A 144,179-nucleotide genomic window follows, 5' to 3' on the forward strand; every position below is an offset into this window, starting at 1 on the left:
GGCAACGGCAACGGCAACGGCCACGCCGGCGAATTCATGACCGCTCAAAAGCAGCTTTAGTTTTTATTACCATTAAAAGTGGGCGGTGCCTCTACTTGCCGCTGCTGCCACCAAAAAACAGAATGTCGCTCATAACTCAAAGGCATAAACTCACAGGAACTGCACATGTGGGGGTGTGGGTGCACTCGGAAAAACTTAGGCTTCAGAATCTCACAACAAACTTAATATTTTATATTGCAATGAAATTCTCGAACTGGAAGCTAGTGCCAAACCCTTTGAGTTTCAGTGCCAGCCTCTTGTACAGGTTTAGCGTTATTTATACGAATGTATACCAACTATTTTCCCAGTGCAGCTTTGCGCCCCCCACTGGCTCTTTCGGGGCATCATGTATTTAACAATTTTGGCAATGCTCTTTGCTGGCATCACCTGAAATCCAGCCCTCGGCCCGGTGTCCTCAAGCCCCACACTCGTGCATCCGTGACCCTATTGTCCACTCGCCGGTTCAACGGCGGCTTTGAAAGCCAAAACTGAAATCAACTAACAACATTAACATGGCAAAGCAATTTCCACGCATCCAGCGAGGAGGCAAAGTGCAAGGAGGAGGACCTGCCCCTGGACCCGAGCCGGGACCTGGACCTGGACCTGGTCCTGGTCCTGGTTTTTGGGCCGCACACAAAAGCAGACAATAAGCGAGCTCTCTGCCATTTGTGATGACTGCAACGCTGGATGGGCCCGCGGTGGTGCTGGTGGTTATTGCATATGCACACACCGTGCACCGCGCACCACTCCATCGCCGCTCGCAGGGCGACATGGGTTAAATAGGCGAGGGCCCTGCCTGCGGAGAGTGTGCCAAAAAAGATGGGCATAGTTGCCGCGGGCATCCTGGAGTTGGAGCTGCATTTAGGTACTCAAGCGCCGTTGTCATAGTCATTTGCCATGCGAACGGGTCTGGGTTGGTAGCGATGGTTTTAGGTGTGTTAGCCCGGCTACGGATCGGCCCTTTGGCTTTCTATCCAACAGCGTCACATATGCTCCTAACGATAATAGTTTTCTGCGTAATTTGTTCGCAATTTTAGAGGAAGCTCCGTCGGATATCGCGCTAAAAACTTAGGCCACGCATCGGATCCGAGCCAGGCTTTTTGGGTAGACAGTGGAGCTGGAGTGGGAGTGTTCCGACGTTGCGTATAATTTAGTAGCGCAGCGGAGTACCCACTGGGTGGGGTATTGCGTAGATAAATAGAAGGTGCACTGAGAGAGCTAACTGCAAGGGAAAAGTGTATATTTAGGATAAATATAATGCGAACTTTAAGACGCCGTGAGTCTTTTGTTTGCAGAGCTAAATCACACTAAATGCAATCAACTCATAGAAAACATAAGCTTCCTTAAAGTATTTATCCAATCCCCAGGTGTCGTTTAAAACCGGCTCTCGTTAAAATTCATTTCAATTTGGCCCTGCTCCACAGCGCCTTCGGTCCGCGGCCACCAATGGGTTAAGATAGTGGAGGAATGGTAGGACTTTGTCCCTATCTCCGCACGTGTCACCGATGCCGCCGCCGTGGCCGCATCCTGCGTAGCTTTATAAACAATTTTGAATTTTGCGGTTGTGCGAAAATTAATGGATGCCTCGCTCTTGTGCGGTTTTTGGCTGCGCTTCCAGACACGCCCCCTTGGCGCTCCTCCGCCCCCTGGCAAATTTTAGCATTTTGTCATTAGCGTTTGCTTTCCGAAAACGAGATTGTTGTTTGTCGTTGCGGTGGTGGTGCAACGTTGGTGGTGCGATTTTGCAGCTTAATGGCGGGTGAACTTTACACTGGAAAAACTGTTGTCTCTGATACAGATCAAACTCAAAGTATATTTAATAAAAATTGGTGCAATTACCTGCATTTGCAATCTAATGAACTTGATATATTCCGATATAAGGAGGTAGTGCAATCAATTAATGCAGCAGCCAACGCCGAGGATGGCTTACACACATAAAAATGTTTCCTCGCAGTTTTGATGGTGGTGGTGCAGCACAAGTGCAGCTCCACATGTGACTATATGTGTGTGTGTGTGTATGTGTGTGCTATGAATAAGACAGGACGAAAACTTGGGCTTTTGACTTTGGCAGCGCCATGGAGCCGAGTCAGGCAGCCAGGCACGGTTAATAAAACAGACAAACACTCAAACTTTTGCTATAAAAATATCCAGCTAGTGTGTGTGAGCGAGTTTTTTAAGTTGCCAGCGTTGTTTGCTTGCTAAACAAGTGCTATTAAAAGAGCATAAAAAGGTGGAAGGTGAATTGCGATTGGGGAGTGGGGAATGGGGATGTGGGATGGGGCCAAAGACAAAAGGAAGCCCAGCCAGCATTCAGACATCGTTAAGGTCCTGGTTGTTCTGGTAGCAGGATGCGCCACTCCCTATGCCGTAATAAGCCCCGGCAAATCTTCATGCAAACTCAGAGTTTTTATATTTGGCAGCTTAGGTGCACTTTTGCAGTTGTCCTTTTGGCGTTCTTAATGCACTGCACGGTGAAAAAAAATATGTATAAGAATGAGAAACAAAAGCCGGAGCGGACCCAGTACATGATGCAGTAAAATTTTATGCGCTTAGTTTTTATTGCGGAATATTTTGCATGGCAGGGCAGTATAAAGAATTATCCACTAAAACTGTTGTAAAGCGAGTCAAGTGTTTGTTAAGAAGCACAGCTTACAGCTTCTCCCAACTGGAGAGCCAAACGAAACTTTGGCCCCGACCCTTTTATGGTGCACCCAATTTCGAGCTCGATGCGTTTGCGTTTGTGCGGCCAACGGGGCGTATGAGTAACATGTGCACTTTATGGAGGAAAGGGGCCTATTTGTTTTATTTATATTTCGCCGCGCTGTGCCATTTTGAGCGCGCATATTAAACAGGACATGGCTGTTTGTGTGGCCGTGGCATCGGGACTGGCAGGCCAGCGGGCAGGATAACACGGAGGCCCAGAGACACGGCCAAAGTGCAAAATGCAGTAAAATATTGAAATTGTACAGTTCCCGTTGTGCAATGAGCCGCAATGCCAGCGACGTTTCAGTGTTCTCTCTGCACTATTTTTGTATTTTTTTTCCTTTTTTTGCTGCACTCACATGTGGGGAAGAATTTTGATTTTACGTGACTGGCATGCGACGATTGCAGTGTGGGTGGTGGCACTTCCATACTGAAAAATAAAATAGTTCGAAGCGAAACATTCGGTGCTCGATTGTGGGTGGGTGACTTTGGAGCAGATTTTCTCTTATTTCCAATTAGCATTGCAAATTCATTTGCAGTTTATCGGGCTGAAATAATTCCACAGAACTCTGGCTGGAATCGCCAATAATTTGAAGTTCTGCAAATGCATCCATTCAGGCATTGATGTGTGATTCCTGGCAATGAATGTGTTCTTCCATAAGCCATTACCCTTTGTTCAGGTTTCGAGATGTCTCGAAATTATTCTTGGTCTCATTTATTTGGGGGTGTAATTTATAAGCCATTAGTCATAGAAATGTTAATAATCGAAATGTATATAAATTTGAAGTATTCTCACTAAATAAGGCATCAATTCTGGTAAATCGACTGCAAATCCCTTCCGGTTTCCCAAGAAAATAAGAAGACGACAAGGCATTTGTTTTTAATTTTGTTTTTCTGTTTTTTGATTAACATTTTTCCATTTTATTTGATTATTTCTCTCTTGCTCGGCTGCAATCGCTGGCAGCGCCTTTTTCTATGCATATATTAACGTGTTTGCAGCCACACACTCAAGTGTGCGTAAGTGTGGGTGTGTGTGTGTGTGATTGCGTGGGTGTTGGTGTGGGCATTTACGTGTATTTGTGAGTTTGTTCCGGGGCCTCGTTCGGTTTTGATTGAATTGGATAGGCTTTTGATAGGCGCTTAACATAATTATGGCATTTTGCTTGCACACTTTTCATAATTCTCTTTTTCATACTGTTTGTTTGTTTGTTTATTTTCCATTCTCCGATTTTCCTGCTGCTGTCACAAATGCAATTATATAGGCGAGTTGCTGGGTTGGTTGTTTGGATCTGATGGGCGCTATTTAATGATCTATCATATGTCTGCGCTGGGCCTTTGCAAAAACAGATGCTCTCCTGCAGCTTTGTTTGCACTCGGCTTTGTGTTTTTTTTGGTTTTTTTTTTTTTGTTTTTACATGTATATGCAAATATTAATACAATTTCCTTTTAGTTAGTTTGCCTTTGTTATGCGCACATATATCTTGCTTTTAATTATATGTTTTTTAGATATACCTTTTTCATATTTTTATATGTACATACACAACATTGAATCATTTATTTATATTTCTTTCGCTTACACCATAACTATGTTTATATAATTAAATATAATTATGCTATTATGTATATGTCGTAGAGTATTTCTGATTTTTTCTTCCGTTTCATTAAATTTACTTCGTAATTTTACCATAATTTTCCAACATTTCCAACATACGTTCAGCTACAATTTTTATTTAATTTTCATTGATTTTCCATATATTTTCATTATTTATATATTTATATTTACGCATAGCTTGCTCTGACACACAGTTTTCTTGTCTGCTCAAATAACATTTAGTATATATATATATATATATACATATATGTATGTATATATTGGTGTATATATATAGATTTGTATATATGTAAAGTGATGCATCCGTCGATGCACAGTTTGTCGTTGGCTTTCAAAAACATGTTATGCCAAGTTGAAAAAATAAATCAGTTTCCTTTGTCCGTAACATCGATTTGCTCTCATCACAACTTATAGAAATTAGACACGCTTCTTTTGGCTCCACTCCGATTATCCAATTGAAAGATTTCTAATTTTGATTTCTCCGTTTTTGCATTATGAATTACTTTTTCTCAATTTTCGTTTTCTTTGGTATGTAAAAAATAGTTTACAATTTGTATTCGCATTCGTTTCCGTTTCCTAGCCATTTTTCCTTTGTAAATACCATAAATAATTGTGTTTAGGTTTACATTTTAGTGTATAGTGTTACAGTTACTCTTACGATTCTTAGCTACACATTGACTACAATTTGTATTTTGCTTTTGCTACACGTTTTTCTTTCATATCCTTTTCTAAATATTTCGCTATTTCCTTAGTTTCTTATAGGTTACCTTAATACATTTACACGTTACACAAACACAGATACATGAATAAGGATCCTTACGTGTGAGTGTGTGCGTGCCTGCGTATGCGTTTGCTTGTGTGTGTATGTGTAGTAGCCTCTTCTATGGGTATCGTTTAGGATATATAGTTTGATCTAGTCATGGGTCCATCTACATGTATATATTCTCTGGCTCAATCGATCCGTTCTGTTTTCAGTGCAACTATCTACGCGATTTCTGGTGTGTTCTTCAATTTCGGGTTCGGTTTAGTTGTCGGTGCTTAACTCAGTTAGTACATTTACTTTGATATTTTTCTAGATAATGCTGGATAACACTCATAGTTGTGACTCAACTGATCAATGCTAATGCTAGACCATTTGGCTGGCCCTTGACTACTTGCTAATTCTTAGACCTATGCACATCGATATATCGGTGAAATGATCATCGGAATGGAATCTACTGGAAAATCATAGGTTCAATGAATTTAATCGAAGATGGGGTCAATTTTCCAAAATAGTTCTCAGTCAACGAAACATATTTGCCTTAACCTTTTGTTTGTTTGCTTACTCTACGCTTAAGTATTACTTTCGGTCTGTTATGCATTCTTTTGCTATCTGAAACGTAAGCCCTGGTAAATCATAACCACTTTCTTAGTAGCACCCACTCTATTCTTACTCTGGTATATACATACCTACATACTCGTCTATACGTTTATACCTACTAAAATACATTTAGAGCTTCTCGTGTTTTCTTTATTAATATATTTTCCTTTTCGACTGAGGCGACTTCCTCGAACCGCAGGAAAGTCCCTCAAAAATAGACACAAATAACACACATTTAAACTTTGGTTTTCGGGTTAACCGTTTTGGTTTTCGATTGATTAGATCAACTTTGGGTTTCGACTATTGCACTTTCTGGCCTGTGTGGTTGCTGCTGTCGCCATGGCGTATACTTAATCTAGGGTAAGATTTCGTTCACGTGTAATGCTGCACCTTCCTACACCTCGGACATGCCATAAACCTGAGCCACTGGTGGTTGTTGCTGCTCGTTGTTTGCGACCTGCTGCTGCTGCTGTTGCTGTTGCTGCTGCTGCTGCTGTTGCTGCTGCTGCTGCACCCAGTGCGATGGATAGTACAGTTGGTGGATATAGTGTTGCTGCTGCTGCTGTTGCTGCTGATGCTGGTTGTGTGTGTGCTGCTGCTGCAGTTGGTGGTGCTGCAGCTGCTGCGTTTGGTAGGGCGACTCTTTCACATATTCCCCGGACGTCTGCTGCTCATGTTGCTGCTGCAGCATCTGCTGTTGCTGCTGCTGCTGCTGTTGCTGCTGCTGTTGCTGCTGCTGTTGCTGCTGCTGGTGCTGCTGTGTGGGATACATGGCCATCCCTCATGGCAGCTACACGAGCAGACTGGGCGCCAGCCACTCGTCCTCCGCCAGCTAAACGATGTACAATCGTTAGGCACCGCCACATCATCGAAATCCTCGAGCACTCACCTGTGGACTGACCTGGAACTGCTGCATCGGATAGGCGACCACTCCGGCCGCCTGCGGCAATGCACTGCCCACGCTCTGTGTGATCTGCGGCGCAGTGGCTGCCGCTGCACTGGCCAGCTGGGGCTGGGGCGGCACACTCTGCCAGGTGCCAGGCAGCTGGACGCCCATTCTGAAGTAGCAAAAATAATATGCAGGGCATAAATAAGGGGCATAACTAAGGGGTATATCTTTGCTACAGTATCAAGACTACTTTTCTGCCCCAAGCTAGATGTCGAACTCACCCCATGTATCCAGCCTGCTGGTAGCCGGCGAATTGACCGTAGGTGAATCCTTGCATGCCCTGCAGGAACTGTCCTGGCTGGAGGGCGCTGGCGGGAGCTGCCGCCGGATATGTGGGTGCCGGCGGGTACCAGTATCCGGCCACCTGCTGTCCGTAGGCAGCCGCTGCGGCCGCCGCAGCCGCCGAGCCGAAGGGGAATCCCTGGGCCAAGGCCCCACCGGCAATGGCCGACATGTGGTTGGGGTCACCACTCTCCTTGCCCCACGCACATTTCACCGGCTGCTGGTTGATCTCCGTGTTGTTAACGGCCACGATGGCGTGGGTGGCCGCCTCCTTGGTGGAGAAGCTAAGAGGGAAGAGCGCAAATTGGTTTTTCTTATTTCTCTAAATATGTCTCGTTTGAAATCATTTATTTAATAAATATCTTAAGAACGTGATTGGGTTGGTAGGGAAAAAATTAAAAAATTATTTTAATTCGGTAGCAGTCATAAAAAATATTTAATTTATAATTAGCTAGCAGATATATCTTTAGTACTCTCATTTTTGGATTTTTGTTTTTGGGAAGCAGGCAGCAGATTGGCCTGGTTTAATTTCCGCTTAACCCGCTGCGGCAACAAAGCGCAAAAGTGGTACAAGCGTCTATGGAATAATTCCGCTGTTGCTGGATTGGTTATAATGATGCAGCAACTCTGCCACAGCTGCTGCTGCACTTGTAGTCCCCGAGCTCATTATGTTACAAAATGCCAAACAATGCCTCCGCTCCGCTCCGCCTCCTGCCCCTGCCCCTGCCTCCTCCCTTTCACTCACTTTCTCCTCGACTTTCTTTTCCCCTTCGCCGCTTTTTTTGCATCACGTTTGCAACACACAAATGAGTTTTGGAGCAGTGCACAAAAGGCGCCCATGGACATGGCCAGTAACTGCAATGCGTTTGTTGCCCACCCCTCTCGCGTTCATCACACTTCACACGTGCACTGCACAAAAAGGGCTACTAGTACTGCACAAAAATAAAGAGTTTTTAGAGTGGAGATATTTAATTTCACCCGTCCTAACTTTTTTGAATAAGAAAATAACTTTATCTTAAACATGATAATCTATGATAATATCTGCCTGCCTTATAATTTAAAAGCAGATATTTCTTTCAGTGAGTGAATCCTATCCGTATCTGCCCTTTTGGTTGCGGTGGGGTGAACTCAGTCCGTCGTGGGCCAACGGCTGCCATTAAAACCCTATCAGCATTCGTGACGGCAGCTGCGATCTCCACCGCCGACACCACCAGCACCACCGGCACCCAACCACCTCTGCACCTCTGCACCACCGACTCCTTAGCTGGGGGTTTATCCCCCACGTTTTCTTTTTTTTTTGGTTTTTACTCTTTGCCGTGCCATCGTTGTCGTCGCTGTTATTGCGGTTCATTGTTCTGTTTGTAACTTCAAATTTGCCTCTCGATGTTGCTGTTGCTGCATTCCCTGTTATTGTTGTCGAGTGTAAAAGTGTTGTTGATTTATTAACGGCAAGCGGTTTGGATGGGGCCACGCACACATTTATATGGCGTGGTGTGTGTGCATCGGCGACGATGACAATGGGAATACACCGATGACACCGCAGACCGCAGCACACGCACACCCATGCAGGCGGCAAATCAAAATGGCGGCCCACAATGGGTTAATGTAGCACACTTATTGGGGCACACAAAATGGGGAAGATTGCTCCATTATTTGATCGATTGCCTGATCGTTCACTGTATGGTGGGGTACTTAAGTAATATGGGAGTACAAAAAATATAAACTTATAATGATAATAAAAAATCATGTGCATAAGCTTTTGAATAATATATTTAATGTTTCGACTTAAAAACATATTTTAAAATAAGGCATTTTATGGATTTTTTGATTAAAGATTTTCCTGTCCACTTACCGCACGAATGCATATCCTTTGTCCTTGAAGACCCGTATCTCCTGTATTGTGCCGTACGGCGAGAAGGTCTTCTGCAGGATCTCCTCGTTGAGGAAGCCGGAGAGGGCTCCGTTGATGCCGCCACAGTAGACAGTGCAATTGGTGGGGCTGCTCTGGTTGTAGACCTCGTCAAAGGTCAGCGGCTTGGCGTTCACTGAGGAAGAGCGAGATGTGACAGTGAGATGCGGGATGGCTGGGTGGTTTGGATTGGATGGTGCTTGGTGGTTCAGTTGGATGCGATACTCACTGTCTGCCTTGGTTGCCGGCGGCTTTCGTGTGGCCCAATTTGTGCGTATCGAGCGCGAGCCCAGCCATTGGCCATTCATTGCAGTGATGGCGGTTTCCGCCTCCTGCAACGAGCCAAATTAAATGGAGAGCGCAATTAGCTAAGAGCCCATTCCATTTACGCGGGCTTGTCTAGCCGCTTAAGCCGCTTACGGCGGCTGCTAAGTCGCCTCGAAAGACTGCACTTGGTTTTTAAGTAGAGATCCCAGCCCAAAAATTTATAAACAAACAGCTCAGAAAGTGTTAAGGCAGAAGCAACCAAAGTAGCACTTGGAGAAATATAATTATTCATTAACTACTCGCAATCCTGCCGAAGTGAGCGGAAAAAGTTTACATTTCTAACAATTTAATGTGAAATAATTGCTGATTAAATTGTTTTTTTTTTATATTTAAGTAATGCAAATGTAAGTCTAGTAATAATTTTTTCGAGTGCCTAAGTAGCGACGAAAAAATAAAAAGAACGTGGAAAAACAATCGCGTTGGAAAGTTGCTCCTTGTGGTTAGCAGGCGACATTGTAGCTGCTGCTCTTTGATTTTCCTTGGCTGCGTTTGTGTAAAGTACAGTAAAAGCGGGGGGAAGTGGGCGGCGGTGGAGGGAAGGGCGGGCTATATACGTAGCATTTACAAGGCCGTGCACAAATTATAATTTCAATTTCGCATAAAAGGTAATTCGTGCGTATCAAACGTGATTCATGCCGAAATGATTGCAACTGCCAGGAGGTCTTGCATGCAGTCTGCTTTCCCTGTGTGCGTGTGTGTGTGCGCTTGAGAGTATTTCCGTGTATGTGTGGTGGGCGTTTCATAGCAATTTACTTGCGGCACACCAAAAGACCGAAGACCGAAGACCGAAACCGAGCGGAGCCGGCTAAAGCAATGCAATGCAATAATGGCATTTGCGGCGCTGCAGACGCTGCAGCTGCTCATTGCACGTCCTTTAAATGGCGGCAAAGTCGAATCCGCATCCGGATACGACTGCGGCTGGCAGCAACTGTAACTAGGCACCTACAACAGCCCGCCCACCTTCCATCCTTCTTCCCTTCTTTTTTTCCATTAATTTTCCTACTCTTTGTGGCGGCTACGTGCAGCGCTCGAAATCAGCGTTGACGTGCACCGGCTGAAAAACGACGTTTTCCAACCGAAAGCAGACTCGAACTTTAGAGGGGAAAACTTTCGAGGGTTTTCAAGAGCAGATCTCACTCGAGGGGTCTGTAATTGCTAAGCGTTTATAGACCTTCCTCAATCCTTAAATATATTTGATTCTCATCCAGAACCAGGGTCTGGAAATAGTACAAACATTTAAGCTCAAATCCATTAATTTTCCCAGAAGCTCTCGGTAAAATATATACAAATTACGCATTAAAGTCGTTTGTTAAATAGCTCTTACATGGTACTTAAAATCGCTCTGCGTAAATTGCTGTGTATTGGTTTTCTTGGCCCTGTAATTTAACCACTTGAGTAAGAGTCAACAATTGAGTGCTTGCCCCGTCAGCGATAAACCACGCAACTGTCGCCCAACTTTGTCCGTAATTTAATGTCTGCATGTGTGAGTGCCAGGATGTGTATGTGTGTGGACTCCTATGTTTGCCTGTGTGCGTTTGTTCCCGGGCAACGTCGCTCAGCTTGCGTGCGTGCGCATTTTTATGCATTGCCAGTTGCATTTTTCATATTTGCATAAACTATAAATTTTACATTTTTTAAGCGATACGCATCGTTGATTACATATACACTCACGTTCCCTCGCTGCAGCAACAGCAACAACAGCAACAACAATAACGACAGCAATGGCAACCACAACAAGAACAAGTCCTGCAAACAATACCACAATACCCATCCCCCCTCCTGCGATTTTCTGCCGGGCATGAAATGTTATTTAAATATTTCACCAATGACTTTACGGCAGCTTAAAGCCTAGCCCTTTTCGCCTGATTGTTCGTCCTCTCGCACCGGGAAACATCCTTCAGGATTTATCAAAGGACAGACACTTCAAGTGCAGTTACAAGTGCAGCTGTGCCGCTTTCTTCTTTGCCAATTCCAATTGCAATCGCATGTGTCAATGAAAATTGTCTTGCCATGATTGTGTGTGGATTAGAGGAATGAGACGGAGAGTTTGTTAGAACAACTTTGGCCCTGGCTAATGCAATGGCCCGGACCAGACACACGCACACACACGCAAAAACTTGTCCTAACTGCAACGGACATTTTCGGTCGAGTCCTCCAGTTTTTCCAGTTCTCCCAGTTTTCCCAGCTTTGACAAGTCTTTGAAGACAGGAAACTTTATCAATCATTTTGGTGGCAAATTGCTTAGAAAACAGGAAGTGGATGCTAGTGAAAAGAGAAAGCAAGTTAACAGAATAATTTTTATAAAAATAAATACAAAATGAATACTTGCTTCGATTTAATCCACCTTGACTCGGAAATCTTCAAGCACCCTGAATGAGTTGATTATAGCACAATTTCGGGCCTCAAGAGCCCCTCAAGTAATTTACCAATTCATCTTGCTCAAATTGGGAGCCCGATGACCGCAATATGGCACCCACTACGACTTGTCGAACTATTTATGAAAGTCCGGCCCAAAAACCGAATCGAAACCAAAACTGTTGTTGGCAAGAATGCCTAGGCTAATTGCAAAACTACGGCATTGGCTCAAGATCAGGAGACAGACGACAATGGAAACTGGTCTGGGTTTTGGCCCATTTCGCATCATTGGCAGTTGGAGCGACACATTTTCTTTGTGTGCGGTTTTGGCTGTTGTTTGTTGACTGGGCGAATTTAATTAATGGTGAATGGCAAATTTGCAGCTAATAGGAGGAAAACTTGAATCGTTTTCTGGTCTGTCGCTGTGACAACTAACTTGTCGTGCACTGAACAAAAACGAGCTTCACTGGGGTGATAAAGTCCTAAATATTTCCTTCAACACTTTGATGCAGATGGAATAGATACATGCATATGTCACATATATTTCTGCAATCGTGAACGATTCGAGCTTAAACTCGCCTTTGATTAAAACTTCGGGCCTGCTTCGAAGTTTTTCCTTGTCGCTGGAAAATTTCCTAAATGACAACTTCCGCCTTCGAGATAAGTTAATTAATTTTCATGGACATGGCTGGCTGAAAACTTTTCCCCTTCCGCGACACTCAAATTTAAGAACATTTTTCGCTGCGTACAGATTGAATTTTCAGCGAAACTTGTGTAAAGTCAACTGGGACCTAGAGTGAGACCCGGGTCTTTTGTAAATATTGATTACTTGATAAGGCGCAGAATCCTTTAATGCTGCGTACCGTGGACCATGGCCAACAGCGGAAACGAGTTGGGATGGACCAAAGTTTCCACGGGGTGGTGGGGTGTTGGAAACCAGACCAAAAAGGCGAAATACCTTCATTAAGCGAATGAAGAAAAGCAAAAGTAAGTTGAAGAATTTTTAAGTGGTTTAAAAGGGTTTTGTCATACTTTTCATGTGGATCTCGACGGGATCAGGAACCCTTTATCTTACGCCACAAAATGGGGGATGCCGCTGGTTGCGGCTGACGTTTCGTGTGTATACAAAACACCGTAAGCCGAAAGCAAGACATTTTAAATGTTTATTAAAACAATAAGGAAATGGTTTGTGCCAAAAACGGAAAAGGCCAGGCGGAAAAGGAAAAACTGTAGCGAAAGAAGGTGAAAAAAGGCCAGCTCGACACACAAAAAGGGGATAATCCCCGCCCGCACATAGACGACACCCTTGGCACATGGACACATTCAGGGAAAATAAGAAGGTTCTGGCTCTTCATGCGGCGACCGTTTTGTCTTAAAAAGGTAGCAGACGCCCAGTATTTAGTGTTGGCCAAGTCCCCTTCTTTCTTATTTTTTCATCGGCTAAAAGGTTTTCCTGCCTTCCCAGCTCCTAAGCTGGTTTAGCTTTGTTCTTCGGTCAGATTCATTAACGTGGCTATTTAGATAAGCGTGAATGTAACCAGCCAACCAATCCCAATCCTAGTCCCAATCCCAAGTTGAATATTAAAGCTGTCCAGATAAAAAAAAGAAAGAAACCAGCATCTCAGCTCACAACTCGCAGTTCCGATGATGATTTTTTGATATTTATAAAATAACTCAAGTGGCAAATCGTTTGCTCAGTGAAAACGCTCTTCCATTTGCGGACTTCTCGAACGATAATGATGGTCGGCATCCAGCATTATGATGTTCTGGCCATCGAAGGGCGCAGATAAGGCCCAGTCATCTTTGAATCTGTCTGGGCCAGTCAACGGTAAAAACTGTTTTCATTCCGCTTAGGCCCAAAACGCTTTTCGATTTTTGACCACACACACATCCAAGTTTTTGGGGGCTTGGGACTGGGTTGTGGGAGTTGTTGACCAAAAAATCAGTATTTCACGCTAGAACGCATTTTTGTCAAGGCATAATTCCATGGGATTTATTTATGTATGTCAGCTCTGGCCGTTGTTTCCCACTCTACTCTAACATTTTTTATAGTTACTGCCTCCGAGGCTTGAGCTTATGCGTGTGTAGGCAGTTTGTAAGCCGTGGTGTCCCTACATCGCCCTCAAATCACTAGTTCCTGAATTATTATGGAAAGCATAAAATGAATGTCCAGGCCATTTATATTTATAACCGAGTTTTGTACGCTTCAGCAAATTTATTGCCTGGCTTGAAATTAAATAAATTGAAAAGCACTGGGGCGGGGGAAAACTTTAAAGGCGGCCAGAAATATCGGAAATGTTTTGGGGTATTGGCAAGAAATCTGTTTGACAAATTAGCTGTGATTTCTGCATATGTCCTGCAATAGAGCAGTGTCCTTTGAAACCAAATTGATTTACGCTTGCTTGGAGATTGGTTTACATTTTTGCTGATATGCGTATATACTTCAATTATGTGTAGATGAAGCACTTTTTATTCAACGAACACATAAATAGGTGCCCAAAAAAGTAGTTAGCATCGAAGGGGCAATCAATCTCATGGCGGTTGCTGATGTTTCTCATAATTTTGGCTATGGCAAGACGGCACGTAGCGCAAATTAAGGCCAATGTATGCGGAATGCTTTTTAATTTAAGTGCACATGCACATGACAAGCAGGCAGCAGGAGCAACACGCAACGGAATCATAAAGGAAACATCACCACTGCCATTGGAGTGGGTGGCTGGGCGGTTGGGCGGTTGGGTGGTGCGAGGTTAACCACAGGCATTCTGTGCGCCGCGACAACGGCAGCAGCGACAACAATAAGAACAAATGATAATAATGCAACAATGAACTGCACAAGAAGATGATGAAAAGAATGGGGGGCGTGGCCGGGAAGTCGACATTATATCTTGTTCGCTGCACACATTGTCAATTCGCTTGCCTCCTCCTCATGCATTTCTTTTATTTGTATTCGTTATTTTTTGTATTTTTTTTTGGCCCTGCTGCCATCTTCTGTTGTGGCAACTTTTAAATAAATTTAAGTGCATTATACAACGAAAAATCTGTCGTGGCAAGCAAAACGAGGCAAGGCGGTGGGCGTAATGCGATTAAATGCATCTCGGGCCCTGAGCCTGCCTTTGTCTCCATAACGTTGGCAAATAAGTTTTGTGTCAAAAAGAAAAGCCACTCAAGATGCAGCAGGCGGTGATTTCCTCTTCCTGAATGTGCTGATCGCCCTTTATTTTTGCCATGTGAGTATGCAATAATATGTTAATATCCTCGCCTGTGTGACAATAACAGAAGCCGTCGGCAATGGCGAAAGGCATTAGCATTTCCGGTGGAGCAGATAGTACTGCACGGGAAAAAATACTTGCCTCCAATCATACTTAATTTTTTATTATAAACATAATATGGAAATCAATTGAGAGGTGTCAATGGAAAGATATCTTCTTCCTTACAAGAAAAATACAATATTAACATTAGTAAGTGCCTGTATCAAGTGCACCTGATTGATTGCTGGTTTCTCCGAGTGTATTCCTACCCTGGCATCGACATGTTTATTGCGTTTAATGCTAGCGTAAATTTTTTCGCACTCGCTGGCGTTGTTGTTGTGATTTATGATGCTAATGACACGCAGACAGGCATCGTCTTCCCAAGAAGAGCTACCCATGCAAATGCTCAGCTTGCCTTGATGGTTATTAAATTATGGCAATTTGTATGCGTCGCGCAGGAGGTGGAAAGGCAAAGGAGCTGGCTTGAGGGGGGAGGTAATGCTCTGGTGTTTATTTAAAACATGTTGCCAAACAATTTACGTTAAATATTTCTCGAGATGCTTGAGCAGATCTGGCATTTTGGCATTGGGTTTATGCAAAGCCATGGCGATTGGCAGAATTTCATGCGCCGGCAAACGGAAGTGCTGAATGAAAGAAAACTGTTTCTTCCTTTTCCGCTTGCAGTTGCCATTGCAATGCGCTCACATGCGAGTGTATGCGTGTGTGTGCGAGTGTGTGTGTGTGTGTGCAGTAAGCCATTCGAAAAATAACTTTTCAATTTCCGCAAAACCACAGAAAATATCAACTTTGCACAAAAATTTAATAAAACTTTTCGCATAAATAAAATTTGCATTAAATCAGCTGCAAGCGACGCCGGGTCTCAGGGACAAGGGGGCGTGGCGGCTTAGGGCGTTCCGACTGTGTACAAAACGCATGTCGAGAAACTTAATTTGAAATATTTGAGTTTGCTATTTGGTCTGTGAGTGTGTGTGTGTTTGCACTTCTTCCTCTTTTCGTTTGCATCGAAACTAATCGAGAAAGTTCGAAAATTGGCATCCCATTCCCCACTTGCAGCAGCACAAAAAGTTAACTAGTTAGCTGGGGAAAAGCATTAAGTATACGCCGCATTGGCCATAATTCCAACTAAAACAAGTCAGTTGCCAAAAGGCTGCGAACGGAAAGTTCGCTTTTGGCTTAAATATATCTATACATACATATGTATATCGCCGAATGACAGCTGGGCGGGCGATCCAGTGGGCGTGGCAGCAGCCAAGTGTCAGAGATTATGTTGTATTTGCACACGACACATTCCAACGCAAATCCGCGCTCATCGCTTCGATGTCAAACAAATCATTGGCTTGCCTGCCAAATCATTGGGCCATGTCGGCTGCACACTTCATGGCATTAGCATTAAAATTTAATTAATAATTTGGAGCATTTTGCCGCCTAATTGACTAGCGGCACCTTTGGCTTTTACGCCTTCTCCGGGCACTGATTTGGCTTTTCGCAAAGTACATGCGAGCATAAATCTCCGTTTGTGGTTGGTTGGCTTCGGGTTCTAAGCCTTAAGCTTGCGAATTTTTTCTACTCCACTGGCTGACACGCAATTCACTTGGCTTTAGTCAGCCGCCTTTGATGATTTAAACCATGTTTATGCCACGAGTTCTATAAATTTTCGTAATTTCCACGCCAAGATTATGCATCACAGAGGTAATGGTTGTAAAAAACTAAGAACGCCATAGATCTTAATATTTTTCATAAAACTCTATGACCAGTTTACATCAATTTATTTTCACGTAAAGATTGGTACCGAAGAAGTTTTTAAATCGTCTTGAATTTCAGAAGCTGAACAAGTTTCTTGACATGATTTAACCCCAAGGACCTTCCATAAACTGGGTAAAATCCACCCACTGCCGATTTCTCTGCCTCTTTGTCGAATTTTCTACCTATTAGGCACATGAAATTCAATCACAACACACACACAGGGATATGGAGTCCTGCCAGCAGTTACTTGGACCCTTATCAGCTGCGGTTTAAACATATTGAATATGATGTGTAAATGTTTACAGTGCCCCAAGGGTGGTTTCTTTTTGGGTTATTCTTTCTAGCCTCGGGAGCCCGTGAGATTCGCTGCATCTGTGGCCATAAAAAAACATTACAGATTCGTGAGCCGAACGCTTTTGATATACGAGTGTGTCCATGAGGAAGAGAATAAAATCAAATACTCGCCCCTTGGCAGTTAACCGAGAAAAGGAAAAGCAGAATGCATTAAATCTTAAAAATGTGTGCGCTTCGTTTGGCTTTTCTTTGGCTTATGTATATCTTGAGCAAAAGTGGGGAAAGTGTGGGTGTGGGAAAGGTAGGCGAAGCCACAGGTGTCTTTTGATATGTTAAGTTGCTGGAACGTCAAATGGGATTCCAGCTCCAGCTAAAGTTTCCACTTGTTTTAATTAAGATTTCATTTGCCAAATTCCCCCTTTGTGCGCTTTTGTGTGTGTGCTTACTTAGAGAATTAAACTTGTGTAGCGACTAATGCGAGTTTGATTGAAACATTTCTAATTGCCAGCGAACGAAGCCTTTGATGTTGCAAGTCTGCTGGGATAGCTTACCGATTTCTTGACAAAGCTGACAAAGCCATAGCCCTTTGATTTCAATGTCTGTGGATCACGCACAACTCTGCAGTCTCTGCAAAAAGACGGAGAAAATAAAAAACGTTTAATCTCAAGTAAAACTTTTCCAAGCCAGAGTGGGAAACAATTAAAAGATAGCTTTACATAATTTATTTGGGTAATTTAGAGTTATCTGCCTAATGTTTATACACTTCACATCCAGCACAAAGGTCCTGTTCAGATGGCAGGACCCCTTGAGCAAATTAAAAGGCAAACGTTTGGCCAAGTTGAAGTCGGAAGTAAAAGTCGATGTCGACATGGCGAATCCAATGGAATTACGTGTGAGGAAATATGAAGCGTGGGGCGGAGAAGAGGGATTTCGTAATGGAAGTGCAGAGATATGGAGTGCAGGCCACCGCCTTCGAGGTTGTATCAGTGGGCGTGGCCAAGGGGATTTGCCACCGCCTCCATTCGCTCCATTCGCTCCATCCCCATTTCCCATCCCCATTCTCAATCTCAATACCAATCCCATTCCGAAAACCCGTAGCCCCGCCAAACCACCAAACCACGTGTCGTGCCAAGTCGTGGACGCTGCTGGAGAATCGGGCGTCAGCATTCGGCTTAAATATGTTGGCCCGTCCAACCTAAGCCACGAAGAAATATTTAGCCCCCTTTTCGCTTCGACACCCATGTGTGTGTGCGAGTGTGTGGGCCAACCGCAGCAGCAACAACAAGCTGGCGGAGCTACTAGGCAACCAGTTTAGGCCACTTTGGAAAAGTGTGGGTTCTCTGAAAATTCTGAAAAGAAGTGAGGGCCATTTTAAATACATTTCTTAAAGAAATGTTTATAAAGGCGATTATGTAAATGAAATGCCTCCAATTTCAATTAAGAAAGATTATTAATAAGAATCTTTTTATAATAATTACACATTAATTATCAGAATCTTTTTCATTTGCAGCACTAGTTGTATTGCTTCTCAAGCAATCTATATAGCATCTTTTTTTTGAAAGTGTACGGGAGGCCAGCAAGGCAAACCCGCATGTCGACCACGGCATTTAAAAAAGGCCAACTTGATTGTAAATCACGATAAAAGTCAATTTTTAATATGAGTTTTAGTTTAGTCCGTGTTACCCCCAGTTTTCCCACCCCCCACGTTAAGTGGCTGGCGAAAAAAAGAAGCAAACGTATTTTAATGGCCTTTGGCGCTTTGGCTTTGGTGGGCCGCTTCAAGGCTGTAAATTTATGGGTGGGCTGGCCAGAAGCGAAATTGCAATGCGATTGCCGGCGCGATTCAGTCGATGCACACATAAATATCGAACAAAAAACATATTTAATTAAAGTTTAATATTTATTAGCTACCAGAGGAATTCGGCTGCAATTGCTCGGGGCCGAGGTTTGTCTGGTTTGGTCAGGCGAAAGGTTTTCTGACCGGCGCAAGCAAACACACAAACACGGCATTCTGGCCAACACCAATGCAAACAGGAGGGCAAACACTCTCAGCGAACGTGTATAAATACACTTGAACAAAGTCCTGAACTTGTAAGCAATTTCCTGAGGAACTAAATTGAACTTAAAGAATATTGTTTCGTTCTTAAATATAATACTGACAAGTAAGTACATGGCCTTAATGCCAGCAGATTTCTAGCTTACACTCGTACAGACTTAATTTTGAAGTCTAGCAGTGTTTTTCTCAGTGCGAGGAGCACACACATCCTGGCTGCCTGTCAGCGGGGCTGACTGCCATTGGGAAGGATTGTGCCAACAAATTAAAGGCCAGGACAGTATGTGCACTCCCTTGGAGACCACCCACCCACTCCATCGCCATCTCCCCGGAGTATATCATATTTCACAATCGATAAACATCACAGTTCATATTTTCATAACGTTTTTGTTTGAATATTTTAGCATGCAGACACAACATCAGTGGAGTGGGGAGGTGTACAATTTCCTGCTTGCATGTAAATACAAGTTCGAAAATGTCTGCAAGTGCTCTTCGCTCCACACACACACATGTGAATTGTATATATATAGGAGACTCCATCTGAGGGCTGCAATAATATATTTGAACATTTAACAGAAAACAAACACAACCTTTGTGCCCCGGGCCAAGAGATTTTCGTGGAGGAGCATCGATGGCCCTCGAACTGCGTTTGCCACACAGTTTGTTATCATGCACGAAATGCTTGGGAAATTCGCCGGCAACGGCTGCAGCCAATGGGGGCGGTACATCGGCTGTTGGGGGCGTGGCACCAGCTGTGCCCCATGTTTGTCCAAAGAATTGAGCGACGAAGTCGTTGGGGAGATGCAAAAGACAACCACGAAAGTAGGTTTTCAAAGTGATTGCAATATACCCTTTTCATCTGCCTTAAATGGCAATTATACATTTATCTATTTAAATGAAAGTGATACTAGCTAAAATACATGCAAGTATTTTATTTTCAAGGGACGTATAAAGAGAAATATTTATTTATTGCGGTGGAGTGTCATGGAACACAATTCATGGATTTAAAACCAGTGCCAGGAACTCAGCAAGCTAATGATTCTCGAGTTGTATCACTCAACAATGAAGAACAATTTTAATTCGAAAGCCAAAGGGTAAAAGTTCAAGAACACTTGGGAAAGGGGATAAATGCATGTGCATAAGTAAGATCTGTATGCACATGTACATCCATAAGCCTTTCCGTCTTCCTGTGGCCCCCACTTACTCACGACTCTGGCCAATCAATATATTTTTTACAAATATTGGCAAAAGTTTTGCTCATGGCTTAAGCCCTGTGCCTGATACTCGAAAATAAATTTAACCAGAGGAGAAGGAAAATATTTTGCTATCTTAAGTGCATAAAACTATAATCGTTAAACAAAATATTTCGCATACACGCACGCACTCATACAAATGCGGTTATTTATACTGCATATATATTTTTTTGGCTTTATTCCCAAAGCCTTTGGCCCAGGACTCGAGTAGCTTTTGGCCCGATCTATTTTTGGGGGATTTGTGGGCCGAAAGGACGAAGGAATGTTTGCGGTGTGCGCTGAGCGCATTAGTTGTGGAGTCCTCGCTATTTTGGCCTTTGCAATTGGTTTATGCCAGCAATGCAGCTACCATTCCGGCCCCTTTGCCATGTGTTGGAAATTCTTTTGTATTTGAATTAAAATTGCATAGATGATTTATAGACGCTTCGAAGTTGGCCGGGCGAAATAAACTTATGCATGGGATTTTTGCGCACCACGTTGGTGAAATGGGTGAAATGGGCGAAATGGGAAGTGTAAGCCCATTGATAACTGCATGAGATATAGCTCTTGAGTTTGAGTGGGCTTTTCCCGGTGGCAAACACAAACACAAAATATGAGTGTGATATCGAAAGAGCAACCTTTCCAGCAAGCCAACAAATAAGCACGGAAGCAGTTGAATGTTGGCGTCCATAATTCTTCTGCTCGTAGCCATTGGCCTTTCCTTATCAGCCATTCAAATATAGACATAAGGAAGGCCACAATGGCCAAGACATCGACTAGTAACACATTTATTAGGGCGTAACTCGCCTACGCAACTTAACCAGCAATTTGCAATTTCCTGGCCACTTTAAGAACATTATCTGCACCCCATCGGCACACTTGGCAGACATATAATTTACAAATCGGGCGATCGGAATGGAAGGGGTATAGGAATCGGGTTGGCAGGACATGCTGAACACATCAACAGCGATGGCAAACACAAATTACTCAGCAGTGCAAACAAATGAAAAGCGATAATATCGCGCACAGCACAAGGGAGAATGTACGAGTAGACTGGAGAATGTATATATGTATCTACAGGATTAGCTGAAGCCAAATCAAAATCCTTGGCACTAAATCAATGAATGGCGGTTGTCCTTCAATTTCCTTTTTGGCCACGCTGGTGCAACGAGAAAGGGGAGCTCATCGCATCGCATCTCATCTAGCAGCCAACATCCAACATCCAACATTGACATCATCATCGACATTGAGTTGCGTGTTTGAAATATTGAAATATTTTTGTTGGCCATGTTTACACATCGGGCTATTGACTGCGCACAGTTATTCCGCATTTCGTGTTTTTTTTTTTTTTTGTCGTTTTTCGCCTCCCGGTTTTGAATTTCCATAGCGAATTTTTCACCAAGCATTTTTATTCGATTTGTGTTTGTCTCGTGCTTGCATTTTATTGGCTTCCTCTGCGCCGATAACCCTGATGGCTGATGATGATGATTTCCATTTCCTTGTTCGATTGCAGATCGGGGCGGCATGGAATGGGGGCGTGGCAGAGTTACTTCAGCGCCCGTTCAAATACCGAATACAGTTGTAAATTCAAATGAAATGCAAGCGAGCGCATTGTTTGAGCTCCGAAATGGGTACAAATCGGGTGCGGGGGGTGCAGCTTCAATCCTGGCTTTTTGGTTAGCCAAATATTTAAAGTGGATTTCTTGGAGCATTTCATGAGCTTTCCATTGCGGCTGCCTTCTTTTATTTGATTTGATTTTCCGGCCAGTGGCATCTGCCTTTCCCAGAGAATTAAGTAATAAATTTGGGTTCGAGGCACCCGGCTGCCGAAACCAAATGGCGACCGTGCTGAATTGCGGTGAATTACAAATCCGTAAACGTCGCATCTTTGATGCGGCATGCACTCTGCGAAATGGCCAAAAGTGGCAGAGCCAAACCGAAGGAAAAATAAAACAAGCACAATCGGGGGGAAAAAAAAGCGGAGAAAAGGCGAGCTCATCACGTCCTTGTCCTTGTTCCCTTGGCCAGGACATCCTTACATTTATTTACACCAGCATGCAAAACTCGCATTGAGACAATTTCATGCTCATCTGCATAAAATCAATTCCATTTTGGAGACAATTTGAAGATTGGAATACAAATTTCGAATTATCAACATGGGACCCGACGTCGGGGAGTCGTGGCCAAAATGGCCAAACCGGCAGCGATCGCAATCAGCATTGAGACCTGACCCCCAACTTCATCCATTCTCCATTTCTTTTCAATCCAGCACTGAAAAAAAAAGCTAAGCTAAAAACTCTTCACTTTACGAAGAGACCGCTGAATCGTAAGTTCTAGTTCGGAATAACAAAGCTGAAGTGCCTTTGAAAAGCCTATCTATTTACTGCGCCCTATTCGCCTTCAGTCATTTATTTTCCCAGTGTACAGAAGGCCATCTATCGCTTGACTGGTGCGGATGCGACTGCTTGACTTGTGTTGCTAGTTTTCCTCTTATTTTCGGGAGGAGCAGAGCCTGCCGCTCCTGTCCAGGCATTTACGCCATTCACGATGCGACGCGGCTGCTTTGGTGGCCTCCTCGTCCTTTTCGTCCTGCCAACGTCATGCATACGTAATGCGCCTGGGGATCCTGGCAGCAGCGACTGTCTCACTAATTCCAGGCCAGCCATTACGCGCGTGTGTGCGTGTGAGTGAGTGTGTCTCCAGTGCAGCGGGAAAATTATGTGGTGTGTGATTTGCCATGGACACTGAACGTTTCCCGTTTGCCCCGTCATCCCCCCCCCCCCCCCCCTGCAATCGCTTTTCCCGAGGTTTTCCCCGCTTTGCTATTGAAATTTCCCTTTGAGAGAGACAGAGTGAGCAAGAGGCGGAGCTGATATTTCAGAGCACAAAACGAGAAACAAAAAGGAGAAATTTGCATGCAACTCGTTACGCTTGGCACTTGTGTGTTAAGCCCGCTCGCCCCTTAACCCCTGGCACCCCAACCCTTTTCCCGAGCACGTACCGAAAAGTGTCGGCGGAGAGGGGGTGCGGGGGCAAAAAGCCATATCGATTTTGCAGTAAATAAAACATTCAAAGATTGAAGTTGCCGCTTTTGAGCTTAGCCGAATGGTGTGTGGCCTCCTTTTTTATGGAGTGCGCTTCCTTTTATGGCTTCCGTTTCTATAGCAGCTGCCGCTGCATGGTTATGGTGGCTCCACTGTGGTGGCGGTGGTGGTGTTGGTGGGGGTTCCACTGTGGCGCGCTGAAGGGACACTGCCGCTGCCAAATTGTAAATATTTTTGTCGGCCACGTAGCGGCGCAGGAGAAAATATTGCATTTCTCGCTTGGCATAATAAACGATGTGCCGGCAAAAAACGAAAAGCATGAAAACACAGAAACCGAAAGAGTACCGCCAAAAACCACGCAGAAATACCAACAGCTGCACCGCACAAAGAGCACCACATGTACACACCGGACAATGCCAGGATCTTTGTAAAGGACGAAGGGTAAACAATATGCTACGACGGTCAGCCGAAAAAACAAGAGGAGAAACTGCTTTATGACAGCGGTAAAATCTATTTTTCTGAGAAATATATGGAAATGAAGCGGAATGTAATTGCTTAAACCTGCTATCATTGTAATAAGTCCGATGTCAATTTGATGTAAAGAAATCGGTGATATATTTGATTAGTATGTATTTAAAGCCTTATGACATTGTATCATACTTAAACTTATTACCCGCAAAATTGGAAATTGATTTCCCATTTGCCAAATTTCCGTTGCCTACATTTGGGCGCCAGCTCCTTTTGCCTGACATGCGGCCATTCTTTTTATTCAATTTGCGTCCGCTTAGTTGAATTCTCATCAGCTAAAATCCTTAAATGGTCAGTCCTGTCACATATGGCCAAAACGACGCCAGCGGCAGACAAAACGGGCTGAGCAGGAAAAAAAAAATGCTGGTAAAATCAAATTAAAATGGCGCCGCTGTCCCACAGACACACGCAAATCCAGCAACTTTCCTTCCGCGTATGTGTGTTCAATAAATTATATAAGCTATAGCTTTGCCGCGCTCATCCTTACGGCATTGATTTGACATGAATTATTGCGGGGCCTTCGTCCTTCGGGACAAGAGTGCCAGTGCCAGTACCAGTAGCAGTTCCTAAAAATCTTGCTCGTAAACTTTAAGGCTTCCGTGAGAATGGCTAAATTCCATTAACCGATGCCAGCCGCAGGCTAAGCGCTGAAGTGCATTTACCCACCGACCAACCGACCGACTGAATGAATAGGGCGTTATTTATAACGCAATAGCGCACCCCTGGCGCCCCTTTATGTATCTCCTTGAATCCATGGATCCACGGATCCATGGATGCATGGATCCAGCCCCCCTTGTGGCCACGCCCGGACACACGTCAATAAAACTGCTTCAAACTGTCCACATTGAAGTTGTTGGCCGCTGCAACTGAAGCTGATGCCGTGGCGATAAGGCTACTTTAACGCTGTCCCCGATTTCTGCATGATGCCACACACGGTCGGCCCCTTTCGTGTTTGCCCCCAATAGTGGTTGATGGCCAGTGGATGGGGGCGGCTGGGTGGTGCGCTGGTCTCTGGATGGTGCAATGGTGCAATGGTGGCCGGGTGGTGCGATGGTGCGATGGTGAATGGAATGGCGGTTTCAAACATGCAAATTGCTTGCGGTTCGCTTCGGTTTTCCCCGCCATCGCTTTTCCTCCGCTCACACTCGCTCACCCCTCGGCATTTTTCGCTTTCATTGAGTGCTCCGCTTACTGTTAACTCGACTTTATCCCGTGTGTGTGTGTGTGTTTGTTTTATATGCACGAGTGCAAAATGCAACAACAAAAATCCATTTAGATTAATTAGTTTTCAAGCGAACCAAGGCGACTCTGAGTTCCTGCGGCAAAGCTTAAATTTGCCAGGAAAGTGGTAACGATGCCCTTTGATTACCCAAAGCATGTGTCTACAATTCAATGCAAAGTAATCAATAAATAATTAGTGCACTTTTAAGACTTCTATCCGTAAGTAGCATAATCCTGTTTCTGTTACATTTAAGGCGGCATAATTTACATAAAATTATAATGCCAACAAACTAAAATTCAAGCTTTTACTGCAGAAATACTTGATTTAAAAAGTGTGAGTTCCTCGGTGAGCTCTTTTATTATGCGTTCTACAGAAAGGACGTCTGGAAGTCATAAAAGCTGAAATATTCGCCTTTGTATCTGTGCGGTCCCCACCGAGCAAGTTGAGACTCACTTTCTGCCCGACTGCACTTGGCTAAAAGCACCTGCAGCCCCCAACTGCCAACTGGCCAACTGGCCAACTGGCGTCCGCAAAACGGCGCTTAATGATGCCAAAGATGAGCGACCCCGGCGTGTCAATGGACTGGATGCGACCAGAGAACGGTGACCAGGACCAGCGACCCCCGGACATCGGCTGCATCATCTACATCATCTACATGGCTAACTAAGCGTGGCCTGTTCGGCTGCTGTTCCCTTGGTGTTAAACTTGTCGTACATGCAGCACTCAGCATCCCAGCCGAGTGGATGCACAAAAAAAAAGTAGGATGCGAAAGTAGTGAACTAAAGTTTGCTCAAAAGTTTGTTTATTACACCGACAACGGGCAGCAGCGGCACACAAAAAACTGGAGTGGCTTTCACTGCGGCCAACTTTATGGAGTCGTTTGTAAATTCATCATCTTTTCAGCAGTTTATGCGCCAGTTTGCTGCCTACTTTCGGAGTTAGGATGTCTGGAATGCAGCTCCTTTGTTTCGCTCTATTAAAAACTTGTAGCAACTTGGCTCGTTATCCATTTCATTCTTTTTTTTTTGGTAAGCATAATTTCATCCGGCATTCGTTTGAATGTCACATTGCCGGCCATAGTTTCATTGATAGCCGAGCACTGGCGGCAATTAAGTGCCAGTTCGAAGAAGCCAAGACAAATGCCCCAGACAGTTACTTGAGCTGCGAAACTTTGATTGCTTCGGGCCTGAAAAGGCTAAAAAGCGGATAGCGGGGGTCCAAGAAAGTTTTCTCGGTAAAACTGTGACCCCGCTGACTGAGATAAAGGCTGTGGACAGCATGAGACTAGCGGATACCCCTCATTCAGCTTAATCAATTACTTTATGCGCCGCGACTGCTGAAAATGTATACCTCATAATTCCTGTTCTCTAAATTTCAAAGAACACAATAAACTCTTCCTGGAAAGGAAGAAGGACTTTTTTCAGCGTCATTAAGGATAAGCATCGGTAGCTGGCGTTCGAATTTGTTTGTTGCCATTCTGCACATTGTGCTATTCACTTCCTTGAGATAGCTCTTCTCCATCTCTCCAGATAAAGGCAGCTTTAATTTTGAATTCAACACCAATCGCAGTGGGTGTTCATTTGGCAATACTCATTCTGCTGGGCCAAGCCAAGCCAAGCCAAGCCAATTAAGAAATAATTTAGAGCGCCAACAAGTTAACAAGTGTGGCCTTTCAGTGCCACCTGCCACTCGATGGCCACCTTTTGCTGGCCATGTGGATGGCCAAAAGTCCGTAAATAAAACTTGAGATCTCCAAGCTGACCTGGGCCGTGAAATCCTAGCGAAATCCTTGGAAATGTTTTATTAGCCCTACGTACGCTTGAATAAGCCAGCTTAGCGGAAGCTATCGGATTTTATGCTTTTGACTTTTGCAACGAGTGCAGCGGCGTTCTTGGCCCTCTCAGCTGACCTGGGAGTTGCATTTCCCCCGATTTCCACTCGCTCCCCCGCTTTTCCGACCCCCCTTTTCCTGTCTGTCTTGGCCAGTCCATCGCCGCTTAAGCTGTGTGCCTTGCAGCAGCTTTTCCTGCCGCTTGTTGGTTTTTGTGGCTCTTTGTTTTTCGTTTCATTTTATGTGTTTGGTGGCGAGTGCACCTTGGGGTGCTGATTATCTGTACGTGGCTAATGTTTGGTTTTCTTGTCCTACACATTGAGAAAACAAGTCAAATATATACGAGTATGTCTGAAGTTTTTCCGTACAATAGACTCAATGATTGGGACACAGATTGCGCTGTCTGCTCGCAGATAAATAGTTCGCTCTTGTGGACGATTAATTATTTCCACATGTGCAGCTATTGCAGTTGACAATCCTTTCGCCTCCTTTTGGACAATGTCGATCACTAAGTCGATGACAACCTGAAGAGCATTCCACTGTGGCGAAGATTCCCAACGTGAATTCCAGTTGGAATTTCAGAGCAATGAGGGCCATAATGTTATTGCAAACATTACTGCTTTGGCCAAATATTTATATCGTGAGAGCACTGGCCGTGCATCAATTTTCGATGTTTTCGGTATTGAAAGGAATTTCAGTGCGCTGAGCAACATGTGCTGTAAAATACACGCATCCTGGCTGGCATTCCCATCGTCCTGAAATGCGAGTACAGCACAACAAAGAGCAAAAGAGCCGGATTAATACGGCCAATAGCAACGGCAATGCCCACGATGATGGAGATGGAGCTACACATTCCTACTTTCCGCCGATTGAGATTTTGCTCCTGGCCAGGCTTAGTGCGTCGTGAGTGTGGGTGGTTAAGTTAGAAATATTGAAAATTTTTTTATTGAAGCACGATATATGAATGGCAGACGCAGACTGTGCTGCACAAACACCAATGGGCAAAGAAAACAAACCGTGAAATCAAATTCCATGGCAAAGGAGTAAGCTGTGCGCCCGCCTTGCCTTTGTTGGGAAATATTTTAGATACCCAACAGATGTTCTCATTCGTAAACAGATTTTTAGAAATCGTCTCGGGCCGTGATTTGCATAATGCTCGTGGTGAAAGAAGAGCTTTTCACGCGTTATTAAGAACGGAATCGATTCAAGTCCTCGCCGTTTTCAAGAGCCATGTTCATGAGTTTCTCCCCCGAGAGTGTTTTGCATATCCCGTCGCAGCGGATGTTGCCATTGTCCTTGTCATTAATTATTCACTGGCAGTAGGAGGGATTTGAGGCGAGGGCTTACCAAATCATGAGGTGGGCTCTCATCTCTCATCTCTCATCTAGCAACAAAATAAAGATACGACGCAGACAAAAATGTAACTTCCGGTGGCCATAATTGATGATGTGCTGCCACAGATAAATACAGTGGGCCAGATGGCGAGCCAATGCAGTGGATTCCAGGGGGGGACATTTAATATTGACCCCACTGTTTCGGCAACAAACAGGAAGCAGCCACTCCATAGACATAAATATTCCTCAGCTAATAACGCACACAAAAGCGTACACTTCCGCTTACGAGATGTAAACTTGAGGGTAAACTTTTCCTCCGATTTCCCAGCTGATTGAAGACCGATTTTGTGTGTGCCTGTGTGCTGTAGACAATATATAAGTCCTGCTCGTATATTTTTTTTTGGCTAAGTGTGCTGCTGGTGTTAGCTAGACAAACATCAGCTTCATCATATTTATAAATTAAACGTCATCGATACGATACATCGATTGCGGTTGGGGGAGGTGGCATGTGGTACATGGAGAGAGACCGAAACCCGGCAGACCGAAACATAAAAATGAAATATTTATCATCCGAGGCGGTATCACTCGACGTCCCAATAACAATTCTCGATGGCGAACGTGCGTTGGCATCTGCCGATTGCCGGCAATCAGCGCCAAAAAGGACGAATTCCGACAAATGCGAGTGTTTGGCTGACTGGGAGTTGCAGATACCACTGCTCGTGCTTCCTATCAAATTTGTCATCATTTTGTCATTGGTTTATCGGCAAGGGGTCTGCTTAATTTCCTTTCGAGTGGCTGTGATTGGGCCAAAAGTTGAGGCCATCAATAGGCAGCCATCGATGGTCATTCCCATTCAATTTCAATTGTACAGCGAAAAAAATGTGAATTAAATGACATATTTATTTGTTCTTGAAAGTGGAAGAGTGGTTTTACTATTTAAGCATACAGAAAAACTTGAACAAATATTTCAATCCGTTATGGTCGAAGTATTTTCATAACATCCTAGTTTCAACATTACTTATATTCAATTTAATCAAACTGTTTTTTTTTCAAAGCGAAATAAAAATAATTATTTTCCGTTATAAAATACCACAACTGCGAACTGCTAAATTCCCCAGCGAAGAAAACAATAAGCAGCCACCAAAACGGGAAAAACATATTTGAAGAGCTTAAAAATTTAATGCACAACAAGAAAATTTGTTGAAATGGCATCAACTTTTTTACGGCAATCAATACGAAGAGGCAGCGAGAAAAAAGGCAGAAAAAACAACTTGTACCAATTTGGAGTTTTGTCATAAAAAATTGAAAATGTCAAAAACAACGTGGACGTTTTGCCAGTTTGCTACCACACATACAGGATGTGTGGGTGTGTGTGTGTGTGTGTGTATGCCAGTGGGTGTGTATGTGTGTGTGTTGCCGGCGTGTAGTTGACATCATTGATTGATTTAGCTGTCAATTGCATAATCACTCAAGCGTTATTGTTCGACCGCTGGGTTGTAGTCAGCCTCTCGCTCGCTTTCAGTTTTGGTCGGTTTCCCTGCCACGCCCTCTTTTCCGCCGCCAACGCCCTCCGTCACCGCCCACCCCACCCCGTCTCCTGACTTCTGTTTGTCTGACTTGGCCAAGCCAAATCAATGCGCCACCGGGGGCATGAGTTGCCCACGTGTGCGGCGCAAATAAAGCAGCTGCCCAGTGTCAGGCAATTGTCAGCAAGCCGCCGGTCCTCTAGAAACCACCCACCACCACCCACTGGAACACCCACCCACCACCCACCACCCACCAAGTTGCCTTGCTGCTTGTTGGTGCTGCCCTTGCCGTTGTAATAGTTGTAGCTGCAAACCGCAACAGCGTCAGCTGTCGGTGAGATTGTTGCACAAGCATCCTGAGTCCAGAGTCCTGAAGCACCCTTCTATGTGTGTGTACACGGAGGAAAACTGCTCAATACAACTTCATTAATCCATCGAGTCAGCTTAAGAGTATCTATGAATAGAATGGAGCACTAAACATAATATTGTAATTGTTTGCTTTTCCTCAAAACTTTGATTGACTTTTCGGTGACTTCAGCTGCTCTGGCATTTCTCTCAGTGCACGGGTGCGCCTTTGATTGCGAGCGCGCCGTATGTTTGTGCATGCGCCTCGCATATTGGCAACAGCAATTGATGTGGCAACAAATTAACATGCCGCAAATGGAAGTAATGGCCAAGTGTTAATTGTTGTGTGAGTGCAGCACACACACAGCATTCAGCCACCAAACAAAGCATTGGCCCATTTATAGCCATTTAATAATGACGTGATTTAAAATTGATTTATTTCTATTTGGCGAGCTGAAGCCAGGAATTGACCCACAAAACAGAAAAATCAAGTCACAAAAAAATAATAAATTACCTTCATGGCAGCCCGATTGTCGTTGTTGTTATTTGCGCTGCCTTTGGCCAATGGCATTGTTATTCCTATAATACACAAATACACAAGCACACGGAAACGCAGGCAGTGGAGGTGGAAGTGGAAGTGGAAGTGGGACCAGCATAAGTCCTGTCCTGGCAAATAGAAAAAGAATGACCAGGCTGCCGGAGGGGCCACTGAGCTTGTCTAGGCTTGTAAAAAATGGATATGTCAACGTCCGGCATGTCAACAAGATAACATGACCATGCCCACATCGGCTGCCCCTTGTCAAAGAAAAAGGAAAAAGATGAACAAAAGTTCAAATCAACAAAAGCCAAGTCTCAGCTCGGAGCAACAATTGTGGGCAGAGGCATTCAGCATTCAGCTTTCAGTTTCCATTCCTTTTTTATGGCATCTCTGCTCTTGTATTGCTTACCGAAAATCCAACTCAAAGTCAGCCGAAAGGCTGCTGAAAACATCCTGAGTGGGTGACCTGAATGAAGCCAAGATTAAGCAGCCAGCGGGATAGTTGGCTGCAGCGAGGAATGCGAGTGCACCGGGAAAGTAAACAGGATCCTTGAAAGGATTGTGGGGCGAAGAATTGTAGAATTGGGCTAGCAAATAAGGACTGCAGAGCTTTAACACTTTTGCTTATGACAATTGGTTACTAACTCTAAACTATTCACTATGCAAACGAATTTGAGTTACTCTTGTTGCACAGCCGTTTTTCCAGTGCACAATTATGGCCACAGAGGCCCAGTAAGATGTCCTCGAAGTGGACATAAAGCCTCTACTGCGAAGCGAAGTAATCGTTCGCTGCCAAGTATCCGTTTATGGCCAATGCATTTCGGCTGCTTGTCGTGTCATTCCGGATATCCGGCGGAGTTGCAAGTGCACGGTGCGGACCATAAATCTTTGAGGAGCCAGCGAGCGAGCGGCAAAAGAACAGCGTCCTTGAGTCCTTTAATCGTTTCACAACAACACGACAGCGCAGCACAGGACACACACTAAACAGCTTTCGCCGAATTGCAGTGTCATAAAAGTGGCAGCGCTTTCCATCCACCATCCACCAGCCACTCGCCACTCGTTTTTGGCCGTTTTGCCGCCTTCCTTTTCTGGCCAAAAGCATTTTATCGCTCGCTTTGACGGCTGATGGGCTCTTGTTAAGTCGACCGGCGGAAGCGCCTAAGCAGCTCGCATTTCTGGCGTGTTTTTTTACTGCCAGCCGCATGCAAAATAAATTCGCAACGCGAGCTGCTGATGTGTGGGTGGCGTGGTGGGTGGTTGGTGCGGCTTGTTGCATATATGCGTTGCAATTGCAATTGCACGTCAGTGGCATGTTTGCACTTGACAATTCATTTCATTGTTTGTAGATTGCATTTGTCGCCCAGCCCGCCTCCGCTCCTCCCTACGCCCCCGCTCCAAATTGTTAACGCAGTTTGGTGGAAAGGGGCGTGGTCGTGCAGCAGCTCCGAAATTGCATTCGCAGCACGCGATGCGCGCATTTCACTCGGCCATCCCCTACAATGAATCCCTTTCTTCGCAGTGCACTCAACAAATTTTTATATTGTCTCGCAGGCTTAAGGAACGTATGCCTAACATCATTTTCATTATGGCAGCTTTTATTCGAATATGAAAATATTGATTTGCCACCAAATTGGTTTGTGGCGTATACTCTTTCTTGTGATTGAGACCTAGAAGTTAGTGCCACAATAGGCCTGTATTATTTTTAAGTGTTCCTTTGCCAATGCCTATTCCCGACAAACACAAAACGCCGAGTTTATTTCCCAGCTGCCTTTTACTTATTTTGCACTGTCGCCAGTCGAGGTTGCTACCTTTTTCATGTTTCTCCTGCTCCGGCGAAATGCAATTTTCTTGGCATTTTCGGCAAAACTTGAGCTGGGTTGTTTGAATTGCAGTATGCACGTGGTCAACAGGTTATCCTGTCCGGGGAACGGGTCCTTGGTCCTTGGTACCGAGTCCTTGGCTGCCTGCCTGCAACGTTTATTTCCGCTTTTGTACCTTTTTGGCATTTTTGTTTTCCTTGGTCCTGAGTCCTTGTGCCTCGGCTTTCTTGCGCTCTTTTTTGTATGTTTTGTAGATATTTTTGTGTTTTGTCGGTTGCTGTTGCATTGTGGTTTTCTCATTTATTTTGCGCTGCACTATGCCGCAACATATTGTTGTTGCAACAGGAAATGGCTTCAATTTGCTGTTAACAAGTTTAAAATTTCGCAATTGCAACGGAAATACACAACATGATTTCCACCTGCACACGAGCATTCGAGCATTCGAGCATTGGCACACATAATTACTCAGCCAGCAGTTCAGTTGAGGTGTGCTGGCGAATTAATATCGCCGTCTTCATTTCGCAGAAGCTTTGAGCTGGGGAAAGCTGAAACTAACTAATCTGATGACTTCATCTTCTGCCCGTCTGCCTGCTCAAAGGAGCAAGTAATCAGTCGGTCTGAAAGCTTAGCATCTTGGCCGGCTCATCCGCTTTTGGCCAAAGTCCGAGGACTTTAGACTGCAGCAGCTGTTACACGATGCCAATGAACTCCGCATTTCACATCTGCTTACATCTGGAAAATAAATTCACGCCATTTGGCAAAATCCTCCCAACGTGCACAGCCAGCTCTTTGTGGACATGGTGGGGCATACGTATGTATACATAGTATATACTACTCTGATATATAGGATATGCGAGTATTCATATGCCGTGTCTGGAATTCCTTGGGGTGCGTAGGTGTGGGCTGAGATGACTGTGATAAATCAACAAATTCATCAGGCCGAGACTGGCAGCAGATGGCGACACTTTGGTAGTGGAGAAGACGTTTAGGTGCTCCAGGAACTTTTTCAGATTTGGTTTTTATTTAGAGATATTATAAACTAGACAGACAGCTCTCCATTCCGATAAAATATTAGTTTAGAAAGTAACGTTACCAAATTAAGGGCTTTAAAGCAATAACATAACCATCTAATTAGTAAATTCCTTGGATTAATTAGCCCTTCTTGTACCGAATAAGTTATAAAAGGCGCCCTAATGAACACAATTTTCTGAGAAAGTGGTAGAAGCCGCTTGAATGAAAATCAAATTAACATTTTTAATTTAACCTGCTTCGCCACCTTTGCGTCATTTCAATCATTTCGGGAATTGTCGCTGGGTGCTTCATATGAATTGTCAACGTTTTTATTTAATTTGTTGTGGCTTTGCGCCTCAGTTTTTCTATTTGGCTTAATTAATTTAAGCACCTCCCCCACCAAACAAAATGTCTCATTGCACGATGACAGTGCCGAATGGCCCACACACACATGCACAATTTTATTACCTATTTTAATCATAAAAAGCGCGTGGCCATGTGGCACAGACAAATTGACATTATCATGGCCAGGAGTGGGAGTGGCAACCACCCAGCCACGCACGCATTATCCTTCCACGTCTGTGTACTTCTGTCTGTGTGTGTGTGTGTGTGTGTCTTTCGCTGCAGATGCGTAAGTTGATTATTGAGTGGTGTGAGTGGGTGACGAAGTGCCTGATGGGAAGGTCCTGGCTGGGTATGTTGTTTCTATAATTACGAGCGTGCCCAGAACCAGACTTTGCCCACGGTTCATGCCCAGTTAAATACAGACATTAGGCATGCATAGCTATTTAGCTATACAAACACATCTCACTCCCCTTTTGCAAGTACACGGCGGAGAAATATGTCATTATTATAATAATGTATTTGCTGGATTGATTGATGTTGTGCTTTGTCTTCAATAGAACTACATATATCCGTGAAACTACTTAAGATCGCCTCGCTAATTAAGTCATTTCTCTGTACAATAAGATATGGCTCTATCTAGCCTCATCCAATAAGCTACTAAGTATTTCTCTCACTGTAACTGTTGATTTTATAAGAGCGCGTGCGTTCGAGGATTTCAATGCGGCCGGGTCTCAATTATAATTTTGCTTGGTGGTCGCCCAGAAACGTTATGTCCTTCGTGCGTATTGCAATAACAACAAAGAAATGAAATTACCTCAAGGCACAAATTAAGCGTCCCCACATATGCACTGCATGTGTGTGTGCTAGTGTGTGTGCTAGTATGTGTGTGTGCGTGCGGAGCGGATAATCTAACGCAATTAATCGACTCGTCACTACGCACACACATGTCACAGTCCTTTCGCCGTAGTTGGAAATGTCAGCGGTCTAATATGCAAATTAATCTGAAATTACGGCGCATTGCGAATAGAAGGGGCGTTGACATTTCAGAGAAGGCCCTACCTATTCTTTGGGGGCGTGGCGGTGTCCGCTACTCACGTGTTTTAATTAATTTTAATTGCAGAGCAACGCTGTAGTGGTTCTGGGTCGGGGCATTGCGGCTTTCGATTGGAAAAGATTAATTTGAAATGCATTCAATTCGCCATTGTGCTGCTGGTTTTTAAGCAAATTGATAGACCCTCGAAACTAAATGGAAATCAAAAAGACATTATGCAAATTGTTGCTGGCCCCAAAACACATTAAATTGATATCAATCTACAAGGAAATAATCTAAATATTAAATATGTATGGCTTCTGGACCCGGCGCGTTTCACTTTGCCCATTATTCCGGTTGACGAACCCCTGAACTCCTGAACACCCGAACCAACCTCCAATGCGCAATGCCAGACAAATTCAATCAATCAAACAAGGACCAGGCCAAAAGCAAGGGCAAAAGCAATGGCAATGCCGTTAGGTGCCCGTAATGAAGTCCTGTCCAAATTTGCCTTTTTCTAAATTAGCACAAATGTTCTTTTTACGACGGCCAAAGAGGACCTGGAAGTGGCAATGGTCCTGCCATCGGTTCCGGCTCCTACCTGCGCCACTGCGGCTCCGACTCCAGCATTGTCTCTAATTTCTCATTAATTTGCAAGCGAAATCAGTGAACACGGTGCGGCGCTGCCGAAATGACAACAAGCGAACAGCGTGCACTCAGCAAAAAGCCACCTCATTTGTACGGAAAACCGCTGAAATTGGAAAATGGCTTGCCCCTGTTAGGCTGATATCACCTCTCAAAGTATTGCCACAACATTCTACAAGCACTTCATATCAAACAGCTAAAGCTTCCTTCAATAGCTAAGAACCCATAATAGATTCGTTAGATACAGCCAAATTTATCCGAGTGCAAAACGCCTGCTTCAAAATGTAACGACAAAAGCGAATCGAGGCAACAGGGCGTATGAGCGACCTGTGCAAACGGCGGTTGTGGATGGGCGAAGGGGAGAGGGAAAGAGATGGCCAGCAGGGGCAGGTGGCATCGAATGAATGCTCGTCAGGTGTTTGCGGTGGTTTTTCGAGTATTTTGGCAGAGACCAATGCCAACGAACGCTGTCAGCGGCACTGCCACTGCCACTGCCACTGCCACTGCCAAAGTCAATAAGAGGCTACGGACGGGCAGCTGCCGCTCCGGCTTTCGACTTAATTGAAAGGCGTTTATTTGGCTTTAAAAACGTAAATCAAATTCATTTAATTCCCCACCCCCGACCTTCTTTGCCCTTATCTTTTCTACTTTGAGACGGCCCTTCGGGCGTTTACCTCTGTCCGGCAATTACAGGGCACTCGACACTTGGATGGCTCTGTGGCAGATCTGCATGGCCGTCCGGCATCCGCCACTCGCCATCCGTATCCGCCACATCCGCATCCGGCAGCTCATTTTATAGCTTGTATTTTAAATAAATGTCTACCATCGTCGGGCCCTTGAGTCTGGCCAAGCAAATTTCCGCGCTTACGCCACTTGGGGCAAACAAAAGGCGCTTGACATTGCCCCGGAATTCGCTTTTGTTGGATTAGCTTTGATTAGATTTCTCTTGTTTGCAGCTCCTTCTTCGCCAACCTGCCGCAGAGTGTCGCTCAAGTGCGAGGGGCACCTGTACAGGCGGCACACTAAGCGAAAAACCACGACCTATCTAACGAGCAACTAATTGATTTCATTCAATCCAGTCATAATGGATACATAGCTAAATAGAGCCTTGGTGCAACAACAGTGTATTTCTTTCAATGATGTGTTCCTATTTTTGTTAAGCATCTTATTCCTTAGTGTACAGACCGACTTTATTGGTCCATGATTATACAATTTTGTGCCCCTCCGCTAATTTTTCCAGGCCCAGAGGTCGTTGAGTGCTTTAAAATTACATTTCCGTGTCGAAATTGCACCTGTGACTTCGGCGCAGAGCCAGAGGCACATAAAATGGGCCACTCAATCTGTGTGACTCATTTTGTCAAATTATTTGGGGGATTTATGCGTTGGCAGCCATTTTTTATTCGCTTACTTTAATGGCAGTCAATTTATTGCCAATAAATTTGTAGCCAAAAGTTTAGAGCAAGGCCGTGGAGTGGCAAACTCGGCCCGAGTAGCAAATTTTTATTTGGCCAAGTGATAAACTTTCAACATATGTGCGGGCCCCGGAGGGTCGACTCCTCAGCCTCAGCCTCAGCCATCGCCATCGCCATCGCCGCAATTGACTTGTTTTTTTTGGCAGCAGCTCAATTCCGGGCAGAGCCGAGAAGCGGAGGACCAAAGAAGCAGAGGCCAGAAACTGCAGTTAAATTCAATTTGTGCCGCGCTGCCTGCAAATGACAGGCAGCCAAAGTGCCATTTTAAGCGGCAGCCAAAAATTGTCGCCCCTCGTCCAAGGACGAAAAGGACTACACTCGTTGTCGTCTTCATTGCAGCATAATTTCTGGCGCGGCTTTGTTGGCGCGATAAAAAAGTTTGCGCTGCTGCCCTTACATCCCTTGTTGTCCCTTTTATTTCCGTTGATTTAATTTTAAAAGGCGCCGCCGCTCTGAAGCACTTTTATTTATATACATTTAGCCGCTGTGGGGCGCCGTTTTGCAAACTGTTTTGGCTCCGTTTAGTTGGCCCCAAAAACGCAGGACATTGTCAGCCAGTCAGCAAGTCGGCCAGCCAGTCAGTCACTCAGTCATTCATTCACTCAGTCGCCGAGCATTTGGCAACAGACACTGTCCAAAAAGCAGCCAACCGTGCTTGGCACTCGTGTTTCGCCTTTGTCAATTTTAATGAATTAATGCGTATTTTATGGGAAAAGTTGCCTGGCCGCGGCATGAAAGTAAATTAAATAAATTTATGCCCAAGGATGCAAGGACGATGGCGACGGCGATGCCGCCACAGCCTGGGCTCTCTGTCTATTATCTAAGCATTAAACCTGTGTGTATTGATACACAATCTGTACAAATTGAAAACGAAATTTGTTTGCCATTTAATGATTGTGCAAACTTTGCCGGCCATTAAAATTATATTAAAAAGTTTACACAGCTGAATGTACTCGGACCGGTTTCAATTTTCTTTAATTTGCATTGAGTGGCGCTTTAAAGTCACAGAACTTGGTCCAACTTTTGACACTTGCCACAAATATAAATCGTCGCAGGCGGCATGAAAAAGTGTCAGGCTTTTGCGGCTGCAACACAAACTGCCAAGACTCATTTTTCACACTACGCACAAACGGAGCGAAGGATTGCGAGAAAATCCGGGAACTTACATAGAGAAAAAATTAAATCTAAAATACACAAAATGTTGCATTTGCATTTTACATTTTAAGAAAACCAGAAAACTTTTAATTAAGTAATTGGCCAAAAGAAATCTTTTTCTCGGCGCTAGCCTATAGACTATTAATAAATATTTACAAATTTAAGGGTTAATTTTATTTCCAAGTGCAGGGAAAATCGCTAAGAGCGCCAAGGAGATGATGCTTGACTGATTGTGCGCGTTTTGGGGCAAAAGTTTTTCGCATTAACTTCCGCTGCACGCCGCGTCGCATTTGAATGCGATTTTGATTTGTCACTCGCCGCCTCGCAACAAAAGCCGCCGCCTACTTAACAGCAGAGTTAGATGGCGCGGCCCGCTCAACTTTTTGCGCCATTTCCGCCGCCCACTTGTCGCCGATCATTGGTTTCCGTTTCCCCTGCTGCAGCTGAAAGTCGAACTGCAGAACTCTAGAACTGTAGAACTGTAGAGCTGCAGAGCCAAGTTAACTTGACGACGTGCACAAGCGCATTTTGAAGTTTATGAAAAGGGCTGAGGCCGAAGCTGAATCCGTCGCTGAAGCTGGGCAACTTTCTGAATAGATTAAGTTGAAAGTTTTGCTCATTTTCAGCAGCGTCCCAATCGAGGACTGTCGCTGAAACGGGGCGACAAAATTATATGCTCCTCTGAAAAAATTGAAATGGATAGAAGGAATATCAGCGTAATGACATCGCGACCAGGTGGCAAAGGAGTCTGCAGTCTCGAGTCTGGAGATGGTAGACAGCAAACCAAAATCAAAACTTTTCCAAGTGTCATTAAAAGTAACCGAAAAAAGCAAACGAGATAGCGAGTGAGTTTATTTCCCTTCGCATTTTCAGTCGCAACTATCAACTATTATCTTGTTGATTTCTTTGCTTTCTTTTTCGGTGGAAACCTCTTTAGGACTTTTACACGTAAGTTCGGCATAAGTTTTGCGTGGATACACAGGAAAAAAAGTTCCAAATGCCCAAATGTGGAAAGAAGGATTACAGCAGTAAATACGACATTCTGGGCCAAACTTTTGCATTGCTTATAAGTTGAAAGCTTTAATTGGAACTCATTGAAATATGTTGAAAGATTGATTGCACTATGCAATTTTTTTCCTAGAAATTTTGAAATTTGTACAGACCCAGCTTGAGCACAAAGGCCAAGTTAAGCCCTTTGTGGCCGACAATGAATGGCGGCAAACAGCAGCAAGCAAGAAGGTCTGCCAATTACAGGCCGAGAAGGCCTCGTTAGCCATGCAGCACAAAAATGTAATTGAATTATGAGAGGCGGCAACAATATCGAGGAAACTAATCAGCCAAGGACCCACAGTAGTCCTGCCAAATGGCCAGGACGTGTCCATGTCCCGCTCGCTAATCAATTTGCCCATTGTGCCGCACTCCTTTGTTTCTCTGTCTCTATGTTGCTGCTACTGGTACTGCTTCTGATTCCGATTCCCATTCTGTATCTGAATCTGATTCTGGTTTTATTTATGAATGCGCCTCGTGAAACGAGTTCGAATTCGAGGCCAGAACATATTGCATGTGATTAATCAGGAGCTCTGGTATCTGGTTATGGTTTTGGGCTTCGGCGACTGCAGCGACAAGCAGACGCAATTTGTGCCGCCCACCGCAGGCGGATAATTGAATTTCAGTTTTGTGCCCGGTCACGAATATAGCATTATAACCAAATACTATACATATAACTTGATTCCCTTGAACTGCCCGTCATCGTCTTAGCTGCTAATGCTATTGCTACTGCTGCTGCTGCTGCAGTCGATTGGTTTCTGCGAATGCCCCTAATTGGCCAACTGAAGTGGTCTTGGGTTTTATGTTGATCCTCTCGACCAGTCGAATAATTAATTAGCTGCATTAAAGCAAACACACTCGTGGCATTGTGTTTTATGGGCCGACCTTATAAGAATGAGGGGCTTCGCATTATATTGTCTAATCAGATTTTAGCTGGGTGCCAGTCCATTAGGCATCTGCGATAGGGAACCATTTATTAGTGGTGCCCCGGAGGAAAATTGTGTGCTGGGAAAGTGGACAAGTGACGGTTCTGGGTGCTGGCTGCTGGCTGCTCGGTGGTTTTGATTAAGAACAAGGTGTTGATTGATTTGGAAACTCAAAGAGACTTAATTATTTTGAAGGGATTATGAGTGCGATTACGGTGGCCGATTGCAATTGTATTGCAAAAGGGAAGCAATTAATTGAGGGATTAAGCTCCTTTTGTTTCCCTTGCTTTTAATAATTTCTCATCGACTTCCATAACGAGTTCTGTCTGGTGGCCCGCCTCCGAAACTAAAACCACAAAAAGTTTCAGTTGTGTCGAATTTTCCACACATATTACTTTGCGAAGTTTGCACTGCTCACCGCAGCTGAAAAGTTAGGCCAGTTAATTAAAAACGAGCTCAAGTCTGGGGGCGAATTTGTTGTATAAATTTAGCGTCCTTAATGAAAAATCCACCCATGAGTGCTGTTAACCTGATGATGAAAAGTAGGTAAAGCCGGAGACGACAACATATTTGCGATTATTTCCCACGCGGGCACTTAAGGCATAAAGAGCAATAAATTAAGAGACGAAGGCAGCTGCGAAGGCGAAGGATGTCCTGGCAAGAGGATGTCTTTGAAGCCGGCTGCTGGGATCCTTGAATCCTTGGACCCCGAAGGCAGCGGAGAGCCACTTCAGGTGTAGATGGAAAATGTAATTATTTCGTAGATTTGCTCCTGCCATAAAATAAACACGCGGAAGAACGGTTTTTGCAGATCCGGAGCCGCGGGATAAAAAGCTACCAAAAATCCGCGGAGCACTTCAAAAGGACAAGCCCCCGAAATATTAAACGAACGTTTGGCGTTGCACACAGAATATTTTTTATCTTATTTGAACAAAAGCTTATTTAGAGAAAGCGAGTATAATGACTAGAGCAAGTTAAAGTTTGACACGCATAAAAGATGAATGAATATGCAATGAATTGCAAACTAAAGTGTATATTCTCGATGTTTTTTTGAGTGTTCGCTCGAATAAATAGTTTCTGGCAAAATGAGTTCAACGTTTCTCAAAAGAACTGCGAGCAAATAGCGAGGGGCGAATGAAAGACGGAGACGGAGACGGAGGCTGATGCTCATTAATTAAGGAAGTGGCAAATGAAAAGCCTGCGAAAAACGCTCCCAGGACGTCTTTTTTTGGTTAGTGACCTGATGAGCAGACGCAACATTTCTGAGCCGGGCACAAGTATATATATATTTGTACGTTTGTAGGGTAAGGCAAGGTAACCCCGCTTGAATCGGGGGTGTATGTATATAAATCAGTTTTATTTGCTTTCACTTGTTCTGCTCTAATATTTTTTTGGGCCACTCGCCCGGCATCATTTGTTTGCCTCGGCGTCGACAGCGGCTTGTGGCTTTCAACTGGTCCCGGTCCCCGATGCAGTTTGTTTTTCCCCCTTTTTTGCTGCTCAAACAAAAACGTCGAAAATTAAATTATTAATTTATTGCCCGTTGCTTGGGAGCCACAGCCCCAGCCGCAGTTTCTATGGACCATTCCATTCACTCGTGATTTCCAGAAAACCAGCCGGAAAAAACAAAAGCAAAGCCAGAAATAAGAGAAATTCACATTGCTGTGGCACAACATTTCGCGGTTTCCTTCGACATGCACCCTCGGCTCGCTAATTATTCATAAATTAGGCGCAGAAAGACGGGGGACTTCATTTGCCGCCTGTTTGTTTATTTAACAATTTGCTCGACCGGCACAAGTGCGGCAAAATGTTCTTTGATTGGAGTTAATGTGCTGCCAGAACGGGGAATCGATGCTAGAAAAGGTTTTTGGAGTGGCTAAAGCTCTGGTAATTAGAAAGTGGTAACCCAGGCGATTTCCAAATTGGGAGATCTTATACTTGCATATATTATATTTACTAAAAGTCCTTGTGCGGCTACTTACGATATTTCTCCGAATGGGGTGAATGCATCTTTCAGCTGTTGCGTTTCGATTTCGGCACTCAGATCGCCCACAAAAATGTGAAACTGTTCTGTAAAGACAAAAAGGAAGACAAATTTAGCGGCAATTACGGTCTGGGCAAGAGTTAAACTACGGTTGCTTAGTCTCGCCATTGGCGACCAGACAAGCCACACTCGACGATGGCCCAGACAGACACTTGAGATGCCCAAGATGGCCATGTGTGCCCGGCCAAGTGGCGACTGCCTGAAATCGCAACGTGCAATTGTCCACCCTCGAGTTTCGAGTTTCGAGCCCCGTGTCCCCGTTTTCCCAGTTGGCCGGTGTCTGTTGCTGATTTGGGGCTTGACATTATCAAATGCCGACTGTCAGCCGGGCTGCCTAGGATCTCGCCCCCGAATCCTAGCCCGGCATCATTTCCCTGAGACCCGTAGCCCGTCACTCCAGTTGCCACTTTGCTTGCCGGTTGTTGCCGGCTATTTTCGGCACTCCGGCTCCAGCTCCAGCTTCAGCTCCAGAGCCAGATGCAGATGCAGAGTTTCTGGTTCCGCATCCGGTTGCAGCTGCAATCGCTGGGTGAAAAGTGCCAGGAGCCGGCTGCCAGGTGGACACGAGTGCCATCACAAGTGCGCCAACGTGTCATGTTTGCATGCACGCGCTGCCAACAAACACGGGCCAACTTCTATAAAGAGGTATGCTCCAATTGGTACATGTACTTTCACTTCTAATTGTTTTAATGATGTTTTAGCTTTAAAGCACAGAGTATAATCATTACACAATATATTACTAAAGCGATTTATGTAAAATGTTTTGCTTTGTGGGTTAATTGAGCAGTTTTGTTGATTTTGTGAGGCTTGCCTGTACCCATAGACCAGCGCAGACCATCCGGGATCCCGAAACTGCTTTTCGGCTCGCGTCCGTGCCAAAATGACATAGTTTCGCATTACAAGGAAATTGCACTCGAATGTGCCACAGCCACACCAACACCCCTGCCCCACCTCCTCATGTGTGCAGTGGAAGCAGAGTTGACAAATATGCCAAAAAAGAAAACTCCCCCAGCGACATGAATTACAATTCGGATGGGTGGTGGTGCTGCGCGTCGTCCCGTAGCCGTGGTGCTTTCATTTGGCCGTCCGTTTGTCCGCCGGAGCGGCAGGAAGTTGTGCTAAGCGTCATTTCCGTTGTTTTGAGTGATTGCAATTGAGATACGGTTTTTGCGGTTTCTTTTTTCGAGCACCGCTGGGAATCGCTGTCTCCCTGTCTGGCCAATGGAGCACGTGTCGACGCTTCTCTTTCACTTAAGCGGTTTAAATTCCACTCGAATCGGATGTCTGCCTAATGTGCTGTAAAATGTGACCTTTGAGCACTCTGCAAAAAATCGAGCGCCCGGAAAGTGTATTTTAAAGTTCAAATAATTCATATTTCGAACAATATTTCACATCCTTAGACGTTGACTTAGGAACCATCAGCTTATTACTTGTATAAAGTAGTAATGAATTAACAAGTATATTTTTTTTAGTAATTTTTTGTTATCAGACTATAAGTATCTTGAAACAGTCTGTTAAAGTCCATCAGTCACAAGCAACATTGGTTTCCGTGTAGGGCACGCAAAAAGGATTAAAGCGAAAATATTTGACTGGGTCGGGCATTCGACTGGAATGGAATGTTGCCGTTTTGATGTTGACACTCAAATGCCTTTATCTCGGTGGTAATAAATTGTTCGGCAAATCCCCCAAATCAATCGCTGACCAATTTATTTTATGCAATCTCTGCATCTGACACAACCCCAACCCCTCCATACCCGTCCAACGAACCAAGCCAACAATTTATTGCCCTAACTAACAAAACTGCAGCTGCAATCGCTGCGTATACAAGCCTTCCCCTGACCTTTCACCCGTTCGACGTTCCCCGCTCGGAACAAAAACAAACCGCGCCGAAAACAAATGCACATTAAATCTGCACCAGTTACAAATTCTTGTTGGTTTTAGTCAACTGGTCAGTCGCAAAACAATTTGGACAGGGCATTTTATTTGCCAGCGGCAGATTTTTCAGCGTTTTTCCGCGCTGTGTGTGGGCCATTCAACGGGTCCGGGCCAATTAAGTTCCAGTCCATAAAATTTGCATCAAAAGGCGACCATTGACCTTTGGGCGTGTCCATAATTAAGAGTCCAAAAATATACCCATCCGGTGCGGCCTGCATTACGCACAGTTCGGTTCCACAATTAAAGAGTCCGCGTCTCCATTAAAAGCCGGGCCAACTTCCCAGCGAGCGGGCATAAAGCAGCTGGCCAAAAGGAATTCACAGCCAAACACCAGAGCACGAAAATGAGCGAACATCAAGGACTTCGGCTTGGGGGCTTGGGTCTGAAATGCCGGGTGGTACGTAATTCGACATAAAAATATCGTAAATCTTAAATTAGAAATTTCGCACATTAAAAACTTGGAAATTGCATTTGGCTTTCTGGCTTCAACTTGGTCGTTGAAGCTCGCATTCAGGCAAAAGGCGAGAAATTCAAGCGGAAAACATCCTAAAATCTACATGAGAAAAAATAAAGTCGCTACAACTAAGAAATCTCAAAAATAATAAAGTGAAATTATAAGTAAATAGCCCATTTTCAAGGTTACTAATGCTTCTTAACAAAAAATGTTTATTTTAAAGAAATTTATTGGCTACCCAATTTCTTGAACAAACAGCCTATTCCTTTAAGTGTAGAAGTATTTTGGCCCGATTCTGTTTGTATTCCTATGTGTATGTGTGGCAACCAAACGAAGCTTGAGCCAAAGTCGGCGAGGAATCAAGGATCCCCGGACTGGCCTGCATAATGCCCATTGGCGCACATTTTTAATGAGTTGGACATAAAAAAGTTTTAGCTTTTGAAAAGCTGCTGTTGAAATGAAGCCAATGAAACCCTCACAAACACCCCAAGCTCGAGGGAAAATGAGAAAAAGGACGCTGATGAACAGAGGCCTGGTCTGCGGACCATTGTCTCGGCGGGGATTTGAGTGTTGTCCTGCATGTCATCTGCTGTTTTATTGCATAATCGTGAGTCAATCAGCGGCCAGAGGGAATCCTTGCCGGGAATCCTCCTCCAGCTCCTCCAGCTCCTCTACACCTTCCACCCTGCAATATCCATCCCCTGTTCCAGTTGATCACGCATTCGACGCTAGTTCGACCTTCATCAATGCACGTCAGCTAATAAATACGTGCTGCATTTTGCCCTGACCTCCCAAGAGAAAAAGCCAGAGGACAAAGGGGGAATTGTTCCCCCATGCAATTAAATTTCACTTCAGCTATACCAGTTCGCTTTAATTTGCCGAATTTAATTGAATTGCGAGCACATCAAATTGCGCATACGCCCGGTGGTACGCAAATACACGCAGACGAGCGGGTGGAAAATGTGGAAAAACATTGCTTTGCGATAAAAATGTACACTAATTTCGTTGAAATTATAGATTTGTATGGTAATGCGTTTCAATTTGCCGGCATTTCTAATTCATTTCCTGCGCTCTCTCTCGATTATCGAACCAAATTCAAATGATGAGGCATTAAATGAGAAGTGGCTATCTAAACGGCTTTGTACTCAATTTGGGCGGTAAATTGGCGATTCGCGGTAGATCAATGCACATTCAATGCAGTACTACGGCACTTTATGAACTTGTAATGGTACTGACTTTGTATATGAATCCTTCTGAATTTGTTTAATAATGTATAGCACTGTCATCCGCTTATTTACCTTGAATAGTTTGGCACACATCATAGTTTCTATGATTTTTTTTAAGGCAACCCTTTAAGCTTTTTGCATAAGAGATGAATGAGCACGGACAGATGTATCCCAGTTGTACGATCATAGTATTGCAAGGTGTTGCATAAGCTGTAGTCATATTTTTTGTTGGCTTTTCCTTCTTCGCGCACTTGAACTGTTTTTTCTCGGCTGGTTTTTTGGCGGTTGTCCAAACCGGAGTGACTACAAATGTGGTTGAAATGTGCGCGAAAAGCGGCAAGCCGCAAAAGTAGCTGAACAAACACAAATGTGCCAGGCCAAATCGACAGAGAAAAAGCGATAAAATGGGTTGTGGAACGGAGGTAAACACCACTACATGTTCACCGACAAATGTGACGGACATGGACATGTGTATGCCCCCACATTCCACCCACCTCCCTCACTCGACGGCAGAAAATGCAAAATGCAAACACAAATATAAACACAGATGCTAACTAACCACATCAACATATCTGCCTGTGTGAAGTTTAGACTGTTGTGCAAACATATGAAAATGGAGATTTTCACAATGGTCCATTTTGATGTATTTTACTGGAAAATTATGTTACAATGCCACTTGTATTTGCATCGCTCGAAAAGCGGAGCAATTATATCGCAAAAAGAAGAATAACGCTCCTGCGAATCGCCGTACGTTTTTCATGCGAACCCTCGACATTGCAAATGCATGGCCTCTTGAATTAAATCAACAGCAGCTCGAGCTGAAATCGCCGTGTAAACGAAATGGGAGTACATTCCAGCTATCCCCGATCCATTTTCGAGTGCTCCGGGCCATATTATAGCCATGGGCAACGCATCTGCTGGAGAGTCCTTGGCGTCCATTGTTGTCCGAATATAATTCATGGCGCAGCCAGACAACTCGCATCGTCAAGCTTTTCGGCTGTAATACATGCGGAGTAGCAGATAAGCAGGGAAAGGCATAAAAAGGTGAAGCTGCAGGCTAAAGTTTAAATTTAATGAATATAAGTGAAATTTTGTAGAAATATTTGACTAGCTAGTTTGTGCAGCGCATTTCAATGGTACTTTAATCGAGTTCTTCCATAAGCTGACTTTCGTTTGCTTTAATATATAATTTAAGCTAAGCTCTTTGCAGATAGTTTCCAAGATACAGATACAGATGCATTTGTATGGCACATGCGAGTTATTAAAGCGCTTTAAATACTTCTAACTCCGTTTAGTTTTCCGGCGGAACCACTACTTCTGTTTATCGAAGTGAACTATGCATTTTGGGAGCCAAGTTTCCCTTTGTTGTTTACATTGTCAAATGGATTTGGAGCTGCCGTTTGCACCGCCGCCGTTAAAAGCGAAGCGTAAAAGTGCCACAAAAGTTGAGAACGCGGGGAGGGGGCTAAAAGCGAATGGATTAAAACACGTGAAGCACGCGACCTCAAAGCGCATTATTTGTTGTAAAAAAAAGTATTACACACTCACACACACACACACCAATTCTAGGGCTGAAACGAAATGGCAGTCACACACACACACACACACAGAGGGAAAACGAGTGAAACGAACGGCGGGGAAAACCTAATAAGCTTTTGTGCAATTGCAAGCCATTGTGCTGCAGCTAAAGCCCGGCCAACCAACAGAAAGCTAATTCAAACACCTGCCACAAAAGGTAGGAAAAAGCCGAGTGTGAGTGTGTGTGAGTGAGGGCTGAGAATATGCAAACGTCGAACGGAAAAAAGGGAAAAAAGCGAAAGGATTTTGCCAGCCACAAATGCATGCAGCGCGTAACATTTAGCCTGCCAGCGCGCTGCAGCGGCGGTTTGGCGGTTCGGTGGTGCGATGCCTGTGGTGGTGCATTAACACATGCGCCAATAAGTATGCAATGCGCTGTGACATTTTTAACGCGTCCCACAAAGACGGCAGCAGGGCGACAACAATGCTTCTATCTCCGCTCCTTTCGCTCACCCTGTCGCCTTCTCGTTTGCCGTCTGTTGCACAGGAAATCACGATTACAGAGAGTCGAGAGCAGCCCTGCACTGCGAGAAAATCAACTGGCTATGATATATGGTTATAGTCTACTTTAGTAGCTTGCTTGTGTTTTGGCGATGCTAAAGCATTCTTGGCTATGCAAGATCACCATGCAGTTTTCAGCAATCTTTATCATTGACTTGCTCCCACTTGACGAACTTTTTCTCGCTCTGCACAAGCAGCATCAGTTGCATGTGTCGCTGTTCGTTGAGTGACAAAATTAGATTTAAATATGCCCGCCCGCAAACGCCTCTTGGCGAAATGTCACCGCATGTCCTGCGCTTTCTCCTGCTTTTGCTCCTGCTCCTGGCAACTCGCAGCCCGATGAAAATGAGCTGTCGGCGGAGTGAAGTGTTTTTGTCGCGCATATGGGACGCCAGCATTGCGCTGATTGTTTTTTATTTTTATTTTATACAGCGAAAGCGGCCGAAAGTTTTCACTAGGGCTTATAGAAAAATCAATTCCCTATCCGTACACACGCTTATGCGAAAAGTTTTGCCATGAAACTTGAGTCGTTTGCCTCCACCCCCACGATGTTACAATGGCTGTAAGCCACGTGGTGATTACATATTTCCAACATGATTATTTACGTTTGATAATTACTATAAAAGCCCTGTAAGCTATTATGAAATATTGATCTGACCTTAGGGCTTAGCGCTCATTAAAAAACACTTGGCTGGATTTCTTTGTTTCATTGTTCCAAATTTTGGCAACAGCTCCTTTCATTTCCGCCCATTGTCTGTCAATCGGCTGGGATCGCCTTGGCTTGAATCCGCTGCCACAGTCTTTGTCATTATGAAACGTAAAACGAAAACGATTTACAGTAATGCCAACACTTTGCCGCCCTGCCAGTGTCTTGTCGCTACCACCTTCCCATCGTCCTTGTCGCCGCCCGACATTGTTGTTAAATGAAGAAAGTATTTTTCAAATGCGAATTTCCGTTATGCTCCTCGTTCTCGACATGAAGACATTTTTGACTATTGTCTGGCTGAGCAGCGAGCTGAAAGTTGAATCTGAGGCAGCCGAAAACAGCAACAAAGTCGGTACACTTCAACAAAAATGTGCACCTCTAAGCAAACTATGTATCTTCATTTGTATAAATGAGTTGCGTTGTTTCCGAGATTTCAAAAGGTTTTCCACCAATTAGAGCCCTGAGTTTACATTTTTTGAATAAGCACTGAACAGGATTTTGAACAGTGTACGAAACTATTGCCAATGACAACGAGAGCGACAACGAAGACGATGAGCACGACGGCACGACGCTGATGATGGCAAGCGTTTCCGCTTTTGTTGTTGTCACCGTTGTCGCTGCCTCAGTTGTTGTTTTTGTTGGCCTGGGTGCTGTGCGCGGGACACACAAAACATTGAATGACATTATCCTTTATTGCTTATCCCACGCCTTGTTCCGAGTCCTGTGGCCCGCGCAGCAGCTGCCACGCAAAATGGACGAAGAAAGTCTGCGCGGGTGTGGGGGCAAAAAGTCAAAAGGGCATACGCGGCGTATGCGTAATATTAACTAGAACTTGCAGGACAAGTGGTGTGGTGTGTGTGTGTGTGCGTGTGTATAGTGGGGTGAAAGGATCGAGGGCGGCCGCATTGTGTCCACCAGGACAAACTTTTTCATTTCCCCGCGGAAAAATTTTCAAAAAAATTTCATTTCCCAACGACTGAAGGAAAACTTTGCACCAAAGACATAGAAACTAGTTAGGAGTGCGGATACAAGAGGGGCGGTTTAGTGGAAAGTGGGGCCAACAAAGCTGAAAAAGTCATGTCGTTTCATTCCCTCTCACCCGACCATCCACTCATTCACTTACACACACAGACACACACACACAAACGCATTTCACGAAATAAAGTATTCAAATAAAATATGCTAAAATCTTTGAAGTACTTCAAATAGCAAAAAGCTGAAAAAGAACCCAAACGAAACGAACAAAAAGAATACGCCACACAGAAACAGTCAAAAACTTTTCATAGGAAAAGGGATATAGAATCGCAGTGAGAGGAGCGGTGCTGGTGGTGGAGGAAAATGGGAAACCCAGGGAAAGCAAACTCGGCATAAAAGGCATCGAGAGAAATAAAGAAATGGCAGGCGAAATGGCAATAGCCAGGCACAAAAAGTAAATATCGTTTATGTTGTCATAACGCGCAATGCCCTGCAGCCAACACTACCACCACTAGCACCACCACCCCAAAAATCCACCCACTTTTGAGGGCCGCACCACCCAACCACCCACAGATTGAGCTCGGTGCGCCACAGCCTTATCATTTGAATTTTCCGGCGACGTGTTTGTCGAGCTGGAGCCGATAAAGATGCGATAAAGTGAGAACAAGTTGTCGGGCAGCCGGAGAAAAGTTCTGACCGAATTGTGACTTTTGGCCAGCTTGACTTGACTGACATTATTCGGCCAGCAGGATTGGCAATTTGTGTAAATTATTGCCTCAACTTTTTCCCTGACAAACTTTCCTCCAAATTAATATGACGTTATAAGAATTTATTTGAATATTTCAGCCGTTTGACGACTTACTGCATACGTCGTCCCTTGCAGCATACTTAATTAAGCAGAAATGTTGCACAAAAGTTTCCCGAAAATTGTATTAAAAATTCATATTTGCCTCGAAATGTGTTCGTAGTCCGCACACATGTAAAACTCACAGCTGTTAGATTTAATTTGACTGCAAATAATATATGAACAAAGCGGGTATTTGCCTAGCTGGTGGGAAAACTCGGCTCAAACTCAAACACTCGACACTTTGGCAACGAAAACTGTTAACGGAAAATGTGTGTAATGCCCGGCAGGCGGCTGAATTTATGCATTTTAAATGATATGTGAGAGTTTTGGGTTCCGGGTGAGGCGGCTGCAACAATATTTGGATTTGCCAATGTGTCGGCGCTCTAGCGGAATAACCAGCCATGTTTGCATTTCAGCAAAATGCAGCCAACTTTTAGGCGCAAATTGTCGGCAGATTATATTGTCCTGCCTGTCAGGATATGTGTGATTGTCTATACCAGCATACACGTATGTGTGTCTGTCTGTGCACTAATGCAGCGGCAAGTCTGCTGGAAATTATCCACATGCCAGACGATTTTCCATTGCAGTTTCTGATATTTGTTTTTAATTTTTCCGCGCATTTCTTTTCGCTCTGTGTGCTTTCAATTATCATTGTTTTGATTATTATTTTAATGTTTTGCACAAACATTTAGCTCATCCCAATCCTGCGACACATCTGCATCTGCTGTCACATTTGTCTGTGCTCCCCTCATATCGTGATGTTGTTCGTTAGCCGCTTTTGTTCCGTTGTTATTTATTATATTCGTTTGTTTTTGTGGCACACGAATTTTATCAGTGATTTAAAGTTTACTTTACAGTGAGTTTATTCATAATTAAGATCTTTAACACACTTTTAAAGATCGCCTATATTTCCACCTTCTTTTCGTTTGTGTGACCAATTCTTTTAGCACCTGCGCCACATGTCATGGAAATCCCTTGAAGCGTTATGTAACCCAATCATCTGTGCATGCCCAGCAGTTGTGAGATTGACTTTGGATTGATTTCATGGCTTCCTTTCTTTAAAAGCGTCATTCCATTTTTCCTCGCCCACGGATTATTTTGCGAAGGGACTCACATACTCAGCGTTTGCTTGGACAAATTGTCATATCGAATTTAGCTGGTCAACAAACTGCATTGATTTTGTCTGTCCGAGCAATGCCCTGGTCACGTCTATTGTGTAATCCTGGCAATAACGTTCAATTTGCCCAAGACCCAACAAGTTTGAAAGAAATCGAGTCAAACGGCATGGCGGAGTACACCGCAAATGCAGTTCGATTCGGGCAATTAGAACAAAGACAATACCAATTCGATTTCTCCTACACCTGCAGAAAAGCAGTGATGGGAAAGGACTTATTTGCCTTTGCAAATTCATATATTTTTGGTTAAGAGTTTTTCGAAAAAGTTATGCGTTTAAGCTAAGGTGAAGTTGCATAAAAATCCAAATGTAATATTGACAAATATGGCCATACACAGCAATCTGTGGGGCTTCTCATCACTGCAGACAACATGTCGTATGCGCAGCGCAAACGCATGCGACTGCAGCACTTTTTCTGCATATGGCTCAATTCTGGTCGGACCACCCCTTACAGCCAACTTAAAGCGACCCAAAGCAAGCCACATTTATTGATGTCTCAATTTCCTTCGCCAAATCACCTATTACAAATCGACAGCCAGCTTTGTTGGTTCTTACAACTGGTCGTGATGGTAGTATTGGTGGTGCTGCAGCAATTCGTACAAATTTGGCTGGCAAATAAAGCGCCTGGAAAAGCTGGAAAAGTAAAAATTACCCTTCTGGCTGGTAATGGCTGGCAATTTGTTTGGCTCTTGCCGTTGCCATTTTGGCCATTGCACAAACTGCAGATACGTGTGGGTGGAAGGGGCGGCATGGCGGTTGTAGCTACACTCATTTGAGGTGAAATTGATAAGAGTGGTGCCTTTTATGCCTCATTTCCAATAGTTGGTAAGACCCCGCTCACTGATAGCAGTTTGATCATTCCATTACAGCTCGCTGCTGCCTCAAGCAATTTGCCACAAATTTCAATCAAACGTGCTCGCTAAAAAGTTGCCATAAGTTGCACCACCCACTCAGGTGGCGGTGCCACGCCCCGTTCGCCAAGCAGCCCCACCGCCCACTCCCACCACTTACAGCTAACAAACTTTTACATTAAGACATTAGCTGGAAACTTTTTTTCCCGTTCTTTTCTGCCCTTTCCAGCGCTGTTTGCGATTTTTCTCTCATTCGGTTGCAGCTGCAACAACTTTCGCTCGAACTAATTTCTTATTTGTTTGGCTCTTGCGGTGCAGCGTGGAAAACGGCGAGGAAACTGCGGGCAAAACTGGGATTGCCATGTGGCAGCGACTGGCCGGCAAATGGAGTGCTCCATTTTCATTTGCTCGCCCTCTCACTTTTGCCGGCCAGCGCTGCAGCGGGATATTGCACATGAAAAACTTTTCGTACTTTCATTGGCTTTGATTCGGTTTTGCAAATGGCTTAGCATTGTTGAGGAGTCGAGAGTTAAGAGCTGATTGGATGATCTTACAATGACCGTGCAGTCGTAATGGCAAATAATGCTAATGAAGGCAGCAGCGCAACGAATTCAATTTAAGTTTTTGCCTAATTATGCGGACTTGGTTGCATGCCTAGCAGCTGCGTTTTAACTACAGTAATTCCTAGAACTGTAGCTTTTCAATCTCTTAAATTGCAGCAGCTCGGAATGATCTAATCATTGCCTTGCAACCTCCTAAGCCGCACAGTCTGATCCATTTCATCCGCAGATATTATTTCCTCTCCATTTCCCGGCCATCGCAGCCTTGACATTTTCCCTCCCCGCAGCACTTAAAAAATGCAAAACGCGTTAATGGCAGCCAGCAGCCTGGCCAGCACCTGTGCTGCATTGGGTGGTCCGGGTTGCACGAGCAGTGGCTGTGGAGTGATGGTGTCCACGTTATGGCTCGCTGCCGTTTTTGCACCACAGCAACGCACTTGGCTGCGCTACGCAATTTCCGTTTCCGGTTGCGCAGAGCCAGGGCCAAAGGCAGACAACTGCAGGACAACATCCCGGCCTCATCCTTGGCAGCCATTTGGCGCACAAACAATCCGTTAACACTTTTCTGCGCTGCTCTTTTCTCTTTATACCCTGCCCAGCCCCACCCCCACACCCACCCTTCTGCCTCTTGCAACTTTGTGGCCCTTGTTTCGGGGTTTCCGGACTGGGAAAACTCCTGTTGCTGTCGCTGACGCGACTCCAGGTTGTAAATTTCCATTAAATGTGCATTTTTGTACAAGTTTTTGAATTAAACTTTTTTCGCCTTGGCCATAGCTCAGCTGAGCTGGCTGGCTGGCTGGCTGGCTTTTAGCCCGCTGCGCCATCTCCTGGCCATCTTGGCCAACAGCTCGGGCGAAAAGTTTGCACCCAACTGAAACAAGTTCATTTCCGTGGTTCCCATTATTTTGCCAAGTGCAGCAGATACGTTGCGCGTAGCTACAGCCAATGTCTCTGGGGTTAAATGAGAAATGCGTTAGAAGTGAAAGATATTAAACATTCTTAGCTCTATGAATTATTGTATTCCTTTTAGACTAATATAAGTTCACCGCCACCTAAATTCTCTCCCAGTGCTCGTTTTCTCGCCATGTTTAATCGCTGGTCTAAAATTTGTTAGCTTTCGCTTTCAGTTGCAGGCGAATGTTATAATTTTGCACCCGCCCCCTATTTTTCTGGCCACCACATGCACATCCGGATCCGCATCCGTATCCGCATCCGCATCTGCATCCTCAGCCTCAGCCACATCCACATGCTGCATCTGACGCTGGCTGGGCGAGTCATAAAAATCTCCCGAAGGGTCAGGCTAAGTGGGGCACTTGACCGGGGTTCAGGGGATTCCCAGAGCGGTGGCATGCTATTACTTTTAGAATATGACCGAAACATGCAAAAGATTTCTCGCTAGCAGTTTGCCAAAGGGCCGGGTGCGAAAGAAGCAGAGACAATGCAGCCATGGCTTGACACTGAAAAATGTGAAAATTATGCAGCAAACATTAAAGAAACTATGTAAATTGGCTGCTGCTGCTGCTTCTGCCGGGGGCGTGGCCTATGAAGGACCTGCCTCCCCTCCCCCGCACCGACTTTCCTGCCCTAACCCAATGCCGTCAAATTTTATTCCCCTGGCAAGTTTGACTCACGCCTAATGGTTTTAATTAAGCGACTGCAACTCCGACTCGTGAGTTGCATGCCATGCATGAAATTCATTAGGTTCTGCCGACGTCTGCTTAGTGTCTTACTCGAGAGTCGCGCTTTTCCAGCTTCCTTTGATATACTTATACTTGGCATTTTCTTAAGCAAAAACTTTGCTGGCAACTAAAACCAAACTTGACATAGTTTCGGCAAAAATTGCAGCTAAAAACTTACTTAATTTCTACCAACTGCACTTACTCTGCACCAACTGTCGCCGTTGGGGTGGTTATACTACTTATTTTCGTCAACTGCACAGAGAGAAAAATCAGCCAAAAACCTGATACTCGTTTACGACAAAAAATAGCTATTTTGGCCATACTGATCGTTTAAAATGTCAAAACTTGGAGAGTTATACCTTGCTGATCTCGTAGCTTAATTTCCAATCGAATGGCATCACTGGTTTTTAATTCTGAAAAAATTCATTTTTTGACATTTTTTGCAAGTTTTGATGATGGTACCCCTTACAAAAAACGCAAAAATTAGCAAAAAATTAATTTTTCAAAATAGGTAAAAATGTTTAATTTATCATTAGCCTTGGTCATCCGCTGCATAAAACTGTACATAACTTGACTGTGCGACCTAATTTGACCAAGTTACAGGTGAATTCCGCCTTAAAAAGTGTAATTTTTGCTTAATGACCATTGCCCTAATTTGTGTCAATAAAATAATTAGTGTTTTAGCGATAGAAACCGATAAAATTGTCCAAATTTGGAATGTCATACCTTTCTATGCTCGTAGCTTAATTTCCAATCGAATGGCATTTCATTCTGAAAAAATTAATTTTTTGACAATTTTTGCAAAATTTGATGATGGTACCCCTTACAAAAAACGCAAAAATTCGGAAAAAAATTAATTTTTCAAAACCAGTAAAAATGTTTAATGGATCATTAGCCTTGGTCATCCGCTGCATAAAACTGTACATAACTTGACTGTCCGACCTAATTTGACCAAGTTACAGGTGAATTCCGCCTTAAAAAGTGTAATTTTTGCTTAATGACCATTGCCCTAATTTCCGTTAATAAAATAATTAGTGTTTTAGCTATAGCATCTGATAAAATTAGCCAAATGTGGAATGTTATACCTTTCTATGCTCGTAGCTTAAATTCCAATCGAATGGCATCACTGGTTTTTAATTCTGAAAAAAATAATTTTTTGACATTTTTTGCAAATTTTGATGATGGTACCCCTTACAAAAAATGCAAAAATTCGCAAAAAAAATAATTTTTTAAAATGGGTAAAAATGTTTAATGGATCATTAGCCTTGGTTGTCCGCTGCATAAAACAGTACAATACTTGACTGTGCGATCTAATTTGACCGAGTTACAGGTGAATTCCGCCTTAAAATGTGTAATTTTTGCTTATTGCCCATAGTCATTATTTCCGTCAATAAAATAATTAGTGTTTTAGCTATTGCAACCGATGAAATTAGCCAAATGTGGAATGTTATACCTTTCTATGCTCGTCGCTTAATTTCCAATCGAATGGTATTTCATTCTGAAAAAATTAATTTTTTGGCATTTTTTGCAAATTTTGATGATGGTACCCCTTAAAAAAAATTGAAAAATTAAAATTTTTTTTTTTGTTTAACATTAAAAACGTAATATGGGCTGTTAGCTTTGCTTATAAGCGGCACAAAACAGCATTTTTTACGACTCTGCGACTTCATTTGACCAAGTTGCAGCTATAAAACCACACGAAGCATTATCCATTTGTGTGGAATGATAAACCTGGTAGCTCGTAGTTCAATTTGCAATAAAAGGCGGCCATTGGCATTTAAATCTGAAACATTTGATTTTTATTTATTTTTACATTATTTTCTGTTTTTACCATTTATAAAAAGTGCAAAAATTTGCAAAAAAAATGATTTTCTTTAAACTTAAATGTACTTTTATAGTTTTCCAATGAATGAATAGATATTTCGGCCAGTGCACCCGCACTACTGGAGCTGCAAACACAAACACAGACACACATGGCACTCTTATTTGCATAGTTAGTCAAGTTTTCTTTGGCCCAATGGGGATGGCCAAGAACGGGGTCGGGCGGTCGGCCGTTCGGGCCAAGACAGTGGCAACTGCTTCCCGCATGTGAAGAGTCCACTCACTTTGACACTATTTCAACAGGCAAATAAACATGGGGTAGCGGGGTGCGGCCGTCTTTTATTTATCTTTGACACTTGCTAATTTTTGCTGAGTTGTTGATGAAAATATTTTGCCTGGCAAGTGTCAACTTCTTAAGTTGTTTAGCAACCAAATACAACGAATTTAACTTGACTGTCGAGGGGGCATGCGAACTCGACTCTGACAGACGCATTTCGCAACAGAAATTAGCCCGTCTAATAGCAGAGATGCCATGGCCAAGGAATTTTCGCTAAGCAACACACAGTGGATGAAATGATGCTGAAATCTGTGCGACGCTCTAATGATTGTTCATGTCAACAATTTGCAAAACTAAATGAACACATTTCGCAGTCGTAAATTATGCAATAGAACGAAGCAGCCACCAGCTAGCAATTCGCCCACAAACACATGTGTGTGCCAGTTGCTAGTTGCCAGTTGCCAGTTGCCAGTTGGCAGTTGGCAGCAACTTGTTAGCCAACTAGGAGACTGAGCTGAAACTCGGCTGGCCATAAAACACAAAATACGAAACGGAAAGCGACGGCAAGACACGGAGCCTGTTGAGGCCAACATGGCATACTGACAACATGTGTTCTGAGGTGAAGCTTATAAATAAATTATTGATAAGCATCTGGCATAGAGGAAACGTCAAAAGTTGTATGCTTAAATAAGCAGGGAACGGGAGCGGTGACGTGGCAAACTTGTTGTGCTGGCTTTTGAATTTTTAAATGCATTGAAATTACTGCGGGAAAATCTAGACTAAGTAGGATGAAAATTTAAATTGCACACCATCGGCATAGTCATCGTCATCGCAGAGGAACACAAGGCGAAACGAGGGCAAACTTTTAGCAAGTTTGTTGCGCATTTTTAATTAATTTTCTTGCCTTCGTCGCTGCGCCCAAAGGCATGCTATAGAATTTTTCGCGCCGGCTTTTAGCCATATTTAAACGGCTCACACTGTGCTTGTGTGCATGGCTATGTGTATGTGCATGTGTATGTGTATGTGTGTGGTGCATTGACATGTCAATAAGAAATGAAAATGAATATGAAGACGTGCGCGAGCTGCCCGCTTGCCTGCCAGCCTCCTGAACATCGACGGCGTTGCAATTAAAATTGTAAGACAAATTAAAAACCCGGGGTGCACTGAAAAAAAACTCGCATAGGACACGGTAGAAACAAATCCGTCCAACATAAATAAGATTTCACAAAAGCGACTACTCAATTGTTAAATCTTCGGAGCTTGTTGCATCTTTTAAAAGCCTTTATTCGTGATTTGCAGATTGTCCTTCTCATTTTTATTCCAGTGCACACACGTAACACTTGCAAATTCTGCAGGAATAAGCCAAGAAGCGGTGGGAGTGAAAGGATTTGCACTTGGCTGCTGATTGCAGTTCCCGACTCGTGTCCTCAATTTGACATTTATGCGAGCGCAGGCAAGCGATTCTTAATCGAAGCAACTGCGATTCCTTTCTTGGCAATTGTATGCACGCCTACATGCGTGAGTTCGTGTATGTGTTAGCAAGTATATATCGGCCAGAGGCCATGGCAAACTTTGACATCCTCCTTCGTTCGCAACTGCAACTTTTAATTAATTTATTTTGCCCAGCACTCGCTTTGTCTGTTTGCCCGGCAGAGCCTCAATAAATGTTTTTGCCCTGACCATAAATGATTTATTTGTTATTTATGCGTGCCATGTTGGACAAGTGATGGCTCCTTCCTTCGACGGCACAATCAGTCCAGTCAAACAACTTTATTTAATGTCAAAGTAAACACGCCGTCGCAGCCTCTCCACTCTGTAGATGGTGCACTCAAAAAAGTATTTTAAAATCCCCAAAGGTTAAGCCAACTAATAACTGAAACTTGACTACTTGCAGTACGGATGCTAACTTGATAACTGCTTGATATTTTTTTAGTTTTTGTAGAATGATTATTATATTTATTTTTTTCTCAGTTCAAACAAATTTGTATAGTGTACCGTTTGTCCCGCTCTGTCACCTGGAAATTCCGCTTCATTTTCCCCATTTTACCCAAACCCAGTTGCCGAACAGCCGCTGCTGCGTTTTTAATTTGCACATTGCGGTCGGCGGGGCGGATTGCGCGCGCATTTAAACGATTTTCGGTTAATTATACGCCGTTACATAATGACATTTGCGCAAAGCCACGCCCCCAGCGGGCGCCCACTTGCCATTGGGCTGTTAACCGAGCTTCCTGACGGCCAACCGACCGGCTTCCATTTCATTTCGAGTGTCTTGCGCTGTTTGTTCAGGCCCTGGTTTGCATTCCTCGCGGTTTCATTACCCAGCCACTGTTGCCGTTGACAGTTAGCCACCACCCACCACCCACTGAGCCACCCATTCACCCACTCGCATCTGCCACCACCCACATCCGCTGCCCTCTGCCAGTTCATATATAGCAGCGTGTCCTTCTCTTCATCGGTGTGACTGCAGTGGAGCCAAAAGCCTCAAAAGACAATCGCTGGAGATGGAATGCATGTGTCAGATTGCAGAACATACCAGAAAAGAGTGGCTGGCAGTGCATTAATGCGGTGGAATTCCAAACAATGTGCGGATACCGCTTTTTCTGCTACGGATTCCGATCATATTTCTCGATTACCGACTTCAAGTTACTAATTCAAAGTTTCTCAGTTAAACATTCCTCGCCCACAATTATAAACAGATATTCATATGACAACACACCATACAAGATAGAATGCTATAGTCGAGTTCCCTGACTATCAGATACCCGTCACTCAGCTAGTGGAAGCGCAAACGAGAAAATTCAATATTTTCTGGACTATCAGTAGAAATTTGGAAAAAAAGTAATAGAAGGAAAAAAGAGCTTAAACATTTTTTAAAAGTGTGGGCGTGCGAGTTTTATGCGGTTTATGGGCGTTAGAGTAGAAAAATTTAGAAAAAATTTATTTCTAAATTTTAAAGCAGATTTTTAGAGAATTGCGTCAGACACTTTTAGAGGTATGCCACTTCAAAATCGGATTAAGATAAGTTGAGTTATGGAGTTTGGAACTTCAGTCTTGGGACATTTTTGAAATTCCACAGCATCACAACATCAGAAAAATGACAAAAAATGTTGAAAAAATAAATTTTCAAATTTGAATGTAGTTTTTTAGAGAATTGCTCCAGAAACATTTAGAGGTATGCCACTTCAAAATCCGATTAAGATAAGTTGAGTTATGGACCTTAGAACTTCAGTCTAGGGACATTTTTGAAATTCCACAGCATCACATAAGAAAAATGACAAAAAAATGTTGAAAAAATAAATTTTCAAATTTGAATGTAGTTTTTTAGAGAATTGCTCCAGAAACATTTAGAGGTATGCCACTTCAAAATCCGATTAAGATAAGTTGAGTTATGGACTTTAGAACTTCAGTCTAGGGACATTTTTGAAATTCCACAGCATCACAACATCAGAAAAATTACCAAAAAATTTCGAAAAAATAAATTTTCAAATTTTGAATGTAGTTTTTTAGAGAATTGCTCCAGAAACATTTAGAGGTATGCCACTTCAAAATCCGATTAAGATAAGTTGAGTTATGGACCTTAGAACTTCAGTCTTGGGACATTTTTGAAATTCCACAGCATCACAACATCAGAAAAATGACAAAAAAATTTTGAAAAAATAAATTTTCAAATTTGAATGTAGGTTTTTAGAGAATTTCTCCGGAAACATTTAGAGGTATGCCACTTCAAAATCCGATTAAGATAAGTTGAGTTATGGACCTTAGAACTTCAGTCTAGGGACATTTTTGAAATTCCACAGCATCACAACATCAGAAAAATGACAAAAAAATGTTGAAAAAATAAATTTTCAAATTTGAATGTAGGTTTTTAGAGAATTGCTCCAGAAACATTTAGAGGTATGCCACTACAAAATCCGATTAAGATAAGTTGAGTTATGGACCTTAGAACTTCAGTCTTGGGACATTTTTGAAATTCCACAGCATCACAACATCAGAAAAATGACAAAAAAATGTTGAAAAAATAAATTTTCAAATTTGAATGTAGTTTTTTAGAGAATTGCTCCAGAAACATTAAGAGGTATGCCACTTCAAAATCCGATTAAGATAAGTTGAGGTATGGACCTTAGAACTTCAGTCTTAGGACATTTTTGAAATTCCACAGCATCACAACATCAGAAAAATGACAAAAAAATGTTGAAAAAATAAATTTTCAAATTTGAATGTAGTTTTTTAGAGAATTGCTCCAGAAACATTTAGGGGTATGCCACTTCAAAATCCGATTAAGATAAGTTGAGTTATGGACCTTAGAACTTCAGTCTTGGGACATTTTTGAAATTCCATAGCATCACAACATCAGAAAAATGACAAAAAAAATGTTGAAAAAATAAATTTTCAAATTTGAATGTAGTTTTTTAGAGAATTGCTCCAGAAACATTTAGAGGTATGCCACTTCAAAATCCGATTAAGATGAGTTGAGTTATGGACCTTAGAACTTCAGTCTTGGGACATTTTTGAAATTCCACAGCATCACAACATCAGAAAAATGACAAAAAAATGTTGAAAAAATAAATTTTCAAATTTGAATGTAGTTTTTTAGAGAATTGCTCCAGAAACATTTAGAGGTATGCCACTTCAAAATCCGATTAAGATAAGTTGAGTTATGGACCTTAGAACTTCAGTCTTAGGACATTTTTGAAATTCCACAGCATCACAACATCAGAAAAATGACAAAAAAATGTTGAAAAAATAAATTTTCAAATTTGAATGTAGTTTTTTAGAGAATTGCTCCAGAAACATTTAGGGGTATGCCACTTCAAAATCCGATTAAGATAAGTTGAGTTATGGACCTTAGAACTTCAGTCTTGGGACATTTTTGAAATTCCACAGCATCACAACATCAGAAAAATGACAAAAAAATGTTGAAAAAATAAATTTTCAAATTTGAATGCAGTTTTTTAGAGAATTGCTCCAGAAACATTTAGAGGTATGCCACTTCAAAATCCGATTAAGATATGTTGAGTTATGGACCTTAGAACTTCAGTCTTGGGACATTTTTGAAATTCCACAGCATCACAACATCAGAAAAATGACAAAAAAATGTTGAAAAAATAAATTTTCAAATTTGAATGTAGTTTTTTAGAGAATTGCTCCAGAAACATTTAGAGGTATGCCACTACAAAATCCGATTAAGATAAGTTGAGTTATGGACCTTAGAACTTCAGTCTTGGGACATTTTTGAAATTCCACAGCATCACAACATCAGAAAAATGAAAAAAAAAATGTTGAAAAAATAAATTTTCAAATTTGAATGTAGTTTTTTAGAGAATTGCTCCAGAAATATTTAGAGGTATGCCACTTCAAAATCCGATTAAGATAAGTTGAGTTATGGACCTTAGAACTTCAGTCTTAGGACATTTTTGAAATTCCACAGCATCACAACATCAGAAAAATGACAAAAAAATGTTGAAAAAATAAATTTTCAAATTTGAATGTAGTTTTTTAGAGAATTGCTCCAGAAACATTTAGGGGTATGCCACTTCAAAATCCGATTAAGATAAGTTGAGTTATGGACCTTAGAACTTCAGTCTTGGGACATTTTTGAAATTCCATAGCATCACAACATCAGAAAAATGACAAAAAAAATAAATTTTCAAATTTGAATGTAGTTTTTTAGAGAATTGCTCCAGAAACATTTAGAGGTATGCCACTTCAAAATCCGATTAAGATAAGTTGAGTTATGGACTTTAGAACTTCAGCTTTGGTGCATTTCTTAATATTTTTGAATTTCTACAACATCATAACATTTTACTCTACGAGTTACGGGTATAATAAATGGGATGTAGATAAATGATTTGAACTTAGTCAAATAATATCATGTAAGTTTTGTCATAGAATGTGGGCCACTCAAATTGAAACAAATTAAAATCTAAGCTACGCATTGCATTAGTTTGGTATACACACATGTTTTCAGTGGAGGTTGTAATCGAATTATATTTTGTAAAGTTTTTAAATTACATTTACATATATGTCGGTTTTCTGTTCAAAAAAAAAGTCAGACTCCCTTCGATGACCATTCGATATCCATTGTTAAGCGTACATAACCGCAGAAACCATAAAACTAACGAAAATTCAACTTAAATACAAATTAAATGCACGAGGGAACCGATGGAAAAAAACGGGTAAAAAATTACGCCAGCAGCTAACAAAACTTTGTGTTGGTCAATTGTATTCGTTTTATCTTGTAATGTTGGCGGAAAAAAATGTTAAATTACAAAAGCGCGCAAACAAAAGCAAAGACAATAACACCAGCAACTATTTACCATATTTTCTCCCGCGATGAAAAAGATGGAATTATTGTTTGTATATGGCTGGGATGATGCTGATGCACACAAACACGCATAAGGGCATGCGGCTGGATGCGTATTTATGTATTTAAATTCAATTAATAATTAAGGTGTAAATGCATTTGCATGCTGGTTAATTAAATTTGTGCGGCTTTATTAAAGGAAATTACGTATTTTAATGCGGCAACCACCGCAGAACCACCACTCGCAATAACAACGACAGGATGCCCGAAAGCCCCGATCAAAGGATGCTGAATGGCTGTGGGATAATGTAAATTCCGGATTCCCGCCAGCTGTTTGCCAGCGAGCTTAAAGCCAGTTCGAGCAAACACTTAAAGCCTCGAGTGGATGGATGCCGGGATGTAGGGATGTAGGGCTGTAGGAATGCAGGGATACGGATGCACAGGCGCATCTATAAATATTTCATGCGTTGCACTGCAGTCATTATGGCATTCATTAAATATAGAGTGCACGACATCCATACCCCGACATCCAGGCAACCGTGCGACCCACTCCATCCGCAGATAGGGAGCGTCAACTAAAACCGCCTCGCATCCATAAATCTCTACCAGCCTCATCGTGCTCAACGTCCTCATGGCCATGCCACCACTTTTGTCAGTAGTTATTCATATAAATACACAGTGGGTACAGTGGGTACAGTGGGTACAGTGGGGCCACAATGGCACTGACTCACTGACTCGGGCGTGGTGTTAGTGTATTTCTGATTTGTGGTCTGACAGTTTAACCAAAACTGCATGCATGTAAATTTATTTGTGCTCATTTTTGGCGGCGCACTGGGTTGCAGACCGCCGCCCTTCCCGCCTCGCTTACATATGTCAAAATATTCAATTTATGCAGCGGCAGAAACTAAATGAGCCCAGATGAACGCCAAGGATATGGAATAGAGGGCGGGCTTTGGTACAAAAGCAATGAGCTCCGAGTGTCAGCCATTATTTCGGTGCCCATTTCATTTCGCAGCTTAATAACAGTGGAGCAGTGGTTGGAGTAAGCCAAAGGAATGTGCATTTATATTTCATGATTTTGCAATTTTAATAAAATTTCTACGTAATATATACTATTTAGCTTTAAAATGAAATAAGTATTGTTCGGGCTATTTAAAGAACTTCCCGAAGCTGGATGCATTCGATTTGTCCTGGTGGGAGTCCTTTGGGACTTAGCCACTCCCGAGTCGCCGCAGGACTCAGACCTTTGTTCCGTCCTGTGTGCCCCATTTCAGTTATATTCTATTTATATATATATACTTTGAATGTGTGACATTTATTTTTGCATGCTGCCGGCCACTGACAATGGGTCAGTTCAGTTTCCAGCTTCCAGTTGCCGGCGCCATTGTTCCGACCAGGCCCAAAAGCGAAGCCAACCGCTGCCGTTGGTGGCTTGACATTTCTGACATTTGCAACATTTATGGCCCTCTGCTGATACCCATGGATGTGGCACGCCCCCGCCCCCCCTTCAACCACCCGCCCCCGGAGACCACACGCATAAATGGATTGCAATTTCGCCACTCTTTACGGCAATTTGTATGCCAAAGTGCTTCATTCGATCAACTTATTAGGGAGAAGCCTTGAAGAGTGATCTTTTTGATACACTGTTGCAATTGACCCCTACCTTCTGGTTATTTGTTATGGCCGATGCCGCCATGTTTTTATGGTGGCCATAGCGTTTTATGCACTTTCTGTGCATTACCAGCTGAACGGGAAAACAACCAGCAAGTTGAGAACCTAACGTGCTACTTTATTTGCAACTTATTCACTTCCCCCAACTCTCTGGCCATGCAGATGTAGTTATTATTTGAAATTTCATAATACTTTTACAACTTTATGCAACTGTTTTGCAGCCGCGCTGCCTTAACGCGGCTTTCATGCTTTATTTTTGCGGTTGGCCAAAAAAAAGAAAACCACCCAACAACCATCCCAAATCCACCCACAACATCACCGCTCAGCCACCCACTTGGGTTGTTTACTTTTGCAATTTTCAGCGCTCCAACTGCATGCCATTTATTTCAGCCTTCGCTCCCCGTTTTTCTCCAACTCGGCTCTGTTTATTTAGCCGGGCTTTTTGCTTTTGTTTCGCTCGGTAGCTCCATTTTTATGTAAAACATATTTTTCTTAAATAATTTATTTTTGGTTTTTGTTTTCCTCCTTCAGTCCTGCTACTTTTCTGCTCCTTGAGCAAACTAAAATGAAGCTTTTATTGAGTTCAGGTGCGCAGTGCCTTTCCCACTCCTTTTGGCTCTGTTGATAGCCATGTCTAAATTCTACATCGAAAAAATACTATGAGTCCAATTAAAATCGAAAATAATGCACATGATTGGAAGATTATAAAATAATTATCAGCATTAACATTGCCAGCACTTTAACATTGATACAGTGTGAATTACTCACTCAGTCATAAGAGTAATGAATAATTTTATCTTCATTGAAATATTTTTAAATGAAGTAGTTCTTCAATTAGTATGCTTTGCATGACGACTAGATTAATCACTTTTTCCAGTGTACTAGTCTGCCGGCATACTTTAGGGCAACTTTTGATTTTGCCTCTTTTTCAATTTGTGGCCACATTAACGTTAGAAAAGAAGAAAAAATATGAATGCACACGAAATGTGTAAAGAAATGGCCTGGCCTGTCGTGAATGCAGAATTGGGGTGGCGCGGAGTCCTTTTTAGGGTGGCCCAGAGTGGGTTAGCTGCGGTGTTAAGCCGCAGTCTTCGCGTGCACGGAAACGTTTAGCCGCCGCATATTGCCGGGCTCCGGTGGCCGAAAAGCTTCTGCTTTTATTTTTAGAAAATATTGGCACTATTTACCCCACTCCCAGTCGGCAGATTCAGTTCACATTTTCCCCGTACGCCACTCGAGTTGGAGCATTCGCTCCACGGGCTTTGTTCTCCGGGCCAAATGGGGCCAAAGTGGAAGCGTTTGCTTATGCATGGCGGGAAAGTGGCTCTGCTTACCTGGAAAGGAGAAAACAAGAGAAATGGATATTAATTAGAGTGCAAGTCGTCGTTCTGTATGTTGTGTTAGTATTTTGTATTTGCCTGCTTATTATTTGCGAGCCAACTTATCTCACACAACGGAGAGACTTTTACGAAAACTTAATTTATTATTTCGTGCTTATGCAAACACATCAATTTGTCGCAAGTAAACACTTCAAGCGCTTTTCGTTATCTTTGGCCAACAGTTGAGGCAGAGCCAAATTCATTAGAAATCCCACAGCAAATAGGAGCAAAAATGGACAAAAAAAATATATACTTGTAGATATGTTTCGGGCGGGTCAAATGTTTGTTTAGGACCTGACGACCGACCGAAATAACTTTTCGACTTTGGCCGAGAAAAGCGAACCCTAAAAAGCCACCTGGCCAATGGCTTTCATAATTTTTCAATAAATTCGAAGACCATTATGCCGATCTAAGTGTGGGCTTCCTTTTCAATAAAGTCGGCATTACGTTTTGGCAACCCTAACTAGCCGGGTTCACCGCCTGATTGCTCCTGTCCCGCAGCCATTTTGCCACTTTTCTACTTGGCTGCTGTTTAACCGCAATTGAAATTACGCGCTCGCTTCCGTGACGACGAAGGCCGCTTGAAAAATTTATGCAAATTGCGTCACGTGCCCCGATGATTTCTTTCGAGGCAAAGGAGCGGAGGTCGCAGTGCCAGGATCTGAGCCACCTTTCGGCACTCCTTTCGTGTCGCTCCCAATGCCGCTGTGTCGCTGTGTCGCTGTGTCGCTGTGACGCTGTGTCGGCAAGTGAATCATTATTTAATTTAATGTAAAATAATTAGCATGAGCCGGAGCATTCTCGGAACATTCAGCGGAGTCCTTGGCTGACAGTGATGAATACTTGAGGTCCTCCACACTTGCTGATACCGCTCTGACACTTTTGCAGCCACCACCCGTATCCAGCTCAGTATCCGAGTCCCATTTGCGGTCAGTCGATGATATATTACACACTGAGATACCCACACTCGAGGCCCGATTACAATTGAAGTCCCCTCGACTGCCGCACACTTGTCTTATTCTTTCCGAACGAAACTTTTTCCGCTGTTAACATAATTTCCGCAGTTGATTGATTCACTCGGTTCGGCAGGAGGCAGGAGGCAGGACTACGGGCAAGGACTACGCAGGATACGAGCGGGCATCCATCCGGCTGGAGCACTTAAGCTGCCTGCCTGCTCACAAGTCCACATCCGTCGACTGGCGCTTAGACAAATTGTACTTTAATGTAATTTTATTGCAAAACTTTTCGATTTGCATATTAAAGGACGAGAAGCGAGCACAATAAAAATTTCATAAGCGGTCGGCAAGGACTTTGACACGTGCCGAGCGAAAAATGCGGGCGGAAAGCTCGAGATGTATTTTATATGTGAACAAAGCGGTGAAAATATATTTCAATATCGGCGTAAATAATTAAACAATACCTCTGCTGGATATGCAAATTAGTTTTCTTACGTTCTGAGAATCAATTTCGTTTACCCACCTATTACCCTATTAAATCATATATATAGAACTCCAATCAAACAAGTGTTGACACAAAAATAACCTAATTGAATGCTCGTTTTCCCTTCAGCAGTGGACAACAATGGCGCTTTGGCTAAACAGGTAATTACGGGCTAGGAACACAATTTAACGCAATGCAAACACATGCAAACATATATATCAGCAGCAGTAAAAAAAGGTCAAACCCATACTGGCACACTCACAAAATTGATGCAAAGAAGTCAACCTTGGGGTCATCGATGCGATTGCTTAACAAAGCCAACGTCTGGCGGGCTCAATTTTCGGGCATTAGCTCAAATTGGCAAAGGGAGACAGAGACCCTTGAAGGGAGTGAAAGGGTCCTCATTTTTTATTCATAAACATTCATATTTTGCCATTCATGCAGCAGCAGCTGCTCCCTTTGCCTTTGTCCTGCCAGTATCTTTGCCTTTTTTCTATTCCAATTTTGCTGATTTCATATCCACAATTTGTGTTGATTGATAAGCAATAAGCGGAAGCTTTGAAGTGCGGCCAAAAGTGCAGATACCCCAAATGGGACACACTTCCATTATTATATATTATATATTCGTTCTCGAGTTCCTGAATTTCGCTAATATAATGGGAGCCTCCAGCTTATTTGTACACGAAAACATCGCCGCAGAGTATGCCTAATAATTTGGGACAAAGGGAGCCGAGTTTGTAATTTAAGACTGCGGAGGTTCGCCGTTGTGTGCATGTGCCCCATCTTAATCGGTGTTAATTGTGTGTACTCGCATATATGTATTCTATAGCCTGTGCATATATATTTATATATATGTCTGATCTGGCCCTGTTCCTGCACCTTGTGGCGTTCATTGGCATTGTTGCAACGACAACTTCAATTTACACGCCTCGTCGGACGCTCATTCCCTTTGTTTTCCCGGCGAGGCTGCCTTCTCGTTGTGCTCCAGTGGCTCTATATAATTAGAGCTGCCGCACATCCACACATCCACATATGCACATATAAATATATTTGTATTTGTGCGTGGCTGGAACAACAATTATCCACCCACCAACACACACACGGCAAGGAGCAGTGCCAATAGACATTTTCATAAATTGTTAACAATTATTGCCGTGCGCCAACAAAGCGAAAGTCCGCCTATGTCTAGCCAGCTCTAGACTCATCCTCTTCGCTCAGTTTTCCCTTTTGCCATTTCCCATTTCCCAGTTCCCATTTCCCATTTCCCCACTGCAGTGTCTGCCTAATACAATTTCAATATTTGCCGGGGCAACGTGGCGTATACGTTATGCTTACATACACACAAATATGCCGCTGCTGCCGTTGCACTCATGTCTGATTAAATTAAATTTACAATTCATACGTCTGCTCGGCATTATTACAGTGAGAGTACCAAGTTTGTGTGTGTGTGTGCGGGAAAGAAACTTTCAGAGAGATTGGTAAACCAGACAACAATGTTGTTTAATTGTTGGCTTCGTTTTTGCCATCTGCGCGAGCCACGCCCCCCTTAATTACCAGACGCATACCCGCCCCTATTAAGAAATGACATGTGGAGCCAACGAAAAAAGTTTGCAATTTTCCACACCATGGGAAATTATTATTAACATTTTACAATCATTTGGACATTTGGCTGATATTAAAATAAATTCCTTTTGATGGCATCGCCAAGCGAAGTTTTAAATAGAAATATGATCAGCAACATGACAATAAAATTCTCAGAAAAGTGTAGCAAATATTATGATACTTAACTATTGAGGAAACCCTGGTTATTTAAAGAGCAGTTAAATATTTAATGCTGAAGTGCTGGTAATTTGGATTTAGCCACAATTGCTCACTCATCTAACTTTAATGTGTTGCTAAGTCAATTTGGAGGTGAATCAAACTCTCTCAACAAGCCGGCTTTAATTGCCACAAAAGTAAGGGCAGCGGCGAAAACTCCTGCTCGCAGTTAAGCAATTGAGAAATGACCCGAGAAACGATTACAACAGAAAGTAATGGTCAAACATTAGCAGGAACACGCTCTGCATTTTCCATTTTCCACTCTGCATTTAGCCACAACAGAGACGTCGACGAATCCGGCCAGAGCATAATTGCATTTGCGTTAAAACGCAAGCAAACAATTCACTTAAAGTGCAAATAAGTGAGGAGAGAAACCACTCTGCCCATATCCTTTATACTCATACATGTATATGCGAGTGTATAAATATCAGTGGGTGGGCCGAAACCGAAATGGCCAAACTGACAAACGTGGACAACGGAAGTCAATCAGACGGAGACGACAGACTTTGATACGCAAGCGCAGCGGAAGTTCAATTGCAATGAGCCGGCCACCGAGGACCAAGGACGAAGGACGAGTAGGAGGCAATGTCCTGGCGACAGGCCAACAACAGCTGGCGATTAGACGAAGGAAGCAGCCAGTGCAGTGGAGGTGATGGGAGTGGAGAACAGGATGACCGACCACGGCAAACGCTGTTTAACTTAATTCAATAATCATTGGCAATTGCAATTTGCGGTCTGGCGACGTCCGGGCGACATTTGTGCAAATACAGAAATTATAATAATGACAGACTGCAGGCAGGACTGGAGTGGAATGGAGGTGGAGGTGGAGGTCCTTGCCCGTCTTGGCCGACTTGTGCAGTGTCCTGTGACCGGAGCGGCATTAAGTGGCCGAAAGTCAGGCACATGGCACATCGATCCCAGGGACCCACTTTTTGCGGTTCACATGCGCAATTACCATGTCGAGATCCCAACGATTCTACGCAATCGGACGGATGACAGTGTCGATGGGTACGTGACATTTGGACCAAAACAAATTTCACTTATTGCCCGATAATGTTTCCAGCTTATATTAAATAATCATTTGGGTAATTTCAAATTATTGCTAGGTGGTCCGAGTGCACAGGCCGAGAATTGTGCTCGATGCACTAATTGCCGAATGTGCAGCTGGTCGAAATGGGGCAACTGGGGGGCACCGGATATCGAGGAACTGAGAGGGGTGTTCGAGCATTAGCAGGGCATAACCGCAATATTGAATTGAAATTTCATTAACGTATTAGTGTGTGCGCCGACAAATGGGGCACGAGATTAAATGGACACAATTGTATTTGCAAAATGGGTGTAGCTTTTTTGTTGCAGGCACTATCAGCTTAAAATATCGCGCGAATAATATAACCAGCCATTCCATATTATCTATACTATTCGGGGGAATAGTAATTCTAATTCTACTTCATTACCGCTGATTCTTATACGCTTACACCATGTTTATTTGTGTATTACAACCGCTTAACACAACCTCCCGAGCAAGATAAAGATGCTGCAACATGAGTTTATTTTCATTCGATTCTCTGTAAGTGGCTGCTTCTGCCACTCACCTCACGCGTGTATAATTAAAATAATAGCAGCGAAGCCTAGTTCTATTATTAATTATGCAAGAACACACAAACACACAGGGCGCGTCACGCCCCTTCATTAATTAAACATGGGCGTTCATGATGGTGATGTTGTGGATGGATGGATGGAGTGGAAAAGTGGGGCAACCGCGGCGCATGTGGCGTATTCAATATGGAAGTTGGCCAGGACTATTTTCTTTTTTGTTTGGCTGCTCCCAGCCACCGTTGTGTTTGGCTTTTAATGCCGATTAATTACATAATATTTAATACACATGTTTCACTTGGCATTGTCTAGCCAAACTTGGTTTTGCAACGATTTGTAGCTAATTTATGCATGAGATGTTTATTGGTTGGGTTTCCTATAGAGGCGAAAAGCAAAATATCTTTTGTGCTCGAACGGAAGCAATCTGGGAAATTAAAAGCCCGAAGCATGGAAAATTACACAAAAAATCAACATGGCGAAAAATATGCTTTTCCGTTTGCAGAACTAAAGCCGTCATTACCATGACAGCATATTTTTGGCGTCCTCAGCAACTTTAACCGTAAATTTATGAGCGATTTTAAATGCTTTAAAAATGAGAATGAAAATCTCGGCGGGCGAGGCAACGAGATGGGTGGGGCGAAGGAAAAGCGGCAATGAATTGGACGGCATTGGGATGGAAAGATGGAAAGAAATCCGGGTCCGGGCTCGAGTCCGGGTTCGAGTCCGGGTCCATCGGCCGTAGCGCAATAAAACTGCGTCATTTTGGGCGGCATAAAAAATCGTTTTTGTGTCCTGACAGTGCGGCATCAGTTTGAAGGGGCAGAGCACGGCATGGGCGCAAAAAATCATGTCATGTCATTGTCGGCATCGTAAAAATGTTATCAGCCATAATAACGAGCCACGATTTTGCGGGGGAGAAGCTGGATAGCATGGCGAACAAAATTTTCGGGGCTGCGGGGGTGTCGCCAGCGCTAATGGTGCGCAGCTAATGACTGGGTGAGGGGTGTCCTAGTGTCCTGGATGGAATGGCCGTTGCCCCGAATGATGATATAGTGCCGAGAGTACCGAGCTATCGAGCTACCGAGCTACCGAGCGCTCCGGAGAGCTTTAAATTCGGATACCCAATACTGGGCTGGATATTAAATTGCCGCATTCGCAGTTCCACTCACCAACTTACGCTTAATGGTAATAAAAAGTAAATCAAATCAGTGTCCTTAATCCCTGAATTGATGTGGGGCTTCCTCGATTGCGACACAGACGCAGACTCCTTGGATCCTGGAGTCCCCTACTTTCGCCTCGTATTTATGCGAAGGCATTTCTTTTGCCGGCTGTCCTTACTTACAATTCAATTTCTGAACCGACTTTGACTGAGGCCACATCGTTGGCTGCCTTTTGTGCCGGCTGCGGTGCAATGGAAGCACTTTGACCGGTCTTAAAGCCGCCATATTATGGCAGATGCATTGAGCTCTTGCGGTTTTCCGATTGAGCCTTCAGCGGTGCGTGAACTTAATTTATTCTGAGGCTGCTTTAAGAGGTTTCAAATATATCTAGTGGCTCAAAGGGCATTCACTTGGCCTAACGTTTGAATTTCCGTTGCGGAAAGTTAAGGTGGTGCGTTGAAACCAGTTAAGATGACTTATACATACCGAATTATCAACAGTTCTAATGTAGCTTTGTATGAAATTTAAATCCCCCAGCCAATCAGTGATGGATAAATTACCTCTCAAGCAGACCATCACCCAGTTTGGCCTGCTTAAAGCCAATCGTTGTGGGCATAATGCTCTTACTGCCAGTCGACTTGAATGGATGGCGGCCAATGCTGCGTATGCGCAATATTCGGGGCAACTGCCTGAAGCCGCCAAAAATGAACTGCCAGCTCGAGTTGCACTCATTAATCAAATGTTAAGGAAGAGAGGTCTTCCGCCGGCAGCCCAGCGAAGTAAAAGGAATGGGAAGAGGGGCGACTTTGGCAAGATTTTTTCCTCCTCCGCAGGATTTGGAGAGGGCGAAACTGCCAGTGTTTGTGCAAGCTGAAAATGCATTTAAAATACACAAAAATCCGCTGCGAGAAGCTAAGTGAAAAACCGAGCGGAGCGAGGGAGATAGAGCTAAGAGCTTGAGGAGGCGCCTCGGCATTGTGTTCCATGCTATTTGCATTTTCTCTCCGCTTTCCCCCATTTTTTTCTTTTCTTTTTTTTTTGGCAAGGCAAATAGCAGCGAGTACATAAAAAACAAGTTGAGAGGGGCCAACACACACCATCACACACCCATTTATGGAGGGCGAAAGAGAGATAGATATAAATAATAAGTCCGACGGCGAATGTGTGTGTGTGTGTGTGCGAGTGTGTGCAAAAAATGGGCGTGCCGCCCCCGCCGAAACAAAACCAACCAAAAAAGTGAAAAAGAAGTGCTGCAAAAAAATGCATTTTATATGCAGATGCATGGCGTAAATTGTAGTTACGTACTAAATAAGTAAAATAGCGCTGAGTATTTTTCACTTAAAATGCAGCAAGGCAAAAAGCAAAGGGGCCAGAGACCCTCTGGTCCGGCCGGAAAAAAGGGGCGGTGGGGGTCGGTGAAAAGGGGGCGTGGAGACGAACCTCTTAATTGGATGCATGCAGGCAAAATAACATGCGAGGCGTGCGCAAATTGTTCGGGGTTGAATTAAAGTGGAGGCTAAGTTAACTAGCCGCCGGCTAATTAAAACCTGAAAAGTTCGCCACACTTGAATATCCAACTTGGGCGTACTTCTGCACTTCTCGGTGCGTGTGTGTGTGTGTGTGTGTGTGTGTGTTTGAATGGAATTTGCATTGGGAATTGGACTAAGACAAGAGCCGGCTTTTGTGAAAGTTGCTAAAGTCGAATTGGCTCAGAGACTTGCACAGTTTTCCTCGCCCTGCCCCTCTGCTCGCATTAACAGCTGCTCAATGGAAATGGGAATGTCGCTTGTGCTCTCATTTTCCGCAAAGACACACACACACACACACACACAGACACAGACGGAGAGCTCTATTTGCATAAGCATTTTGTGTGCCTGTCTTTGTACACATGTTGGCAATAAAACCAGAAACAGCAGCGGCAACCACAAGAGCGTCAAAATTAAACACAATCAGAGCAGAAACTCATTTAAGGCGCTAAGCATTCGCAACAATTTCGCCAACAACATAAATTACACTTTACTCGAGGACCGGAGGATGGACGAAAAAAAAAAGAGAGAAGAGGGAATTGAAATTGCTGGAACGCCTCTAATGAAAGGATTAGCTTAGATTGCTATCAAAATATGAAAATTTATTCCAGCTGGAAAAGCCTGCCGCTTTTTACGAGACAGCAAGCCCAGAAATCCTTTTCTGGCTGGGAAAATCTTTGAGTTGCCGCCGCATTAAATGAAACATTGCCGTCCCTTATTTTATTTAAATTTTTTTCCTTGCTTTTCTTACCCCCGGTCTGTGTTTTTTAATTTCATGCTGAAGGACACGCCTTCGAGCTTCTTCATTTTGTCAAGTTAATGGAGAATAATAAAGCGCAAAAGTAAATAAGTAAACAGAGCGGAGACGCAAAACTACAACAATAAAAGGCGGCAGGCGCAAAAAGCTGAGACGGCAAACGGCCGGAAAATAAAAGCGGACGACCAAAGCCGCGCCAAAGGACCTCTGCCACTCCCCTTTGAGCAAGAGGTGCAGGGCGGTGGGGGGCCCAGCACCCAGCACCCCAGCACAGCAAGGCATCTTTTTGTTTTATGCGAAATGCACTAAAATATATTTAAATTTATTTCATTTTCCCCCAAATGAACTGCGCAGGACATGGCCAAAGTGCAGCCTTGCCGTTTTGGTGGGTAAATGTAAATGGTGGGGGGTCCTCGTCGGCGGACGTGGAGCTGCCATGACGCCAGCCAGGCGACAAGGACGATTACTCCGCGACCCCTCGCCCTGCCAGCTGGGGGCTACACAGAGAGAAAGTACAGCAGCAAAAGGGGAATTGTGCTTGTAAAAGGATCGTAATTAGAATTACAAAAGATAACATGTTTCAGGAAAGACTCAGCAGATATTTATTGCTTAAAATGATAATGTAATGCATCTATATCCTAGTGCTATATTTTGTAAGCTCTAATGTTATGTAGTATATATGTAATTATGTACAGCATCTCTGGCTGAAGCCAAGTTACTGAGCCCCCTCCTTGCTGTAATAAACTTGATTGCGCATCCCTATGCTCTACTCCTCGGATGCCCTCGGCCTGGTGTTGTTGTTGCTGGTTTTTAAATAAAATTTTTATGAAATTTTTGGCAATTGAACTCGAGTTTTAATGGAACGCCATAAATTAGTGGCGCTGTCCTTCTTCTCGGCCACTTGAGTCCCGCTGCGAAATTGGATACAAGCGCTTAATAAAGCACTCGAGAGGCTGAGCGGCGTCGTCTGACCGCTCCAGAGCCCTCCACATCCCTCCAGCTCCACCCAGAGCCACCCAAATCCCCCCCTGATGTCACATCCATTTCATTTGCGCTTGGCAACCGACATCAATTCATTTTGTGCGCAATTAGATTGTTGTTGCCGCGGCGCACACACACGCGAGAGCAAACTTTCCAATATGATCCGATCCGCTGTATTTGTTGTATTTGCTGTATTTGCTGTATTTTATTTTTATGTCCTTTTGCAGCGCCGTCCAACTTTTGGCCATTCAGCGAACACTTTGCCACTGGCCATGGCAACGATTGACTGGGCCCCGAATGGCTTTGAATGTATTTCGCACTCGAAACTTTTCAAATTCATGCACAAGAGATAGAAAGATGGATGGATGGACAAAATCAAAGCGGCAACTAAAAATTTGAATGGCCAATGGGAAAAGTGAAGTTCCCGGAAGTGGACAAACAAAAGCGGAACTTCTAATTAGTTTAACTTCGCAATGGGATTATCCTGTTCGGGGATTATCCTGTTCCTTGTCAAGTGTAAATAGTTATTGAGTCCTATAGGCTAACAGGTTTTAAGTATATGATATGATATCACATTTTATCTTTTTATCTAATTTTATCTTTGCTAAAGAAAGGTTTTTGTTAGCGCAGTAATTACAGAGCGATTAGTAATCGAAAGCACTTTCTGTAAGGCTCTTTCATTTATTTCACATCTTGTTGTTATTTTGGCATTTGCATTGTGCATTTACTGTGTGCTTCATTAGTTGAACTGCAGAACGCAAGTTTGTGGTTTGTTGTCCCTGCCGCCCAGGACCTTTACTTTTCCCCATTTCCCTGGAACTTTCCCCCATCTATTCACCCCATTGCCGGCAATATATTTCAGCTGCGGGATCCATTGGGGCAGTTGTAAAGTTTGTCTTGCAGTTTGTCGGGAATGGATTGCAAAGGGGTCAGAATGGAGTCAGTGAGATGGGGATTTATGGGAGCTGGGGGCTGGTCATTGGCCAAACGCGTTGATGTGTAATTGAGGACCTGGAATGCAACGTTAGATTTGTGAGATAGAAACCCATTACCATTCCGCCCCGAAAAATACCATCGATCCACAGGAACCTCAAAGATAGATTGGAAAACAAAACATATTTCTGTAAAAGCGTGTTTAAATAATTACTCGCAGTACTTAAATCTCCGCTTTTTCCAGATGGTTAAACATAAACTAAACTCTTTAAGCACTCCAGCACACAAACGACATCCAGGACAGGCGGATTGGCTGGGTGGGGCTAAAATGCAGCTGCCATGTTCCATGTTCCATGTTCCATGTGCCAGACGTGACTGAAAAGTTGCTGCTATCATTTTTGCTCGCAATAGTTTGCACTGCCGGCAATTAATTTATGTGACAAACTGTTTAAAAAGTTAAAGCCGCTGCCCAAGCAGCCGGAAATAGATTCAACTAAATCTGCTGCATCTGATTCCAACTGGAGCAACAGCGACCACTTGACTGCAATGGGGATGCTGTGGCTAAAAAGTTGAGTACAAAAACGGCGATGAAATAATCATGTTATGGCTGCGAGCGTATTTTATCTTATTTAGGGTCAGTCGAAACGAGTGGAAATGTGATGAAATTTATTATAACTCGAGATGGCCACTGCAAAGTTTGCACAATCAACGGAATGGCCAGATATAGCGCCACGATAATGGAAGACAAAGAAAGGCGGCCCAAGGAGCTGAAACACTGGGTCTAAATTACGGAATCCTTCTTGCATTATCCTGCCGCTAGATTAAAATGAACTATTGCATGACAACAGCACCGCAACAATGGCAGTGGCAATAATAATACAAGCAAACGATAAGCAACACGAAGCAGGGCCAAGCAACTTGGCTCGCAAGTGCTAAAGAATGAATGAATAAAAGAAGCCTGGGCCAAGGAAATCTGTGAAAGACGCCGGGTGAAAGCGGCAACAGCGGCAACAGCAGCAACAACGGCCATAATAATGGCTGGGATAATAATAAGAATTAAGCAAGAAAACACATCAGACAGACATCCGAGCCAGAGCCATAGTCGTAGCCATAGCTTTGGCCAGGGATTGGGATTGGGATTGGGATTCGACTCTGCGCTCTTTTTTGGGTCTCGGATTGGGTCTGTGAACAGGGAGCTGAGCACAACACAACACACGGCTTCCGTTTCCGCAGCCATTTTCGTGGGGATTTATTAGTTTTTGCTCGTTAGAACTGCGCACAGCTGCCGGGCCATGTTGCGAAGTGTTTAAGCAGGGCTACACAGCGAGAAAATAATGCAAACATATGTTTCCGCTCACGCTCCGAACACGCAAAAGCTGACCTGTGTACTTAGCTTTGGGTTAATTGCAAAAGCCTAATGACAGGTTTGAGTACTTCTACTTGGTTTTTTCTCTACCTGTACCATTGGGGGCAGAGGAGCTCGAGCAGCTAGAAAGCTCTGGCTGAAGAAGACGACTTCATGAACCAACAAAAATTAACACCCAGTGCAAAAAGTAGAAAACGAACGACTGAAACACACATAAGCTGCTTGTTTATAGTTACAGCTTATGCTGCCACCTAGCCCCCAACCCCTTGGCCATTTCCCAGCTTTTCCCTGCTTTCCCGCTTTTCCAGTGACCAAGCCATTTCGCCTATGAACCATTTTCTTTGGCTAAAACTGCAGTCGAGGCAACGACGGCAGCTTCTGTTGCTGATGTGCATCAAAGTGAGAATGATTGATTCAATTTTAAAGTTGTTGCTATGTGTGTATTGGTGGGTTAAGCTCCTGCGTCCGTGTATGTGGGTGGGTGGTGTGTTTCCGATTGTGTGTGTGTGTGTGTGTTTTAAGCACAGTCTGCTGCTCAGTTGCCAGTTTTAACAAATAATCTCGCTGCCGTCCATTCGTTTTGAGTCCTTGCCGCTTTTGATGCAATGCATCCTAGGAAAATATGTGGACGTTAAATTGCTGAAACTTCCTATTAGGGCTTACATTCCGAACTCAGTATGAAGCCTTGAAAATCGTTCAGTATTTCTATTAGAAAATATTTACAGAAATTACATATTCCTAATCCTCAGACACTCCGCTTTGATTTTAATTTATTGCGTTTCAGTGTACCGACATGAGTGGGTGCACAGGATCTGGGGGTTTTGTGGGGAGCCAGAGGAGCGGAGGAGCAGAGCAGCGGAGGAGCTGCTGCCATGATGGAGTTCGGTCAGAGCCAGCAGTCGTTGGCTGACTTTTCTCCGCTTGTTACCTCAGCTACTAATACCAGAAATAATTACAAAAGTGAATTTATGTTGCTGCGGCGATAACAAATGCTTTTTAGCACCATCCCCATCATCCTGGCCCCATTGCAGTACAAACACACTAAAGTCGAAGATTTATTTTTTCCCCAAGGGGTTTCGGGTGGCTTGAAATGCGCGTAACTTTTGCCAATGACGCACAGGAATTTTCAGCCAGAGCAGAGAGCAGATGTATGAATCGCCATAGATGGGGGATTGCGATGTCAGAGTGAAGTATGGCCTGCAAAGTGCAGCAATCCCAGTGCAATCCCCTCCAGAAGCGCATCCTGCGAAGCCCTGCACCCAATGATCCACTGGGTGTGGCATCCATCTAAGCATGTGGCATACAAGACTGAACTTTCTTTATCAAGTTTTGGCAACATCACAGATTAAAATTTGGCTTTCTGACACTGCCGAAGCGACAGACTCTGGAATTAGTTCTGCTTCGTGAGGGGGCGGACGAAGGACGATGGGCGTGGCTGTTGCAGAGGCAGTGGCAGTGGCAGTGGCAGTGTTGTGAATTAAGCTGAGTGACTTTCAAATGAGTGGATGCGCCCAGAAGTTCATTAGCAAAAGCCAAAAGTTGCTTGATTGACGCCCGGCATTGACTGCAGTTTAGCTGGCTGAAGTTGCATGCTTTCTGCTCAGGCTCTTGACAGTTACTTTTGGCTGGAAAAACATTTTCGCCACACAGAGGAAAAGCTTTTGCGACCTCCTGCTTTTAAAAAATTCTACTACAAGTATACTACAAGTACTAAAATAGTATTTATTGGTGCAAGCAGCCACAATTTTTCTCTCTATCTTAATTTTATAAAAATCTAAGTTTCCATTCCATCGTCGTCGTAAACCCAATTAAATCCTTGTCAGCCAACTCTTTCTAGCCCCGCGACCCTCCAGCCATAATTATTTTTCGTGTCCGTAATTACGTTTTCCATTTTCCATTTACATAACCTTTTGCCGCGGCCACCGAAGGCAATCACTTAACCAAATTATTTCAAGCGAAAACCGAAAAGAGCGCCGCAACGAGTAACAATCGATGCGAAATACTTGGATAATTGGCGCTTATTGATACTTAAGCGCCACATAATCGTCTTAATTACTTTGCAAACTAACTTTAATTGGCCCGAACGGTGGACGAGATAAAAGGGCCCAATTACAAACGCCCGTACGGCAGAGATCCCGGCTGATTGCATGTCTGCTTGCCATTTGAGGCCAAAAAGCAAAAAAAGAAAGTAGTCCAAAGGAGAAAAACTAGACTAGAGCTTGGAAAAAAGGAGCGGAAAAGATGCCGATGCCGATGCCGTCGATGCCACCATTCATTATCTGGCGCCCCAATCTCTGGTGCAGCAGCCAACACTTGAGCCGGACCCTTTCAATAAATAATATAATAATAATCCAATCATATTGTTACATCCGCGACTGCCAGTCATCAGGATCCAGGAGGAGCCGGCGAAATTCCAGCTGCACTGGCTGCTCAGAGCTGTCCGGATCTGGCTACTTTGTTCTTGCGCTTCCGCCGTGACGCTTCCGTCGCCTGTCCACCCGGAGTCCTGAGTCCTGCGTCCTGCGTCCTGAATCCACTGGCAGCCAGCTAATATGCGTCCCGCCGGCGCAGCGGAAATTGCAAGCCAAGCCGGGGGCTGCGGAGCTATGGGGACGTGGGGATGTGGGACAAAGGCGTGGGGCATCAGGATGCGGACAGAGACTAAGCAGCTTAAAGGCGCATCATCGATGCCAACGCTTCCAGCTGAAGATTTATCGTCCTGTTCGTCCGGGTTCAGTTTGGGCTTGGCCACGTGAGATGTGTTTTGGTCCGGCGATCCGGGCACCCGTTGCCCAGGGACACGTTGCTTTTCATTTGAGTGGCAGCCACAAGATGCAGGCGAATGGATGGCGAATGGTGGCATGCATCTATTAGCCAAATTGTTTTCGCTTGTGCACGTATTCAGATTAGCATTTGTTTTCATTTCATAAGAAAGGGTTGCATTTAAGGTTGCTTATACTCGTATCTGTCTTGTATGCAACTTTTGCAATTAAGCAATTTAACACTTACTGCGAAGTTGATGAGTTTAATAACAAGGTTGCCCAGCGAGCAGCAATTTGCAACATTAATCTGGGTCATCCGACTCCACTGCTGGCGGCATTCGATTTGGCAAGATGCAATTTCAGATTGCGATTGCCAGCACCCATGTGCCTATTTATTTATGCCAAGGGGATGTATCAGATTTACTGCAGCCGCTTGCCAAATGGCAGAGCCAAAAACAGCATCCATTATCATCAGCGGCAGCCAAGCATTACGGCCTCGTCTCAGCTCAACTGAGCTGGCTTTAATGTCGTTGGGAGGACGCCACTGATTTGTCAACCCGGCGACCCACGACCCACGACCCACGGCCCACTCGCAATTGTGATAATGGTCTAGTCCTCAACGATTTCCTTCCCGCGATTTTGCCACTCCCTTCGCGGCGACGGGCAAGGTGAAAATTGCAAATTACTGCCGAGCAAATAAAGCAGGCGACATAGACCTGGGTGGAACTTTGGGAAATTACCGGAGGAATGAGCCCGGCCGCCCTTCTAAACCAAATTGAATTCAGGGCTTTGATGGGGGCGGACATTTTTTAGCAGCGGCATTTCAAAGAAATTGTCATGACAAATTGAAACAATTTCTTTGGCTTTTGTGGCTTGCCAACATGGGAAAACCCCGACATTTTATGCAATAAATTAAAAAATTTGCGTACAATACCTCGAGCGGCTTATTCCACTCCGGCTTTTTGCCTTTGTTTGCCGTTTAATGGAGCGTGTGCGAGGCCCCAAAAAACCCGAAAACGTAAATTTCAAATTGAGTGATTTTTGCGGGGAGAAGACGTGCCTAATTGCATTTGCCGCTGCTCCTGACAAATGTATGTTCATGGCATTCCCCGAACTGGCAATAAATATAATTCGAAGCTGCAAATCCGAAATTCCCGCCTCGCATCACAGTCCAGAGTCGCAAATATCTTATTTCCAATTCCGAGCAATTGTCAACGCAAATGTCTCAACTCGGGCGCTAAGCGTCCAGCTCCCTGGTCCTGGTTCCCTGCCATCCGTGTCACTTTCGCTCCGTCCGGACAATTCGCAAAATTTCAGGAATGTCGACCCGTAGACAGAAGCAAGACTTTTGGTACAGCACAAATAGAGGGCTGTGGAGTGGCAGAAGGACGAAACAAAAGCGAAGAAGGCAAAAGGAGCAATGGTCACACGGCGCAGGACATTTAATGTAAACGTTTTGTCGACAAATGTCAAATGGCCACTCTCCCGGACAACTGGAAGCCAGCAAATGGGATGGTGGCCACCGCCAACGCCACCGCCACCGCCGAGCACCCGAAATTAATTCGATTTAATGCCCACCTTAGTGCGACGGTCAGGCGGATTAAGCAACAAAATCAATGATAATTTGCCAGGGCAATGAATAAGAGAACAAAGGCTGCCCTAACAAGTTCATTTCATTACGGAAATGAAAATGGCATAATTAAATGTTAACGATGCTGTCGGTGGTCGTACCTTGCTGGCCTTTCTTCCTTCATTTCACTTTCTTGGCACCCCGGGTGCATCCACGTGCCCGAATAAATCAAATTTACCAGCTGGCATGCGGCTGGTTTTGCAACTCACCGTTGCGACCTTCAACATTACCGACTTCCAATCATGGCTCCCCTTTTTTTGGCAAATGAACTCTCGGCCGAGACGGTTTCCTGGCTTACCTGTAACGAGAAAAACAGGGAATACGATGAGCATTAAGTGCGGCTTAGAAAATAATAATAAAAAGTGCGCTTTGGCTGCGGGCACGCACACTTTCATTAGCCGCATTCATAAGGCATTAAAAACGACGGCGGGATATCAATTTGGCCAGACATGAGACCCATTAACACCGACACACACATAAGCAAAGATATGCTGCTAAATAGAAAATATGAAGAACGAAAATGAAAATGAAAAAAGGCAGCCACGCCTGCGACTTCGCCTTCGTTCTTGTTCCTCGGCCATTAAAGTGTAAATCCTGCCGAGGCATCGAAAATGAAGAGATTCCCCCGGCGCCACCCTGCAACATTATGATCACCCCTCGCACACATGTGCACTACGTGTGTACTCGTAGTATGTGTATGCTGAAATAATTTTTATGATTATTTCTTCCTTCCGCTGCCGGCTCATCCACAGCAAAACCCAGCAAAACCCGGACCAGAAGCTCAGCTCAGTTGAGCTGCTAAAAGTATATCTGCCGCGCTCCTCTATTTCCTCGTGCCCCATTTAAGTGCGCCAAAGCCAGGACTCTGACTCTGCCAGATAAGCACAGTGGAAATAAACATTACAAGTTGCCACGGGGTCCGAGTTTAGTGGCAGCATTTACCTACTGCTCAGATTACCCAATGATCGCAGAGGCATTAGCCATCAGGCAGATAGTGGGAGCAATCCTGTAATAGGACTTCTACCGAAGTGCGCAGGTGTTCAAAAGGACATGCATAGTGCAAATGGGCTACTAAGTTCGCCTTAAATCAGATGGCTTAAGAAATTTACTTATCTGCCTACCAAATACAAACTCTAGCTTGATTTAGCTAGTTTATCAAGTTTCAATGAAATACTAATTGCCCAATTTTTCAGAGAACCCCAAAACTGATAATTCTCTAGGCCCTTGTAGGGTTCCACCTAAGTTTGCTCGACCACATCCGACAACATCCAACTTTGCTTCACGGTGGCAAGTGTTTGCCCTCGCCCGGCTTCCCCACTGGCAGCGATATGGAATTCCTTGGATTAAATGTTATGTTGGCATTATATTTCTTTCTCTTTACGCCCATGTCTGGCAATCTGCGTCTGTGTGTGGGTGCGTTGGTAACGCATGCTGTGCCTTAATGTCTTCGTCCTTATAGCCAGGCTCTGTGGCATTGTTGTTGCCATTTTTGCGCTGCCTGTGCCTCTGCCTCTGCCGCTGCCGCTGCCGCTGCTGCACTAATAGCTGCGCCCACAAAAGTAGACTTGACTTTTTGGAGCGGCTAAAATAGAGCAGAGCCGAGTTAAGTAAATAATGCCAACACATGTAATACATCAAGGCGCCCATGTGTGCGTCGGTGTTTATTTATGATGCTTTGCGGTTGGTTGTGGCGAGAAGCTTTAAGAATCTGGGCATTCAATTTGCACGCCCGCCACTCGCTCCTCGTTTCCCAGCTATTTCATTTAATTTGAAAGCAAATGAAAAAATAGCAAAAATTGCCAGAGCACATAGAAGAAAGTGTAATAATATTAAAGCGTTTTTTTGCGACATAGAACTAAGCACTTGTAAATCCCCATGGAGGATGTGCCATCAAGTTAGTCTCAAACACAAACACACACGCACACCCGCTGCACTTTTATCCACATGCAAACATGAGTGAGCTCCACCCCGGCCATGGATATGCATATACGTATATACTTCCTTATGTGTGTGTGTGTGTGTGTGTGTGGCTGTGTGTGTGTGGCCAAACTCATAGGAACTTATGCATAAGTGACATTAAGAAAAAGCTCTTCAAATGCAAGAGAAACACTTTGGCCACCGCCACCGCAGCCGACAAGGAAAATAGGAAAAACCCAAGTAAAAGTTTTCTCAGCTGAAAGCATCACAGGAAAAAAGGATAGCGCAAAATACGTGGCAGTAAGAAGGAGGAAGCCGGCGGGACTCCGGCTGGCATGCAGCAGCCAAATGAACGCAAACTTTCGGCGGCATTAGGGATATGGCAGCGTCTCTGGCGAAGGATATGCAATCATCATGCGGATTTCCATAAGCAGCCAGCGAGCAGCGAGTCGAAGGCAAATAGAAAACCAGCAGAGGACACCACCAGCACACACAGTACACTTGACCAAATCAGGGGCACTTACGAAGATTCGGCTGTAAGTAATATATTAAGTCCATGTCCATTTCCAGTGTCCGAGCTCTGCTTGCGCAGGACTTGTGCCAAACCCTACACACTTTGAGGTCCCAAATGTTTGCAGTGCAGGAACCCACACACTCTCCGCCTTGTAAGCTGCAACTGGCTTAGCTCAATATCCTTTTTGGCGCAACTTTAAACTATTTTCAATGGCATTTCCGACTGCATCTCCGCTTCGTTTTGACTTTGCCATTGCCTCTCCGGCGGAGCCAAATGTTTGTACAGTCTGCAGTCCGCCTCCCCATTGGGAATCTCCTTTAAGTGGGCTTGAGCATGGAAAAATTGATAAGTTGCCGGGATGTACGGTGTGCGTGCTTATTGACATATCTAACTCCAGTGCGCCGCCATGACTTCTGCGTTGAAAAGTGCGATGAAAATGTTTAAAGTTTGCCTCTTGCGGAAGCAGGAGACACGAGTAAAGGCCACCGCAGATCCTGCAAAGTTTGCAAATTGTTTTCTGCGGCTTCCATTCAGCTCTTGGCCAAGCAACGAATGTGGAGCGGTCATGGCAACAGATATTTATAATTAGAGAAAGTTTATGCAGCTGGCACAAAGCGTGCTCCTGGTTTATGGCGGCCACATATCTGAATGATAGGGAACGTTCCGGATTAGTTGCTTTGAGCTTCAACTTCATCGACTAGTAGTAATCCATTTTAACAGTGGCCAGAAGGCAAACCTTTTAACGTTTGCCATCTGCAATTCGTAGCGCACTTGGCCACAGCCCTCGGCCAATAGGTGAGTCCACAAAAAAGGGGGGCAACTCGCTCTTTTGGGCCAAGAAAAAAGGTCCTGGTACCGACCAGTGTCAGCTGGCGGCAAACGTAAGTATGCAAAAATAGCAGCGGGACACGCATCCTGCCGAAAAAGGCCAGCAGTTGCTCTTTTCGCCAATTGGCAGTAGTTAGCGGCAGTCAGACACATGCACTTCACGAAAAAATGCACTTGCATTGAGTCGAAGCAAGTTCTTCAACTGCACCTAGAGAATTCGTCAGTACTTACATGGCAGTTCAAGCAGAAACCTATTAGGCTATGCATGTGCATTCGAATATATATTTGCTTTTAAAATCCATTAGATCCAACCGCTTTTTCTCTCAGTGCAAAATCACAGCGCGCAATACCAACGCACTTGTCGCCGTTTATTGATTCAATCATTGGAAATGTGTTAAGGTTTTTAAAGCAGTCTCTCTATTTGCTTCAAGTTTTTTGCAGGACGCCACGCCCTCACCCTTAACCCTTAGCCGGCCAACCAGCGCCCATTGGACCCTCGCCGCCCTTTTCCGCTTTCCGGCGAGTTGCCTTTTTGCTGTGTTTGTTTTCTGTTTGCATTTTTTGTTTGTTTCGAGCTCTGCAGCAACTCAACTGTCGACTGTTTGCTTTGCGTTGCTTTAACGCTATTTTCGCTCAGTTTTATTTTGTTTTGCCTCGTTTTGTTTTGTTTTGTTGAGCACTTTTGTACAGTGTGTTATTGCTGGCTGACCCACCAACACACCATTTGCCCCGCCCATCCGCCCCACAGTCGTTGATTTTCCCATTTTTTGTCGGTCTTTTTTTTGGGCCGTAAATTTATGCTAACAGCTCTCCATTGAAAATGCATAAATTTATGTGTTTACACTATGTGCAGGCATTTGCTTTGCGGGTGCGGATGTGCGGATGTGCGGATGTGCAAAGAGCGGGAATCCCGGGCACATGTGTTTACTTAGCACTTTTTATGGCCTGGCCAGAAGCCGGAAACCCTGGCCAGCCCGCAGTCCATGTTTTATTTACCTACATTTTGTTTTATTTGGCCCGAACTGTTTTTATTTTCGGCTAAGCTCTCTTCTGCCCCGGGAAAACTATGCGAAATTTTATAAATTATTATTTGCATAAATTGCCGTATTTGCCAGCGCAAATGAGACCAGAGTCAAACAGAAGTTCGCACGCACAGCTCATAAAACTTAGCTCAAGACTAAACGCTTTTGCCGCCGATTGGCGATGGGAGGTCCGCTCAAAAATTCCATCAACGCCCCAAATGACTTTATGCAAAAGTTTTTCCCGGGCATAAAAAACAAAGCCGAGAAGCCGAGGAGCCGGAACGCCAAACGAGCAAAACAATGCGGACATGGCGGTAAAGGGTTAAGGAAAAGGACACACGTTTGCGGTACACAGTAAGAAAAAGAAAGCAAAACGAGTGCTTAATCTCTATTTAAATGGACAGTAAAATTCTTCTTTTAAGATCCCTTGGTTACCGTATGTATCATGAATGCGAAAAAGGGAATTAATTGGGGACCCTTCATTTATGTTCGGTGTATTTTTGGAAGCAGTTTGCGACTGAAGGAGGTACTGTGGCCAATGCATTAAGTCGTGCCAAACGCAGAAGAACTGAAAAGTGTGAGGACAAAGTCTGGGCCGGGACATAAATGCGAAATAAAAACCATTTGAATGGCAGGCGACACTCAAAATCGATACGAACCGAACTACAGGATGGTATTGGCTGCGAAGGATGCCTTTGGATGGGAAACTTTGGAGGCTGGGCATTGCAAAAGTACGAAAATGTAAATGGGCCTTGGTTCTCGAGCCCAAGTGCTTCTCTGTGTGTTTATTTGGTATGTGGGGCTGCAGCCGTAAAATAGATGGGCATTTAAGATGAGCCAACTTCCTGTTCGGCCCTCCGATTCTCAGTCTCTTAATCCACACTTGCGGTCATCAGATCAGTTGGCCAATTCATTGCAAAGTCATTTGAAAAACGTTTTCCTTTTATTTCCCTTGGGCGGTACACTTGGCTTAGCTACGAGCTAAAGGTCTTTAAAAATGTTTCTCACTAGATAGGAAAGCAGAAAGCTGTAAAAGTTGTGCCAAAGTTAACGTTTTCATTTGTGAACAGCCTTTAAATATGTTTTAAATTTGTTAAAATATTTCGGAAATCGCTACTACTTTTTCCGCTGCTGTGGCACTCGTTCTCGAAACAGTTCACGTCCTTGGCGCTGGGTAATGGAGGACCCAGTCGAGTGGTCGCCTCCTTTTCGGCGTTAATGAAAAATGCATGAAATTTAAATTGCGCCAAAGTGTTGACCAGTGGCTGGACCCACACCTTGCCTCCACTGAAATCCGCTTTGCTCGGATGCGATGTGGGCATGAGCAATTTGTTACACCGTGCAACAAGCGAATGGTCCGCAGACACTTTTATTACACGGCGCCAACAAAACCAGAGGAAGGCGGAAAAAATCGACGGACAAAAAGCGACAAATGCGATGACAAACAATACGAGCAACAACAATGACGCCGCTGTCGATTGTCTGAATTTTGAAAACCGAAAGCAAGAAAATAAAGCGAACGAAATGAAAACACTGAAAATGGGAGACTTTGGAAAAACTGAACCTCATTTTCTATGCCACTGCCACTGCCGCTGCCGCTGCCAAATGTCAAATGTCGAATTGAGCAATGAAATGTAAACTTTTCATTTGCCGCCACCAACAGGAAACAAAACGCAGCACAAAAGAAATTGCAGTGTAAAAATGGACAGTCAAAAATGTTAGCAATCAAATGAAATGTAATCAAACGGAATGAACAGGACAGCGGGTAGACATCAAATTAAGCAGCGATTTTTATGTTTCACTCAATGACAAGTTCGCTATTTTTAGCACAAAGATGCGCATTTATGTATTCGTGTACAGGCATTTGAACAGTGTATTATTACCAAGTATTTAAAACTCAAATAGAACAAACAGTGAGAAAAAAGCCAATAAAGATTCTATTTATAAGATACAAAACCTGCATTCGCCGTGCAGCCTTAAAGCCCAATACAACATTAATATTCCGACACGCTGGCCTTAAACATTTTATCGCATCCTCCACTTTGTACCCAATTCAAGTAGAATTTATTGAGAGTCTTTAAGCACGGCACTCCACACCAACACCAGTGCGGATGGGAATTCAAATGGCTCACACAGACACGGGCACATAGCTATGGCCAAAGCTACTCAATTGTAATGGCCGCTGGCATAAAATAAAGCTCACAACGAGCAGCGCCCAGAAACGGCCACGCCCACAAGGCCAACCAACACCTTTTTTATGCGTTTTCATTTGCGAAAGCGTAGGAAATATCTTGCCCACGGGGCGTATTAAAATCAATTCATTTAATTTTGATCAAAGCGAAATAAATCTTTGCGCTTTTTGCTTAATTTCCTTCGCTTTTCGAGATGGGAAAACTCGAAGGGAAAATCCACAACAACGTCAGTGAGTAATTCGGTTTCGGTGTGTATGGGTGTGCTGTAAAACGCAAAGTAAGACAAAAAGCACGAGTAAGAGAGAAATACCGTAAGCGAAATGAGAAATCATTAGTAAGTAAAATGCTTGTCAATGTGTGTGTAAGTACACACACAGACGAGGCGAAGATAAAGACACACATAAAAGAAAAGCGGCGTGTAAAAGTTTTTCCAGTCCCTGTACTTTTCCTTATCAATGCCAGCGACGGCAACTGAATTAATTTTTCAATTCGCCAAACGAATTCATTGACTTTTTGTGTTCGCCGCCCATGCACCCACACACCCGCACAACCATCTCCATGCACACACCCACACATTTACCAGCGCAGTCAAAGATTCTGATGCAGACTCCACGTTTCTGCTGGGGTATTAAAATCCTTTAAACAGATTTCATTTCGAACGCTTTGCGGTCGATAAATGCATTTCACTTTGGTGGTTTTTTACCCACACAAACTCCCTGCCGCACACACTCACATTACGTGCTTATCCTTACGTTTCTGTGTGTGTTTCATTTGGCGTTGCATACTTTTCGGCTGCTGCTATCCTCTTCGGTTATTCCGCCTTCGCAACTGACTCCTTCCAATGATTTGCTGGCAAATTACTTTGAGGTGTTGCCTGCTGTCTCTCGCCTCACTTTGCCACTTCTCCCCGCCTCTGCCCGCTGCCCCCCAAAACCTAGCTGCCATACAAAAATTGCCAAATTCATTTCCAAAACAAACATTTAGTATGTGTGTTTGTCCGTATGCGGGTGTGTGTGTGTGTGTGTGTTGGCTGCAAGTGTTGCCAACCAATTTAAAAGTTTTGCTGTCGCCGTTGCCTGAGCGAAAGTAAAGCGCGCTCGCCGTTGTTGTTGCATCATTTGGGGGCAAGGAAAAACAGCCAAGTGCAGGCGGATCACAGCCAGATGGAGATAATACACCGAAATACAGTGGAATTATGTTGGCAAAACACATCTCCAATTAAATCTGGCCAAGGATATAACTGCAGGGTTCCTCTTGGTAACTGCGACTAAGCAGTGGCAAGTATGTCTTATATTTAGTATAGCATTAGCTACCTTTAGGCCTAACATCTTTTCATATAGACATCAAATGGACATGAAAACAAAACCAGAAACTTAAATGGGCTGAGTTGCAGCTAAATTTAAGGTGAGTTGTTCAGCATATGGACCTTCCCTTACGGGTAGCTGCCACTGTAGTTGAACCTCCATTAGGTGGTGGATGTTGTGATGCTGCGGACGGCACTCCTCCCACTGCCAACTACTGTGGCACTTGTTGGCTTGGCTGCTGCTGTTGCAGTTGCGACACTTGAGAAACTCGCAGTCGCTGTTTGTTTTTGCAACAGCGGTATGTAGGTGTAACCCGCCCCCGCCCCCGCCGCTTGCCGCGCTGTGCATGTGTGTGTAAGTGCTGCTCGAAAGTTCATGCACCGTGCGCCAGTGCAGCTGTGTGGGTGTGCACTGTGTGTCCTTAGTGCATATATAAATTTATATGCATGTGCCTGTTACGCTCTGCTCCTTTCGGTTTGCCGGCAGTTTGGTCGACTCTCTCGCATTTGAATTGGAAATTCAGCGGCGTGCTTAATTTTCAATTTGCAATCATTTGGCCTGGTAATCAATGTTTGCTTTGTCGGTTGCGGTTGTCGACTTTTTCTAGCCCTCTGCTAATTAGTAACTAAGTGTGGCTCATCACAAAGTCAATTGTCCCTCTTGCCTTTTCCCCATTGCTTTCTTTTGATTGAATAACTCTTCACAACTAGCTAACTAGCTAAAGCTGCATAAAGCGTGGATTTTAATGTAATTTAAAATTGAGGGTCTTGCACGTTGAACTAGCAATAATACTGATAGTACTTCAGATGTCAGAATAAAATAAATAGCTAAGTTTATTAAAAACACTTCAAATCAACAGTTTTTTACCTTTGGAAAACAGTCGATTCGGAAGTGAAAATTATCTAGATTTCAATTAGAGCACACTTGGCTTTGTCGCTGCGCTGGCATCGACTTTTTCTATATGTCCGCTAATTAGTGGATAAGTGCGGATCATCGCAAAGTCAAGTGTCCTGGAAATGACTCTCCATCTATATTTTTTTGTGCCGGTTAACAACTAGCGAATTTGCTCCACTTTCGCACCCATTTCCCAGGATGTTCCCCCTTGGTTTCCCGGACTTCTAGTAAGCCGGGCCGCATTAAGCCAACTTACACAATGCCCGGAACCGGCGGACTCTTCACTTTCGCCCCGGCTCCTATTTATGTGCCCTGCCCGCCTGCCCGCCAGTTGGTGTTGTCTTGTCTAGTAATTTTCTCACACTTTGCAGCCGCTCATCAACGCTCCGGCGGCCAAAGGGAAAGGCAAACTTCGCAGACTCAAGTGTGGAAATTTTCACTTTTTTGCCATAATTAAATTCATTTTCAAGTTGCTCTTGCTGCCTTTCTGCCGGCTTTCGACTCAACGAGATGCCACACCGACGCACACTCAACTTTTCACTATTTTTAGTCGTCCCAGTCGTAGCAGTAGACATTTTCCATTTTTCATTACAGCCCAAAGTCAGGCTGCCTGGCTGCCTGGCCGCTTTTCCTCGTTTCATTTTCATGCAGCTTCCTGTTCCGTTGTTTCCGGTTTTATGCCTGCCAGTGTCTATTTGTGTATAGTTTTTGCCATTAGCAACCGTTGCCGGTTTGAGGGACTTAGGGGTCGAGGAGGGGCTGGGCCTGGTAGAGCCAACAAATTGGAGAATAGTCCCAGTTTCTGTCTGTATCGCTGCTGCCTTTGTTTCCAAGTTTCGGCTTAAGTTGTTTTTAAGTTGTAAATCTCTACGGGCATGCAATTTCCCTTGCCAGCCGAGAGCTGTATCAAATTTTTCATTTGTGGTTAAAAATATGAAAATTGTAACTGATATTTATGCTTGTAATGCCTACGCTTGACATTTTCAGCCCGCAGGGGTGGTGTCCACAATAATTCATCTCTGAAATGCGTGTTCGAGTTTTGTTATTTTTCGGATTACGTGTGCGAATTTTGGCCCCTTGGAATTTCACTCATTTAAAACTGGCCGAAAGTGATACGTGTGCTCTATTGGTATTTTTGAAATCCACCTCCTTGACTTCCGACTGCCTGGGCCACGTTTAATTGAATGTGTTGCCAGTATGATTTTGGCCATCTGACGCTTACGAAATTTCTATAAATATGAAATACGTTATCGTGCCCAGATATCGATCGCCTAGGGTGTTTTTTGGTTTGAATTGTAATTGTTCAGACATTTCTCTGAATACGTAAGCTGTTGTTATTTCTCAAGAGGTTGTTGTTAGCTGAGGATTTTGCTTGAGGCTTTTGCTTGAGGCTTTTGCTGCACTTGAACTTTTGTTTATTTTAAAGTCTCGCATTTTATTATTACTTTTTTATGTATTTTTCATTATGGATTTTCTCCATACCCCAAATTTATTGCTTTTTAAGATAAATGTGACAAATAGAACACATTTTAGCACAAACAGCATTTTATTAGGATACATCTAATGGGATAAATTATTTTTTGCCATGGCCGTGTTTGAATGATTTGCTAACTTTTTAAGCCTGCACAAATCCTTGGCTGAAAATGCAATGCAATTATATCGCAAAATAAAATGCATTCAATTAAATCCTAACTGAAAGCCAATCTGCATACGTTTAGAATTGCAAATGACTATGCTACTTTTTTTATGAAACTAATAGTTGATTTATTGGTCTTTACATGGTATTAAACGGTTTGCATTTCCAAATTTTTCATTTAAAGAATTGAAATAAATAAGGCACAAGCATTTGCTCATTTTTATTGATTTCCTTTTGCAAGAAAATAAAATTCCACCCAAGTTTGATTATTTTGTTACAGGCCACTTAGTTTTGATACATTCAATTAAGAATTTATATTGCATCTATATTCAGCAGTTTAGTCGACGAATGAAACCGCTTTCCATTGGAAATTTATTACAATTGTTGATGTGAAAAGTACAGCGCTCGTTGTCTGCCCCATGCGAAACACGTCTCAGGGGCAAAGTGGCAGCGACATTTCTCAATTTATGCAACACCTTGTGCCGGTGGAAATGGCGCCGAAACCGAAACCGAAATCGTAATCGAAACCGAGACCAAGACCAAGGAGCAGGACCAGGACCAAGAGCGAAACCGAAACGGGCAAGGACATTCACCCCGGGAAACGCGCTTTTCCACTCACCTGGCTTGGAGTTGCTGCCCACGAGCTGCTGCTGCTGTTGCTGTTGCGACATTTGCTGCTGCTGCTGCTGCTGCGAGTGCTGCTGCTGGCCATTGTGCTGCAAATGAGCAGCTGTCACCGACTGCTGCTGCTGCTGCTGTTGCTGCTGGGCGGCTGCTGCGGCCGCTGCAGCGGGATGGATGGCCAGCAGCTTCGTTTCCGGCGGCTTGTGCGGACCCATTGTGATCTGTGGGGCACCCATGGCTATGGTCGGTGCTGGCATCATCAGGGTCGACATGGTCAGCATTATTTGCGAGTGAATTTTGGTCGCTGGACTCGGGACGCGAAGCTGGATTGTATTGGGGATGCAGTTGCTCTGGCCGGGTGTCTTTGTCTTTATTGATTTGCTGCTGACCCCTCCGCAGGATCTGAACTCGGTGCCAAAGGTCGTGCGTTAGCCTTTGTCGCCAGCTTTCTCTGGCTCTCGCCGCTGCTTTCTATGTGTGCGGAGTGCAAACTTATGAAATATGCTCTCGCCTGGCTTCGCCTCTGTGTATTTTCACTTTTCGTGCTGGCTGGTTACTCTATTTATGTACTACATATATATGTATATACGTATATAGATATATATATGGACATAAGTATGGGGGGCATGTGGAAGTATATGTAAGTATATTTTTTTCGCCTTTCTTTTATGTTTCGCTTATGTGTTTGTTCAACCGGAAATACACGAACTCAAGCGCACTTGGCTTGTAATATCGTTTCAGGGATTTCCTTCGCCTTCTGCCTGCCAGTAATCGCAAATTATTCTTTCTTTTCTGTTGTGTCTGCTGGCAGCGGAAATTATAAATATTCCTGTCATGCGAGTAGTACTACGAGTTCTCTGCCTGCCAGACGTCTTCTGTTTTAATATCAATGTCTGGTATGTAAAATGTCAGCCAAAAAAAAAAAACACAAACAAAAATGTGCAGAAAATAATGAAAATATGTGAGAAAATAACAGGGGAAATGCCAAACAGAAAAGTGAAGCCCTGCTCAGACGGCTCAAAGTCGCAGCGAAAGTTTTAAGCAGCTGGCTGCAATGGCAATTATTATTTTGCCGGCAGCTTCTGAGTTTTTGTCGCGCGCGAATCTGCTGGCAACTTTGGAAGTCAGTGACTCCAAGTGCGTGATAAGACCAGCTGCATAAATCTCGTGTTCAGGCTTAGGTGATCTTTAAAAAAATAATAATAAGTTCAAGCCCCAAGCCCAGAATAATTTGCCACTACGGCAAGGCAATCTGTGAAGTCTATGTTTCGAACTACGCACGAACCAGGCAGACGTGATCAATCGCACACACAGGATATAATTTACAGGATATACAAAGCGTTCGGTATACGTTCGTACTAGACCGCTGGGCGACGCTTTTCTTACTGAACGCCAGGAGCACACGCATTGGCCAAAATTCGGAGGCGCTGCTGCCACTGCAACGACGGCAGAAAGGCTGCCGATTTTCCCGCTGCCGCTGCTGCTGTGGAAATCGCTGTCGCCGCCGCCGCTGCCGCTGCTGCTGCCGCTGCTGCTGCTGCCTCTGCCGCCGATGACGACGACGGGATGCGTTTCCCTACATTTCTCTTCGGCGGCAAGGAGCTCGGCTATCGGTGGCACGAAGCTGGCTGCCATCGCTGCCATCGTTCATGAAATATTCACGAATGGCTCGCTCTCACTCGCGCCGCCTGCTCCTTGCTGAATCCTTGCTCTCCGGCCCTCTCTCCGTCCCTCTCGCCAACCCAACTGGCTCGTTTCCTCGCTCCGGGCGCCATTCACAAGTCGCCAGCCTCGTCCTTTCAGGTCCTTTCGGCTCCCGTCGCACAGAGCGCAGAATCCGAGCAGCCGAGAGCACTGGCTTTTCGAAAGCGCCAGCCACATTTGAAATTGACTGGGCAGGCCTTCTTGTGATTTATAATTTGAATGATAATATGCAACAAATATTTTTACACATTTGTATTAAAATATAAATATCTACCTTAAAACTGCAGTATTCACTTTAATCAAAGCATTTGTAATTTATTTTTTATTGCTCCAAGCAGAAATTCCAAAAATGTCCTTTGCTGCCTCTCATCGAAAATACCAGTATTTTTATGGCATGGCACTGAAAACTGTTATACGCCTGCTGGCCCAGGCAAATGTTAATAACATCCAGCAGATGCCAATATTTTCTAATCCTTTCCAACTTTAGCCATTCTTTTTTCAAATTGTTCTAATATACTTATGTATATAACTCATATAAATAACAGCTAACTAGTATGAAACTGCTGCAGCTTTTGAACGATTGCCATAAGTGCCAGTGAAATAGGGCAAAAAGGGTCGCCTTTAAAAAGCGAAATTCTTTACTCAGTGTCCCCTATATGAAATGCATAATTGTTTAAGCTGCAGACCATGAATGGCATGGAAGCTCAGCTTCTCCTGCTGGCGATTGCTTTGCGTTAATTGTAGCCCTGGAACGAAATCCAAACAGGACGACAAAAGGATGCAATTTAAGGTGCATCTCCCTATTATTGCACTCCTTCCTCCTCGTTATTACTCCTCTTTTTTCGCTATTAACATACTTGCTGGTGTCGACGGCGGTGACAGAGACAGCGGCCGAAAGGACGACGGTGTTCTGAGGTAATGTGGCAAAGAGCACTGCTCGAAAAAGTGTCTGCGCTGGGGACGAGCCAGCAGCGAAATGGGGAAATGTGGGGAAAATACATAATTACATGTAATTTACCATGCGACATTATCATTGTTCTGCTCGTATTTAGCATAGAATCAACGTCGCAAGGCTCAGACGTCGAGTGTCCATGGAATAGCTCATGTGGCGGACAACGGGTGGGTCCTGAATGCAGTGTCCCTGCTCCCGAACTCACATGCATGTACTTGGAAAAAAGGACTCAACGGGGTATCTATTTAAGTACTTCAGCGGAAAAGTAATTTATTGAAGAAAAGCTAAGATAAGCTTTGTGAGGCTATATTTAATTTGCACTAACTTTTTGACTATACAAAACATTTCCAATAAATTGAAACATATGAATGATCGGCTTACTTTTTTCTAGTGTATATTGCATGTGCTTAAATGCAACAAAAACAGCAGCAACTTCACGTAATAACAAAAGTGAAGTAAACAATAAGAAGAGGCCGTTAGAGCGATGCAAAAGACGAGTTCCTTTCTTATTTGGCCCACTCTTTCCGCATGTCCTTCTGCCGCTCTCACCGATTCCATGCACTTGTGTGTGTGTGTGACAATTGCCCTTTGAATTTTTAAATCCCTTTAAATGAAAACAACAACTGGAATCCCCCTGCCTTTTGGCCTTTTGTTCTTCGAGTTGCGCTTGTTAGGTAAATCAGCGCCAGTTTGCATGAGTGTGTTGGTGAGCGAGTGAGCTAGTGTGCGAGTGTGCGAGTTTGCGATTGTGTGGATGAGTGAGCCTTTGCAGCAAAAACAACGAGAAAACAACAACAATATCATCGTGCGGAAAGTTATAACGTGCTTAAGCGTCTTTAGCTGAAATGAGGCTAAAAATATTTGCTTATAATGAAGTGCACGGGTGTGTGAGTGTAAATGTGACCTGTGACCATGCACAAGTACACCCATACAATTGTGTGTTTGCTTGTTTGTCATTGTGTGTGTGGCGACATAACAATAGCGAATCGGGTACTATTGTTGTTGTTTCACTCGAGGAGGGGCCTCTGCAGCCCCCTCATAAGCACAAAATTAAGGCATTGTTAAAGCCAATTAGGGTATTTAGTCGAGAGTCCCGGCGCGAAGGCAGTGTGGACACAACACGGCGTATGCGTGATATTTCATGGCGGATGACAGCTGCCAAGGATAATGGCGCGAAACTGAAGGGGAAACTTCACAGGGATTTTCTTGACAATTATGAAAAGGGCAGATGCATTTCGGGCATGCATGTAGGAAAATATTTTGACGAATGACTGCAACTTATATGCACAGAGAGAACTGCAGCCATATCTCCATTTGGGTGCTCAAATTATCAAGTGTAGCTATTCATCAAGTTATGCCATTATGAAATTAAATGGTTTTATTTTGCGCCTGAAATTGCGAGATAAGTAAAATTATGCAACGTCCAAGAAGCAATTAGGCCTTGTTCAAAATATAGTTTTTAAGAGGATTTGCATTCACGGACAAAAGCTCTTAAGTCTTTAAACCAAACTTTTAAGTGCAAATTAATAGGGTTCGAGCCAAATCAAACTAAGCCACAACATGCTACTTCTTGACACAACCAATTGCCTGGGCTGTAGCCAAATATCCCGCCGGCAGATCCCTTAAAGGACAATGGGATAGACAAAAGGGAAAGGGCCAGCCAGCAAGAGCTAGAAAACTGAGGCGAGGGGCCAAGGTTGATGGAGAAGGAGAATTCGCTGCTGATGCTTTTGGGCGAAAGCAACTAAGCACCTTTTCTGAAAGACTTGCCACACTGATGGCTCAGCAAGGAATTTGCAATTTGGGGTGCCGGCACCCTAAACTGCCACTAAATAAATACACGTTCGCATGCTCGAGACGACTATGAACCCAAAATAAGTGAATTATTTATGCGGGCCCTATTCCGGTCTTAGGTGCCACCTAATGGGGGTCACACTTGGAGATTTAAATTTTTAAATAGCTGTGGCAGATAATGAAAATAAGTACCCAACGGGGGAGTTCCAGCCCGGCAAAGTACGAGCGTTTTTCGGGTACTGCCGCGTGTCACAGTTTAGTATTTCCCCGCTCGCAGGCTCCAGTTTTTCCGGCCGACTGATGTGGACACGGCTTGAAGGCCATCGCCGCTTGCCTTTTAACTTGGCTAACGATAATTTGTTTGGCAACTGGCGGCGCTGGCGCTGGCGCTGCGTAATGAATTTTTATGCCCCTTTAATGTACTTTACGCAGATATGAAATTATGTGACCAAAGCAACTGAATCCAGAGCTCGGCCCGCCCTACAGTTGAGCCCACCAGTCGGCCGGCGACCGCCTGCCATGTTAATTATTAATATTTTTTAATTAAAATGTGCACTAGCCACGAAAACACAAACACGCCTGTTAGGCAAACACGAACTGGTGCTAAAGTGTTCACAGAAAGCAAGTCAAACACAAATAAAATCTCACACACTGCCATAAAGAGAAATAAAGAATAAGCACTAAATCAACACACAACTTTTGGTGGGCAAAAAATTTGGAATTTAAAATGGAGCGAGTGCCAGCTCGTCAGTCTGCGGTCTGCCAGATAAATCTCCCCTGGCTCTGGGTCTGGGTCTGTGTCTGAATCTGTATCTGCATCTGAATCTGAATCTGAAACGGTTGAGGAAAATGCCCGCATGAATTATCGCATTCAAATATAAAGTCCTCTGGCCGAAAACGAGCCGTTTTCTACGGCTTTGTGCGAGTGCGGCCGACTTAATGTAGCGCGAAATAACTGGAATAATTCAAATGTGAAACTGTAGCAAATCGTGGTGTTCATATATCCAGCCTGTCCCATTATGCATGACCAAATTATGACTGCCAATAATCAAGGGCGAAGGCGCGAACATTTACAGTCAGTTGTGCCGGCGAAAGAGTTACGCACCCTTCGCTCGGTTATATAATATATTTTTAGCTGAGTTAGTGGGGCCATTAAACTGAAATGGTGTCTATAAGTCACGTGCTGGGAACTGCTTTGAATACGCTCTGTGGAAAAGTGTATAGTGGGTATTGAGCTGTGCCAAGTGCTTGACAACTAAAAGCGCATTTTATTCATAATAAAACCACAATGAGTTTTAAGGAAACAACAATTACAAGAAATATGACCACTGCTAAGCTGTCAAAATGTCGGCAGCACGTTCATTGAATTTTAACCAGACTTAAACATGCTCCTATTTATCGTTGACAACATCTTGACTTGACACTTTACTCTTTAAAAATGCAGAATAACGCTTGTAAACACCACTAGTCAAGTAAATAAGCAACTGTGCTGGCTCGATATTTTTTGTGGCAGCTTCAATTGCAGCTTCTTGTGGCAATTTTCGGTCTCAACGGCTTTCGCAGTAATTGTCACCGGACTATTACCGCCACCCTGGGCCATCCGATGGCATTTGGGCCAACCGGAAGCGCGTCCCATCGATTTGTCTCTGTCGCTGTCTTTCACTGGGTCCTGTTCCGCTCTGAGCTGGCACAATTTAGTGTTTAAGTAATATTTCGTTACTTCGGCGCGATGCAGGAGAGAGTTACACTGTTACACTGGCTGGCTGCACATAACTGGGTAATTTATATTGGCCATTTCGCTTTGAGTCGCACACACTCACGGTCGCAAAGTGCTTCTGCGACAAAGTAAATTGTAAAATGTCACCCATAAAGCGTAAATTGTAACAAAAAGCACTCGAGGCCACGCAGTGATTTAAATTTTGTCGTCTGTAGGCTCCGGCTGTAAAGTTATGTGTATCTGCGGCGTTGTACCCCGAAAAGCACATCCTCTTTTCCCGATTTCCCCCTTCCCCATCCGCATCCCTTCGTCCTGCAGTTCCAGGACCCAGCTGGCAAGGCCTTTCGTCCTTTTGGTCGGGACACTGGCACTTGGCAGCACTGGCGACAAGTTTTTTGGCCCAATGCGAGCACACACAGTGTCCACAATTTACACAATTCATAATTCATGCGCAAATACTGCTCATACAATATATGGATCGTCGGGCAATTTTAGCATTTCGCAGTCGCAGCTGCAGCTGTAAACTTTAATTATATCTGTATCTATGCGTGTGCGTTTTAATTGAGTTTTGGTATGCAAAACACTGGGCCAAAGTGACAAATTGATTATCAATTCGCATGTTTTATGAACACGGATGGAGGGCTTTATAGATAATAATAAAAAAATAAGTATGAATGGGTATGTGATGCATTTAAAGTGCACATAATCGTGACCTTAAAGAAATAATTTCAATATTGGATTCCGTTTGCCTGTGCTGGTGAATTAAAACCGGAAACAATTCATTTCACGCACTATTGAGCCTGAGAAGGAACCATTTTTCTTCGCCGCAATTTGAGCAAATATTAATTTTTGCCCGCTCTTATTCATGAACCTGTCCGCCAAGTCTGGGAATTTTCCTTCTCCTTCGAAACTCCGTCTGTGACTGTGGCGGCAGAGTTTTCCCGCTGGTCGTTGCTCGCTTTTCGTTTGGCCAGGTCCAAAGGACGACGACAATCAATTTTTCTTCATCACAAAATTGCATTCTTCAAACAGAGAGAATGGAGGAATGGCGGGAAGAACACAAAAATTCGCACTTTATTCATTTCCGTCCGACATCAAATGCTTTCCATCTGCCGAGGCCAACGATCTCTTTCCACTCTTGATTCTCCGGACTCAGGGCTCTGGACTCTGGACTCTGGGCTCTGGATACCCGTCTCCGTATTTCCGTATTTCCGCATTTTGTATTCATTAATCAACTTTCAAATCTTTCCACAACAAACGAAAGGCTGGCGTCCTGGGCGTAATCCTCGCCGTATCCTCCCAGTCCTGGTGGCACTTTGCACTAATTTGCGGCCGCATCTCCCGACAGTCGCAACAAGCAGCGACAAGCTGTCCACTCGGCAGCATGCTTTTCGCTCCTCGCACCACCCAGCCACCCAACCACCCAGCCACCCAACCACCCAACCACCCGATAGCCCACCCACTGAACCACCCACCTGCACGGCTTGTTTGTATCATTTACGCGCCGTGAATCGAGTCGCGGCTCACACGGCGTATGCGTGCTGGCCCATCACTCAGTGGCAGCTGCAGATTCGCAGTTAGCGGGCGTCAGTTTTCATTTGCGTCAATTGTTTGCAACTGGTTAAGGATTCAGGATGTCAGCTGGCGCGAAACGGGGATGCACTGCGTCTTGCAGAGGCACAAATATACGTTCGCAAGTCTACAATTTTGTATCGAATAGGAATCATGGAATAATATTAATATTCACTTCATTGTTTTCTTTTGGGTTTTTATTGATCAACACTTATGCAACAGATATCTTGTATAATTTTCTCGCCGTGCTGGGCTCTGAACATCTTTGTGCCGCCTTGGATGCTTGAGCATATTACGCTGCTTGTCTTCCCGTGGCAGGCAGCAGTCATTAACAACCGGAGATGAGTTTGGTTTAATGCGGTTGCCGTTTACAAATGGAATTTTTTAGTGGCCCAACAGCCTGACAGCCGACGAGGAGTAGTCAAAACGCCGGGCGGCAAGGATGCGCAGCCAGGAGCAGTGGAAGCCGACTGAAGGATGCAGGATTTGGCAACGGAAGTCACTTTTGCGGGAGTGCGTGAGCAGTGAATTTGTGCATTTCTGGAAGTTTAATGCTCAGGGGCCAATGAAAATTCAGTCAGTCATCAGCAACGGCATCGTCATTATCACCAAACGGAAAAGCGCCCAGACTTGGCATATTTACTCTTAGAATATTCCATCTGCCGGTCTGCCAGCGGTCAAGGTGCAGCTGCAATTGCATAGAGTGGTGTGGAAAACGAGAGGAAGCTTGGAAATTCGCCCCTAATACTGCCCGGTCATTTTTCCATGCGCATTTGGGCGAGCATTTAATCCATCTCCATCAAAACGAATGCATCTCCGAATCATTTTATTTGCCTGGCTAGAACAAGTGCTATGCAGTTGATAAAGCTGCTTATAATTGTGAGTGTGTGTTTGAGGGGCTTCCACCAGAGTGCCTAATATATCCTGCTTTTATTTGGCTGTAAGTTACTTGCTGGGCTCCGGTCTACTTATCAGCAATGCAAATGCCTGAAAATCGATCTAAAATGAAAACTGAAAATCAAAAATCTGTGCATTAATGAGCTGCCAAAAAGGGAGCTTATGCTTTGACTGGCAGGTACCGATTCCAAAAATCCTGAATAGAAAAAGGATGCTATGTGTATTATTCCAAATCTGCGTTGATGCTAATGAAAAAGTAAAGTATTTTTTACATATTATTTTTAACCTCTTCAGCCCTCAGGATTTCAGGAAAACAGAACTGGAATATGTGACTTACAATCACAATATAAAAAAACATCCTTAAAATTACAACCATCTCATGCCTTTCATTGTTTTTAAGAAGTTTAAACAGCCTGTTTTCATGCCCTCCGATTGATGAAATCGTTGCCGGAAATCTTTGCAGCTCATAAAGTTTTGTATGTGTCAAGTCGCCAGGCCGAAAAACTAATTAAAAACCTTCAGGATTTTGGTTCTTTATGCATTTCTAAAGTGGATGGCAATCTGCACTTCTGGACTTGACTGGTCCGCTGGGTAAACTTTTCATTAGCCACATTTGGGTGGAAAAGTTTTGGTCCGAATCTTTTACACTTGCATGCCAAGCATCGTCGCCTACTTATGCGCAATTTTTCGACAACTATTTATGCAGTGAAAACTTTATGTTTGCCACCCCTCCAGCAACGCCCCCCATTGCCACGCCCCCTCATTCACTTGGCTTCGAGTCCGAGTCAGAGTGCTCAACTATTTATGTTAGAACTGCAAAGCGTAGAGCCGAAACCAATGAAATTTCCTGGAAATACTTGGGACAACGGGCAAAGTGCAGCCTATACACCGAGAAAAATGGTGGCACGTTTCAGATATTTTTTATCCTCTCACACATTTTTTTTGATCCTGGCTCGTTTTGCTCTTGATAATTGGCTTTAATTACTGCAAGACTTAAGTCTTACATGGCCTTGCTCATTTTTTTTCTCCCCGTGTATGCACTGCCAGTGGGCGTTGGGCGTGGCCGGGTTATACACTTTGACTTTACTTAGTTGGCTTTTACCTTGCCGGTGATTTTAGCCAGCTGCCTGGAAAGTGGCGAGCAGTCAGGCAGCATATTTTTCTTAGCCACTCGGCCCGTTCTTATGATTTGGCGTGGGCGTGTGGTGTGGGTGGTGCGGGTGGTGCCGAGTGGTGCAGGGTGGTGTAAGTGGATCAGGTGGAGCAGGTGAGTGGGTGGAGGCATGAAATCCTCGTGTATGCGCATACATTAGAAGCGTTAAGCCTCAGAAGCGGCGTGTTTGCACAAGTGCTGGTAACTAAACGCCCTGGAAAAGGGGCGCGGGGCCAAAGTTTTGCGACTTGCAGAGTTTATGGGCAGAGTCAATGGTCAATTTGTTTGAGATTTGAGAACTTGCGCGGCCCTGGGTCTTGGCCTAATTAAAATTGCATTAAAGCCCGGCCATGTGTCCTTTAAAGGGGACGCGCGAGTGGCCTTCGCCCATGTGATCTGCTCCTGAATGTTCGAGAGCCATCTAACCAAGCGAAACGCGGCCCGTGCCCCATACAAATTGCAGTCAACATGGCGCGTAAGTCAACCGGAACTGGCAAACGCCAGCAATGAAATACACATGGGCCGCTTCGAAATTCTCATGAGCTGTCGAGCTGGCTGAGCTGTATGGCATCAGTATACTCGTACTGCTATGTGGTGGGGGGGGTCGTGGAGGCATTAGGCCAGGCAGTGACAAATAAACAGTGACAGGAGGCAAACAAACAGACGAGCAATCGACATGGGAACGGGACGAGGAGCAGAACGAAGCAGCGGCAGACGAGGACAATTCGTCGTCATCAGGAGCCTCATTTTGGACTTAATATAATACGCAGCGACGCGTCAAGGGACTAAAGATGTGGATGAGGATGAGGATGTGGATGGAGCTGGTCGACGCTGTGGAGCTGGAAAGGCGTAGAAAATCATTGCAGACATATGAAATATTAAATATGTATGACCGCAAACTCACACACAAACTTGCGGAAAGTATGGCGTGCACTTAACAAATTGTGTAAAATAAATACATAGTTCAGAAACTTTTCATTTCAGCTACTTAATATAAAAGTAAGATGTAACATGGCGATTGTTAAAATATAATAGTTCTAATATGATTATGAAGACCTGAGTTTTCCTCTCTTGTCAAACAGAATTCATTTAAAACTAAATTTGGCCCGTAAGTACTCAAAAGTACGTTTCAAGTGACAATTTCGCTGAAGTGTACCGTGTACACATAAACAATCATTTGGCCCCAAATGTCTGGGGCCGTTGTCTAGTGGAGCAGAGCACCGAGGAAATGGCAGGCTGATGATCCCATTTCCGAGAGGTAAGTGATGCCAGTCAGCCTCGCCTCGGAAAATGTGGGTTGGTGGTGCTGGCGGTGGTGGGGTTGCGAAACTGAGCAGTCCGAGCTGGGGGAAAATGTGCGGAACGGAACGGAAAACTCACACAGCGACTGAAAACAACCTTCAATGAGACAAAATCGACTTGTGCATTCGCCGTTGCACGAAGGAAAAAGGCGAATGGCGAAAGGAGACAGGAGAAAGGCGAAGGAAATAAGGTTACACAGCCAATGCGCTGGTGTGTGTGTGTGTGTGTGTGTGTGAGTATGAGTGTGTGCGTGAGCAGCCTGCTTCTGGCCCGAGTCCTTTTCATTATAATTTAAGCATGGCAACATGACAACGTGGTTAACTTTTGCTTTTTTCCACATTTCGTTACTTTGTTGCCGTGATCAGTGACTGTGGGGATTTTGATGCTGCTGCTGCTGCTGCTGCTGCTGCCGCTTCGGGGGAAATGAAATTGCCTCAAAATGTTTGCCACTTTTATTCTCCGCTCGCTCCTCCACTTTTTGTGGCCTTTGACGGGTACGTGTGTGGGTGGTTTTGTGTGCAGCTAAGGTTGAAGTATTTAATGAGCTGAAATTCGGAACGTGTGTCCTTGGCATGGATGGCTGGCAAACGGCAGAACGGGAAAAACGGCAGAAATCTGTTACACAAAACTGTGACTTTGGTGAGCGTTCTCTAATGAGGAGTGCTCAGGAGATGCGATTACGTTGCGATTCAATGGCGCACTTTTTTAAGGCATTTTCCACTCACAATAATGGCAATTAAATGTCTCAATCTCACGACATGACTGTCCAACTGCAAACATGTTAATTAAATGCCTGCCGCGGACCAAATTTGCATACAATCAAATTTAAGAAGCGAACAAGAAAATCCATTTTTACCATTTACCCGAACATTTCTCAATGGGTGACATGTGCGCGCAATTTGTATGCGGAAAACAAACACAGATGCACTGAGAAAACTGCCTATTCATAAGCAGTTTAATTTGTCAATTAATATAATAATGTACTAGTAGTAATAATGTACAACTAGCGCCTTAGAACCCAAAACTGAGACTCTTTCTTTGAGAACATTTTAAAATTCGTCGCGGTATTTTCCTGAGTGCTTAAACAATCACTTTCTTATATGCGCGTGCGACATTATTATTTATTTTTATGCTTTACAATATTTATGCTCTTTGTCAGTGTCCGGCATACGAAACAACTCCGATGGACAACGCATTTAATTAATGAAGAAACCGCCGGGCAACCGCGATCATGGGTGGAGCAAGGGGGTTGGGGTTGGTGTTGGGGTTGGGGCTGGGAACGAACTGGATCTGCCTTTTAATAAAGCTGAGCAAATAGATGGTCAGAAAACGGACTGGAACGCTGGGAGGCCAGGCATTAAGCCTTTGACATGCGCCAATCGTAAATCTTGGCCAACATATCTGAGCAATGTTTGTCCAATGTCCAGTGTGTCCAGTGGGTCCAGTGTGTCCAGCGGGGTTAAGGCTGAATCCAGGACTCCTAGCACGCATGGCCAAAAAGACTAAAAAGGAATATACAAAAAAATGGCCGACGGCGTCGCTTTGTCCGCTCAAACGCTCGAGAGCCAAAAGAACGAACCAGCAGCATTGACAAGGCCGCCTATGCAAATATTTAGTAAATGAATCAGCGCTTTGCGACTGTTATCATTTATGTCCCCCAGAATTTCCAGCTTGGCCGGGATTCCTCATCCCTGAGGAAACACAAAGAAGTGTGTTCTTTCGACTACATGATACCCGGTACTTTTGTAATGAGTCTCGGTAGCGGAAGTTAATTGCTTGTGGAAAATGTTGCATTTACATGCTGATAATAAAGGGCATGCATTTTATTGTAAATATCAATACCTTTACAATTAATGTCGGTTACGGAAGTGAATTGCTTGTGGAAAATGCTGCATTTACATATTGATAATAAAAGAAATTAATTTTATTATACAGGTGACCAAAACTCTATATTACAAAACAGTATATGACGGATGTCCATGAATTCATTTCTTTATCGCATATTTCGAGACATTTTTTATATGATTTTACACATTTTTGTTAGTAACTTTTTGGTAACTTCAGACGAATGCCACATACTCAAACTTTTCGCGATTACAGAGTATCCAAAGCGGGTGACAGGCGACAGCGAATTTGTCAATTTGTAGCAATGACTGTAAACAGACTGGCCCAAAGAGAGCAGGATAGGAGCACGAGGATGTGGAAGGACATGGAAGGACATGGGGGGCAGAGAGTGACCCCTGCACATGCGGGCCTGAATTTATGGCCCAGCTCATGACGCACTTGTCCAGCCAAAAGTCCGGGAAAAGGGTAAAGGGTAAAGGGGACAAGGGGGGATTGGCCGAAAGTGGAGCTGGTAGATGGTAGCTGGTAGCTGGTAGCTGGTAACTGCCAACGGCTATGCATACAAAACGCTGCGGCAATTATCTGAAATGCAAATGCTTCGCTTGGCTCGAATCCGAGGGGAGATGGCCATGGCTAAGCATGTAATGAATTGTCTTTTTGGCCATTCGATAAATTTGCAACTCTATGAAGTTGCCCAGCTGCAGTGGAGCTCAGCTCAGCTCAGCTCAGCTTGGTTTCTGTTTCAGTTTCAGTTTCAGTTGCAGTTGCAGTGCCCAGATTCGGCATCGAAATCCCCAGCCCCTGCAGCGCCGTAAAGTATGCAACGTTTTATGGGCGAAAAAGGAAGGGCCTGCGAATCGGGGCTTGAATCGGGGGGCGTAATTAAAAATCATAAGAAATGGAATACAAACAGAAATAAACATGCCATAGCCGAGAGCATAAAAGCAGCTGCAGCTCTCCATCTCTGTAGCTATATCTGTAGCTGTATCTGTAGCTGTAGCTGTAGCTGTAGCTGTATCTGTATCTGCATCTGTAGGTTGTAGATGTAGATGCTCTGTGCTGTGCGAGTGCCATAAAAATATGCCAAAAGGAAAGCGAGCCAAAGCGAAAGAGGAAATAAAAATAAAAGCGCTGAAATAAAATAAATTGCACTCAAAAATCCTTTTTCCGTGCCTGCAACTCATTACAAATTTTATTACAGATACTTGCCCGGCACTCACCCAACGGCAAGGCTGCGGGCCTGCTATTCTGGTCTTCTGCCATTCGGGGGGCTAACACACACACACACACACTCACGCTCCCGCCCACTAGCAAGATAGAGATACTGCACATAAGCACAGAACTGACATTTAATACAACACTTGATGTCGCTCATTAAGAAGAATTCAGCGCACGAGCGCCGCAGCTTCTGGCTAGCTGAGGCATCCAAAAAAAAAAAAACAAAAAAAATGAGGCGAGTGGAACTTGTTGCCGAATAAGCAGCTGCCATTACCTATACATGTGTCTGCAGCTTTGGAGGAAAAAATACACCTAAACTGAAGTTGTCTTAATTACAAACGTGCAACAGCAATATCAAGATAAAGTATGCTGCGGTTTTAACTAAGGGCTGTGAGTCCCAAGCTTATCTTGTACCTTTCCCATTTTCCATCTAGCCCCAATTTTTTGCCAGTGCACCAGCACACACACTGCAGCAGACATAATGAACAGACACTGCCAAAGACAAGACAAGACAACGAACGCCATGCCTGCCGGGCGACAAGTGAAAGCATGTGTGATTGCGCCCCTTGCGCCGCTCGGCAGACAGACGGCAGTTGCACTTGCAGCCAGGACTTTGGGTACTGGGCACCCTGGGTACTGGAGAGCGGATGGTGGGCTCTGCGATTCTCTGGGATTCTTGGCGGCGCAGATTCTCATCCTTCAGATGGGGAATCTGAGCTACTGCCTATGGCAAGGCGTCGGTTGTCACCTGCCGCCGGCGTCGCCATTCTGCAAAGGATGCCAACATGACGACAACTTGTCTACATTTCGTCTTCTTGTCTGCAGTTGCATTTGCAGTTGCCGGGGATGTACCCAGACATGTGTAGCTGACATGTCCTCCTCTACTTACACACATGTGTGCAGGGACAACGGTGCGTATGCGCCTCATTTATACATTTCACACACTTTTTCCACTTAGCACATCACGTCGAGATTGAATAAGTTGAAGGCGTCAGGAAGTGCAAATAAAATGCTAGCTTATTTACGAAGTTAATATAAAATTAAAAATACAAGTTTCAATAAGGAGTTACAAGCTTTGTCCAATTTCCCTATTGAATCAATGGGAGTTGCTTTTATGTAAAGGAAATTATCAATGTGGTAAGTTTCAGCTTTATGACGTTTAACTAGCAGATCGTTTTATGACTTATAGTTTGCCAGAATGCGGCTTGTTTTATTTTACAATATGTACTGTCAGTGTTTTATCTCAGTGATCTCGGGCACTTCTTGCTCTGAATGCCAATCGGCGACCAGTAACTACAGCCGTTTTATTGGATCCTTTTTGGCGGAGCAGGAGCACCAGCGACCACAGTGATTATGCATTCTGATACCCCATTTGGCCGAGTATGGGAAATGCTTTTGGTGCTGTCATGCGTCTAACTTATCGCTCTCATTGTGCCGCAGCACTACAAAAGTTTTTATTCATATTTTATATGGGCCTTTTATGTGGCAATCAAAGCCTGTACAAACAGGCCGGAGTCAAGTGATACAGCGGCGGGCAGGGAGGCTCGCAGTGCGAGAAGCGAGAAGCGAGAAAGAAACCCAAGTATGTCAAATTAACAATGTCATCAAAGCGATTTAGCATGTTGGCGCGCCATGTCCTGCCCGTGTCCCTCTGCCGCATGCGATTACATGGCAAATCTTTTCAAAGCTTTTAACAAACACGCTCAACCGCACACAAAATGGCGAACGCAAACACACGCGCATGGGTTAAGGCGGGCTGCCGGGGGTTAAGGGTACCAAGGGGTCCGTGGATCCATGGTTCCATGCTTCCGACGGGCATGTCCCTCCCGCACAAAGGACAAGCCAAAAACTTTGAATTAAAATGCGTTTATTTGAGCTCTTCACACACCAGCAAATGGCAATTGGGCCCAGGCATGTATGTATGTATGGGTGTTTCGGCCAGCTTTTCGGTGGGTTGGGGGCGTGGCGAAAAAATCTTAACCCAAATAACTTGGCGGATAACTATTCAAAACATTTACTTAATATGCGCATCTCGGGCAAGCGGCGCCTGGCGAGGCAATGAAAGCGCTTTGTATGCCTTTGTTATCTCGATCTCGCTCCTCCTGCGCCCTGATGTTTAATATTAAATCATATTAAAATATTCAAAGGACTCTCTGCCACGCAGCATTTATAAACATTAGCACGCCGACATGGACGCGAAACCGAAAAACACGTTGCCAAACATGGGGGGGCCTGCACTGTAAAAAAAAGAAAGTTGGAAAGGTTCTTATTCAATTATAATGCAAACAATGCACTAGGAAATTAACACAAACAGCGCAGCTCTCGTAAATTTTATACAGATTTTATATTTTCTGCGTGTGCTTTTCCATAAGCATGCTATGCCTAAAAAGCGTCACCCACAAAGTCAGCAAGTTGCCAGGCGCACACACTCGGCGAAAAGGATATTCCAAGTGGTGGCAAGGATCTGGCCCAGTTCTACGAAGTTGTGCAAGAATTTTAGCATCATTTTTTGCCGCCTTCAAAGTGAGTTGGCAATTGTGTGTGCGGGTGTCTCTGAGCCACGAACTCGTTTGGGCATAAACTGCATGAGTTGTGCTTAGAAAGTGTTTAGAACGCGCTTAAAAATTTATCAGCGGCATGACGAGTGTGGCCGCAAGGCAACCCTTGAATTCCCCCCGCAAAAAATAAAAATGCCGCTGCCTGCCGCATCGTTTTTCGGGCTTTTTCACGTCTATTGATTCGAAACGGCCTGCTGGCAACTTTTGCCCAAAGTCATGCCAAGATAAATAGTTTAGTTTGTCAAAGCATATTTGCGGCAGCAGGTGGGTTTTTTCAGCAACTGAAAATCATACATTTTGGCCATGTTAAGCTACTTCAGTCAGTGTCTTGGAGAGATCAAAAGGGAATAGGGTGCCGATAACTGGGCTACAAATGTGCGAAAGACAGGCAACTGTGTTTTTACAAAAACTTGTATAAGAAGATAAGAGGTTGGTATATAAATATTTAAAATAATTTCTGAAATAGTTGGAGGCCTATATTACTAAAAATCCAAACGATGCCACAGCTAACTGGCAACAAGCAAGATAGATTGCTACGCTAGATGCTTTTACAAACTGTTTTTCTTTAGCATTCGATTGGAGCGCCTGCAATTAGCTGCACATTGCACGTTGCGCCTCCCAGTGGCAACTTTATCCCACGAAAGGAGGCAACGGAACGGCCATCTCCGAACATGGAAGCGGCAATGCCGAGTTCGCTCAACACGCTCCAACTGGAAACAGGCAGCATAAATTTACTGCCAGCCACTGCAGCAAAAGTTGCTTTCGCCATTGTTGCCTTGGGGACACACGCAGGCGGCATCAGGTGCATCAGGAGCAGCAGCAGGGGCAGCAGGGGCAGGAGCAACAACAAGGACATCGAACAGACAGAAAGAAAGCAGCGCAAGATGCATTTAATTAAACTTAAACATTTTCATTGTCAAGCGAAAAATAATTAGTTGTGTGGCAAAGAGAAGGAAACAGGCAGCGGAACATTTGGCGTATACGTAACGTGCACCGGAAGTAATATGGATGGCACACACTCACACACACAAGCACACCCACACTTGTGCAGAAAGGCAGAGCCTTTGCGCGTGTGAGTGTGCGCTGGTGTGTCTGTGAGGAATGCCGGGAAGTACAAGTTTCAAAATTAAAATGAATGCACGGAGCTGAAAGAAGGGATACAAGACTTTTGCACCAGCAGACATTTACAAGCGCCATCCTACACACACACTTAAGCGCGAGCCAGAGGATGCCAATACATGTGCACGGCGGATGGCAGTTATAAACGACAAAGTCACATGCATGAGCTTGTCAAAAAACCTAGTTAGTCCTTCTGGCAGCGACAGGAGCCCCGGAGAAGCAGCAGCAGCGGCAGCGGCAGCGGCAGCGGCAGCGGCAGCCAAAGAAAACTGCCAAGCGAAGCTGGCAGCACAAAAAAAAGTATCCCAGATTGTTGTTCTTGTCGAAATAATGTGCAGCATTAACTAACTGCGCCTGCGAGCGACACCACAACAACAACGCCAAGGATGCCAAGGACGCGAGGCAGGACGCCAGCAAGCTCAGCTCGCAAGTTTACCCAGGATCGCGGCCAGAGGCTGCAACATTATATATTTAGTTAAGGTATTAGCAGCCGCTACTTCAACGGCAGCCACACTATGCAACCAGGTCGAGGTGCTGGACTCGCCTTCTTGGGGCAAGGATTTTTTGTTAATGTAATCGTGCTCCTGCTGGATTTGCGGAAATAAAATGAAAACTAAACTATTTGCGCGTCATATCGGCTAACCCTTGTGATGCCTGTAAAATATTAACAATATTTAATGATCACAACCAGTTGCAATCAGTCCAGTGTAGCTGCGCGTCTGTGTAGGGATTAATTAAATTAGAAGGCTGTCGCGCCGGCTTTCTGCCGTCGAACCCTTTCCCGGCCATCGATATGTCGTTTGGATTTTCTTGACGCGCTTTTCCACCGGCTGACGGCAATCGACAGCCCTGACACCTTTCGCTGCGGACGACGCTGTGCGTGGCCAGCTAATAAATTAAGGCTAATTATGTTTTCAATTAGGCAACAATGGCCAATTTAATATTTTACCCAGCCGCCGCTCGTCGTCGCTCCCTGATTGATGTGCGTCGCAATTTTTCGCGCGATTTGCAATTGCAAAAACAGCGCTGCATCCTTCTAATGGCAAATGCCTGTAAAACTTCCCTATTTCCACGTCCCCCTCGTGCTTTTCCGTTTTAATTTTTTCCTTTTTTTTGCTGTTGTGTTGCTGTTGCGCCGGCAGGCTTATAGGCTATCGCCGATGGCGGTATATGCCCGCCGACCTTTAGGGAGGCGAATTTAATGGAAATTCTCGACATAGCCGGGGCATCAAATCAATATGTCATGAGAGGAGCTGCCCCGATGCTGCGGCAACGGAAACAGTATCATGCTGATGTGTTGACGGTGTTGCCTCCTCCATGAATGTGTGCTCGTGTGAGTGAATAACGCGTTATTGCGTATACGCAATGTTGTGCTTCCTGCAAATGAGCAATCGCTTAGGTCTGCAATGGCGCTGTAATGAGCTTCCCAAACTAGTGGTTATTACTCCATTGTTGTAAAATAATATCTAATAAATAAATAATATACCTTAAAATTAAAATAGTATGTTATTTTATTCTATGGCCTAATTGATATAGGTATTTTTAAGAGATATATGTGTGCTAAGTCCAAGTGGCAGCGTTATTAAAAATCGAAATAGATGCCAACCTATTGCAGGGCATTGCCAACTGCAATAGCCCAGTTGTAGAGAGGCCAAAAATGTCGAATGGCGAGCAGGGCGACGGTGGACAAAAAATGGTTAAAAAATTTCCCTCAGTCGCTGCATGTGCGCCTAAATCGTTGATTTACGATTCACGCCACACTGAGGAGCCGCTGGATGGCTGTGCGCGTGTGTGCGTTAGTGAGGATATATGTGCTGTGCGTGTGCGTGTGTGTGTGTGTGTGTGGTGAGGACACGCATGACAGACGCGCAGGCAGCCGTGCAAACCACTTTGGCGGCAATGCGTTGGCCTGTCCCCTGCCAACTTGCCCGCATTTTTGCTGCAGCGCATAATAAAAAATTTTAAAATTTATTACATGTCTCCAGCCAATATTTCACTTTGACATGCAGTGTCGCGAAATGAAGCTGTCCAGTGCGGCTTGTCCTGGGCCCGCTTCGTCCGGTTTCGTCCTGTTTCGTCCTGGCACTCACTGCGACTCATCCTGCAGCCCGCGAGTAAATTTGCTTGCAATGAAGTGCGGCACTGCTGCTTGGGTTGCCAATTAAAATTACCAGCCATAGCGCACCGCTTGCGATATTGCAGCATGTTCGACCAATCAATACTTCCGGTCGCTTCCTTTAATTAATTCCATGCGTTTGACACGGAAAATGTTGCACTCCTTGGCCTCAGCCCGTTTCTCGTATTAGCCCGTCTGGGCCGAAAGGCATCAGACTTCGAGTGTGCGACGTGTTGCGTTGATGATGGGTTCACTGGAATTTTATGCGTGCGCAAATGAAAAGGAAATGTTATCGTTTAATTTTATTTTCGCCATTGGCGCCACTGCATAATAACTGCGAGCGTGTGCGGAGCACAAGGAACTGCTGCACTCACACAAAACGCATCTGATTTTCTTTATCGGAATATGGAGCCAATCAGTTTTGTGCGGCACCAAATCTGCGAAATCCGTCGGGCTTCTGGGAAGCGCTGCACTGGCAATGCATTTTCCGGTAATCATCAGTTTAAATAGAAAAAGAAATTTCCTGATATTTGAAATTCACTTCATAAATACTTCTCTGATAAGAAGGCAATTTGAGGGATATATCTTTATACATATTTAGCTACGAGTATAACTTGTACCTTGAAGATACTGATTGTTACTGATTGTTACCTTGAAGTTCTTGCCGCGCATTTCGCCGAGTGTGGGAACGGCAGTGGATCCGACGGGACAACGCTTCACTCCGCTTGGCTGCTTGGCAGGCTCGGGATGCACATAAGTAGGTCCTGGGCAGTGCAAAAATGGCATCGCGTCCAAACATAATTAAAGACAAACAACTGCACGCAGCATCAGCATGCCGCTCCCCCTTCCACTTTCCCATCCGCAACCCCTTTCCCGTCCCATTCCGAACCCCCTGTCTTGTTGTTCTTGCTGCTGACGGAGCCACGATAAACGCATGAAGGCAAATAAAGGCAATGGACGGATCGGAACACATAACTCACGCACACACATTTAGCCCAGGATACGTACATGGGGCTTTTATGCCGCACACACATACCGCACTCTTGACACTGCAACGCCAACATCCTTGGAAGCCTGCCACATGCGGCACACCCAGCTGCCCTTCCTGCTGCACCTCGTGCTGCCCATTCCCCTACAGCCACCGAAAAATATGGCGAAATAAAAGCCAAAAACGAAAAATGCCGGCCCAAAGTGTTGCGGCATATTTTTATGTAATTAATTTGCAGAAGGACGGGGCAAGAAGCGAGTTGCAGTTACCAGATTTAATTGGGAGTGACCGTAGTTCGTTTCGCAATGATTTCGCCATTAGTCCTGCAGAGTCACTTACCTGTGCCTGAACTGCGAAGCTTTAAAACTGAGATCCCCCACTAACGCGTTTGAAATGTTATTTAAGCTTTAGCTAGAAACATTTAAACTGTACCTATGCACTGAACAAACACGTTATATGGCTTGAAGCGAAATTAAGCTTCAGTACTTCGGTACACTCGACTTCAGCTCGCTTAATCAAAAACAAAGTAAGTTGGCCAGCAGACACCTTGCGATACAGCGACCTCGCCACCCACTTTCTCCTCCTTTTGATGGCATTGCGAATGTGTGACGATGTGGCTCGCTGCTCCCCCCCTTCCGCTGCCAACGAAGCGCATTTTTTCCCATTGGACCAGCAGGGGCAACAATTTTGTACATCATTTTACTTTCATTATGGCTTAACCTTGCAGTTTGATAGCCGCCTGCAACCCCAGAGCCGCCCATGTATAGGGCTTGAGTGTGTGTGGCAAAAGGAAAACACTGCGTGAAAAACTGGGGCTGAGGCGCAGGCACTTCCACTGTGGACTTCCGCTCGCTCGGGCAGCAAAACGAGCAGAAGTTGTTGTTCAATTTTCCATTTTTAGTTGCCAGCCATTGCCGAGGGATGGGGATGAAGTCCTGGCGAAGGTACGACGGGCAAAAAGAAGTGCTGAGGACCCAGCGCTATGTAAGATAATGGCAAACATCAGGAGAATGAGCTGCGTACGTGTGTGTGTGTGTGTGTGTGTGCGTGTGTGCTGAAAGCCATGCAAAAACTGTAAACAAACAGAATGCGGCTAAACACAAACACCTTTGAGAGATGCACACACACTCACTCACGCAGACACCGACTTGGTGCAAGGGGTGCACTGGCGAGTGTGTGAGTGAGTGTATTTATAAAAGTCAGGCGCAGGCATGGTGCACTGAGAAAAATATAGTTCTAGTAAACAATACATTGCTCCTATCAATTTACACTTTGCTGTTTTTATCGGGTACGGGCAATAAAGTCCTCTAAAGCTGTATAAACATAAATAGGTGCTACTTTTCTCAGTGCACCGTGGCAAAACACTTTGCGCGCCCCCAATACATAACCGAAACTAGTTTGTGTTGTTCAACATCTGCCACGCCCCGAACGTTCAAAGTAAAAAATATCCTACCCTTTGCCTTCGTCCTGCGCGCCCCCTCCAAACACTTTCCCCTGCTCGCACCATCGACTTGTGGAACTGTGCCAGAAAAACATAATTAATATGCAATTTTTTGTGTTTTTTTCCTGCTTTTACATTTCTTTTGCAAACATTTTGCTCCTGTTCTGTTTTATAGTTGAAATTCCAAAGGATCGGCCGCCCCACTGACTTTTCTTTGATGCGTTTGTATGTTAGTGCTGTGTGTGGCTGTGTGTGTGGCTGTGTGTGGCTGTGTGTGGCTGTGTGTGGGTGGAGTGTATTTCTGTTTGTGTTTATATTTATGGTACAATGCATTCAGCATAACTCAAACATGCTATAAAGCTGGAGGGTTTCGGTTTGATTTTCAATCAATCCCTCCTGACACAAGCTTAACTTCACCAAAATGAAAAAATCAGTAAGCAGAAGCTGGCGGTGGAGGAGGAATTCCATTGAATTGTATTTTAATTACTTTTGAATGCATGCTTCTGGCTCTAGGGTGGCAAATTATATATTAGATACACAGATATCTGTTAGAGTGAATTATTACTGGTGCAGTCGATCAAGTTCCCATGCTTACTTGAGTTTTAAGTTGTGGTAGCACTTTCTTTGGGCCCCTCGGCGTTGTTCGCGGCAAACACAAAAATCGCTGCATACGCCAAGGCGGCGAACGCAAATTAAAGGCAAACATAAACCGCTTTGTATGGACATGAACGCAGCTCCTGCTGCTGCTGCTGCTGCTGCTGCTGATGCTGTTGTTCCTGCACTTGTTGTTGCTGTTGTGGGCAAGGCAGGCTGCATAAGCGCTGCAAACACACAGAAAACCGAGTCAACAAGCGGCTGATGCTGCCGCTGCATCTGCAGCAGGAAGTCCAATAGCAGCAACAGCAGCAGCAGCAGCAGCGCCATGAACAAACATTGGCGGTTGCACGTGTGGTCATGGTAGGATCCCAATACCAACAGGAAAATACCAACCATTGCCACTGGCAGGACATCACGGGGAAGAACGAGCAGCGCAAATAGAGCCGCAACAACAATTGCTGACTGACCTTTGCACGATGGGCGATTTTCAATACACATCAGCAGCAGCAGCAGCAGCAACAGCAGCCGCAGCAGCAACACGAATTGCACTTGCAGTTGAGCAACAACAATAACCATAATTTATATTTTTTATTGATGGAGCCATAAACAAAGGAGCAAAAATGCTAGTTCGAAATGCCATATGCACAAAACTCGACTGCTAGCTGCGTCTGTCGTACATAATCAAAAGATTAGAAACTGCTGTGGCTGCTGACTGTGAAGTGACCAACTTGCTGGCCATAAAATGCGAGCAGGGAAAGTGGAGCACTTGGACAGGCATCAAGAAAAATGCCAGAGGATGTGCCCAGATCCCTTTGAGCTGCTGCGTCTGCCACAAACTGATGCAGCAATAAAATTTGAAACAATAAAGGACGCAGCGCAGCCAAGGAGACGATGCCCGAAAGTTGCCAGTGCAGCAAGTGGAAATTGCCGAGCCAAGACGCAAAAAAGGCAGCGGAGCTGAAGATGAGCCAAGCAGCTGGAAGGAAGGAGCAGCAGGGTGCCTCAGAAAGGCAGATCCTGCTTGTCGCCTTGCCACACAAATTGCATACTCACTACAAGAAATAAGAGTCCTTTGGAAAAGCACCAGAGTCGATTCGGGACATAAAACATATATTTTAAAGTAAGCATTTGACAGCAAACGAAAATGGCCATGAAAACATATTGGTAATGCTCATATTTGAGAGCATATTTTAGTTTTTTTTTCTGTGCCTATGGATACGACACGAAAACACGTGCAACGCTGCCACATTTCCGTTTGCCATGAAATGCGTTGCCAAGTGTTGCATTATTTTTGCGAGTTTCCGCTTGCAGCTGGGCTCCTTCTGCCGCAAATCTAAGAATAAAGAAGACATCTAACTTGCCTGTAGCAGCCAAGTGGCATTGGTTAAAGTTGCTCATAGGGGAAAATCCAAGGAGGCAACTGCACTTGATAAGTAGAGCTCGGAAAATGTTGCTGAAATCAAACAAATGAATAGTTATGTACTGGAGAGAGGAAGGCGACTGCGTGCTGCCAAAAACCAAGCGAAATGCAATGAAAATTCCAGCGTTGACAATGCAACAGCAGAAACAACAAATTGAAGGCGAACAGCGGAAAATTTATAGCTCCTGTTGAGAGAGTGAAAAACTCAACGAGCTTCTGCAGTTTTCCACTTGTTCCAATCGCCACAGACAATTGCTGGCCACGTGTCCGACTAGATAAGTAAATGTCCAACCGAATTTCGTAGGAAGTTCGGCTGCGAAGTTACGCAGCATATTGTGCCAAAGTTATGGTTATGGAGTTACCAACCGCCACTCGCCCATCCTGCCAAGGACTCTTCCCACAAGTTCATCAAACGCTGCGCCTTGACCCTGATGTTACAACTGCGACACTTGGTAACTGCCGCGCCGTGGCTCACTCCACTTTACACAAAGAAAAATAATGTGGCAGATGTAACCTGCTATTAACATAACACAACCTATCATTTACAATAATATATACAGCTGCCTCGATTAATTTTCCATAAGTAAGACAATTATTTTGTTTCCAGTGTCCTTTCAGTAGGGTAATCGTTTTCTGCACTTAATTTGCGGCGCCTTAGTTTCCCGCCGGGGCAGAGACAATTACAGTAAGTGGCCAAAGTGCGTTTGGGTGGGTTGGTAGGTCCTGGAACACCACCCACTCGTCCTTAAGTAGCTCACTTTGCCGAAATTCCAGCCGCTCGCTTAACCCTTCGAAGTCCACTTGACCAACCTAAACCACATGTGCTCCGGCCAGCCAGCTTGGGAAATTGGGAAACTCCTTGCCCCGGAAAAGCGAGCGTTGTTTGTCGGTGGGCAGTGGGGAGAATCGAAGGGCGGTAGGGTCGGTGTCTGGAGCTCTCACTAACTTAACTGGCAGCATCTGGACGAAATGACTTTGTTAAGAGTTTTCGTTGCGCAATTTTCCTTATTCAGCCTGCCAAGCCGGCGATACCCCACCCACAGGACAATGGCAGCAGGATGACGAATAAAAGTGTCACTTTCTATGGCAATTTCATAATTGCATAAGTGTGGAAGTGGTCAAGTGTCTGGGCAATACTTCCGCTGCCCACCTTCCCCCATCTCTGTGCCCATAAATTTTTATTTAGTAGCGCACTTGCTAGACTTTGCCCAAAAGTTACTTACAAAGTGAAGTTTCAGCTGCAGCAACAGCAGTGTGGCACTCATATGTGGGAGCTCGACTCACTAACACATCCTGTGGTCAATGCCATAAATTTGCTGTCCTGCCTCTGTCAAGTGGACCCCGTCGCCCCAGTGCCTCCTGCACATCCTGCAGGATATATCCGCAAGTTTGGCCTCATCTCTCAAGTCGGCAAAGTGCTCGAAAGTTTGCATGCGAGGTGAGTCGTGTCTTTTCTTATTTGAAAAAGCGGTCCACCCATATTATGGTTCTTCCTGCCATGGCTTTCAATTAACCTCCGGTAGTTCTTTTTGTTTTCGCTCTGGTTTGGAAGGCCTGCAATTAGGCAAATGGGTAGCTGCAAGCCCGGTATATCCCTCAAATTTGATGGCAAACAGTTTGTCGGTTTGTCGGTTTGTCATTTGCGTGGCGGTTGACATTAATTGATCCTCTGGCCAGCGCTTATGAAATATTTCTGCTGCAGACGCAGGGCCAAAATCCATTTCGGAATGCAAACACTGTTCAAAGTGTCCGCCAAACACGAGTACCAAGGCAAATTGCAATTAACACTGCTTCTTCACCCCCCTCCCACCCAAATTTTTTTTGCGCACTGACCCAACTCCAAAAGTGTCCACTCATCGTCAAAGGACTTTGAGTCCTCGCGCTCGAGCGCCCGTCAACGCTGAAAGCGATAAGGCAATTAGAAAATACATCGCATCGTCCGCTGACGCAGCGCCGGTGCACCGAAAAAAAACAGAATTACCCCGACCCGATCTAACCCCCTCATGCCCCTCTCCGCCCGCTGATGCCATCAGATCAGACAGCCCTGTTGGTGTCAATTATTTCGAATTTCCTTTTTTCCCAATGCAGCGCTGACCCTTTGGGACGACGAGGCGGCCGCTTAATGGGCCACTTTCATTGACTGGAGTTAGCTGGCTGCCACGCCCCCTGGACAACCTGCTGCAGCGCTCACGCCCACCAAACACTCAAAAAAATGTGTTTGCCTTGTCTTAAAGACTACCAATTAAAATTATATTTGCTCACAATGTCCTTATAACTCCTTAAAGGTCATCCGCTGCACAAAACAGCCTATTTCCTAAGACTGCGACCCAATTTGATCAAGTTACAGGTAAATCCCGTCTTTAGTTTTTCTTATTGCCCATAGTCCCTATTTCCGTCAATAAAATAATTAGTGTTTTAGCGATAGAAACCGATAAAATTGGCCAATTTGGGAATGTCATACCTTTCTATGCTCGTCGCTTAATTTCCAATCGAATGGCAATTTATTCTGAAAAAATTAATTTTTTGACATTTTTTGCAAATTTTGATGATGGTACCCCTTACAAAAAACGCAAAAATTCGCAAAAAAATTAATTTTTCAAAATAGGTAAAAATTTTTAATTTATCATTAGCCTTGGTCATCCGCTGCATGAAACTTTACATCACTCGACTGTGCGACCTAATTTGACCAAGTTACAGGTGAATTCCGCCTTAAAAAGTGTAATTTTTGCTTATTGCCCATAGTCCTTATTTTCGTCTATAAAATAATTAGTGTTTTAGCGATAGAAACCGATAAAATTAGCCAAATGTAGAATGTCATACCTTTCTATGCTCGTAGCTTAATTTCCAATCGAATGGCATTTCATTCTGAAAAAATTAATGTTTTGACAATTTTTGCAAAATTTGATGATGGTACCCCTACAAAAAATGCAAAAATTCGCAAAAAAATTAATTTTCCAAAACCAGTAAAAATGTTTAATGGATCATTAGCCTTGGTCGTCCGCTGCATAAAACAGTACATCACTTGACTGTGCGACCTAATTTGACCAAGTTACTGGTGAATTCCGCCTTAAAAAGTGTAATTTTTGCTTAATGACCATTGCCCTAATTTGTGTCAATAAAATAATTAGTGTTTTAGCGATAGAAACCGATAAAATTGTCCAAATTTGGAATGTCATACCTTTCTATGCTCGTAGCTTAATTTCCAATCGAATGGCATTTCATTCTGAAAAAATTAATTTTTTGACATTTTTTGCAAATTTTGATTTTGAAATTTTACCCCTTACAAAAAGCGCAAAAATTCGCAAAAAAATTAATTTTTCAAAATAGATAAAAATGTTTAATTTATCATTAGCCTTGGTCATCCGCTGCATAAAACTTTACATCACTTGACTGTGCGACCTAATTTGACCAAGTTACAGGTGAATTCCGCCTTAAAAAGTGTAATTTTTGCTTATTGCCCATAGTCCTTATTTTCGTCTATAAAATAATTAGTGTTTTAGCGATAGAAACCGATAAAATTGTCCAAATTTGGAATGTCATACCTTTCTATGCTCGTAGCTTAATTTCCAATCGAATGGCATTTCATTCTGAAAAAATTAATTTTTTGACATTTTTTGCAAATTTTGATGATGGTACCCCTTACAAAAAACGCAAAAATTCGCAAAAAAATTAATCTTTCAAAATAGGTAAAAATGTTTAATTTATCATTAGCCTTGGTCATCCGCTGCATAAAACTTTACATCACTTGACTGTGCGACCTAATTTGACCAAGTTACAGGTGAATTCCGCCTTAAAAAGTGTAATTTTTGCTTATTGCCCATAGTCCTTATTTTCGTCTATAAAATAATTAGTGTTTTAGCGATAGAAACCGATAAAATTGTCCAAATTTGGAATGTCATACCTTTCTATGCTCGTAGCTTAATTTCCAATCGAATGGCATTTCATTCTGAAAAAATTAATGTTTTGACAATTTTTGCAAAATTTGATGATGGTACCCCTACAAAAAATGCAAAAATTCGCAAAAAAATTAATTTTCCAAAACCAGTAAAAATGTTTAATGGATCATTAGCCTTGGTCGTCCGCTGCATAAAACAGTACATCACTTGACTGTGCGACCTAATTTGACCAAGTTACTGGTGAATTCCGCCTTAAAAAGTGTAATTTTTGCTTAATGACCATTGCCCTAATTTGTGTCAATAAAATAATTAGTGTTTTAGCGATAGAAACCGATAAAATTGTCCAAATTTGGAATGTCATACCTTTCTATGCTCGTAGCTTAATTTCCAATCGAATGGCATTTCATTCTGAAAAAATTAATTTTTTGACATTTTTTGCAAATTTTGATTTTGAAATTTTACCCCTTACAAAAAGCGCAAAAATTCGCAAAAAAATTAATTTTTCAAAATAGGTAAAAATTTTTAATTTATCATTAGCCTTGGTCATCCGCTGCATGAAACTTTACATCACTCGACTGTGCGACCTAATTTGACCAAGTTACAGGTGAATTCCGCCTTAAAAAGTGTAATTTTTGCTATTGCCCATAGTCCTTATTTTCGTCTATAAAATAATTAGTGTTTTAGCGATAGAAACCGATAAAATTAGCCAAATGTAGAATGTCATACCTTTCTATGCTCGTAGCTTAATTTCCAATCGAATGGCATTTCATTCTGAAAAAATTAATGTTTTGACAATTTTTGCAAAATTTGATGATGGTACCCCTACAAAAAATGCAAAAATTCGCAAAAAAATTAATTTTCCAAAACCAGTAAAAATGTTTAATGGATCATTAGCCTTGGTCGTCCGCTGCATAAAACAGTACATCACTTGACTGTGCGACCTAATTTGACCAAGTTACTGGTGAATTCCGCCTTAAAAAGTGTAATTTTTGCTTAATGACCATTGCCCTAATTTGTGTCAATAAAATAATTAGTGTTTTAGCGATAGAAACCGATAAAATTGTCCAAATTTGGAATGTCATACCTTTCTATGCTCGTAGCTTAATTTCCAATCGAATGGCATTTCATTCTGAAAAAATTAATTTTTTGACATTTTTTGCAAATTTTGATTTTGAAATTTTACCCCTTACAAAAAGCGCAAAAATTCGCAAAAAAATTAATTTTTCAAAATAGATAAAAATGTTTAATTTATCATTAGCCTTGGTCATCCGCTGCATAAAACTTTACATCACTTGACTGTGCGACCTAATTTGACCAAGTTACAGGTGAATTCCGCCTTAAAAAGTGTAATTTTTGCTTATTGCCCATAGTCCTTATTTTCGTCTATAAAATAATTAGTGTTTTAGCGATAGAAACCGATAAAATTGTCCAAATTTGGAATGTCATACCTTTCTATGCTCGTAGCTTAATTTCCAATCGAATGGCATTTCATTCTGAAAAAATTTATTTTTTGACATTTTTTGCAAATTTTGATGATGGTACCCCTTACAAAAAACGCAAAAATTCGCAAAAAAATTAATTTTTCAAAATAGGTAAAAATGTTTAATTTATCATTAGCCTTGGTCATCCGCTGCATAAAACTTTACATCACTTGACTGTGCGACCTAATTTGACCAAGTTACAGGTGAATTCCGCCTTAAAAAGTGTAATTTTTGCTTATTGCCCATAGTCCTTATTTTCGTCTATAAAATAATTAGTGTTTTAGCGATAGAAACCAATAAAATTGTCCAAATCAGGAATGTCATACCTTTCTATGCTCGTAGCTTAATTTCCAATCGAATGGCATTTCATTCTGAAAAAATTAATTTTTTGACATTTTTTGCAAATTTTGATGATGGTACCCCTTACAAAAAACGCAAAAATTCGCAAAAAAATTAATCTTTCAAAATAGGTAAAAATGTTTAATTTATCATTAGCCTTGGTCATCCGCTGCATAAAACTTTACATCACTTGACTGTGCGACCTAATTTGACCAAGTTACAGGTGAATTCCGCCTTAAAAAGTGTAATTTTTGCTTATTGCCCATAGTCCTTATTTTCGTCTATAAAATAATTAGTGTTTTAGCGATAGAAACCGATAAAATTGTCCAAATTTGGAATGTCATACCTTTCTATGCTCGTAGCTTAATTTCCAATCGAATGGCATTTCATTCTGAAAAAATTAATGTTTTGACATTTTTTGCAAATTTTGATGATGGTACCCCTTACAAAAAACGCAAAAATTCGCAAAAAAATTAATTTTTCAAAATAGGTAAAAATTTTTAATTTATCATTAGCCTTGGTCATCCGCTGCATGAAACTTTACATCACTCGACTGTGCGACCTAATTTGACCAAGTTACAGGTGAATTCCGCCTTAAAAATTGTAATTTTTGCTTATTGCCCATAGTCCTTATTTTCGTCTATAAAATAATTAGTGTTTTAGCGATAGAAACCGATAAAATTAGCCAAATGTAGAATGTCATACCTTTCTATGCTCGTAGCTTAATTTCCAATCGAATGGCATTTCATTCTGAAAAAATTAATGTTTTGACAATTTTTGCAAAATTTGATGATGGTACCCCTACAAAAAATGCAAAAATTCGCAAAAAAATTAATTTTCCAAAACCAGTAAAAATGTTTAATGGATCATTAGCCTTGGTCGTCCGCTGCTTAAAACAGTACATCACTTGACTGTGCGACCTAATTTGACCAAGTTACTGGTGAATTCCGCCTTAAAAAGTGTAATTTTTGCTTAATGACCATTGCCCTAATTTGTGTCAATAAAATAATTAGTGTTTTAGCGATAGAAACCGATAAAATTGTCCAAATTTGGAATGTCATACCTTTCTATGCTCGTAGCTTAATTTCCAATCGAATGGCATTTCATTCTGAAAAAATTAATTTTTTGACATTTTTTGCAAATTTTGATTTTGAAATTTTACCCCTTACAAAAAGCGCAAAAATTCGCAAAAAAATTAATTTTTCAAAATAGATAAAAATGTTTAATTTATCATTAGCCTTGGTCATCCGCTGCATAAAACTTTACATCACTTGACTGTGCGACCTAATTTGACCAAGTTACAGGTGAATTCCGCCTTAAAAAGTGTAATTTTTGCTTATTGCCCATAGTCCTTATTTTCGTCTATAAAATAATTAGTGTTTTAGCGATAGAAACCGATAAAATTGTCCAAATTTGGAATGTCATACCTTTCTATGCTCGTAGCTTAATTTCCAATCGAATGGCATTTCATTCTGAAAAAATTAATGTTTTGACAATTTTTGCAAAATTTGATGATGGTACCCCTACAAAAAATGCAAAAATTCGCAAAAAAATTAATTTTCCAAAACCAGTAAAAATGTTTAATGGATCATTAGCCTTGGTCGTCCGCTGCATAAAACAGTACATCACTTGACTGTGCGACCTAATTTGACCAAGTTACTGGTGAATTCCGCCTTAAAAAGTGTAATTTTTGCTTAATGACCATTGCCCTAATTTGTGTCAATAAAATAATTAGTGTTTTAGCGATAGAAACCGATAAAATTGTCCAAATTTGGAATGTCATACCTTTCTATGCTCGTAGCTTAATTTCCAATCGAATGGCATTTCATTCTGAAAAAATTAATTTTTTGACATTTTTTGCAAATTTTGATTTTGAAATTTTACCCCTTACAAAAAGCGCAAAAATTCGCAAAAAAATTAATTTTTCAAAATAGATAAAAATGTTTAATTTATCATTAGCCTTGGTCATCCGCTGCATAAAACTTTACATCACTTGACTGTGCGACCTAATTTGACCAAGTTACAGGTGAATTCCGCCTTAAAAAGTGTAATTTTTGCTTATTGCCCATAGTCCTTATTTTCGTCTATAAAATAATTAGTGTTTTAGCGATAGAAACCGATAAAATTGTCCAAATTTGGAATGTCATACCTTTCTATGCTCGTAGCTTAATTTCCAATCGAATGGCATTTCATTCTGAAAAAATTTATTTTTTGACATTTTTTGCAAATTTTGATGATGGTACCCCTTACAAAAAACGCAAAAATTCGCAAAAAAATTAATTTTTCAAAATAGGTAAAAATGTTTAATTTATCATTAGCCTTGGTCATCCGCTGCATAAAACTTTACATCACTTGACTGTGCGACCTAATTTGACCAAGTTACAGGTGAATTCCGCCTTAAAAAGTGTAATTTTTGCTTATTGCCCATAGTCCTTATTTTCGTCTATAAAATAATTAGTGTTTTAGCGATAGAAACCGATAAAATTGTCCAAATTTGGAATGTCATACCTTTCTATGCTCGTAGCTAAATTTCCAATCGAATGGCATTTCATTCTGAAAAAATAAATTTTTTGACAATTTTTGCAAAATTTGATGATACAAAAAATGCAAAAATTAAACATTTTTTTTTTTTGCTTAACATTAAAAAAGTGATATGGGCTGTTAGCTTTGCTTATAAGCGGCACAAAACAGCATTTTTTACGACTCTGCGACTTCATTTGACCAAGTTGCAGAAATAAAACCACACTAAATATAGTGTGTTTTTATGGCCACTATTTTGACAAAAAGAAAAGTAGTATTTTGGCCATGCAAATTGATAGCACTATTCAGATGTGGAATGCTATGCCTTGTTGATATCTTTGATTAATTTCCATCGATTGGTGTCCTTAACATTTAAATCTGAAACTTTTAATTTTTCATCTTTTTTTCAAAATTTTATGATGGTACCCCTTACAAAAAATTCAAAAATTGAAAAAAAAAAAAATTATTACTTGCAAAAAGTGTTATGGATTGTTAGCTAAGGTTTTTAGCTGTATAAAATAGGCTCTTTCTTAATTGTGCGACCTAATTTGACGAAGTTACATGTAATACTCGTAAATAACCCAGATTTCAGCCAATAAAATAATCAGTATATTGGCTTAAATAACCAGAAATATAATATTGTAATGTGTCAGTTGTGGGATTTAATTGGACCACCGTAGCGCTAAAAACCTCAACAAACATCAATTCATTTGATTTTTCTGAATGGCCAGCTATACGATAGTCAAATGACTTTAAATGTTTTTTACCAGTGCAGCACTTTGGTCATGGCCATGTTGGCCATTAAACTTTGCTCCTTCCTGCTGCTGCGGCTGCCGCTTTCTTCTTTCAAATGTTTATTTTATTTTTTATGCCATTTGTAGTTTGCCGTTTGTCTTTTCCCGGCTGGAAGTTGGTGTTTTGTTTTTGAGATGAATATGCAAATATTTTTCGGTGAAAGAAAAACAAAGGGGGTGGCCATTTTGTGGCCAGGATGTGATGCCGCAGGATGCGCATCATTTCCGCTTAAAATGCAGCACAATTTGCCGTAAAAAGGTTTTTTCCACGACACTCGCCGAGCGGGCAAAAATAAGAAAATGGAAAACCCCTCTCACATAATGACAACGAAGTGGATGCAATGGAGTTGCAGTTGCAGTTGGAAAGCCAGGAAGCTCGGTAGCTGGGAAACTGGATAGCTGCTTTTCGCAATGCCCTGCACTTGCTGCATTGACCATTTAAAATGCAGTGCATCATTAAGCGAAAAATCAATAGGATTGCAAAATATTTCAATTTCAATTGACGTCTTCAAGCACTCGGCTCCACTCACGAGCTGCGACTGTAGCGCTTTTATGACCCCTACGGAATTGAAGTGCTGACCAAGCGGCACCTTCTGCCCAGCAGCCCAACTTTTTTTGGTAGCTCTGTTGTTCTTGTTGGCGGGCGAATTAAATGGACGCTTTGAATTTTTTACGATGCGCACTAAAAATCCAATTTAATGAACATTTAAGAGACACACTCGCCTCCGCGCAAGACATCGTCCTGCTTCTCCAGCAGCGGCGGCACGTAAGCGGGCATTGCGATTACGTATACGTAATGTGAGCAGCCAGCCAGCGAGCCAGCAGAAAAAAGGGCTGCCACAAGCATATCCTTTTTAATGTAATTGCTTTTTTAAGAAGTGCGGTGGCGGCTGCTGCTGCTGCTGCTGCTCCTGATGATGATGCTGCCATCTAAGACATTCGCAGATACCCACAATCCTGTCACACACAAGGGCGCGTAAATCACACCCACATGGCAGGGAAAGACGGAAAACAAATGAGGGGATTCCATCTGGAGAATCGACTGCAAAGTACCTGTCAGGAATCTTATTAGGGACTTTCGAGCGGTACTCTAACGTAGCCACAAGAATGTAGGGCAGCCATGTTTCCATCTTATTTAATTTATAAAAGTCAAACATTCATTCATTTATCTATTCAAAATTTGTAGTGCAAACTGTAGAACTTTAGCTTGCTCATTTCTTGAATGGAAGTTCGTAGTCAAACAAATGCTTATTTTCGAGCAAATAGCAAATACCCGAATCCGCACTAGCGAGGTACAAAATCCCATCACATGCAGCGGAGAAAAGCGGAAAAGTTTTGATAATGATAATGGAAATGAATTGCCCAACGAGGTCAGGGGGTGGAAATAGCGATGCAATTGCCAGCAGTTAGCAGCTGTTGCCAGTGGAATTTCTTGGGTGCACTTGGGAGCCCGAGAGGCCATCAAATGCCAACGCACGAGAATTTGGGGCACTGCTCTTGATGTGGCGCCCAATAATTATGAGCGGCAATCGGGTTCAATTATCGGCGCTCGCCACTCGCCACTCGCAATTAGTTGACAGTGGGGCAGCTTGAGTTGCAGTTGCATCAGCTGCACGTGTGCGGCATGTGGCATTTAAAAATAGTTGTGCACTTTAAGTGTGGTCTAATTATGTAGGCCTGGGCAAACTGCAAACCGCAAATGGTATTTACCCATTGGCAGGTGACAAGGGTCGAGTGGGTGGCAGCCTTCAACCTTCGAAAGTCAAAGGTCTCGACATAGGCCAGTCAATTAGCAGTTGCCTGGCTGATATTTGCTGTCACTGGCGTAACTAGAAGTCAGCTATCCAAATGAGATAAAATAAAACCCGAAATTGCAATTTTCTCCGAGAATTGCAGTGCCGAATGTGTGTGCATGTGCATCCGCAAATGTGAGGGCTTCACGTATTTACATGCAAATATGCAAAGCCTACACTCGGAACAATGCAAGCAATCAATCGCATTTCAGTTACCACAAGTTTAGGTATTTATCATTAAGATCATGTCTCTTCTGATTATAAATTCAACGCACACAATGGCACCAAGCATTGACATGCACATGCTGCATTAAGCATATTTTCCGGCTTCCACTAGAAATTGTCTCAGTGTAAGGGCATCTGGCAAGTGTGTGCCATTTACGGTTGTCAATGTGCTTGCTTAGCTGAAATTAAAGCTTAAGCCGGTGCCCAGTTCTGACCCAGTGAGGATTCGGCAGAGTGAAAAGGTCGATCCCTTTGTGGTGCCGTTTTTGGACCTCGAGCTGAAAACATGCAATAATGACAGAGCTACAACGAATATCGAAATGGAATTTCATTGGATACTTTTGCTAATATTGATTGACGACCAAGTTAATTCCGGAGGCGTCTCTTCAATGGAAATCCTCGCTTCCCAGATAGGCAACTTTTTGGAGTAGAAATTACAATTCCACTCCACTTAACCATTACGCTTTACAACAGACTCGCACACCACTTTATGATTTCCACAAAAGCTACACACACACACACACACACACGCGCGCGCGAACGCAAATCGATGGCAATGAATATCCTGCTCTCCCTGTTTTTTACGCTTGCCACCCCTCATCGCCCAGCAACAATAGCGAAATTAGCATGAGTTACTTTGTACATCCTTTGCGCAAATTTTGACACGTGCAGCCACCAATCCCGGAGTTGCCATTGATACCATACACCACAGGACTCACTTCTCCAACGCTTGCCATGCCACCCATTTCATTCCATTACCAAACCTGTTTGTATGTACACTGCTGCACTGAGAGAATCCGGTGCTGATAAGTTGATAACATTCTTATTTTTACGTCTTTCAATTGCGTGCACAGTTCATTTTCCTAAAAGCTTGTCATTTTAAATAGTTACTTTTTTGAAGAACCTTATATCAAGCGCACAGCCACGTTTGATTGAAGTGCACTGAGTGAAAAGGGGCAAAGCAGACTGAGTCTGAGGCGCAGGATCCACCGCATATCCTTGCGGTACCCCCGCCAATTCCACTTCCCAACCACCCGCTTTATCCTTTCTTCCTCTGCACTTTCTATGTTTGTGTGTAATTTAAAACTTCGTAATGTACACTTTTACCCAAGGCATTTTACTTACAATACACATGTAAACATCGCACGCACACACACACACAGACACACAATCCTATTTGGTGGCAGGTGGATAGGCTCTGCCACTTCCACCACCCACTCTCACCCACCCAACTGTATGCAAAGTGTCAGCTAACCGTTAAGCTTTGCTTACCGAAAAATGAGAGACAGCCTCGGCCGAAAGTAAACTGTGCAGATTTCACCTCTTTATCAGGCAGTACTTGTCCGCAGGAGCACTGAGAGAAATGAAAAAAAAAGAAAAGAAAAGGGAAAAATAAAAATGTAAGCGTAAATATTCATAGCTGTAGGAAATACTTCTAAAATAATTGTAGGAAATACTTCTAAACATACTTCTAGAATAATTGTGGCTAATTACTATGCGCAGCGAATACACTTGCAATATTTTTCTCTGTGCAATAGGCTGGCAGCTTCCTCGCCACTTGCATGCTGGAAAAGTGTCGGTTTCATCGACTGCGCCTCCGTGGCGCTTAGTCAAACACTGCCAGCGACATCGACACCAAGCAACACGACCCAAGGCACACTCACACCACGGCGCCGTGCCGCAGACACAGATACTCACGCGGATGCACACAGACGTGGCACACACCCACGTCGACGCGCCACGCACACAGCTGCAAGCACTGGCCCCAACTGAAAGCTAAGTGACGGCAAATATTCAAATATGTTTTTGATGTGATTTGTTGCCTTTCCCACTCAATTTGCAGCGACACTTTTAGGCTGCTTTGTCCTCTCGCCCTCCCGTTGTTGTTCCCCCTGTTGTCGTCAGCGGCAACACTCCATCTGCCCCACTGTCGCACCACCGCACCACTCAGCTCCAAGCCGCTCCGCATCACGCCGCACCACCATTAGTGGCTGCAGCCACCGCAGTGCGCGCAGCACTTTGAAATCGAAGACGTTTCGCTAGGCCTGCAGCCATGCACTGCAAACAAATGTGCTTTCGAAGTCTGTACAGAATGGGGTATGGCAATAAAATAAACATATGATTTTATTTCTGACGAATCATATATCTTATAATATAAAGGATAGATAGATAAGTTCTGTATATGGATGGCAAATTTTTTCTCAGTGCTGGCGCTGGCTTGGGCCACCGTAAATTGCCAACAGGATATTTCGCGGTTTGCCCGTTTTTTATTATTATATGTACGTACTCCCACTTTTATGCGCCTTCCATCGATGGGTCTGGATCTGGTTACAGCTGCCTGCTCCCCTTTTCCCTCTTCCCTTTTCCCTCTTCCCCTTTCCATTTCCGTTGGCCTTGTTTCTGTTGCTGTTTATTTGCCCCCTGATCAAACACTTTTCCCCTCTGCCAACCGCTCCCCCCTCCGCTTGGCTGTCATTGGCTTGGCAGCCTTTTTATTTTGTGGTTTTCACCCGATTTTTCCAGGGTTTTGTTTTTCCGTTCTGCTCTGTTCTGTTCTGTTTCGGTTTCAAAGTGTTTGTTTTCCTCAACTTTTTCGCAGAACAAGCTTTTGCCTGCTGGCTTTTAATTTGCACGCCACAATTGCCATGGCCGCCCAGAAATGCAGCGGCCGCAATTAATTACAGCGCTGATATCATGGCACTGCCTTGCCACTGCCGCAGCTGCGATAAAACTTTAGCAAATGTAATTTTAACAAAACCGCATCGCCGCCTGCTCAAGACAAGACAAGACGAGGAGCCAAAGGATCACAAGGAGCACGGGAAGGACAGCAAGCGGATCCGGCAAAACCGCCAACCTCAGTGGAACATCTTGGCTAAATCAACGCTAGTTAGTTTTAATTATAGCAATCGGGCTCATGCAATTTCCGGCCAAATGCAATTCGATGCGAGTCGATTCAAATGGGAATGGGATTGCGATTCGGATTGGGATTGCGATTGGCCATGCGGTTGCATTGGCGGCTCAAGCGATAAATGACTGGACGCGGGGACAGATGGACGGATGGATGAATGCATGGCAGAATGGCTGAATGCCTGAATGGCTCACTATGGATGTGTTATCCTCCGGCCTGCTGCTCACGGATATCCAATGAATAGCTATTCGGCGGGTTAAGCTGCTGCCCAAACTAAATCGGCTTAAAATGGCCCAACTTATCGGGGGCATGAAATCTTGGTGGCCTATTTTAGGCCTCACTTTCTCTTGCTTAAGTAGCAAACGCTTTGAATATTGATCTAATGGTCAGCTGGAAAGTTAGCACTATCCTTATCAGTTCTCCACATTTGACAAGCAATTTGAACAGCTTTGGCACCTGCGGAGCCGCAAGTGATTTGGCTTAAAGCAATGCCAGCCTGGCTAATACTCTTTACAATACTTTACGACCGACTTAGGTATCTCCCAGGATATCTGCCGGCTAATGGCAGCCGTTTGTTGTTCGGCACCTGCAGTTTATGTATTTATTACTGGCATTTCGTAGCTCGGCCAGCAAATCCTGGACAGGAAGGGGCCAGGATCATGTTTGCAGTCAGAAATAGAAGTGAAGAGGGGGGGGAATGAGCAGGGCAATCCGTAATAATCGTAATACAGAAAGCACTTTTAGCTTTTAACTTATTATTAGCTTTATTTTACAGTTGTCAGCCGGAGCAACGCCCCTGGCATTTGCAAGGACTTGTTGTGTGTCCTAGTTAGCCCCCATCTAATACCTGGCGCGGAAGGTGTGTTTTGTGCGGGGTCACGCCCACTTTTTACTGCATTTAATTCTCCAGTGAAGTATTTAATTTTATGACACGAGATCCTTTGAGCAGGTCGCAGACGGGGGCAGAGAGTGTACGGCCCTTGGAGGACAACAAATATGAAATGACTGTCATTTCTTGCATTTAGGGGCACTTTGGGGACTACTTGGCAGCATGTAACACCCAATACTTACACCCACACGCACACCTGGTCCACACACACACACACGCACACCAACCTTTGTTGCCTGTTTGTTGCTTTGCTCGTTTGCTGCTTTGCTGCTTCGCTGTTACCCTGTTTTGCTGTTTTGCTGGGGCATCATTAGCGTTAAAGCCGTGTAGCGTTATGTTATGTTTGCCATATTCCGAGGAGACGGAAGACTGGAGCAGATCCCCGCCACCCACTGGCAGCAGGGTTATCGCATAATTATGCAGCATATTAATGTGCCCTGCCCCGAAGTCACCCCTTTTTATTATCATTCATATGCAAAGTTTCCCAACAATGTGGTGGCAACCGCCTCGTCCTCCAGCTCCTTGCGCTTCCAGTCCCTCATTAGCCGTACTCTCACTCTGAGGTCGGGGATTGTTCCATTTCCTTGCCATAATTCGTTTCAGGCTCGTAAATTTATTTCAATAATTGCCGGCTGCTCGCAAGTTTCATTTCATGGAGGTGCAAATAATGTTGCTCACAACCAGACACTCGCTTTCCCTTTTACCATTTAGCAGCGAACAAAAATGTGTGAAAATATTAAAATAATAGTTGTAATTTATAACCAAATTGCCGGGAACATTACAATTTTCAGCTACTGCTACTGCTGGTGCCATTAAAAATGTTTGCTAATTAAGTTTTCGCGTTCTCAGCAGTGGGGGCACTAGCGTGAACACGCTCTTAAATAGTTTAACATCTATATATAAGCGGCTATATCCCAGATATTCAGAGTTGGCAATTTCTTGAGTCTGCAGAAAAAATGCTACACCCCTCTAATTTGCACTTAATTAAAACTTGAAAGAGCAGCAAAAGAAATATCCACTCTTCAAGGGGCACAAATAGAATTTCATTGCACTTGGCCGGCATCCAATCTCCTATCAAGGATGCGACGCCCCCTGGCTCGTCATAAAAATATATGTGCAGGTCCTGCCAACTGCAGTGAAGGCAGGACAATCCGATCGGATCGCATGGCGCAAAAAAGGCAGGAAACGTAAATGAAACTAGAATCAATTTGGTGGCTGATGATAGCCATCACTTGGATTGAGATTAAGGCCAAAACAATGAAATTTCAAAAGCCAAATACTTGGCAAGAATCGGAGGTGGAAAAGGCAAGAAATGAGCGCTCATTTTCAAATCCAACGAAATCTATCTGTATTTGGCGGCGTGAAAATGAAAGCCGGGAAAAAGCAAAACAACATAGCCTGCCATATTTACGCCGCCCCCCCAGCTGCCGAGATAATGCATAAAATTATGTAAATATTCCGAAATTATCATTTAATTTCTAAAATTGTTTATGTTTATGCACGGTAATAAGCAACCTACAAAACCGGCAGCCGCTTTGGTCCACCCCAAAAATACCGACCCATCCACGCACTTTTGGCGCACTTCAACTTAATTAAAAATTACTTTACAGACGCCAAATACTTTTAATTATTTTGGGTTCAGCGGTCGAATGGAAAGCGAGCCAAAACCAACCGGCTGCCCAGCCACCAGCCACCAGCACCGGGAAAATGTTTTTCCATCCATTTTCCCCGCCACCCATTTTACCATCCACCCACTCGCTTTTATGGCACCGCCATTGTTGATTTTGCATAAAGTACCCGGAGCTGATGCGATGATGCCCCATGCAGCCCAATTAAAAGCGTTCGGAAAACGTTTCGAAATAAAAATAATAATTCGAGGGCTGCATTTTCGGGCATCCTGTATCCCGTATGCCGTATCCTGTATCCTTTCGGTCCGCCGGCGGAACGGAGCGGAATTTATGCAAACCGCGGGTGACGCGGCCCAAAAAAACCACCCGGAACGCAATTGATGGCTGGCTTCATTGATTTTCCATTTGATTTTACTCATTCGTTTTTATGATTTGCCTGCGAATCGAAATGTTCTCGTGCCCAACTCGAATCGCGTTCGGTAATGGTTGATTGTGCGATAGGATTCCTGCTCTTTGCACTCATTGTACTCCAAAAAAAACACACTCCCCACTGTTTTTTGTGCTTTGGGTCACAGTGAGCCACGTGATTCGCATTATTTGCAATTTTGGGTTTTTACGCGGCCCTCATAAAGTGCGTTTACGCGGATAGGATGGGTTGGTGCCTGCCATTCGATGTTGTTTTTATTTAAACCACAGAGTGGAGGGTGGACCTCTAACATCCTTTGCCTCTTTGGGAACTCAAAAGTCCTGTCTTCTTGCAATTCCAGTGTGTGATCTTTGGCTTTGCAATTTATGTACTCTCAAAAAGAAGTATGAAATGCCACAGGACCTTCGATAAAGTCTGCAGAAAGCCATCCTGCCATTTAATTACACTCGAAGAAAGTCACTGCAGAATTTTTTACATTAATATTAATATTATTATGGCCCATATTCAATTTGAACTATTATTTAAAAAGGCTGCCGTTGCCAATCTTAATTCAAGTATGATCAGTTTTTTTATATTTCATTGACAAATAAAAAGTATTTTCACTTTACTTCGAGCTGTTGGGCGCTTCTGAGGCAGCAGAGGACGCAGTTTTGTTCAATTCATAAATGAGATAGGACACACACATGCGACATCCTCGACCTGGTTTATCCGCTAAACTCCTGATTTATCTGCCATCCACTCGCAGCGCGCTCCTCTTGTAATTGCGTTGGACCAGGATGAGGATAAGGACGAGTTGGAGGACTTTTGTTCTATTTCTGTGCCAGTTCTTGACCATTTTCCTTGATTGCAATTGAATTGCATGCAATTTCCGCTGCTGCTCTCAGATTTAATACAATTGATAAATACGTTGTCCCAGTGTTGAGTGTTGAGCTTCTTTGTGACTTGGCAGCTGTCTAACAATGAGTGCTGGCTCGGCTTAACCCCTTGATGCCGAATGTCCAATGCCCAATGCTCGATGTCCGGTGTCCGGTGTCCGGTGTCCAGTGTCCACTGGCCGTCGTCCCAAATGGAAAACACTTCACACCTAGCTGCCAAAATAAGAGTGAGAGAGGAAAAGCCTTTTCACCGAGCATCAGGAACTGAAAGCCTGGCACTCAACTGGCTGGCTGGCCAAAAATGTTTTGCGCTTTTAATTAAAAGTAATGTCATACAATTCCATTACACTCGGCCCGAAATGTGTGCGCCACACATTTACATATCCCGGCTAGCAAGGAGCCTTCGTCCGGCGTCCGGCGTCCTTCGTCCTTCGTCTCTCTTTCACACTTTGGGCCACCTTTTCCGAGTGTCCTGCGCCATCTTTCAGCCAGGACTCTGTCTCGGCTTTGTCATTTGTATTTGTTTTATTTCCATGCCGGCAGCGCACTTCGAATGTGGCCCACTGGCAAAGTGACAACAAAAGTAAATTAATGTGCGTACATCTCTGGCCCGAACCCCACCACATCCTGTATCCTTTACTCCCCTGTACAAGTGTGTGCGTGTGGTTTTCGCCTCTGCCTCTACAGGTAATTTATTGCATTCAAACATAATGGAAAATATTTTTGCTACCCTTCCATTAGACGGGGACTCGACGATGACGAGGACAAGACATTAGCATTAAGTTTATATCCACACATCAACTGTCCTGATGATAGAGCCTGATCACCTGCCCGCACCGGGCTGCCTTCCACCTGGCATATTGGGTATATTAGTGTTAACCCCCCAAATATAGACAAATTGCCCGGCCCATACGTTCTCATTTCGTTGGATGCGTTCCGTTGTTAGCCATCTGCAAGGGGAGGGGACTTCGGGACTTCGACCTGCTATCGATATCTTACTTAAAAACGAATTGACATTAATTGAAGGCATGCCAACGGCAAACAAAACTAAATAAATAACAACGACTGGCCAAGGAATGTGCGGCCAGGCATGTGGAATGCTGCATGTCCTGGCTGGAGTTCCTGCTTCGCTGCTCGTCCAGGCACTGCAAAAATATATATAAATATTTTATAGGTTTTAGAGGTATACAATATAAACTATTGCCTTATAAATGTGGTTATAAAACGTAACAGTTGCTTGGGTAGGACGCCTTTTTACCAGGGCAAACAAACCCTCCTTTCATTTAGTTCGGTTAGGAAAGCCCCCTTTTCTTGCAGTGCACCTGCACTGTGAGAGCGGGAACCTTGTTGGCTTCGAGTCGATATTGTGGCGTCGGCCGACCAAGTTTTCAACATGGCAAATTCAATTGTCGTTTGATGCGGCGACAGCCCAGCCGCAGCAAACCGAAGTCAGCCACATCAAGGGGCATCAGGGGCGTAGTGGCCGGTCCTTGAGGAGGGGAGCCAGCGGAGCAGCATATTTGCGCCATGCCTCGGCATTCACCTGATGAATTTATCACAGCTGGGAATGAGTACTCTGCCGGAGCAGCAGGAACAGGAGGAGGAGGAGGAGCAGGAGCAGGAGCAGCGGCAGCCAACACAACCACAACAGTTGTCGTTGTCTGCTAAATTGGTTTTCTTTTTGTCAATTGGGGATTTCGATTGTTGCAAGAGGCCAAAGCGACGACATGGCCAGAGAATCTAGAGTCGGGAATGGAAAAAAGCTGCCAGGATAAGTAGTAAGTAAAATAAAGTAGGAGGAGATACGACGGCGCTCGGAAAGATTCCGCCACGACAGAGGCCCGCTGAGACAAACTGCCGGCAAGAAGTTAAGCGCACAAACATCAATGGGGTCAGCTAATGCTCCATCCCCATCTCAATCGAGTATTGATAAAGTCGAGGAAGGCCAGAGCTCGTTGTCCCTCGGCTTTCCCCCTTGTGGCACCGTTGCGGGCCCCGCGGGCAATGAGTAAACAATGACATAATGACAAGTGGCGGAGAGTTTAAGTGATAAATAATTAATTGATTTTTGTTGCAACAAAAGCAAAGATGGCCATCCTGGCTGGACGCTCTCGAGTCCCGAGGAAAGAAAAGAAGTTCAAGACCAGGCAACGAGATAAGTTAAAAGGTAGATTAAGATAAATGGCGACTCGTTCTTCGGCTGTCGCAGCTGCCACGCCCCCTGTCCCTGTCCCTGCCCCATCCCCATGCCACCGCCCAGCTTCTGTGTAGTTGTTATTTTTTAAACACGAATTTGCCGGCATTCCTCTTGTTTGTTCCTTCGCTTGTTTCGCATAATAAAACAACAGTGGGTTGGCCAAGAAGCGGGAGTAATCGGGCCATCCAGCCTCCTGGGGGCGTTTGGCCAGTTGTGTCCTTTTTATTGGCCCATCAGCGGCACTCGGCCCGGAAGTTGGCTGTCTATTTCCGCCAGCGTTTGATTTCGGAATTGTTATTTTTATGAGCCAGCCCACTGTAGCGCTACCTTTTCATGGGGAAACTCGAACGGATTTAAGTGCTGTGCTGGTGGCAATAGCTTAGCCATCGCAAAGTCTAGTGTGCTGGCCAAAACGCCGTATGTATATCCCGAAATCGATTTTAACTGCCTTCCTTGAATTGCTTTCAATTTACAGTTATCCTAATGTTATTTATATGTGGAATGGTCCATTATCCTACTTGTGCACTTGTGCCATAACTATGCACGTATATGTGTGTATAAAATATTACGAGTAAGCCAAGCCACTTTTTGCCCAGGAAATGCCTCTTAGCTAATTGATATTTAGTGTTCCAATTAATTTAAAGATTGATTGGCCCTTTGCTTCCACTGAAAATATTTTGATAGTCCGCCCTTCTATATGTCAACTCTTTCGTTTCATGTCTGCTTGGCCCCGGGTATATTTATATTTTCATACCAGTCGATATATTGATTGTGGCGTAATCGCGGATCTGCCCGGGTATTGCCCAGTTACGCACTCAACGAGGTCCTTTCACATGCCACATTCTCAATGGCCACGCTGCGTTTGCATAATGCCGGCCCTAATGCCACTAAAAAGTCGCTGATTGTTATCACAATGTCACCGGGACCCAGAACAAAAAGCAAAATCGAATATACAAAAAGCAAACACAAATAGGCAACGTCAGCGGCGTCGCTGGTGGCTTTTCATTAATTTTCGGCACGCAGGGTCGCAGCGGGGCGGGGGGTTCTGACCGGAAGGGGCGGGAGGCGTGAGTACATACTGGCAGAGCGGCTCGAAAGTCCTCCCAAGCCAATGGTCTCATGTAATCCTGGCCAAAACCCACGCGTCTCCTGTGCCCGTAGGTGCGTTGCTTGTGTGTGTGGGCTCGAGTGTGAGTGTGTGTGTGTGTGTTTGCCAAAGTCGGCTGGAGTGTGCTCCCAAGTGAATAATTTGTTATCAGCGCATAATCAACGAGACAGCCGCAATACATACTCACACCCCCAACGGTGGGCGGGCGGAGGGCGTGGGGCAGTGGGTCACCGAAGGAAAGGTGAGGTCCTGACCATTTTACTTAACGCTGCCATACATTCAGGCCACTAAGCACAGTTGCGGTGCAAAAAACTAGCACTTTCGACTCAAGATCAATAGCTTAACTTGTGTGCATAAAATAACTAAAAGACAGATACAAAATAAAACATTATCCATTAAGATGTCATGTCTATCTCGAACATAAAATGCTTAAACCTTTTTTTGTATACTTGAGGTAGATATTTCGTTGTACCCTTAATTGTGCACGAATGTTTGTGGGTAAAAAAGGTTGCCGCCATCAAAATAATTACGATACAGGGCTCGACATGCATGTTGTTGCCGCGCTGAGTGCGTTTGTGTGTAGCAATGCGTGTGCACAACAACAAAAAGTCATTTAGTTAAAAACCTGACTTTTTATTTGCGCCGCGGGTTGTCCCCCTCGCAGCCCCTCGCACCCTTAACCCCCGTTAACCCACTGCCGCCCATTCTGTGTCCCGCGGAGTCAGCCAGGCGTTGAACACTTCATCAACTCATCAGAGCGCGCCCTTTTTGCATGTCCTTAACCGTTTAACGGCGCCCGCTCACCCACACCAACGCATCATTTATTGCTGCGGTTGCTCCTGGTACGTATTTTTGTTTGTTTGTCTTGGCCCGACTCGCAGGCTCACACTTACTCACACGCGGACTCACACACATCAAACATAAAATACACAAAATTACTCTTATGAAAATTAATAAGTTAACTTTTTCTACGCTCGACTCTTCGCCAGTACATTTTTTATTGCGCTCATGTGTAAAAGTACGAAAGTGTATGTGTACCTATAATATTCCGGGGAATATATTTTCACTTTTTCATATTTTGTTGCTTTCCCTGCCTGTTTTGCTTCATTTGAACGCATTTGCCTCGCGTAATGAAAGTAATTGAAATTAAAAGTAAAGAAACGTGTTGCACGTAATACATGTAAATATCTGCGAGAGTGTGAGTGCCCCTGTCTGTGTGTGTGTGTGTCGCTCTGCGCATGTATGTGTGTGCACTTTGCTGGCAGTTCCAAATTAATCCCTAAAGTAATTAGAAAAAAAATTCCAAATGAGTTCGAGTAGCACGAATGTCTGAGCGAGTTGGGATCGCAGAAAGGTTCGTGCCGAGTGCATATTTTGCAGGCAAATTCCGAACTTTGGCACCACGACAACCGCGAGATAATGTGGCAAATGGAGGAGTGGCCCACAAAAGTGTGATTCTTAAAATGTGTGCCAGCCCCAAACGACTGAAATATCAAAGCAAGAAGTTAATACTGCTTGAAGCTGTCAAGGAAAAAATGTCAATTAAATGTAATTAAATACATTTCTTTTGATTGAGGGCAAAGGTTGCAAAAGGGATGATTCGCTCAGATCCGAAAGGGTTAATAAGTCGTTAGCACGGTTTTCTGTTCCGAAATGAATAGGTGAGGTTTTAAGAGCACCCAAAACTTTCTTTTCTTCGGATTAAATTAAGTGGCAACGCAGCTAAGCAATTAAAATGAATGCGAATGAAACGAAATTGAGCTCGGAAGTCCAATAAATTCGTTATATTTTGCCATTATCACGTATTTATGTTTATAATATTCGATAGTAAAGCGCTTGCCAAGTGAAACAGCGGTGTGGTTGCATGTTTCCGGCTTGTTTGTCCGGGCTGCAGGATGTTGTTTGCTGGCTGAACTGCCAGCGAAAGTTGCATTACGCCAGTCGCGAAATTTCTGTTTTGGCCAGTCTCCGAAATGTCAACGCTTCTGGCCGAGCGCGAAAACTTTTCAGTCCTTCACACAAAAAATAGCACGGATATGTGTGTCCACACAAAGTTGCTGTTGAGACTGCCGGCGGAAGCGGAAACGTTTTGGCAGCGTGTGAAAAGCAGCCCAAAACCCAGCAACGACTGCTGGCTGGCTGGTTGGTTGGTTAGCTGCATGCCAGGCTCATTATGATTCAATTTCCCCGCTGCAGGCGCGTCTTTAATTTACCACCCACACAGACACACGCACACACACACACACGCACGCAGGCCACCCGCTGTGACAAATAACCGAAGATTTTCATGGCATTTGGCAGTGTTTATCTGCTGCATTAGCACACGCACAATGCCAGTGGCCGAGATGGCCAAATCCTGGCCCATAGATGCCGCAATTGCAACACTGGCGAAATTCCGCCGCCATTCGGCGATGGCTCGCATATTCGCGCATCGACATTGCCCTCTTGGCCATCGTGGGTTAAGGCGGATGGGGGCTTGGATGGGGGCTGCCTGTCTGTTGGCTTGTCGGTCGCCAGCTTCCGCACAACATTTATCAAATTCGTGGATGCCTGCTGCAACGTTACGCGCCAGTTCAAAGTCCAACATTAAGTTCCAGGTATTTGCAACTTTTCGACAAAGGATTTTTGGCTGCAATCGCGGCCATAAATTACGGCTATCCCCATTCCCGTGGCTTGCTGTGTTCTGTGTGTTACGCTGTGTCTACTTAGCGCATAATTAGCTGCATGAAGTTTGACAGAGGGGCTAGGACGAAGTCGAGGTGGCCAAATTAGTGTTCGAGAGAAAAATGTCTGCGATGATAAATGTGGAAATAATGTTCTGCTGCTCCTGCTGCTGCTGCTGGGGAATTAGCATTTCGGAGGACGCCTCATTTCTTAAAGCTCCAAGCACCCGAGTACCCATTAAGTTATCCCACACCAGGCAACTTTCCACACCAAAGCCAGGGAAACGAATAAATAAATCAGAAATCGTTAAGTAAATAAATAAAAAATCATTTAAGCAAATACAAATCAGAGGGGGGCGCCAACGGTGAAAGGAAAACGGAATAAAAAGGAAAATGTTGCGACCTTTGTTGTTGTCATCTGTAAACGTATACGTATACGTATCTGTGTGTGTGTGTGAGTGTGTGTGTTTGGGGATGTCTGTGTGCTTTCATCGCTCGGTTGTTTGCACTTGAAGGCATTAAAAAGTTTTTCTTGTGAATAAACGTGAATGAAGTCGTGTGAAATCAATTGTAAACAGGGTATCAATACCAAACCAAACACTCGTACTCGGGCCACATGTGTCTCGGTGGCACACAGGGACGGGATAAAGAGGCGATAATCATAATCAGCTTGCCGCACACATGCACACACACACAGGAATTTGTATGTGTTTGGGCAACCAAAAGGGGCACACCTGCCATTGGGTATTTGCAGAATTTTCACAGAGGTTCTGCTCGGCATGGAATGCAATTGCAGAAGGGAATCCGGCAACGAATAAATAAAATGCATGCAACCATAATTTAAAAGACAAAGGCCATGGCCAGAAAAGATTCACTGCGACATACTAATATTGTAATCATAAATTTTCATAAACAATTTTGCTTGCCTGCAGTCCGACTCTCACTTCCTCCGCTGACTCTACGGATTCCGGCTCGTGTTTCCCGGAGACCACGACATTTATAATAATTAATTGTGCGCAAATATATGCCCGCAAATGGTCAGCGGAGGCAGGCCAAAGTCAGTTTCAGTTCCACTTCCATTTCCGTCTAATGAAAGGTCCCTGCTCGGGCGCCACTAGCGGGGCCATTGCAAACTGTGAGTTATTTGTGGCGCCCCGAAACGCACACACACACACACACACACACACACACATCCACTCACACATAGAGAGCAATAGAATTTACAGCCCTCGTTTTGGGGTCGCAGCCCCGACGACCCGCGGTCAGCAAAGGTGCGACACATAAACTCGAACGGATGGGCAAGCCGAATAAAAAACGTAGCATACTGTTGTGCGTACGGGGAGGGGCAAAGCGGACTTTATGCTCGGCGAGCGATTGGGCTATCTGGTGTGGGCCATCTTCATTCGGGTCCGCCGCACCAAGCAGAAGCCAACAAATTGCAACATTTATTCTGCAAGATGAATGGTCGCTTGACAATTTATATGTGTGGCCATAATTTTGAACTGCCTGCCAGCCAGGGACTGGGACCCCCACCATTGGAGTACCGGATACATGGAGGGCATGGCTTCTCGATCTCCTTACGCCCGTCCGCTCATAATGGCCAAAAATTAAAAACAGTAACCACCACAAGACGAAGCGACCGCTAGGGAAATGGCAATGTGTGAAATAAATTGCTAAATAAAATAAACGAGCAAACACACGGCGACAAATGAGCAAACCGCAAAACGGGCGGAAGTAAAATGGAAAATAGACAATGCCCAAGGAGCGAAGGCCGAAAATAAATGCAATTAAAAGCGATACAAATAAAGGAAGGCGACTTTAATGGCGCTGGGCATTTAGTGGACTGCCGCTAAGATAAGTCATAAAAAATGCTTCACAGGGAATTTTAAAAATTACACAAAAAATATAACCAGTTATATACTTTTGCATACTCTCAAACTCTTTCGAGGTAATTTCAGAAACGTATTAAGTAAAATAGCAGACTTACTATTATGCATTATATTAACACAAGTATCGTTAGTGGTTTATTTGAGCGAAAATGCATATCTAACTGCACTCCTCCATATCAGAAAAGAGCTTTATCAATAATAATTATCAAACCTATTGCGGAATTTCCTAAGGGCCTCTGCGTGGCAAAGTCGCACTTCCGCAGGCTCGCTTTTTGGCCTTATTTATGCGTATCCAGCCCCGTTTTCATTATGCGCTGCTTTTCCAGCCACTTGGACAGTTAATTTTGAATTGTCACCGAGCACGTTAGCCTGGATTCGCAGCGGGTGGTTCAGTTGGTGGTTCAGTGGGTGGTTCAGTGGGTGGTTCAGTGGGGCTGGGGTGCAAAAGTAGCTCGAGGAGTTCATTGTTATCGCCGTGTTATGCACATTCCCCGACAATTAACACGCGAGCCACTTGAGCAAACAGCGGCAATGACGATGGCAATGGCGATGGCGACGACCAAGTGGCTGCATAAGCGATAAAACGTTCGATACACAATGTCCTGCCGCCGCCGGTCAAGCGAGTCCTGGCTACTTACTCAAACAAAACTCCTGCGGATTATGCGGGCGGTTTGGGGAGTGCGTGAGCGCCTGTCTGCCTTCGGTTTGATTTATTTGGTATTGTATTTTTCCTTCTCATTTTGGTGCTTTTTTTCACGTTTAGGTTTTTATTTTGTTATTCCTGGTTTTGTTGGCCAAGCCAACCCTGTAAACCTGAACACCTGTTGTTGTCCTTAGGAGCTACTTTGCGACATCGTCCTGCTTGCCGGAATTTAATTGCCCTTTGTTGTCGCTTTCGTCGTTGTCGTTTGTACGGCTCATTTATTTACATTTTGTTAACATAAACAATGCGTAAAAGTTCGATGGCTTTGGACGGCATAGTGGGCGTGGTCGTGGTGGTGCGAGGTGGGTGGTGGGCGGTGGGCGGTCGGGATAATTTTGATTGCCTGCGCTTTTTGGCCACTTCGAATGTGCGTGCGTGTTGGCCTGTTAATAAGCTGGCCAACTATATCGTATGGACTCCTGGCCTGGGTAGCGGGTCAGTCGGCAGCTCGCCTCGGAAATTGGCCATTGTGGTGGCTAATGCGTGTGCCTAAATGTGTAGATAATTTATGCGTGGCATGTAAATATTGACATGGCCCAAATCCCACCCGCTGGCGCCCACTCGCTCAGCGAAAGTCAATTAAAATTAATTTTCATTGAATGCCTAGCGAGGCGGAGGTGAGACGC

The 144,179-nt window shown here is 43.9% G+C and overlaps 1 protein-coding gene across 5 annotated transcripts; it reads right to left on the reverse strand.

Moving 5' to 3' along the window:
• Positions 1 to 6,476: 6,476 nt before the first annotated feature.
• Positions 6,477 to 94,304, reverse strand: LOC6554276 (nucleolysin TIA-1). Of its 5 annotated transcripts, XM_001981436.3 has the most exons (9): positions 94,111 to 94,304; positions 92,821 to 93,296; positions 41,929 to 42,016; positions 17,394 to 17,469; positions 9,084 to 9,186; positions 8,798 to 8,990; positions 6,885 to 7,229; positions 6,604 to 6,772; positions 6,477 to 6,546 (listed from the first exon to the last, which is right to left on the reverse strand). In XM_001981436.3, the coding sequence occupies exons 2-9, from the start codon at positions 93,104 to 93,106 to the stop codon at positions 6,505 to 6,507; spliced, it is 1,302 nt and encodes a 433-aa protein (XP_001981472.2). In that variant the 5' UTR covers positions 93,107 to 93,296; positions 94,111 to 94,304; the 3' UTR covers positions 6,477 to 6,504. The 5 variants fall into 5 exon arrangements, 3 of the variants coding, with proteins under 3 accessions (XP_001981472.2, XP_026839884.1, XP_026839883.1); XM_026984083.1 differs by having other exon boundaries at positions 8,798 to 9,186; positions 94,138 to 94,304; XM_026984082.1 differs by having other exon boundaries at positions 8,798 to 9,186.
• Between the last annotated feature and the right edge of the window lie 49,875 nt (positions 94,305 to 144,179).

Source organism: Drosophila erecta, unplaced genomic scaffold, assembly GCF_003286155.1.
Source record: "Drosophila erecta strain 14021-0224.00,06,07 unplaced genomic scaffold, DereRS2 tig00000000-arrow-pilon, whole genome shotgun sequence".
Taxonomy (NCBI): Eukaryota; Metazoa; Arthropoda; class Insecta; order Diptera; family Drosophilidae; genus Drosophila; species Drosophila erecta.

Bases quoted from the DNA above. Each gene is read 5' to 3' on its own strand.
- LOC6554276 (XM_026984083.1), bottom strand. From the start codon at position 93,106: ATGCTGACCATGTCGACCCTGATGATGCCAGCACCGACCATAGCCATG. The intron at 42,017-92,820 runs GTGAGTGGAAAA...TTGTCTTTACAG, and splicing joins GGGCAGCAACTCCAAGCCAG to AACAGTTTCACATTTTTGTG. The intron at 17,470-41,928 runs GTAAGTAGCCGC...GTCTTTTTGCAG, and splicing joins ACCCCATTCGGAGAAATATC to AGACTGCAGAGTTGTGCGTG.